The sequence below is a fragment of the Cricetulus griseus genome, chromosome 7 (genome assembly GCF_003668045.3).
Source record: "Cricetulus griseus strain 17A/GY chromosome 7, alternate assembly CriGri-PICRH-1.0, whole genome shotgun sequence".
In the NCBI taxonomy this organism is placed as follows: domain Eukaryota; kingdom Metazoa; phylum Chordata; class Mammalia; order Rodentia; family Cricetidae; genus Cricetulus; species Cricetulus griseus.
This window is the reverse complement of record NC_048600.1, coordinates 151,498-254,215: the sequence shown is the minus strand read 5'-3', so window position 1 is coordinate 254,215 and position 102,718 is coordinate 151,498. Positions and strand designations below refer to the sequence as shown.

The 102,718-nt window shown below is 44.2% G+C and overlaps 1 protein-coding gene and 1 pseudogene across 1 annotated transcript; both read left to right on the top strand.

Moving 5' to 3' along the window:
• Positions 1-4,414: 4,414 nt before the first annotated feature.
• LOC100756600 (protein SAAL1) lies at positions 4,415-66,977 on the top strand. Its single transcript, XM_027425872.2, is given in 14 exon segments — positions 4,415-4,514; positions 7,871-8,006; positions 14,967-15,122; positions 17,217-17,311; positions 21,039-21,237; positions 23,049-23,105; positions 27,731-27,776; positions 27,778-27,839; positions 30,725-30,790; positions 39,026-39,184; positions 60,743-60,927; positions 61,932-62,045; positions 63,104-63,196; positions 64,221-66,977. Coding segments are annotated over 14 exon segments (1,545 nt in total). The 5' UTR covers positions 4,415-4,442; the 3' UTR covers positions 64,326-66,977.
• An 8,983-nt stretch (positions 66,978-75,960) lies between these two features.
• LOC113836714 lies at positions 75,961-92,287 on the top strand (annotated as a pseudogene).
• The last annotated feature ends 10,431 nt before the right edge of the window (positions 92,288-102,718 follow it).

Here is a 102,718-nt window from a genome sequence, read left to right as displayed (position 1 = left end):
AGTAGCACAGACACTGAGATTGACAACTAATAAATGGGACCTCCTGAAACTGAGAAGCTTCTGTAAGGCAAAGGACACAGTCAGCAAGACATAACGCAGCCTGCAGAATAGGGAAAGATCTTCACCAACCCCACATCTGACAGAGGGCTGATCTCCAAAATATATAAAGAACTCAAGGATCTAAACATCAAAATACTAAATAATCTAATTTTTAAATCTAAATAGAGAATTCTCAACAAAAGAATTTCAAATGGCAGAAATACACTTAAAGAATTGCTCAATACCCTCAGTCATCAGGGAAATGCAAATCAAAGTGACTTGATATAGCATCTTATACCAGTCAGAATGGCTAAGATCAAAAACACTGATGACAACTTATACTTCAGAGGATGTGGAGTAAGGGGAACACTTCTCCACTGATGGTGGGAGTGTAAGCTTGTATAAATACTTTGGAAATCAGCAATACCATTTTTAGGCATATACCCAAAGGATGCTTAATCATACCACAAGGACACTTGCTCAACTATGTTCATGACAGCATTATTTGTAATATCCAGAACCTGGAAACAACCTAGATGTCCCTCAATGAAAGAATGGATAAGGAAAATGTGGTACATTTACACAATGGAATACTACTCAGCTGTAAAAATGATGATCTATTGAAATTTGCAGGCAAATGAATGAAACTAGAAAAAACCATCCTGAGTGAGGTAACCCCAGATCCAGATAGACAAACATGGTGTGTACTCACTCATAGGTAGATATTAGGAATAAAGGATAGGATACCAACCTACAATCCACAGCCCCAGAAAGACTAGATAACAAGGAGGGCCCAAAGAGGGTACATGGATTTTCCTGGGAAGGGGAAGGAGAAAAGATCTCCTGGGTAAACTGGAGGCGGGGATTGGTGTGATGGAGGGATGGGAACTAGAAGGAGCGGGTTGGGTAGGCTGTGGGAGTTGGGTTGGAAGCAGAATAGAGGGGGAGAATAACAAATGAGACATTGATAGGGGGTCATTTCGGGGTTGGGGAGAAATCTAGTACTACAGACCCCCCCCCCAAGAACTCACAAGGATGACCCCAACTAAGACTCCTAGCAATGGCGGAGAGGAAGCAGAGACAGAGATCCATAGACAGGCACTGTGCTGAGCTCTTAGAGTCTTGAAGAAGAAAGGAAGGAGGGATTGTACCAGCCAGGGGGGTCATGATGGGGGAACCCACAGAGACAGCTGACCTGAGCTCGTGGGAACTCATGGATACTGGACCAACAGGGAGCCTGTATGGGACTGACTTGGGTGCTCTGATGTATATGACAGTCGTGTGGCCTGGTCTCTTAGTAAAGCTTCTAACAGTAAGAGCAGGATCTCTCCCTAAAGCTTAGCTTAGCTGACTTTTGGTAACCATGATGGATTACCTGGCTCCACCTCAGTGTAAGGTGAGGAGCTTGATCCTGCCTCGACTTGATGTGCCATGCTTTGTGCAAGCCATGGGAGGCCTGTCCCTTTCTGAATGGAGTTGGAGAAGTGGATGGGGGAAGAGGGTAGATGCGAAAGGGGAGGGGATGGGAGGAGAGCAGGAAGGGAAAACTGGTTGGTATATAAAATAAATGAAAATATGTTATTTAAATAAAAAATAAAATAAAATTGGACAGAAGTGAGGAAACATCCATTGAGATTGGCTAACTCTCGGGCTGTCATGGGCTGTCAACGGAGGGCCCACATGCTCTATGCCTGTCCCCCTGACCAAACTGGGGAGATGATCATGCAGTGTTCTGTATGGCTCACACAGTTGGGTGTAGTTGAAGTCCCCCTTTGTCCATCGCTGACTCAGCTCTGATACTGAACATTTGCTAACTTAGTCATTTGTCACTGTTACTGCTCTTCAATATTGTGGGCTCTCCGGTGCTATTAATTGTACTAAGAACTCGTTGTTGCCACATTTGCATGATCAGCTTTCAGCTTTACTATGGCAGAGTCACTCTATCCCAGCCACCATGAAGAAGCTACAGTCTCTTGTCTACTCTGTATTTATAGAGTAGTCTGAGGTGATCTGCTAGGTTGAACCTTCCTGTTAGAAGTCACCTCACAATTTAATCTATCACAGTTAGCTGCATTAGAAATAAGAATATGTGGATGACAATAGTGCCTGTCCCTTTCTGCATGGAGATGAAGGAAGAGTGGATGGGGAGGGGAGGAAATGGGAGGATAGGAGGGAGGGGAAACTGGCTGGTTTGTAAAATAAATGGAAAAAAAAAAGAAGCAGATTAATGGCTCTGAAGAGATGGTCCACCAGTTAAGAGCACTCACTTGTCTCACAGAGGACCCAAGTTTAGTTCACAGCACCCACATCTGCCAGCCCATGCTGCCTGTAACTCCAGCTCCAGAGGGTCTGATGCCCTCTTCTGGCCTCCAGGATCATATTTCCTATGTGTAAAGAATCATTATCGATAACCATTTTAAGCAGGATTCCCCCAAGATGATTCCATCTTCCTCCAGAGAGAATAACTGCTATATCTAGCAGACAGTGTATTTAATATGGCACAGGGTTCTGTGTGTAACCCTGGCTGTCCTGAAACTCACTCTGTAGTCCAGGCTGGACTCAAATCACACAGATCTACCTGCCTCTGCCTCCTGAGTACTGAGATTAAAGGTGGGCACCACCACCACCACCACCACTTGGTGATCTTTGGACTGTTTTGTTGTTGTTGTTGTTTTTCGAGACAGGGTTTCTCTGTGTAGTGTTGGAGCCTGTCTTGGAACTCCCTTGGTAGACCAGGCTGGTCTCGAACTCACAGAGATGCCCCTGCCTCTGCCTCCCAAGTGCTGGGATTAAAGGTGTGAGCTACCAACGCCCGGCTTATTTTAAAATTTTTTATACAATATACTTTGATCATAATTTCCTCTCCTCTAAGTCCTCCCAGATCCTCTTCGCCTCTCTCTTGTTCCCTCTTAGCACTCCCAACAAGAAAAACTAAAACCCAAAAGACAAAAGCACCAAGCCATAGCAACAACAACAACAAAAAGCAAACATGAAACATGGAGCCTGTTTTGTGTTTATCAACTATTCCTGAGCTTGGGACCTGCCCAGGAGTTCGGTTGATATGCCCAGTTCACTCTGATGGATAAAATGAGATTTTTCTTTTCCATGTATCAGTTGCAAATAGCCTCTTAGTTAGGGGTGGAACTTTTGTGACCACTTCTCCTCCTCAGTGCTGGGATTTTGTTTGGAAAGCACAGAGACTGCAACAACATGCACAAGACCTGCACAAATCCTCATTAGTTTATAATGTGTGAGTGAGTTATTGGCATTTATTGCTTTGGGAACTTCTGAAAAGGAGAGGGGACTCCCATTACATCCTACTATGACATCCTATTACAACATCCTTGAAGGGAGTGGTCAAAACCGCATCAGCAAACCAGAAAACACTGCTCTGGATCTCCCAGGGGTTCAGGAGTAGAGTAGCTCTGTCTGGCTTGTTTGTGTCTTTCTAAGCATCATCACCTACCTCAAGATGCCACAGTTGTGCGGAGGAAAGGCCAGGGACTGTCCTCACAAAGGTCCAGTAAACAGTAACAACCAAAGAGGGTGAGAAAACAGAACAGGTAAGACCCTCCCTCCCCCCTCAGACGCTTTCCAATGTGAGCGCCCAGGCAGACAGGATGAAGCCCCTGAGACCTGTCTGCAAAGGCCAGAGCTAGGAATGCAGATCATCGCCTTAAATGTGACACCATCTCCCCCTCCAGATTGCGAATTCCATTTTCCCAGTGTGCATTGGTACATTGTACTATTTAACTACCACCAGCATCATGACAGTGCCAATAAAAACCGTATTACATGAAAATCTATCTTGGACGAGAATTAGTTATACTGATGATCAGAATTAGGGCAGGCAGTTGCGGAGGGTAGGGACAACACAGGGGCACAACAGGCAATAGCCAGCACCAGGGGTATTTCTGGGGGCTTATTCCCGCCCTGGGTCTAGGCTTAGAAGGCGGCCACCACCACCCAATACTCTCAGGTTTCCAAACGCACAGCGAAGTGGGCCAAGGCAGCTCCGGGAAGGCTCAGGACTGGACCCTTCCCACTCTCAGGCTCAGCTCCCTTCCCCACCACACGGTGTCATCCCTGTCAGGTCAGCTGCTCTGGCCACATGAGTCACGTGGAGAACTTTCCAGATGACTGAGCGCAAGGCGGAATTACGAATGTGGGTGCAGAACACATTCCCAAGCGGGTGTGTGTCTGTCTGGAGGCCGTGACAGCTCTGGGGGAAGAACTGTCCCCAGCATCCTCCGCCTCCCCGCCCACTGGCCCCGCCTAGTCTCTAGATTCCTCCCTCTGGCCGCGCCCAGCTCCCGGCCTCGCCCGGCCTCTTGGCCTCGCCCCGCCCCCTGGCCTCCGTGGTCCCGCCTGGTGCCAGCCCCTCCCGGAAGCGCTGGCGGAGCATGTGCATGGCGCGCAAGTCCTATGTCTCGGAGGCTGACTCCGCCGCGGCTGCCGCGGCGCTCTTCGCTTGGGTACGTGGCTCCGCCCCCGCGCTCGGGGATCGACTGAGGGGGTTCGGAGACCCGGGAGCGCCCGGCGTCTGCGTGGGTGGTGGGGGAGCTGGGAAGCAGAGGCCCAAGCCGGGGTTGTGGGTTGGAGTACTCTGGGCTGCGGCAGGGAGGGACTCCCCGCGGTGCCTGCTGTTAGCTGTGGGGTGAGGACCGCAGCGATTGAGGCGCTTCGGGAGGACCCTACCTTCAGGGCAGAGCATCCATTCTGGGAAAGCCCTTGCTCACCAGAGCGCCCGGGAAGACAGCGTGGAGGCTGGACAGAGAAGATTGCTTGGTGCCAGAGATCGTGGGGCCACCTGTGTCATCCTTTTGCTTGGGGGGATGGAAGGCTCCTTTCCAGCGCCATCACCCGGGGGAGCATCCTTTGGATGTGAGGCCTGTGGAGTGTGGTCCCCCGAGGCGCAGATCCTGCTTGCATATTTGCTGTTACTATGGTGTGATCGGATCTTATCTTTTCTGGGGGTGTGAGTCTGGGCTGATTAGGTTTTGAGAGAACGCTGAGTTTTGAGAGAACCATGGTCATCCTTATGTGTGACTGGAGAGGAGGCTTTATGCTCGTGAATGTGGAGAGGACATGCGTGGCCTAGCTGGCTCCTTGAGGTAGCCCTTGTAGTGGGGGTGGGGTTAATAACTGATTGTGTTGCTGTCTGTCATTTTCCAGCTAGGAGACTGCTGGCTTTTTTGGCAGAGGAAAATATGGCAGAAAAAGCCTTTCATATGTGGCCTTGAATGGACAGAGAGGAAACAGGGGTGAACCTCACTTATACTAGTGTGCTTGGAGGCCTGCTCGGGTATTCTTCCTGCTGCTATGACAAAACACTACAGACTGGGTTCTTAAACAATAGAAGTTCATTATCTCACAGTGCTGGAAGCTGCAAGCCCAAGATTAAGGTGTGGGCACTTTTGGTTTCTTTGAGGCCTCAGGTGGTTGTATCTTTGTGCATGGGCATCCTTGGTTTCTTAGGAAGAGACTAGATGGACTGGACTAGATTCCCACCCTTATGGTCTCACCGTTTAACCTTAATTATCTCTTTAAAGGTTGTGTCTCTGAATACAGTTATATTGTGATATGTCAGAGGTTAGGGCTTTAAGTAGAAATTTTAGAGAAACAATTCGTCTCGCAGGTGTGTGTGTGTGTGTGCGCGTTTGTGCATGTGCGCGTGTGTGCTGTCTGGATCCTTTGTAAAGAAGGAAGGTATTCATGGTTGTCATAGGGTGTATTAAAATTTCCTTTACCCAGCTTTATCTTGGGTTTCAGGCCTCTTGCTGTACTACAGAGACTTGTACATAGCATGAACTTCAGATTGCTCTTGTCTGGCTTCTCCCTCAGGTGTTCCTCATCCTGCAAACCTGGCAATGGTCAGATTGTATAGAAACTCCAGCATATGCTCTTTGCTTCACTTCTGCAAGTGTTGATTTGACCTGTCCAGGGTGGAGACTTGTGCCTGACATCCACACTTGGCCAGTGCAGTTTCAGGTTTAGGAGAATAGCTGTGAGCAAGACCAAGTCCCTGCCTTCGTGGTTTCTAGGAGCGAAGGTAGACTAGTCAAGTAGGCAGGACACACTGTAGTGCCAAGGAATGATACAAAGAAGAGAAAGGGGATAAAGTGATGGAGGTGAGCAGTAGTCTAGAGTCATGTGGCTTAACCTCTTGGCTGGTTCTGAAAGCAAACTTCCTTATTTTGTTATTGACACAGTAAGAGCTAATGAAAGAAGCAAACTTACTCACCCAGTTGTATAACTATGGATCATTACTTAAGCCTCCCCAGACCTCAGTTTCCTCATCTGTAAAATGAATGTGAATGCTCCTTAGTTGTGAGGAGGATTAAAGAAGCACTTAGATGGAGCTCTGTTATTCCCAAGACCCTCATGACCTATGCCCTCTCATAGCTCTTGAAGCCCTGCTGCTCAAGGTGTCTGGAAAAACCCAACAGACAGGAGGGTTTGAAGCGTGTGTTTTGCATTCATGCCTTGGTAGTTGTTTTACGTCACATGTTCTCATTCAGGGGCCCTCAAAAATGGGTTTTAAATGGCTTTACCACTCACTTCCAAAAGAAGCAGCTTGGAAGTAGACACTTGAAGAGAGGAATTTCTGAAGTATTAAGAAGATTGTCCTTATGTGGTCACAGTTCCTCTTGTTTAACTGAATACGAAAAGCTCTGAATACTTGGAACATACTGGGCGGTGGACCCTTTACAGTGTCCACTGTTGTATGTCTATCTTTTGTTGTAGAGATGTTACTGTCTCACTTAATGGACATTGCTTTCATCTTTACAGCATCTTTGTGATATATGTTATATATACTGAATTCTGTTTAGGTAACCTAGCTGTAAAGATTTCATACTAGAGATGTTTTTTCTTCCAGTGCTGGGAGATTGAACCTAGGAACATGCTAGGCAGGCACTCTCTGCCGCAGCCCTAGACCTGTACTATGTGTGGACTTGATAGTGTAGATCTACAAGGGGGAATTGAATCTTGGAGTTGTCAAATGCTATACTTGAAAAGGCCCTTTAGAGATCACTGCCTAGGTCTTGTACTGGACACATGAAATGGCAATGCTCCCTGTTAGGGGTGCAGCACCCTTAGCTAACTGAGTAAATACAGGAAGTCATTGCCAGTGAGGATGTGGGGAGGGGAGCGCAAAACTAATTTCATAGTGTTTCCTGCTAACTTTCCCCTCATCTCCTCCCCAATTCCTTTCTTCTCCTGGATAATTAGCTTTTATCGGAGGGGATTCTTGGGCTGATGCCCAAATATAGTTTAGTCTTGATTGGTTTTTATTTCCCTTGTGACCCAACATAAGAAGAGAAATGTCAATTGAAGGCCTTGGTCAGATTGGCCTGTGAGCATGTCTGTGAGAGATCACTTTGGTTGATGATTGATGCGGAAGCTCCAGTCCACCATGGGTGGCACCATCCCTAGGTTGATGGGCCTGGGCTGTATAAGAAAGTTAAGTGGAGAGAACCAGAGATCAAATCACACACAGGCTTCTGTTTGGTTCCTGCCCTTTCCTTCCCTAAATCAATAGTCACCTCTCCAATCTGCAGCAAATTAGAACAAAGGTTAAATACCTGAAGGTAAAGGTGAGCCACATGGTTGGCTAAGTTGGGATGTCAAGGATGCCTCTGAAATAGAAATCACAGTGCTCACAGATGGACCTGGTTTCTCAATGTGAATTGCACAAGACAGCCTCCTAAGAATGGGTATGTGAAATGTCATAGGCTCTGAGAGGTGTGTTGGGGTGAGAGACAGGGAGATGGATGCTGACAGTCTGGCTCTCTTATTGCTTTCCTTTCATGTTGTGTTTCATCCCCAGGGTGCAAATAGCTACGGGCAGCTTGGCCTTGGCCACAAGGAAGATGTGCTTCTGCCCCAGTGACTGAGCAACTTCTGTGAACCTGGGTGTATCAAGAGTGTCACAGGAGGAGGGGGCCATTCTGCAGCTGTCACAGGTAGTTCTCTTCACAAATGGATAGCCACTTACTTATGTATTGAGGTATTTATTTTCCCCTTGGATGTTACCTTGCCATCTTTTAGTCTTTTGTATTTGTCAGCGAACAACATTTGTTTTTGTGAAAGAGCCAAATAACCATTAAGGGAATTCTGACTTGTCAGAGCTTGAAATTTTGAGTTCTTTAAGTTCCCTTTCCCTACACCCTTATACAAATAAGGCTCAGAGAGGAAGGCTTAAGGTCATAGGCAAATTGGTGGACATGCTACAACCTGTTTAAGTTTTACTTGGAAGCCTTTACAACTAGGTGAATGATCCCTTGAAAGACCCTTTCCTTGACCTAAGTTTCCATCCTAGTGCTCAGAGGGTACCAGGTGCCCCTCATGCCCCAGCTTAGCCAAGGCTGCCATATGTATGGTATTTGGTTAGGAATGGGAGCTGTGGCTCAAACTCCCCGGGTTCACACACACATACTCTGTAGTTCATCAGCTCTGCGGCTCTGGCGGAGTCTCCCTCTGTGGCAGTGTTCTACTTTACTTCTGGTGCAGTGATAAAATGCCTGAGCATCTGAGGGGATCTACTTGACTTGACATACTAGGAAATACTTCATTGTTGCGGGGAGTAAACTTAAAGCATCAGCTCCACAGTCAAGCATAGAGGGAAAGAAAGGCATCATCCTTGCCCGCTTGTTGCTTGGACTCAGCCAGCTTTCTTCACTCTAATGTAGTTTAGGGTCCAGCCCATGAAATGGTGTTCCCATATTCAGATTGGGTTTCCCAACTCAATAAATAGGACGGTCACCTGTCAACCACAGACACGGTCACCTGTCAACCTGGTCTAGATAATTTCTCATTAAGACTCCTTCCTGGGGATTGTAGGTTGTTAATTGATAGTAAAAGCTAACTAGCACACTCAATTTTCTCTTCTCCTGTCCCATGGAGATAATAACAGTAGATAAACTCAGGGTATTTTCAGGGATGTTTTAGGGCTTTTACAGGTCTTTGGTGTTCCTGTCATCACAGATTCCTCCCTCCGTTTGTAAAGAAATGCTAAAAATTATATTTTACAACTGTACTGATATAAAGTAACTATAACCAAGAATGGCATTTGAATTATATATGAATTATTGTTACATTAAAATCACCTTAAAACAATTTAAAATTAAGCTGTTCCTATGGGTCTTTCAAAGTATTATGGACATGTGTGGAAAGGCCTCCTATGTTCAGCTCTTAGGACAGCTCCTGGAACATTCTAAATATTGAGTTGGTGTTGGTTTTCCTATGATCATAGATGCTACATTTGGTGATTGATTGGCACTTGTTGCAGAACTGGGGGTTTCCATTTATACATTAGATTTGAGTCCCTGGGCCTGATGTCTTTGGTTCCAGAACACATTAGCATGCATCAATTAATAAAGTTAACATGGGCAAGAAGCTCATGTCTGTGGCTCCAGATAATGCATGGTAACTTTTTCTTACTTTGGGAGTTGTGACTGTTCTTGTGCACACTGACATTGGAATGTTGTTGTTTTAACTTTGGCACAGTGGCTGTGCCTTAATCTACTGCTATTTCAGCCAGCAGTTGGGTCTCTGTAGTCACTGGCCTGCTCAGCCTGGTGGTAATTCTGTTCCTGCAGGCACTGGCTCTGTCACTGCCGCTAAAGGTAGCTTTAACTAAATCTCTGTGGTTGTATTTATAAATAAGACTCAAGATTCAAAGGCTGGGGTGAAAACCTGTGTGCTCACAGAGGTGAAGTAGCAACTAGCTAACCCTCTCTCCATGTCTACATCTCTGAAAGAGAGCATCCGTTTGCTCAGCCAAAGCACTAAGACTGCATGTAAGGAGCCGTTACAAGCTGTGCGCATGCACACTAGGTAACTTTGTAACTTTCCAGCCCTTAGTCTCCACCCCTCCCGTGACGTCATATGGTCCGACGAGCTTCAGCCAGTCAGAGAGTAACAGTCTGAGGCGGCGGTTGCCAGCCTATATAAGGGAGGGGTTTTTGGGAGTTCGGAGTCTCCACTCTGTAAGCTTATGCTCTCCCTCTCAAGACGCATTAAAGCTTTACTGCAGAAGGATCCTGATTGTGTCCCCGCGTCGTTTTTGCTGGCGAGACGGTTAGCGCGGGACATCTGGTGCCAAAACCCGGGATGTCCCCAGCAAACCCGGGATATCCCCCTTTTTTATTAATTAATGATAACGCTTCATATTTTTACAAGCAAGTAGGTCACCCATACATTGAGGGATAGAGGCAGAGGTTGTACCTCCCAAATCATACAATAAGACTGTGTACGAGAGTCGCCCCTAGGCTGTTAGCTTGACCCGAAGCGCTCTCAACCTGTCCTCCGCCGTTTTTCTGGGAAAGGGAAACTGGGGCAGGCAACCCTTATGCAGGACAACATGCCTCCCAGAGAAGCCTGCATATTAGGCAACTCTCTGTGCGATGCTTTGCTCGACATCCCTCATGGGCTGCTCAAGCCAGACACTCTTCCCTGTGCAATGAGCCTAGGCTCCGGGTGTGCAAGAGCTGTCTGGCCGGCGGCCTATTGCTTAGACATTGTTAACCAAATGTCAGTGGAAGCCCCTTGTTCCAAGGCTACAAGCGCTTGGGCGATCTTAGTTTGAGCCCTGAGCCTACAGACCAGCCAGAGAAGCAACACCAATCTGCAGCAAATGGCTGTGCCAGACATTCCCACCCCCACCCATTCTTTGAAGTAGGAAACAGCTGAGGTGACCCATGACGACAGTCCCTCCGTCAGTGACAGATCGATAGCGGCTCTCAATTCACGCAGCATCTGCTCAAATTCAAAGGTCCAATTCTGCAACCATAAACTGGGAAAGGCTTTTAGACAAATTAGCTACTTTGGTAAAATTCTCATATTAGATGGAGGAACACATAGGCCAGGGAGCTTCTGCTCACAGTCTCTGCTCAAATTCAAAGGTCCAATTCTGCAACATAAACTGGGAAAGGCTTTTAGACAAATTAGCTGCTTTGGTGAAATTCTCATATTGGATGGAGGTAACACATAGGCCAGGGAGCTTCTGCTTACAGCCTAGTTGGGCCATCTGCCATAATATGTCCAATGGTTATTGACACATAGGCCTTGGTCAGCTACTGAGAAACAGAGACTTCCCTTAAGGGAAATAGCCGTATTTTCACAAAGCTCTGTTCATCCTCAGGCAGAAAAGCTAAGCCCAGCTCTTTATTGGTGGCAAAGAATCAGGGAAAAACCTGTGCATTATACATCACCAGCATCGGAAGTGGGAACGTTGATGTGATTCTCCAACGTGGTTCCCCCTGGACAGCTGGGGTCTTGATCATCATCAGTAACATCAGGAGGAGCAGCTTGCTCCCCCCTTTCATGTGTCTGGTCTGCTGCATCCTTCTGCTCTATGACTGTCCTGGTAAGTCTTTCAGGGACCCAGAAAGGATTTTCTTCATTCTGTGGGAAAACACAAACAGCTCCCCTGGATCTTATTAAAATAGGATCCGGGCCTTTCCATTCATTGGTTAACACATCTTTCCATTTCACCAATTCTTTAGGTCGATATGGGTCTAAGCAATGTCGCTCTGCTGCGGTCTGATCATGCTCATCTGAGTTTAAAAAATTTATGGTGAAGAGCGCCACTGCTATGGCAACTCGTGGCACGGGGGGCAAATCCTTTATTATACCCCCTCTTTTTTTAATTAAGTATGATTTGAGCGTGCGATGTGCGCGCTCAATGATGCCTTGCCCTTGAGGGTTATATGGTAAGCCCGTAATACATGTGACTTGCATTTGTGCACAAAATTGTTTAAATTTCTGAGAAATATAAGCAGGTCCATTGTCAGTTTTTAAGTATTTAGGCTTTCCCTAGGCACTCCATGCCTCAAGACAGTGTTGAATTACATGGGAGGTCTTTTCTCCAGTGAGTGGTGTGGCATGGAGAACACCGGAGCAGGTGTCTATTGATACATGCACGTACTGGAGTTTCCCAAAGAAAGAAACATGAGTGACATCCATCTGCCATACTTGTAATGGTAAAATCCCTCTTGGATTTACTCCAGTATGAGGGACAGGGAGAAACTGACAACAAATGTGACATTGAGTAACGATATCACGTGCCTCTTTCCTAGTAAGAGAGAAGCGCTTGCGTAGGGTCTCAGAAGTAACATGAAAGTTGTCATGGAAGGCCTTAGCGGTTGCAGCGGTGGGACAAAAACTGCCGCAGTCAGCCTTGTGGCTTTATCTGCCAAATCATTTCCTTGGCTCATTGGGCCAGGAAGTCCTGAATGAGCCCTAATATGTGTAATATACATGGGAGCCTGTCTGGTTAACAAACAATCTTGTAATTTTTGGAATAGAGATGCCACTCTGTTAGTGGATCTAATGACTCCGGCCGTCTCCAGTAAATTTACAGCATTGACCACATAGGAGGAGTCAGAAACAATGTTAAGAGGACCTGGGAATTTTTGAAGAACATCTAATACCACTAAGCATTCTACCACCTGAGGGGAAGTCTCAGCATATTGCCGTGAGAACACCTGGGTACCCACAACATAGGCTCCCAGGCCAGTCTTGGAGCCATCTGTGTATACTACCAACCCGTCTTTTAATGGAGTAGGAGAGGTGATTCGGGGAAACACAATAGGATGAGATGCAGCAAAGTGCAACAAAGGGTGTCTATGGTAATGATTATCAATTTTTCCCAAAAAGGTGGTGACTAATATGGCCCAATCATCAGAGGTGGTGGCCAAAGTCTGCACTAGAAGAGAGTTATAGGGAACAATTAAGGCCGAAGGATGTCTGCCAAAATGGCTGACAGCGGCCTTCAGGCCCTTAAGGGCAAGTTGAGCTATGGCAGCAGGGTACCAGTCAATGATCTTCTGAGGAGAGGCATGTGGGTGGATCCATAACAAGGGCCCATTTTGCCACAATACTGCAGTGGGCAATCTTTTTTGTTTTAAATACACAAAGGGAGGAAGGCTGAAATAAATCAATGCGGTATAGTTGTGCTTCTTTAATGGCTTCTTCCACTAAACGGAGGGCCGTCTCCGCAGCGGGAGTCAAAGACCTGGGGGAGGCAATATGGGTATTCCCTTTCAAAATATCAAACAGAGGTTTTAATTCCGCAGAGGGGATCTTTAAAAACGGCCGCAGTCAATTTATGTCTCCCAATAATTTTTGAAAATCATTCAAGGTATGTAAATCATCTCTATAAATCCTTAACTTCTGTGGGAGAATCTTATTTGGGAGCACCATGGAGCCCAGGAAGTGTCCAGTATCTGTAATTTGGACCTTCTCTGTAGCAATTTGGAGGCCCCAAAGTTGTAAATTTTTAAGCAGTAAAGGGTAAGCCTCTCGAAGAATCCTTAAATCCCTATGGCACATGAGCACATCATCCATATATTGGATCACAATTAAATTTGGATATTGTTCTCTTATTGGTCTGAGAGCCTCCTGTACATATAATTGACATATGGTAGGGCTATTTGCCATGCCTTGAGGTAACACCTTCCATTGGAATCGCTTATCAGGGTCCATATGATTAATGGAGGGGACAGTGAATTCGAAACGCAGCCTGTCCAGAGGAAACAAAGGAATAGGGAAAAAACAATCTTTGATGTCTAATATTATTAAATTCCAATTTTTGGGTAATGCAGAAAGCACGGGAAGACCTCGTTGCACTGCACCAAGGGAAGACATTTGCTCATTAATAGCTCTTAAATCATGGAGCAAACGCCATTTACCTGATTTCTTTTTGATGACAAAAATTGGAGTATTCCAAGGGGAGGTTGATGGTTCTATGTGCCCCAAAGCCAATTGTTCCACATCTAAAGTAAGTTTTTTTTTTTCTTCCTTCTGCCCTCAAAGATGGGAAAAGCAAGGCGCAGCTTTCTTTTTACCTTCTCATAGGGAGGGGGTGCTGAAGGAGCAACCTGTGAGAGGGCTGTTTGAAGCTGCCGTCTTCGAGGTTTTTTGCTACTTTGTATATGGTCATCCAGATAGTATCTTTCTTTCTCACCTAGCTGAGCTGTTTCCTCGTACCTAAGACTTCATCTCCTGAGCTTTCAGAGTCATCAGAGCTATCAAGATTTAAGACTTCAAGCTCATTTACAGGATCATCTAACAAATACACTCCCTTGTCATTAGACACCCCGGGAGGTCCTTTTTCCTTTTTCGTTGCCGTTTCTTTTCTTACATACACTCCCCTGTCATTAGACACCCCGGGAGGTCCTTTTTCCTTTTTTGTGACCGAGCGCGCCCCACCTCTCACTACGTTCGGTTTCTGACATGTAATTCTGGACTTCTTCAAGATTGCTACAACAGTGAAAAAGATCAACAATTCCAAGCCAAAGTCCAGAAAAGAAATACCTCTCCGAATCGTACCTCCCTGCAGTTCTGAATCCTCCTTGTTGCCAAGGGGTCTCCGATGGTGCTGATGATGATGAGGTCAATTTCCCGGGTTTCAGCACCAGATGTCCCGCGCTAACCGTCTCGCCAGCAAAAACGACGCGGGGACACAATCAGGATCCTTCTGCAGTAAAGCTTTAATGCGTCTTGAGAGGGAGAGCATAAGCTTACAGAGCGGAGACTCCGAACTCCCAAAAACCCCTCCCTTATATAGGCTGGCAACCGCCGCCTCAGACTGTTACTCTCTGACTGGCTGAAGCTCGTCGGACCATATGACGTCACGGGAGGGGCGGAGACTAAGGGCTGGAAAGTTACAAAGTTACCTAGTGTGCATGCGCACAGCTTGTAACGGCTCCTAACAACTGCACCACTCCAAATCCCTCCTGCCTACCTCCTGTACTTCTCTTTATTTCTTGTGGATGCCCTCTGTACTTTATGGTTACTTTCTGCCAACTAGGTGCTAACTCAGCCTCCTGACTCAAGGTTAATTTTATTAAATTAATGCAAATGCTAAACTCAGGGTTCACAGTGTGATGGAGTACCCAACAGAGCCTTCTGTTTTGCAGATGGAGGAAGTCTTTTTGTTTGTGGCCTGAATAAAGATGGGCAGTTGGGGCTTGGTCACACAGAAGATGTTCTATGTTTTACCATCTGCAAGCCTCTCCTTGGTTGTCCAATCCGACAGGTGGCCTGTGGCTGGGATTTTACTATTATGCTCACAGGTAAGTTCACTCTTGGGTAAATATCACCACCAACACTTTGGGTGATAGCAGTGTAGTGGGGGAGGGGGCCTGGTTAAATAAAAGCCTCATACTTTTGAAGAAAAGCAAGACAGTCAAACCCCCAAACCTGTAAGCATTCTTTATGGCTATGTAGGGAAATTGCAGGGTACCTTTGCAAGGAGAATTTTAACTGTAAAGGAGATCAGGCTGGAATATGCTTGTCAGAGACTAGGGGATGGACTAGGTCTCCTTCGATGGTCATTGCTAGTCCCAAAAGTTCATGAGAGCTATGTGCCTGGTCAAATGGCCAGGAGTGCCATTAAGGGTTATTATGGGTAATGTGCTAGGTGTCTTAGTTAGGGTTTCTATTGCTGTGAGGAAACACCATGACCAAAAGCATCTTGGGGAGGAAAGGGTTTATTTGGCTTCTGCTTCCACATCACTGTTCATCACTAAAGGAAGTCAGGACAGGAACTCAAGCAGGGCAGGAGCTTGGAGTCAGGAGCTGATGCAGAGGCCATGGAGGAGTGCTGCTTACTGGCTTGGTCCCCATGGCTTGCTTAGTCTCTTTCTTATAGAGCCCAGGGATGGCACCACCCACAATGGAGTAGGACCTCTCCCATCAATAACTGATGAAGAAAATGCCCTATAGCCAGATCTTATGGAGGCATTTTTTTTCAGTTGAGGCTCTCTCCTCTCCAATGACTCTAGCTTGTGTCAAGTTGAGGTAAAGCTGGTTAGCACTGCTTGTGTCAAGTTGAGGTAAAGCTGGCTAGCACTAGATAATTGCAAGGGAGTAGGGATTTCATAGCAATAGGAGTAGGTCTTTCTTATCAAGGGGCTTTCTTGGTGACATTGCTGAGGATTAATTACTCCAAGGGCTTCACATGTGCTAGGCATGGGTTCTACCACTGCGTTATTTCTCTGTCTCCCTTTAAAAACATCTGGTCTCCTTGAAGACAGGGAGCAGAATGAGATATGACTAAAGCATTTTTTAGAATAATTCTTTTGGAAGCAGGTAGTATTGTTACTCTGTTAATTGATTTCTCTGTTCAACTTTGTCCTTTCTAGCTGACCAGTCTGTGTCTAAGGGGCCACCTATAGTTTCTGCCTCTCAGTGCTTGTGTATTCCTAGATGTGTAGTCAAAGTCCCAAGATTTTTTTGCACATCACCTTCTACAGAGGCTCCTTTCCTGTGTCTGCTGCCTTCATCTTAATTGTCATACTCCCTGTACTTTCCTTTGTTGCAATGCCCAGTGGTTCCTGCTCCAGAATAGCCCTTGTTGTCTGACTCATGAACTGTTGTCCCTGTATCAGCCTTCCTCAGCTGTCACCATTTCTCTTCTGCAGAGGAGTTCCATATATATCCAGTTTGGCAGTGATTATCAGACTCCAGATGGGCTGGGTAAGGCAGCTTGCTGAGCTTGTGTGAGGCCCTGGTTAGATTAGCTCTGAAAAAAAAGTTCCTTACATATGAAGAATTTCAATGCTAGCTATCACTTTGCTATGGGTCATAAGAGGCAGAAGGAAGCATTGTTTCCAAACACATTACAGCCAGTTGTGAGAAAGGCACAAAGCTGTCAGAGTTGGAAATCAGATATCAGAATTTTATGGATATAGGTTAAGTTGGAGGACAGGGTTCATTATGAAGCAAAGTGGTTCTAACATTCCTCTGGTTCAGATTTGCTCTCCAAACTCTAGACTTGTTTCACAAGGGAAACTTTACTCTGCCAGGTCACACATGTCTTGTCCTTTTCCCTAGACTCTTCAGGTGAGTGTATGGGCATGGGCAGGGAGGATAAAGGCCACACTGCACGGAATTTGTCGAATGGAGACAGGGAAGTGAGGTAGAAACATGAAGTAGGAGTAAGTATTTTCACAGTCCAATACTAGGCCCTGAGCTAAGTGTTCTGCACAGGTCACCATTAAGGATGCAGAATGGCAGATAATCTTTAGTGTGAGGAATAAAAGAAGGGGAGTGGCCAGGAGGCTTTGAGGCATAGAACCCCTGTTGCCTCCTCTCATCCCTATTTCCCTGTTAGTCACAGGTGTCTCGCTTCTTAGATTTGTAATCTGAATACTTATATTTTGCAGAAATAGGTCAAGTTCTGTCATGTGGATCCAATGCCTTTGGCCAGTTAGGTGTGCCGCACGGCCCTCGCAGATGTGTGGTCCCCCAGGCTGTTGAGGTGAGGACATCCCAGGTTTAGCTTATTCTATCTTCCTGTTTCTAGACTGTTCCATTTATCCTCACCCATAATGAAAAACTAGGTAGGCCCTTGAAAACCCAGGGAGTGGTAGAACTTGAGTTGAAAATAAGTTCTTCTGCTAAAAATCAGTTTGAGGGGATTAATGCTGGCAGAAAATCTGTTTGTCTTCATGCATGTTATAAGATTTTATAAACTAGGACAGCTAGAAATGCATCTCATATGCACATTGCTAATAATGAGAACTGTGTTACAAACAGTTCCAAATAGATGTGATTTGCCTCAAGACACTAAGTTCGGGGTCTGGGAAGATGGCTTAGTGAGTGGAGCACTTGCTGTGCAATCATGAAGACTTGAGTGTGGGTCACGAGAATCCATTTACAGCTGGGTGCAGTAGCACAAGTCTGTAATCTTGGTGCTCCAGTGGGAAGATGGGGAGCTAAGACAGGAGACTGCCTAGGAGCTCCCAGGCCAGCTACCCTGGCCTATGAAGTGGCAAGCAGCAAAGTGGAAGGGTAGAGCAGCCCTGAAGATGCCCTCTGACCTCCTCTTGAATGTGATGGTGTATGCCTGCATTCACAGACATATGCACACACACACACACACACACACACACACACACACACACACACACACACGACAGTAGATGCAGCAAATGGTAGTCAGTGCTATCCTGCAGAAATATCATATGATTGAGAACTTTCTAAACGCCCCATTTAAAAACAAGCTGAAATTAATTTTTAATAACTTTATTGATATGGTTTAGATACTATTGAATTTACCCCTTTGAAATATATACTTCAGTGTTTTTCAATATCTTCTCAGGGGTAGCCGCCATTGTCATTATTCTTGAACATTTGCATCGTGGCAAAAGGAACTCTACACTCAATAGTAGTGGCTTCCTGTCTTCCCCTCCTCCAGCCTGGTAGCTGCTAGTGTACCTTCACTCTGGATTTATGTGTTCTAGCCATTTCATATGAATGTAATTGTACAACATTTATTGTTTTGTGTGTCTCTTCATGTACTACTTTCAAGTTTTATGTGTGCAACATGTAGTATGTATATATGTATATACACAAACATGTATTAATTATATACTACTATATATGTGATTTTAATGACATTTTAAAAAATTTATTATTTTTATTTTATTTATAAGTATATTTTGCATGTGTGTGTGTGTGTGTGTGTACTGTGAAGGCCAGAACAAGGTATTAGATACTGGAACTGGAGTTATAGACAGTTGTGCGCTGCCATGTGGGTTCTGGGAATTGAATCCAGGTCCTCTTGAAGAGCAGCCAGTGCTTTTAACCTCTGAGCCATCTCTCCAGCCCATTTACTTTTAAAGTATAGAGTCTCATGTAGCCCAGGCTTCCTCAAATATGTTATATAACTGGAGCTGAACTTGAACTTGTTGTTTGTATAAACATAGATGTAACGTTTGTGACCTTTCTTTTGTACTGAGGTTCTGAAGGCTGTGCATGTTTTACTTAGTCCTTGAAGCTAATCACATGCCGGTGTTCAGTGTCTACATGTGGCAGTGACTGTGGTAGAGAGTGGGTGGGAAGCAGCACCTGTGCCTTTTTTAGACTTTTTTAATTGACTCTGTGGATTTCACATCATGCATCCAGATCCCATTCATCTCCTTGTCCTTTTATATCCACCCTCTGCCCTTGCAACCTCCCCCACAAAATAACACAAAATTTAAAAGAAAATAAAAAAACCCAAAAAATAAAATCAAAACCAAAAAACATACAAACATATTCTTTAGTTTGGACATCTTTACTTGTAAGTGTTCATTGCAATGAGTCATTGGTCCGGTTCGAGGCCTCTGGCTTCTACTACATCACTGGTAATGGGCTCTCACTGGGGCTCCTCTTGGATATCCTGTTGTTGCCCCATATCATAGAGGTCCCTTCACATGCTCCAGCAGTTCCTAGATGAGGTGGATTGGGGTGGCATAACTCATAGTTCTGGTTCTGGGCGTAGATGGTATCTGGGTTGGTCAGCCCTACAGCTTTCCCCCATCAACACCACCAGGCTGAGCTCTCCAGCACTGCTCTGTTAGCTCACCCACTGCAGCATGCGGCCAGGAGCCGGGACAGGGCCAGTTCTGCTCTCATGTCCTTGGGGCCAGCTCACCAGCACCCACACCACCAGGGCCAGCTCTATTGTTTTGCCCAGGAGAGGTGCAGGGCCTAGACATTTGGATTTTGTTTAGAGCTCTTTTCGTGACATCCCACATTACAGAGTTGTGAAGTTTATGTGTGTTTTACTTTGCTTTCTATTGCTGTGATTAACATCATGATCAAAAACAACTTAAGGAGGAAAGGGCGTATTTCATTTTACAACTCTCGGGTCATACTCCATCACCTTTTATTGATAGAAGTTAAGGTAAAAACTTACAGCATGAACCTGGTGGCAGGAACTGAAGCCTTGAAAGCTGGAGGAACCCGCTCATGGGCTTGCATTCAGCTTCATGTTCAGTTGCCTTTCTTTTTCCTCCCAGGAGTAGCTCTACTCACAGTTGGCTGGGTCCTCCCACCATTGGTCGTCAGTCCAGAAACTGGTCCACAGATTTGCCTACAGGCCTGTCTTACGAAGGCACTCTGTCAACGGTGGTTCCCTTTTCCTATATGATCCTAGTTTGTTTCAAGAGGGAATAAAAAAATGAAAAGCATAATATTGCAAATGGCTCTGATGGGAATAGGAAAACATTCAGGAAATACACTGAAATCAAGAATGAGTTTCACTGCCTCAAGTTCCATCTGACTTCTCAACTTCCCACTGCCACCTAATCCCTAAACTCAGATTAGGAGTGGGAGATGCAGTTTCATTGCAGAGTGCAGGTCTGCTTCTGTCATCTTGGGGATTTTGGTTGCTACCCTGTTATTTGGGGATAATGGTTCCCAAGGCCTACACACAAGTCTAGTTCTACAGAGTTCTGGGCCCAACTCCCAGGAGCAGATAGGTGGCCTTGTAAGAACCTACATATGTTATAATTAATCTAGCTTAATTATAGTTGATATAATTAAAGAAGACAGGAAGGGACAATGGTTAAAATATGCTGGATGACAGTCAGTAACTAAGAACATTTTGATGGGCATGTGGCAATGGGAGGGATATACCAGAGTGAGAACTGATGGAGACTCGTCTGTGGATGGCACCTGCCAAGTATGGGCACTGGATTTAGGTAGTGAGGACATTGGTGGTTAAGACCTGTCTTAGCACCTGAGAGATTTATGATTTAGTGGCACATGATGAATACATGCAGTGTCATTGTCATGCTAGAGTCATGCTAGATGCTCATATAGTCCCAAGAAAGGAGGATTGGACTCTTACCTAGTGGGAAGTTTTCCTAAGTCTTAGAATTGAGTAGCACTTTCCCTGGCTTGGGATAACAGGATGTAAAACAGGTGCCGAAGAACATTCTAGGCCAGAGGAACAGTGTAGAAGTCTCTATGGAAGCATAGATAAGACAGGCACTTGGGATGCTGTCAGCAGGTAGTCAGGCTGGAATATGGGGAAAAGCAGGTGTAAAAGAATGGAGTGGGGACCCATGGGTAGTAGAATAGCACACAAGATAAGAATGTAGAGAGATGGACCTGGGCCACTGGTTATTTTTAGAAAAAGGAATGTAGGAAAGAAGATGTGTTTAAAGAACCATCTATTCAAACTGTATTCGCAGTCAGATTTTATTTTGTTTGAGGCTAAGGTGACTGGGGACACCAATGTCAGAAGATCATTTTCCGGAAGGGAGATCAGAGCCTTGCTCCTTAAGCCGGTCAGACTGATCTGGTATGATGCATTCTCTTATATGTATGCACAGGCTCTAGGTATAATGGTCCTATTCCTTGAAAAAAGAGTGACTGAGGGCCAGGTACATAGCTCAGCATGCAGGAAGCCCTAGGTTTAATCTCCAGCACTGCCTAAACTATACATGGCAGTGCATGCACTTGGGAGGCAGAGGCAGGAAGATCAGAAGTAAAAGGTTATCCTTGGCTACATAGCGAGTCTGACGCCAGCCTGGGATATATGAGGCCATCGAAGGGGGAGGAATCCAGAACATATCCAGAGGAGGGTAAGTCCGTGATAGCTGTTGCAGCTGGGTTGTTTCTAAATAGTTCATTAGTTACCTACTGTAGAGTGACATTAGCTAAAACAAGCATTATGCCATCATTTGTGAGGATCTGGACTGGGGCCTCTGAGCTGGTCTTTCACAGAGTAGCAGTGAAGACATAGCTAGGTCTGTACACACCTCCATGGGCTTATGATGTTCTGCTGGGAGTCATAGTTCCTTGCTATGTGACCCTTTCTGTACACTGTTCAGACCCGACAGCTGGCTTTCTTAAGAGACCTCAGTGTGTTTTATCATCCTGCCTCTGACTCACTCTGCTCCTTTATTCTTTCCATTAGAAGTGTGTCACTAAGTCCAAGCCACACAGGGGAGGGGAATCAAGCTCTGTGACTTGAAGGAGTAGTATCAAAGAATCTGAGGACCTATTTTTAAAACCGCCATAAGATGTACTAGAGAGGACATGACAACTGTCTTCAAATATTTGGGAAGCTTTGTCAGAAGCTAAAGGCAGCTGGGTTTGGCTCCCCGTAAAGAGATACATGGAGATGTATGTGCAGGGGTGGAGCAGGTGCCTAGGAAGTGCCGATTCCTGTGTTACTAGAGGCAGGTACTGGGCAGGGGTTCAATGACCATTTAAGGAAGAGCTTCTAACCTTGCCTAGGGATAGAATTGGGTCAGGAGGGAATACTAACGCCCTTGCTATTTAAGTCTTATTGGAGCACAGCCACGATTTCTCATATGTAACTGTTTGATGCCACAGAGCTGAGCTGTGCAGCAGTAACCATATGGTATTTGGCTGTTTTGGGGAAGTGTTTACTGGATGGCTTTGGAGGTCCCCACCCCCTTACCCTTGAGAGGTAGTGCAGTGTGGTACTATGATGTGATATTTTTAAATTTTACTTTTCAGGGCTGGGAAGATGACTTAATAATAAGAGTGCTTGTTAGACAAGCATGAAGGCTTGGGTTTGAATCTTCAGAACTCATGCAAAAAAAAATCACAGCAGGGTCTGGAGAGATGTCTCAGCTTTAGGATTAAGTTCACAGCCCCTGCATGGTCCTCACAACCATCTGTAACTCCAGTTCCATGGGACCTGATATCCTCTTCTGACTGTCACAGGCACTGGGCAGTGGTACACATACATACGGTCAGGAAGAGCAGTCACACAGAAAGAAAATGTGGAAAAAAGAAGCTAGGGATGGCTGTGCATGCCTGTGCATTCACTGAAGGAGCCCGATGGCCACCCAGCCTAGCTGAAACAGAGAGCTTCCAGGTCAGTGAGAGACCTGCTTCAGTGGTAAGGTGATAGTAGAGGATACCCAGTGTCTTCCTGTGGCCTCCTTATGTATCCACATGCTCATGTGCACGCAACACACACACACACACACACACACACACACTTGTGTGCAACACACGCATACACTCATGTATAGGCAACACATACATACTCATGTGTAGGCAACACACACTCATGTGTATGCAACACATAACACACATACTTTCATCTATCGATAAATATAGAAGCATTTCTTGGTGAGCATATTGGATGGGGGTGCTTCAGGCTGCAATGAGAATGAACATGAGTTACACGAGATTTTGTAGATGGATGATCTGAGATCAAATCTTGTTCTTTCTTTGGACAGCTCCTGAGAGAGAAGGTTGTGTCGCCGCTGGACTGAGGCATGCATTAGCCACTACAGGTGACCACACAGCCTTTATTTCCCAAGTGAGCCCATTCTGAGCAATAGAGCTCCAGGAGGAAAACTTTGTAAGGAGTGTCGGCGAGGGTCCTGATGTGCTGTGGCTCCAACTGAAGGGAGAGTCCATGAAGTAGAAGTCACTTGGGGAGCCTTTAGCCAGGGGGAGGAAGGAAGTGAACCAGCTGTCTGGCTCTCTTTGTTGTAGACATGCTGCTGGGTTTTTCATAATTTGATTCTCTCATTTAGTCCTCACAGCCAAGGAGTGGTGTGAGTTAAAATCTTCCCTGTCAAGAGTTTGTGGAAGCACTTGTGAGTGAGGCAGGCAGAGTAGAGACCATCAGTGTAGACTTTGCAGTGAGCTGTGTTGCCTTCCTGCTGGATTTTTAATGTTTGTTGAATGAAAAGCTTTAAGTGAGCTGCCTTCTGTACATGAGTGGGCAGCATGTATTGGGGGGGGGGCTGGTGGAGGGCAGGTGGCATTAAGGTAAATAGGACTCTAGCCCTGGTTTGAAGGTCCTAAATTTTAGAAAACAATTGATACATAGATAGGTCCTTTTAAAACAAGGGGTAAGGTGGGGAGATGGGTCAGTAGATACTATGATTGCCTTGAAATCATGAGGCTTTGAGTTCAAATCTCTGGAACCCCTGTAAAAAGCTGGGCATGATGATGTGCACCAGTAATGCCAGAAATGGTGAGGTGAGAAGCAGAGGCAGGCATTTCCCTGGACATCGCTGGCAAGCTAGCCTAGTCGACTTGATGAAGTTCCAGACCAATGAGAGACCTTATCTCAGTTAAGGTTGAAGGTGGGAACACCACCAAGGCTGAACCCTGTCCTTTACATGTACCTGCCCAACATGCACACATAAATATCTATGTGAAGGAACAGATGCTCGGGAGAGAGAAGCTAGGGTGCACTCAGGAGGGAAGTTAGGGAGTGGAGGAATTAGAAACTCAAGGATGCGTGGGGAAGCTTAGCCCTTCAGTGTCTTCCACTTTGGATTTCTGCACATGCTCCTCTTGGACTGCCTCAGTGCTCATCTCCTATGGCTGACAACTCTCCATGTTGTGAGTCCAGATGTGTGTGGGGTGAGGACAGAAAAGGAGAGGCAGGGAGGAGGTAGTGAAGCTCTGTGCTGGTCAGCTCCTGAGGCTTACTGCTGCTTAAACCGTATCTTAAAGTGAGACATTGACCCAGCAGTTAAGAGCACTAACTGCTCTTCCAGAAGATCCAGGTTCGGTTCCCAGAATCCACATGACAGCTCATAATAATCTGTAACTCCAGTACCAGGAGATCTGACCCTCTTTTCTGGCCTCCTCGGGCACCAGGCATGCATGTGGAGAACAGACAAAACATTCATACACATACAATTTTTTAAAAAGTGAAATCTTATGTTTTGAGAGAATTAAAGACCCACATGAAGTTGCTAAAAAACAAAATAGATCCCACAAATATTTTCCAACTTCCCTCAGTAGTGACACCTTGCAGAATTGACAGTGCGGTAGCTCACCCAGGATGTTGATGCTGGTACAGTGAAGATGCAGAGGAATTTCATCACTATGAGGTCACTCCTGCAGGTGTTGATGGCCACACTCACTTCCTGCTGTTCCCAGCACTTTCTTAGCCCTGGACAACTGTTCCTGTTTCCTGTGTCTGTAATGTCATCTCTGAAATGCTCTAAGATGCTCCCATTCAGTATGTGACCTTTAGGGGTCTCTCTTAACCATGTGTATCCATAACTGACTCCTTTTTGTGATGAATAGCATGGTATGGATGTGGCACTGTATTAGGCTACTAGAGCTGTTGTAACAAAGTACTACAGCCCAAATGGCTTAAATAACATAAATTCATTACCTCACTGTTCTAGAGGATAAAACCCAGGATGAGTGCCACTAGAATTTGTTTCTGGTGACACTGTTTTCTTGGCTTGTAGATGCCCCTCTCACTGTGTCCTCACAGGCTTTTCATCTGTACATCTGTGCAAAGAGAACTCTCATGACTCACCCATACAGATGCTGGTCCTATTCAACTAACCCTGTTTCCCATAGGTACCTCTCACCTTTCCTAACCTCTGTAATGCCCTGTTTCTAAACAAAGCCACACTGTAAATTAGGTATTCCACACCTGGATGTTGTGGTGTGGGTCACAGTACAGTCTGTAACAGCCAGTTTGTTTAGCTAGTTACCCACTGAGAAATGTCTGGCTTGTTTCTAGTTTTGGCCTATTTGTGATAACCTATAAATATCTATGAACAGGTTTTTATATGAATGTAGATATCATTTCTCTGGGTTAAGGAGTGTGACTGCTGAGCTGTGTGTCAGTGACTACTCATTTATAGACAGGCTGCCTTCTTAGAAATCAGTAGGACAGTGGGGCTAGAGAGAGGGCTCGGTGGGCCAAGAGCTTGCTGCACTAGTGTAAAGACCTAAGTTCAGATCCTCAGCATCCTTCTAAAGCAAGACATGGTTGTGTGTGTCTGTAGGGTGAGGTGGGCAGAATCCCCAGAAGCTCACAGGCCAGTGAGCCTTGTTTATGCAGCCAGCAAACAAAAGACTCTGTCTTAAATATGGTAGGAAGGGAGAGTTATAGTTTGAGGCTGCTCCCTACCACACCTCTTTAATTCTTCATGTAGAAAGTAGAATGGTTCAGTTGCTATGGAAAGCAGTATGGAAGTGCCATGTAACTAACTGTAGCTACTATTTTTTTTTAGATGAGTCTCACAATATAGCCCTTGCTAGCTTAAAACTTACAATGTAGACCAAGCTGGCCTTGAACTCACAGAGATCCTCTAAGTGTTCCTGTGCCGAGAATCCTATGCCTCCTGAGTGTTGGCATTAAAGATGTGTGCCACCACGCCCAGCTTGACAAATAAATTTATAAAAGGGAAAAAGGAGGGAGAGGCAAAGAGATCAACTGTCTATAGAATGAAAGACACCAGATATAATTGGCATTATTCACAACAGCTGAGACAAGCAGCTCCTCAGGTGTCCTCAGATGAATGAGCAAGCAAAATGTGGCACTCACATGTGCACACAAGTGTGACTCCTGCTCTCCCCACCCATGGAATAGTATGTACAGAACTGATAGGCTCCTCCACAGATGAGCATGATGCTGAGTGGCTTAAGCCAGTCATAGAAAGCACAGATGCTGACATTCCATTTGTATGAGAAGTCAAAACTAGAGATAGTGAATGACAGTCCCAGGGCAGGGGACCAAGGATGAGGAGTGACTGGGTATAGTCTGCTGCAGGATGAAGCAGTTTTGGAGCTAGGACAATAATGGCTGCACACCCTGGTGATTATATGGTGCCACTGGGTTAGACACTTAAAATGGTTAAGGTGGTACATTTTACACTGTACATATTTTACAATAAAATATTTCAAAGAGAAGCCGGGTGATGGTGGCACACGCCTTTGATCCCAACACTCAGGAGGCAGAGACAGGCGGATCTCTGTGAGTTCGAGAACAGCCTGGTCTACAAGAGCTACTTCCAGTCTAGTAAGCCACAGAGAAACCCTGTCTCGAAAAGCCCAAAAAGGAAAAAAATATTTCAAAGAGGAGCTGGAGGGACCACTCACTGGTTAAGAGCACTGACTGCTCTTGTGGAAGACCTTTCATGAACTCTTACAGTGGTTTGTAACTCCAGTTCCAGGGGAACTGGCATCCTCTTCTGGCCTCTGTAGGTCCAGGTACACATGTGTTACACAGTTATACATGAAGGCCAAACACTCATAAAATAAAAAGAAGTATCTGAGGAAATTTTCAAAGGGAATAACCCATTATTTGAGACATCATGGGCATATCAACCAGTTGTTGTACGCAGGGAAGCTTTTGCCCTTGGAGTTTATCTGCTGGTTGTCGTCCTGGTTTATTACAGGCCTCTCTTGTACAGTGTTGTTCTCAGTGGTCTTAGCTGCTGCTTCTTAAAGCAGGCTTGTCTTTTTATAATCTGAGAGTGCTAGTGTAGAATAGTCCAGAGGAGCAGAACTTGATGTTGGTATTAGCTGGTGGATCCATGCTGTGCACATCTGTCTGCCAAATGCATAGGATTTTATCTGTGCGTTTCCAAGGGGTTTGGGATGTAGACACATAGGTTCAAGCGGCTATTCTTCTGAAACGATGGCTGCCATACTGTCTTGTAGTCACAGATACGCATGTATTTGACAGTAGAGACTCCGAATTCACCTTGGTGGGGTAGAAAGGCACTACCTTGAGTGTCACCTGAACCCCAGTGTTTTCTCTACTACTGATTCCCCATGCAATCTTGGCCAAATCACACTCTCTCTTCTGGACCACAGTTTTCTCATCTAGTAAATGTAAAGTCTTTATGGTTCGTTTCAGGTTAGCCTCGAGCAAGGCAGCATTCTGGAATTAGCTGTGGGGCAGTTCCTGGGACTTTCTAGAGGAAGTTTTACTACATTGGAATTTTCTCTTATGGTCTTAGATTGTCCCAAAAATAATCTAAGTAATCCCTTTTGTGGGTTGCAGGCCCTTGAAACAGCCAAGCCCCTGTGTAGTGTTCACATTGGCTGAGGTTGTTTTGGGAATTTCCTACAGCAGTGAGGGTCGAATATTGACATATATTTGACATATATTTTCTCTTTTCCTTTTGGCTCTGCTGGGAAGTGAGTGGCAGCGTGTTCCAGTGGGGCACTGGCTTGGCATCTTCTGGCGACGCTTGTGTCGCAAACTCTTCCATTGTTTTTGACAGCCAAGGAACCAAGCAGAGTGATGGGTAAGCTCTTCATTTCTTCATAGTCTTTGGTTACTTTGTGAGGAAGTAAATAGACCTTCAGAAAATGGGTGAGTGGAGTCTCTCTCTCTCTCTCTCTCTCTCTCTCTCTCTCTCTCTCTCTCTCTATTTTTCTAAACACTTTGTTTTGTATGGGTGTTTTGCCTGCATGCATTTCTGTGCACCACTTGCATGCCAGGTGCCCAGGGAGGCCAGAAGAGGGTGTTGCATTTCCTAGAATTGGAGGTACTGAGAACCAAATCCAAATCCAAATCCAGCCAGTACTCTTAACTGCCAAGCCATCTTTCTAGTCTTAAGCCTTTGGTATTTCTTGATCTTTCTAACTCTGTCTATTGGTTGAGACTTTTTGTGACTTTTGTGGCCCCAGTAAAAGTCATCTTTGCTACCAGAGTCTGGGACCTATTGATTGATAGATGGATGCCCAGCAGGTAGGTGGAGATCAACAAGAAGTTCTAGAATGGATCTACTTGGAAGAGATTATTAGGAATTTGGAAACAGGATGTAGTAATATAATGAGTCTGCAAGTTACTCACCAGGCAACTGGATGACTATACAGAATCAGCCATGCTGAGTTTCCTGCATGGCCAAGGGGACAGGAATGACCTCTTAGTGCAGGCAGTCACACTCCAGAGAGAAGCCTGGGCTGCACCCTGTGCCATTTCCCTCTCCTATAAGGGGAGGGGGAATAAGTGAGGATGTAGAGAACCAGTGTGGGGTATCTCCACATGGAATCACAGTAGGTGATTTGCATTCTGCTTGTGGGTCTGCTGATGGGTCTTCTGTTGGTTAGTTGGCCAATAGGTGCCGCCCTCTTCCTTTCCTTTCCTTTCCTTTCCTTTCCTTTCCTTTCCTTTCCTTTCCTTTCCTTTCCTTTCCTTTCCTTTCCTTTCCTTTCCTTTCTTTGTCTTCTGCTCTTAGGTCCTCTTCAGCTCTGTTCTCCACTCTCTGTTGGCCTTTCTGTCTTTGTGTATCATGTGTACTATGTCTATCTCTTCTCTATAACTCTTACTTTTGGGCCCAGTTCACTGAGGGTTGGCTTTAGGAAAATCCTGTATAGGAGACCTCTAAATACTTACTCCTTCCGAACTCCAAATAAAAGTGACTGGAGAATGCTGGGAAGGCATGGGGACAGAATAGAGACTGCAGTGGAAGTGAGGCATAAACACACGCTGGGATCATTCTGGATTTGTGTGGGTATGTATGTATACATTTATGCATGTACATGTATGCATGTATTTGTGGAGGCCAGAGGACAGCCTTGGCTGTGTTTTCCTCTGGCACTGTCCACTTGGGTTTTAGAAGCAGGGTCTTTAACATTCTGGGAGCTCCCTGAGTGGCTCACCTGCTCTACCTCCTAATGTTGGGGTTCTAAGTGTGTACCATGTCTGCCTCAAAAAGGCTGTAAGATCACATTATCTTGATTTGTGTGCAAGTGTGCGTGTGTGTGTGTGTGTGTGTGTGTGTGTGTGTGTGTGTGTGTGTGTGTGTGTGTGTGTGTGTGTGTGTGTGTGTGTGTGTGTGTGTGTGTGTGTGTGTGTGTGTGTGTGTGTGTGTGTGTGTGTGTGTGTGTGTGTGTGTGTGTGTGTGTGTGTGTGTGTGTGTGTGTGTGTGTCTCATAGGACTCACTTCCCAGACCTTCTCCTTACCTCAGCAAGACGGTAACCCCTGCCTGACCTGCTAGTGCCCCTGTACCTTCAGATAGACTCTCAGCTCTGCTGGAAGTGCCTTTCTTTCCTGTTTGTCTGGGAAAGCCTTGGGGTTTCCTCAGAGTCTGACTCAGACATAGCTCTCAGGGAAGACAACCCATCGGGCCTCATGGCCTTCTCTTTGTGGATAGCACTGTTTTGCCTCAAGCGTGAATGGTTACCATTTTTCTCGTGTGCCAAGGGGAAAAGTGGAGTGTTGTTCTCTGTATTTTAGTACAGGGCCAGTAACTAAAAGGCCTAGCAAAATATTAACTTAACAGCCGGTTTGGGATCTGCCTGGAATGAAAGCGCCGAGTTATCTGGGGAGTTTTCTGATGGGTTTGGATGGCTCATCAGTTTTCTGTCCTCATAGCTTGCCATTTTGCATTCTGCCATCTTTACTTTACTACCTAGGTATCCCCTAAGGCCCATGTCTCCTTGCTGGTGGGTTTGGCTGGGAACTTCTGCTTTATCCTATTTGTTTCACAGAACACTTGAAGATATGAGATGCTTTTTAGTTAGATAGTAAAACAGAAATTTCCAGAAACAATTGCAGACTAGAGCTGTGTTTTTCTGTAGGTTAGACCATAAATTACCACAGGCTGTCCCAACTCCTGACAGGATGGTTGGGATTCTGCCATTTTGGTGAAGGCAGTGTAATCCAGGGAGGTAAAGTGCTGGACTTGGAGGTCAGAAGCAGGTTCAGAGAGTTCTGCTGTATGTTTTGAGGAGGCCTGGCTTGTGGTTAAATAGGAGCTAAAGGTTTGAGTTCTTTTACCTTCAGCTTTCCTCAACAGGCAGAGCTGGGAAACACCTGCACACATTTCACGTACATTTTCTCATGGCTATGCATGTTTCTATTGGAAATGTAAATTGACACTTATAAGTCCAGTTCCAGTTGATTGTCGCATGGTGGCTCCAGCTTTCCTGCTGTTTGTATCTGTACCTTTCCTCTGTGATAGTGAGGACTGTGGTACTTTATCCTCAATACATCGACTTGTTCAAACCCTGTTATATCACTGCTTTCATCATGCCAACCATCCTGCCAGTCCTGTTGCTCACTCTTGCCTGCACTGGGTGGGTTTCTCCCCATCCCCAGGCAATGCTGGGCCCTAGAGTCCACTCCACATTCAGTGTGTTCTGACATAAATATAGCTTAAAACAAACACATTTCTTTTCCAGGCCTAGAGGATTCTACAGCAGTATGTGTTGTTGCGGGATCTGACCACTCCGCCTCATTGACAGCTTGTAGGGGAAGCTGTAGCCACGCCTTCTTAGGGGCTGGCTACAGGAGTACCTGAGGGCTTGTGAGGACGTGGTCAGAGTGAGTAGGGGGACTGCGTTTCGGTTTCGGTTTCTCTTTGCTTCTTGCTGTACAGACTACCACCGGCTGGCTGGTTCGCTCTGTAAGTAAGGCTTTTCCCTATTAAATACCCTTATATTTCTACCTGACTCCGTATTGGTAATTTCCTACTATATCTGGTTGTCAGAAGCGGGATACTGGAAACCCACACCCCATTTGGGACAGGCTGTGGGTTCCATCCGGCCCGCCGCCTAGGCCCGGAAAGCACCCTCTCTCCACAGGCGTTCCCGGCTAGCAGCCGACCCACTGCAGTTGAGCTGCTCAGAACCATCTACCCAGTTTCTAGCTGCCTAGAGGTGAGTAAGTTTCGGCTTTCAGCAGAGGCTTCCCCTTGCTGCCCAACGGGAAAGCCAAAGCCGAAAAGCCGTATACTCTCTAAGATAAGCGCAGCCGCTTTTGTAAGGCGCGGCTGAAAAGCCATATACTCTCTAAGATAAGCGCAGGCGCTTTTGTGACCTCTCTCCACTGCTGACCGACTGCTGCCAAACGCCTCGGAATAACTGAAGGCCTGTGCTACCTGCTGGTCAAATATATTTACTGCATCTGGAGTAGAAATCAGGTAAAATCATGGCGGAATATTTATCATTTGCTAAAATTGGTAATGTTTTTGCTTATTACGTGAATTCACTGTTTGAGGAGGATGCTAATTTGCCAATTATTGGCCTATATGCTGTCATGGCAGTTAGCTTGCTGGTACAAATAGTATTACTAGCCAGAGGACTCAGGAATAGAGATAAGGATAACCTCACCACCTGCTTACAGGAAATAACAGCTTTACGATTAGGTCAGACCACAATTGTGCAGCAAATGGAACAGAAATTGGATGATAAGCTTGGCTCTGTGTCCAATACACTAAAGACAGAGCTGTCTGATGAGATACAGCGTATTTATGATAAGATAAACACAGAGAGATCCTCCATGTCTGAGGCCTTAGAGGCTAGGCTGTCAGAAGACCATGACCAGCTAAAGAATATCTGTAGCCAGCTAGAAACTCAGATAGGCAATGTTACTCATCAACTAGATGCAACGGTGCAAAATACCCAGCATAGGGTTGAAGAATTGGACAATGCCATTCAATCAGTTATTGAAGCATCCAAGGTAGCAGATCAGAAATTTGAGTCTAGATTTGAATGTTTGGAAGATAATTTACAGTACAGGGCTGACAGATTACATAGGTCCATACGGTCGATTGCTGAGGACTCAAAATCAGCAAATCATGACCTGGAATCTAGACTCCAATACCTAGAAGGCAGTTTCCATGCCATCCAGATGCTGCCTAAGGATGATCGTATGAAAGACCTAGAAAAACATGTAGATGAGCAGTTAGAGCAATTTACAGATTCACTAACGTGCTTGGAATCTTTTATGATTAAGGAGATTGAAACTTTTCAAAAGGATATCATTGCTAGGCTTAAAGATCAGTGGGATGCCTCAGAAGCAGAATCACTCCAATCCCAGGCACCTACTCCACCCAGGTATCGTGACTATTCTTCTAAGGTTGTTACTCATACACCATTAGTGTACCCAGCTACCATGGTAGAAAAGCCAGCTTCTAAGAAACACCCTCATGGACGAATGGTTTATGAATGGCAACCTATACAGCCGAAGGATCTTAAGAATATTAAAGAATCAGTTGTCTCATATGGTCTCCATAGCCCATACGTAAAACAGCTATTACATTCATGGGCAACCTTTAACAGGGTGACACCCACAGATTGGGAACTATTGGTAACAGCTGTACTTGAGAATTCATGCCAAATCCAGTGGAAGGCATTGGTAAGGGAAGAGGCAAAGCTCCTTGAACGTCAGGGCATAAAGGAAGGTTTTGAAGCCCCTCTAGATAAGCTTCTTGGTCAGGGTATTTATGCTGACCCACAGGTTCAGGCTGAATATGATGACGATATACTGTCTCTATGCAGGAAAGCAGCATTAAATGCCTGGGATAAGGTTCGTGAGCCAGGAGAACGTCTAGAAGCTTATACCAGAATAGAACAGGGACCTACAGAACAGTTCCAGGACTTCTTACAAAGGTTAACTAGGGCAGTAGAATTACAGGTAACAGATCCAGAAACAAGACAATCAATTATATATACAATAGCTTATGAAAATGCAAACCCTATATGCAAAAGAATACTTTTGCCTTTAAAGATCAGATCAGCTCCGTTAGAAGAATGGGTTTTGTATGCAGCCAACATTGACTATAATGTGCAAGATACTGGAGCTTGGGTAGGAGAAGCCATCTCCAAAGGTTTAAAACGGCAACAGGAAATTAAAAGTTCTAGAGGTGAGGATGTAAGGGCTTGGCAAGGAGAAGCACCTTACAGAGGTCAACATAGGTACCAAGAGGCTAGAGGTTACTACTACTATGAACCAGAACCTTGGGGAGGAAGAGCCTTCCCCTTGAGACCACGAAGGCGCCAGGAACCTAGATGTTTCAACTATGGTAAAATGGGACATACTAAGAGAAATTGTAGACAAATGAATTCTAATAATGCCTCATATGGAAGGCCACTGCCTTCTAGATTTGTAGAAGGTGTGGTAAGGGCAGACACTGGACCAATGAATGTAGATCGACCAGGGACATACAAGGAAACCCCTTAAGGTCGGGAAACCCCGAGGGGGGGCCTCAAGAAGGCCCCCACATCGAGAAAGGTCAGGTCATTCCCAATAGCAATGGAAGACAATCTCTCACAGGAACAATAGATAGTTCTTTGCATATTGTGAAAAAAGATATTGCTCTAGATGGTAGTTTGAATAGGGATGAAGAATCAAGTGTGAATGGACAAAATGAGAAGCGCATATTTTGGCAAGCTTCTATTAATGATAAAAGGCCTCAGTTAAAAGTGAAAATTAATAATAAAGTTATTTCTGGCTTAGTCGACACTGGGGCGGATGTAACTATTATTACTCAAAAGTCTTGGCCTCAGAAATGGCCTCTTAGAGAGGCAAATGTACAATTTTTAGGAATTGGAACTCTATCTAGAGTTCGACAGAGTGTTAACTCAATGGTCTGCATTGGACCGGAAGGACAGAAAGGGATACTGAAACCATACGTGACAGATATAGCTATAAATCTCTGGGGTCGTGATCTCTTACAGCAATGGAATACTCAGATTAATATTCCTTCAGTGTCAGATACAAATTATGTACAATCTTTAGATAGTAGAAAAGATCTGGTAAGACGCTATGGAAAACTGTACATGCTGTACATGCTGTACAAAAACTAGGTACAAATGATGGACCTTCAGAGGAGCCAAAGGCCCTGCCATTGAAGTGGCTTACAGATGAACCAGTTTGGGTAGGACAATGGCCTATGACCTCTGAGAAGCTAGAGGCTTTAGAAAAGTTAGTACAGGAACAGCTAGATGCTGGACATATAGAGGAATCTACCAGTCCTTGGAATTCTCCTGTATTTGTCATCAAAAAGAAGTCAGGTAAGTGGAGAATGCTGACAGACCTGAGAGCTATAAATAAGGTAATTCAACCAATGGGCTCTCTGCAACCTGGAATGCCATTACCTTCCTTAATACCTAAAGGATGGCCTATCATAGTCATTGATCTAAAAGACTGTTTTTTCACAATACCGTTACAGGAAAATGATAGAGAAAAATTTGCATTTACTGTACCAACTCTTAATAATTCACAGCCAGTTAGGAGATATCAATGGAGGGTTTTGCCACAAGGAATGCTAAATAGCCCTACTTTGTGTCAACACTTTGTACAGCAACCTTTGGGAATAATTCGTAAGAAATTTTCACAATCTCTTGTTTATCATTACATGGATGATATTCTTTTATCAGATTCTAATAAGGAAACTTTGGAATGTATGTTTAAAATGGTGAAGGAAGTTCTGCCTCGTTGGGGATTACAGATTGCACCAGAAAAGATACAAAGAGGAAATTCTATTAACTATTTAGGTTACAAGACAGACTTACAGAGAATCAGACCTCAAAAGGTACAAATTAGGAGAGATCGGTATCAAACTCTTAATTCTCTTCAGAAATTATTAGGGGAAATCTCTCAATTACAGACAATTATTGGTGTAGAAGGACATGACTTAAAACATTTAAAAATGGCCCTTAAAGGTGATAAGGACCTAAACAGTCCTAGAATATTATCTGATGAGGTTCCAGATCCTTAGAGCTGGGTGTGCCATTCAGATTTCTGCATTCCATGGTCTGGAGGGAAGCTGAGATAGAGTCAAGGAAGGTATAAATCTTGGAGTGACAGTTTTGGCACCATTCTTGCTATAATTTTAGGCAAATTACTTTATCTTTTGAGACCATCTCCATGTTTGCAAAATACTTTATGGGTAGCTATAAGAACTTAATTTTATAGTACATATAAAGCACTTACATTTTCTCAATTATACAGGGTGGAAATGATTATCTTTCTTTTGGGGGAATTGTGATGGGCAGATCATGAAATCAACAGTAAATTTATATATAGCTGTGTATCGCTCGGTGATAGGGGTGTGCCAATGCCTGAGCATCAAGGACATACAGTTTCCTGCACACCTATGCTGTGTGATGTGGGTACCATTGTATATGTGGCTCATTGTTGACCAAAATGTTTGGGAGCAAGTACTTGACCATATAGCATACTGCTCTTTTGTTTTGCTTTTGAGACAGAGTCTCACTCTGCAGCCTAGTCTGGGTTGGAATTCACTTTGTAACCCAAGATGGCTTCAAGTCTGCTGAAACTCTCCTGCCTAGGTTACAGGAAATACACACACACACACACACACACACACACACACACACACACACACACACACACACACACACACACACACACACACACACACACACACACACACACAGCTGGCCTTCGAATTCCTCATTCTTTACTTTCATCTCCCAAGTTCTTCTAGGATTACAGGCATGCTCCACCATGCTCAGCTTTTACATTGTAGTTTTCTGACTCTCCATCAGTGCCAACCTAATGCAATATAAGTAATCCAGTGGCATTCTTCAGGAAGCCATGCATCATTTTCTCATGCAGGAGGGTCTTCCCTTTCCTTTGACGGGATTCTCCTGCTAGGGCAAGGTAGACTACACCCTGTACCTCTGAGGGACTTCTCTTTGTTAACCCTTTCACACAGAGTTGAATGTCTTCCATTTTTAAGCAGTAAGTGGTGACTCTCACACTGGTACGTCTAGTGTTTTATGTGGAAATTCACATGTATACACATGTCTGTAAACGCACAGCCTCCAAACTCACATGGCCCAACTGAGCTGACAACTAACTGTTGGTGTTTACAGAATACCAGAGAAATTATGTGAAACTTTAAATACTTAACAAATTCTGAGCTGCCAATAAACTTGTGTTCATTGAGTCAACAACTAACCAGCTGACAAGAGACATGGATTCATAGCCTGCCTTTCACTTTGGTGGTTGGTGAAAGTGCTGGCACTGAGTGACTCCCAGCACCTGGTCCCCCTCTCCTCTAGAGACACAGGTTGCAGGTGCCACTGCCAGTGATGGGGACAGTGTCCTTGTTGGAGTAAGAATAGACAAAGAGACATTCATTTCATTTTCTTTGTAATTGATTTGAGATGACTGATGGTATACAAACTTAGAAGTTATTGAATTAGCTACTAATGTCAAGTTTTTAAAAAGAACAAAATATATGATTACTAAATTTATTATTTTCTACATGGCCACTTTTTCTTGTGGTGCTTTTTATACACAGACTGGATTTTTTTGTGGAACTATAATTTATATATGATATTCACCATTTTAAAGTGTCCATTTAATCATTTTTAGTATAGTCACAAAGTGAATTGGATTTTGATATTTCAAAAGTGAGTTAAAAATTGTCAAATTTAATAGCCCTCTTTTCTTATCTTGCTCCTGCTGTTAACACATTGGATTTTCTTCCAGTGTTCTTCAGCCCTCTTCTCTGTCCTTGTAGATTACGTAACCATTTGGCATTGCAGCAGAATTTAATTTTACCTGTTGATGCAACAGTGTAACTATCCCCATGTGGAAGACAGTCTGCCTTTCAAAAGGATGGTTTAGATATTCTGAGTCACATAGGCTCCACTCTGCGGCTCCTCTGTGGCTCTCCAGTGACTACCGAGTTGATGTTATGCGGGGTAAGGGATTCTTAGACCTCTGTACTCCAATGAAGGCCCGGTACACATCATAGATCTGTAGGATGTCAGTATTTCAGGGCCACATGTAATAGAAGCTTCATACATCCTCACCTTGGAGGTGAGGAAATGGTGGCATGGTGTGCTGTGTCCTGTGTCCCCTGTCAAGTGAATGTCAGATGGAACTTGGAGACTCCTGAGCTATGACTGTAATGATCCTGCTTGGCCTTTGATCAGTTTGGGGGAGACCATTGTTGGGCAAGCAGGGCTGTGAACTCTATAGGGAACTCACCAAATGAAACAGGCCCACCTCTTCATCCTCTCATGGGCTGAGAGTGCTTGTTAGCCAAGTGATTTTAAAGAGTCATTTAACAGCCTTGATTAAGTTATCTTTTGGGACAGTGCTGTGAACCATATTCAAAAAAAAAAGACATAGGTAAATTAATCTTATTAATACACTTCCCTTAGAATATCCAAAATACTACCTAATATAATAGGAACATTATTAAAGAAGTAAGCTTTTTTTGTGGCATCTCTGCAGTCTGTTGAGTATTTTCATCTGGGCCAGCCACACTTGTGTTCGCAGCTAGTGCTGTTGTTAAGTGCATGTGTAGATTGTCACACTGCCAGGACTGGGGAAGCTCACAGAGGACTCTAAGAGCTTCACAATTGTATCTCCCAGGCTGAATTACAGCCTTGGCTTCATTTTGTTTGGCTTTCATCTAAAAATTACCTTTGAACTTGAGCAACCTTTAGACAGATATGTGCTCTTTGGTTGCCACGGTCACCCACCAGTTGCTCTGGTCAGCAGTGATGCCAGTTGTATCTTCCACCCTTTTAGGCCAGCAGCCCTCCCTTTCATATTCAGCTGGTGAAAGCACAGCTTAGAGAGGAAGTGACTTGTCCAAGGTCAATAGCTAGTTAGCAGATCCAGGAATAGCAGCCAGAGTCACTTGACTCTACATTGGCTTCCTCCTCCTGTTACATCACCATGCCAGTCACTTCTGCCTCTATCACGGGATTACAGTGAGGCCCAGATGAGCTCAGGACCTACACAGATGGGCATTGGTAGCTCATTCTTTTCTGGTGGACAGCAAGTACAGTGCAATAGTTTCATTTTTACAAGGTTTAAGCTTAGAAAGCATAGGATTTTTTGGCAGTGTCTCCTATAGTCCAGGCTGGTCTTGAGCTAACTATGTAGCCAAGGATGACCTTAAACTCCTAACCCTTCTGCTTCTACTTCTGGACTTCTGGGATTATAAGTGTGCACAACCACACCCAGTTTATGCAGTGCTGGGGATTGTGTATACTAGGCAAACACTGCCAACTGAGCCACATCCCCAGCTGCCAAGTAGTGTATCTTCTAACCTGTTATCTTAAAAGCTTAAGTGTTTCCTTCTTAACAAAAGGTAATATAGGCTTATATAAAAAAAATGCAGAAAATGGGCTGGTTAGATGGCTTAGTGAGTAAGAGCATTTGCTGTGCAAGCTTGAGGAGCTCAATTTGAATCTCAGCATTCACATAAAAAAACTGTTATGTCTACACCTATAACCCTGTCATGTGTGGAGCGGAGACTTGGGGATTGCTGTGTCTTCCTGGCAAACAGCCAACTCCAGCTTCAGTGAGAGACCGCCTCAAAGGAATAAGGTAGAAAACAATAGAGCAGGACACCTGATGTTCTCTTTCAGGCTGTCTGCTCATGGGTATATGTAACTACCCCTTGCATATACAACCCCCCCCATGAATGAGTACACACACGTGCGCGCGCGCGCGCACACACACACACACACACACACACACACACACACACACACACATATGTACACACAAGGCCTTGCTTATGTACAGAATTTTGTAAATTTTATATTTGATTATGTTCTACACAAATTTCATATTGTGTATGGCTCCACTAAATCATGTGGTATAAGTAGGAAACAATTCCTTTTTTAGCCATTTCTTTTTCAGATCAGTCCCCACCCTTCTGGGTCATGTTCCTTACTTCCTATTCCCCTCTGTTTCAGATACAGGAGAGCTGTATGTCTGGGGCCGGAACAAGCATGGGCAACTGGCTTCCCTGGCTGCGTTCCTCCTTCTGCCCCAGAGAATAGATGCCAGTTGCTTTCAGGATGAAAAGGTCATTGCTGTGTGGAGTGGCTGGACACATCTGGTTGCTCAGACAGGTGAGGGTGCAGCAGAAAATTTGGGGTTGGTAAGAACAGTTGTCCAGACACTCTTTAGTACTTGGAGTTAAGGATGGTGATGGAAGGACTTTAAGTACTGAAAAGTGAAAGGCCTGGTACCTCCTGTCATCAGCCAGATGTGGCTCTTCTTGTCAGCATTACACATACAAGGCTGGACTGGTGAGGCCATTCTGCTGTTAAGAGTCCTTGAGGTTTTGAGAGTGCATCCATGACAGCCAACATGACCCAGAGGTTGGTCCAGGTACTGGTGAGTCCTTGCCTGTCATGGTTGAAGAGATGGCTTTATTTTTATTTCCACCTGATCTGAGTAAAACAGCATCAGAACATATTGGTAAATTTCAAATTGAGTTGTATAGCCAGTGTGACACTCTTGACTCTGAGGCACTGTGTGCACTGATTGAGCCCTAGTGTTCCTCAGAGTCACCACATGCCTGGCAATGCTGGTCATCTTCAACTTTCCTTGAGTCTTCATTGGTTTTCATCCTTCCCTTAGGTCAGGTCTTTTTTGGCCATCATATTCCTTTCTTCTTGGATTTTGGTTTTCCATGGCCTCTCACTCCTGCTGTCTAGGAGTCCCTGCTGATCTACAGTTTCTCAGACAGGTTGATATCGTGTCAAGACCTTCTGAACCTTAGGGGTTCTCAGAAGTTCTCTGGTCTTGCTAGCTCCATCTCAGGCTCCCAAATACCTGTTGACTGCTTTTCCAGAAGTTTCCAGCTCTCATAGGTTTTCTTGTAGCTTCAGCTCTCCTTGGTAAGTCACACATGCTGTGTGCATTTGTACTTACTCATGTCTGTGATGCTTTTAATTGACCTTTCCAGAGTATTGCTGCCATTTTGAAATGGTGGCCTGGCTAAGGATGACACAGAGTAACCTCCATGTTGCCAGGTCAAAGGATGCTCCCAGGAAGGTGTGTTGTCTGTTTGGAGGAGAGGAAAGTTGTTTCTTTCTTCAAAGAGCTTCAGGTTGCTTGAACATAGGGACAGAAAACTTCATCTGTTCATCCACCTGTCTGCCCATCATCCATCTATCCACCCATAAATGTCAGTTTATGTGCCCTTAAGGAGCCCATTAGGAGCGGCAGACCCATATCAGAATTCAGCATCATTCCAGCATGAGACATAGAAGCACAAAGCCAAGGACACAAGACAGTGAGCAGCGGCAAGCTGAGTGATTAGGTGTTAACAGGTAAGTGGCTCATGGGTAGTCTTCACACTGCAGTGCAGCAAAGCTGCTTGCCACCACACAGGAGTGAGTCTGTGGGTAATTCCTGTACCTGGTTAAGTGGCTGACTGAGAGACAGAAGTGGTGCTTCTTTGAATCACTGGAGTGGAGTGGACCTCATGTCAGGCCAGGGGCCCAGCCCTGGGGTTGGAGGTTGGCAGCTGCATTCTTGCCGGTGCTGAGTCACTCCAGCTGCTTGGGAACTCAGCTTTATGTTTCCACCTCCTCTTGAGAGCATTATTTTGTTGGTAATGCTTCAGCTGTTTAATTAAGTTGCTATTTCAGCTTGCTTATATATGTACCTCGTTCTGTTCCCCTTTCTCCCAGGTCAAGAATGGTTAAGAGCTGGGGTGTTTGGATATCTGGGTGTTATACTGAATTAGGGGTGAATGGAATGCTCCTGATTCACCACTCTGTTTTCCTTGTAGTAGCCATGACAGCCCTTGCCCCGGCCCAATGTCATTGAGAAGAAGCATCCAGAGCTTCCATTTGATCAGATTCAGCTGCTCACAGTAACAGGAACGAGTTTTCCTTGCGGGGTCAAAAGCTGCTCATCAGTGCAACATGGAGTTGTTTGACTCTGTTCCTGAAGCTCCAGTACAGCAGCACTCCGCTGCTTATGTGGAGGAATTTGTTGTGTGTTACTATTGTGTGCACAGTGACCATCCATCCCCAGAGACATGGAGGATAACAGGGCACTTTGCCTTTATTCTCCATAGTCTCAAGATTGAAGCTTCCCCAGAAAGTGCAGGCAGTGGACATTTGCAAAGGTTGGAGACATTACTGGCCGTGACAGCTGGCGTTGTCCCTGACATCCAGTGGGTGGAGGTCAGAGATGCAGCTAAATATTCTAACTTTCCAAGATGCCAAGGTGCCCCCCCCACTTGGTACAAGAAAGGTATGCAGTTCAGATGCCTGCATTGTCAAGGTGGAGACTCACTGCCTGGGACTGACATCCCCATTGGCATGTGTGTAGCCAGGGCAGTTTGGATGGCACCAGAATAACTTCCCAGATGGTCTGTGCAGGAGTGGGGATGCACTTTCTGCCCTCCTCTTTCAGGAATCTGTTGCCTGCCTGCAGGTTTGCAGTGGAAAAATACTTTTCTGTGTTAGTCAGAGGTACTTGGAAAGAGGCCAGGAGGACCTGTTCTAATCTGGGAGAGTTGGCAAGGCTACCTGTGTCTCAGACTGGAGAAGCTGCATTCTAGAACCCTTTCCTGAGCGGTTTAATGTCCCCATCATTGTTCTCAGGAACTTCATGGGACTCATGAGTGACTTTATCGAGGCTCGGTGTCTCACAGAGATGTCCAGTTTCCTGACTGGAGATGTGTTGCAAAGCTGGGTCACAGAGTTGGGTGTTTTCTTCATTTGGTGACCTTGTCTCCTCTATTTCACACGTCCTAGTTGCTCAGCTCTCAAGTGGGGTAGTAAACCTTCCTGTCTGCCATGTAATGTGATTGTGTGGTCCATACAAATGAATCTGTGAATGATCTCAGTTAACTGTAAAACGTCTACACTAGTGGCTGCTCACCTGAGGTTGGGATATGTAAGCTGATTCACTCTTTGGTCTTGTTTCTAGAAGAGCTTCTGTTTTATAAGGGTCTGTGTGGCAAGATAGAAACATGCTGTCTTCTGTACTAAGGGCTCCTTGGCTGGACAGGCCTGTGCTACTCCTGATAGGTTGTGCTCCCCAACGTCTTTCACCCACGTGCAGTAGGCTAGAGGCTTTAGTGGATTGTCAAGGCTGTGGAAGTCCTCCGTGGCCTCCTAGGTAACTTTACCTGTTGAACTTGACCCACTGCAGTTCTCTTCCCAGTCTGCGGTTGCATATATCTGTTTATCTTATTTGTTTAATGTCTATGCTGTAGATTCCATGAGAACTCATTTTACTCATGGCTATATCCTGGCATAGGACTGCCACACAGTAGATGTTCAGAAGCTAATTACCTAGTGAATGAGTAAATGGTAAGAGACATAAAAGCATGGCTTTGAAGTCTGATGGACTTAGGTTTATGCATGACTCGACCCTGTTCCCCGCTTCTCCCTTCCTATGGGTCACTACCATGGTTGCCTTGGTACTTTTGTCCTCATGGCACTGTGACCCTCACTTTGTTTTATCTGTTTATTTATGTGACAGGGTCACCTGACCTTGAACTTGTGATCCTCTTGCCTTCTCCTAAGTGCTGAGATTACATGCACACCATCGCTCCCAGCTTACAGGGTGCTGGGAATTGAATACACAGCTTCACGAATGCTAGGCAGGTCGTCTACTAAGTGAGCTATCAATTCTTTGACTAATTCCTTCTCCCATGAGACTAATAAGCTCCATGAGAGCAGGTGATGTTCTCTTCAATTGTCTCTTCAATTGTTAGCCTAGCACTTGTCATTTATTAGGTCATTAGCTGATACATGTACAAATGAACAAGCCACATTAGAAGAATAGGGAGGGGAAATTGCCAACCTGGCATGAGGATTAAATGAAGTGATGTGGTAAAGCACAGGACTGGACCCACATCCCCACCCACTACGTATCAGCTTTCTCTGCCCTTTTGGAAATCCCCAGAGCTCCCTGGACTAGCGTATTGTATTTCTTCTCCATGATCAAAGGTCTCTGTAAATGCCTCTGGGTAGTAACAGGTTGATTCTATATTGTCCTGAGATGTTCGGAGACATCAGTGCTTACAAATGACAAGTACTGGCTGTTGGCAGTTTGTTAGAATTTCAAGGGAATGGTCTTCATAGATTCCAAACGTTATTGTGGGGTTGGTCAGTTGTCTTGAGTCTTTTGCTTTCCGGAAGCTGGAAGCTTTCCCTGAACCATGCAGCATCACAAAGTAACCTAGTGGTCTCAAAGGGATATGGATTGAGAACATGAAGCCAAATGCAGAGAGTTCTTTGACATTTATCACTTTCCTATGTTACCCAAGAAAGACATGGAGTATTGGATGTATAGAGTCAGAGGTAGAGGACGCATCTTCCTCACACGGAAGGTGAGAAAACTAAAACCAAGCAGAGAAACGAGACTTGGTAGAGCCCTGGAACCCCAGATCAGTTCTGGTGCCTGGGAAATCTCATCTCTTTCCTTGCTGACCTTCCCAGTTGTAGTAATACTCTTTAGAAGTTTTCTTATAGATTTATTAATTTTCATGTGCATTGGTGTTTGCCTACACACACACACACACACACACACACACACACACACACACACACACACACACGTACCATGTGTGTACCTGGCCTCAAACTCACAGAGATTCTCCTGCCTCTGCCTCCCAAGTGCTGCGATTAAAGACGTGCACCATCGTTGTCTGACTGCAGCAAGTGTTCTTAACCACTGAACCATCTCTCTACCCATCTTCCCTTGGTAATATTCTTTTAATTGAGATATTTTCCTTATTTCTCTTAAGACAGGAAGCATGTGTGGGCAGGACCACCTCTTAGCTACTCTCTTTTCTTCAGGAATCACAGCTCAAGAAATTCTTGATTGCATTTGATGTCTGAGCATCAGTGAAATCCAAGCCCACATTGGTTCACACTGAACGGAGTTTATAAATATACCCAATGCTGATTTTTCTGTTTTGGGGCCAAGATCCCTTCCAGCATAAGGTGACAGTGTACATTACACCTTCTTGTGGCCATGTGTCGTGAAACCTCAGTGGACCTCAGGGAGGTTCTGACCTCATGGGTCTATTTAAAGCAGCTGTTTTGGAATTTGTGATGCTTGCTTGAACTGTAGAACTTTGAAAACCCCATAGCTGAGAGTGAAATGGAACCTGGAGGACAGAAGTGGGCCGTGTGTTTATTACTGACACCATTGGCATTTACCCTGGAACCCCTAGCATACCCACTAGGGATGGGAATGCAGAGATGATTTGGCTTAACCTCTTCAGTTTGGAAATGGGGAGGCCAAGGAACCAGGAAGGGGGAGCACAGGAAATGGGTGAAATAGTGGGACCAGTACTCAGCGCCTCATGACTCTCAGTTAAGTGCTCCTTTGGCCCTGTCATTCTCTTCCTTAGATAGTGAGATGTAGATGATGTAAATTCAGGAGCTTTGCCAGGCTGGGTTCCTTGCATACAGGAACCTGCACATCCAGAAAGCCCTGCTTCCCACTGACGAGTCTGCCCATCCCCTGATTGTGTATGTTGTGTGAAGCATACCTGGGACAAGGTGCAGGAGGCCATGCTGGGGTTCACAGAGGCACTGCTGTCCCCCTCTGATATTACAACTGCAATTCCATGGGCTGCTATCACTGTAAATCATGGTAACGTGTTCACAGACACATCCCAGGAAGTTGGCAAGGTGAGTGCTCTTATCCTAACTTCACAGATGAGTCCCCAGTTGATTGCATGGCTCTGGTTCATGTGGATGGACAGAGCTTAAGCTTGAACTCACACCCTTTGTCCTCATATGTCTCAGAATGCTCTAACTCTGTAACTGAGTTGCCTTTATTCTTCAAAGCAGAGCCATTGTCTGTCGTTGGCCAATGGTACTCCACCGTCCTAAGCACCGAGTAAGGACATTTAGTTATCTTTGCTCCTTTAGCATTTGTCTACAAGATACTGACTGTAGGGACATTGAGTGAAGGGGACACTGAAGTCCAGGGCTACCTTCAGGAAGCTTGTGGTTGGATGAGCAAATTAAATATTTAGTAAAAGAATAAAGAGTGTGGTGGGAGGTCAGAGGAGTGGCTGATACACCAGGTGCTCTAGGGTTTCAGGAGAGATGATGTCCAGAGGGAAGGACAAGCAGTTGTGGTGGGTCTTTGGGAAGGCCCCATTTTAATAGGTGGAGTGTCTACAAGTTTGTTCTCTTGATTTTTCCTTTCCTCTGGTAAGACTCTTAAGCCTTGTGGCTTCGCTTTTACCATGTGCCAGTGGGAAGTCTCAGACATTAGGACCTTTTTTTACTATACTTTATTGCGTGTGTTGTGGGACAGAGGCAGTGAACATGTCACAACATCAGTGGAAAGGCCAGAGGATAATTTGTGGGACTCAGTTTTCCCCTTCCACCTTGTGTGACCTGGAGATTGACCTCAGGTGGTCAGGTGTGGTTTGAGGTGTCTTTGCCTGCTGAGCTATCTTGCTGGTCCTTCCTATCACCTTTATAGCTATCTGAGCTCCAAAATTGTATTCTGTGAGAAATAAAACTGGATTAAGGAAATAATCAGCATGATTATCATGCCATGCACAGCAGCCTAATTCTAATGACAAAACAAATGGAATGAAGGGAGATTGGTTAAAAGACCTATGGCATAGCCGTATACTGGGATATCACTGTCATGTAGAGAAGTATTTTAGAAGGAGCTTTAATGTCAGAGCAATAGCCTCATACTGTAGATCTTAATTTTTAACCAATGTTTTAAAGAGACTAGGAAGAAATATACCAACGTATTATTTCTCCTGAGCTAGAATAAAATGCATTTGTTTTCTATGCTAGCAAGACTCTTAATCTCTCTGGCTCCCCTTCATGTGGCTGGTAAGAAGTTGCAGACATTGTGATTTTTTTTTTAAATTTAATTATACTTGATTTATTGTGTGTGTTGGGCAGGGGGAATGCACACGTGGGTGGACAGATCATACAATCTCTTTATATCCTCATAAACACTGTTTCTAAGTAAAATGAAAATGGCTCACACTCCTCAGTCCAGAGGGGCTATTCCCTTACAGTGCAGTATGGATGTCCTTGACAAGTCTCTCCCCTGGTCCTCAGTTGAGAGGTCACATGGAAAAGCGGCACAAGGCTGTAGCAGGAGGCGGGAAAAGTGGCCTCTATTTTTGGCTCAGTCATGAGTCAGTTTGATCAGCTTGGGCTCTTTTGGACATCCGTGAACCTTCGTTTCCTCATCTGCAGAGAGAAGTTGAAAGTCATAAAAGGTCTCAGTGCTCCAAAGTACATTTGTTCCTAAAGACAGAGTTTCTTCACTCCTGCCGATCCAGCAGAGGGCTTGAGCTGGTTCCTGGGCTTGGTCTTCCTTGGGGTTGGGTACCTTTGGCTGAAGGCCAGCACAGAGTGGGATACTGGGATCCTAACTAGCTTGCCAAGCTGTGAGGATGTAAAGACCACATATAGCCACTAGAGGGAAGCATTGCTTGATTACAGTCCCTCGAGGAGCCTTGGTGAAGGAAAAGGATTTGGGAAAGCACTCTACAATGTAAATACACTGTAGATGAGATATGATAGAGGTAAGTGTAGCCAAGTGCTCTATGTAAAGTCACACATTGCTTTTCTAAGCCTGCGTTATAAAGCACAGAAGATGGCTACAGACAGAGTGACAAGTGGGCCCTATAAAGAATGAGCAAGCATGTCCTGTCCTGTGAACCCAAGGGAGCCAGCAGCATACCATGCCACAGCTCTTACCAGGCACAGCAAGGCCTGGAGTCAGAGAAGAACAACAAATGTCAACCTGACCAGAGAAACTCCTGTCTGGAATATGTGGTGGAGTGCAGGAACTATACACACATACATCCCATCTGATGCCCACCTGGTCTAGGACCCAGCTTGTGGTGGGGCCCTGGGATTGTTCCAGGAAGTCCCTGCAGATATTCTTGCCATCTTCCTTCCAAGGTTCAAGGATGGCAGTCTTTTCCAGTGAGTTTCTTCAGGTAGTGCCCAAACTATCTGTGTTCTTATTATTTTTCTGGGTTTGCAAAGAGTCCTGACAGTTTGTTTCCCACCTTCCAAAGGCTTTGTTTTCTCAGCCCTGGGCTAACTTTAGTTTTGATTTGCAAATTCCCACTCACCCTAAACATTGTGGTGAAGTGGAGTCGGGTACTGTCCTGGGAGCCAGCAGCTAGGCAACCTTGGGCAGGCCATTTCCTCTCTCCTCAGAAAGATCAGCGTCCCAGCTGCAGCTGTATCATGTCTGCTAGCAGTGAAAACCTGGCTGGGTTTTGTTTTTGTGTTTGGCAAGGGATACCCATTGATCTGTGGCCTGGAACAGTGCAGGGTGTGTCCACCTGAAGCTGAACCAAGTAGGTACATTCATCCAAGGGCCGCAGGGCCTTGCAGGCCACCAGATGGCAGCAGTGGGCAGGCGGACTGCCGGACAGCCTTGGATGCAAGGAAGGTGGGGATAGTGTTCAGAGTCAGAATTTAGCAAGGTCAGAGCTGATGGGACCTCAAGTCCTGGCTAATCTTTGCTTATGAAAGGAACTGAGGTTGGAGTGGTCTCTTTAGCTGGCTGCTCTGTAGGAGATCTGGAGATTGGGGTCTGAGCCAGAGACGGGGTGGGGGCAGTATAGATTCAGATTTCTTAGGCTCTCTTGATTCCCATTCTCTTACCCACAGCAAGGGCAAGACTTATCTATTCTGACCAGCCCCTCCCTCATTAGTTCTCCTCCCAGCAGGCTATGTTGTGAACGAACTTTAGGGCTATCCTTCAGCCCCCAGTACCTAGAGACAGCTGGTTGCAAGGCCTTGCTGGAGACATGCTACAGAGGGTGAGACTGGCACAGGGGACCAGTGTTTGCCAGGCACCCTTCATACACCAGTACTCTGCCCGGTTCTGGTTTGCCACTTGCAGATTTCTCATAGTGTCCTGAGCGAGGATCCTTGCTCTGCACTCCAGATGCAGTCCAGGGCTTAGTGGGTTTGAGTGGCTTTTCTACAATACCGTTATTTACTTAAGAAACAAATGGGACCCAAGAGCCCTGCTGTTTGATCTCGTTTCATGTCCTGTTTATTTCCCCTCACTGTGACCTCACTGGGTGTGTAGCAAGTGATTGTCTCCGTTTAGGTGACTGGATGGCTTAGAAGTAACAACTTACTTCCCATAGTCCAGAGTCTCGAAAGTTTTATCAAAGTCCTGGCAGACTCCTCTTTGAGTCTGCTTCCCTGCCTGGTAGGCGGCCATTTCCCCTGACATGGCAGAGAAAAGAAGGCACCACCCTTATGGCCAAGTCCCCTTCCATAGGCCACTTTCCTTATATCATCACACCAGGGGGCAGGATTTCAGCCTGTTTTAGGATGATGCTGACATCAGCCTCGCAGTTTTCTGGATCTTAGGGTGGGGAGGAACGAAGCTGAAGCCGGTGGAAAAAGGAAAGTTGTGGCAAGGCTGTCAGTCTTGCTTACATTCCAGATGGCCCTGGGAAGGGCCCAGAGGTCACTGGCAGAGGGTTTGGGAGCCATTCAAGAAACTCTCCTCTTTCCTGGTGAGGATTGATTTGTTCCAGGAGTTCTCAAAGTGAGCATTAAGTGGCCAGGCTGTAATTTTGTTATCATTTTTAGGTTCTTGACACATGATACCATGCTTTGCCCTTTCTTGGAGACCTTGCCTGTCCCTCCGGAGCTCTCTGTAATCAGTGGCAGCCAGATCTTTAAAGTGTTCTCAGTGTGTGCCAAGAGGACAGTAGTCCATTTTGAGGAATCCACTCTTTTTCAGTCTGAGAATGATTTTATCTTGGGAAGCTCTGAGCAGCAAGCTCCAAGTTCCAGTTTGCAGTTGCTGGCACTCTGGGCAAGTCATTTCACCTCCCTGTGCCTGCCGGCATTTCCCTGCCTGTAAGATGAGAGCCATGATCACTAAGGTCTCTGCTTCACAGGGATGTGCTGCTGCTCACTTGTTCATAGTTTCTTCCTGCATCCTTCACACAAATATTTGTATTGAGGGGAGGGCATTCCAGACTGTCAACTGCTTGGTGTGTACCAGGCAAGGTGAGAAGTCACTGGACACATCTGGGTGTGTTGGAGTGTGTCCTCATGCTGTGTGGATACAATGTGGGTTTCTATGAGGGAATCACACAAGGGAGGGCCCTGACTCTCTGGCTCTTACAGAGAGGCCTGTCTAGGCCTCATACTAGTTCTCTGCTTCAGGTCTTAGGTGCACCGGACTTTAAGAGGAGCCCTTTCCTCCAAGGTAGGGTAGCTGTTAGTATCCACAGCACAGGCTGAGACTGGAGTCACCTTACTCCCTGGTCTGTTGTTCTGTCTTCTGGTTATTTAGCAAGCTATCACATTGCCTTTCCTTCCAAAAATTATGTTTTATTATTTTGTATGTGCTGTGTGTGTGTGTGTGTGTGTGTGTGTGTGTGTGCGCGCCACAGCACATATTCAACATGTGTAGAAGTCAGAGGACAACTTTCAGGAGTCAGTTCTTTTCTTCTACAGTATGATGCTGAGATCGAACTCAGGTTATCAGGCTTGGCAGCAGGTGCTTTTATCCACTGAGCCCTCTCACTGGAGCCTTTGAAGCATCTAGTAAGGACTTGAAAATGAGCGTCTCTGGGGCTTCTCTCAGCAGCTCCCCGAGAGGTGGAGGTGTGAGGAAAGGATCTCTCATTTATCAAGGTCAGTCATTTTGCTAGGATTTACATCCAGCATCTCTTTAATTCACATGGAAATGTTGTCAAGTAAGGCCTATTCCCGTTTGACATGTGAGGAACTGGAGAGGGGGTCAGAGAAAGGGGTCCACTGTTCTGGTTACTAGGCCTAATTTTCTCAGTGTCACCTATGAGGGTCACCATCATCTTTACAACTGTGAGGGTCAGGAAAGGTGCTGGATGTGAAGCACCCGTGTACCCAGTGCATGTGTACAGTCAGGGCCTATGTTCCTGTGCCCCAGCCATCTTCTTACCTTGAATCCACTTGGGCCTCCCTGCCAGCTTGACAGAAGGCACTGACCTTTTGTTTCTTCTCTGCACATCCTTCTTTCCTATTTGCCACTGGTAAAATGGGTAAGCTTGTTTAGTTTATTTATTTGCCATTTTGGTGAAATATTATAGAATTTAATGCTCTGAAGGAGCCCCTGCCCCCAACTTGAGAAAACAGAAGCCTAGGGAAAGTATGGCTTGTCCCCTTGTTCCCACAGCTAAGGGACAGCAGAGCCAGGATTAGAACCTGGTGGGCCCTTGTCTACACCTCTGTACTCCCCACATTGCCCCTTTATAGGGAAGCTTCAATGCTTTGTCTCCTCTCTGGAGGAAGAATCTAGTTTAATAAACTTCATATCCCAGCCCCTTATATAATGATGCTGTTTCCGGGTCCTGGCAGATGGCCCATAGTAACAGCACCTCAGTGATTTGGTTGGAGCTGAGCCTGTGACAGGAAAATTCTGCAATAGCAGGTGCTCTCTCAGTCCGTAGGCATGGCAAAGTCATCCTCTCTGAGGAAGCCACCGCAGCTCTGCTACTAATGGCTTCTGCTGGTGACTGCCAGGTGAGGCAGTCTGAAATGGTGCCCAGATTTTACACAAGTTGCAGCAGTGATTTGGAGGTTCATGGCAGGTGGGCTGCTGGTGAAGGACATTTATTCTGGGGACAAATGGAAACAACAGAGCAGATTGAAAAGGGAGGGCAGTCTGCCCCACTTTGGACCTTCAGACAAGCCCTATGCATGTAAGTGCTGTGCTGGTCACACTACCCATCAGCCTCCACAGTGGGCCTCTATCCAGCCTCTCCCAAGCCCCTTCTCTGAAAAGATTGTGGTTCCAAAGCTCCTAGTGGGTCCTTACACACAGTAGGTTCTCAGTGTCCTCCTGTGATGATGCTCATTGCTGCACTGCTGTGGAAAGTCCCCCAAGCCACTGCCAGTGCATCACCTGACTGCCTTGCTGCTGGTCTCTGTTAAGCCTGTATCACATCTTTTATACTCATCTCTCTTAGAGGACCCAGGACAGTTTTCCAGAGTTGGGAATAACAGCTTAGAATAGCTTGAAGAGGCACCATATGAAGTCATGTCCACAGAGGTTCTCACTGGTTGATCACAAATTGGCATCCCAAGATAGGTTCCTGCCCCTCTCTGTTCTTGACTTAGTGGATTTTTGCCCACTCAAGCAATGGACACAACCATTGTCTTCCCAATAGGAAGATCCTAATTAGGTCTCTCTAATTAGGGGAAGCTGAGGGTATAGATAATGTAGCTAGGGTAATCTCTTGAGTTTTCAGAAGTGAGAAGCTGGCTTCCTTATACAGTGGGTACGCTCTGCAGTGTTCACTGGCTCTAGCCTGTTTTCCCCTTGTACAAAATGAGGCTGGGCTGTGTGGAGAGCTGTGCTGCTGTTGCTGGAGGATCACCAGCTCTTTTCTGCATGCCCAGGCTGCAGTCTACCAGCTCTTGCCTTCAGCTGTGGCACCACGAGTCCCTGTCATTAGTGGAGACAATGGCGTCCTTGGCAGCTGGCACAGTTCTTGGCCATTTCTCTTTCCTTCTCTCTCACTTTTTTTCTTTTTTTTAACTTCAGAGATGAAAACTGCTGATGAGGTATTTCTAATGGACAAAAACTGAAGGTGATGCCCAGGGCTGGGAGCATGCCTAGGAATGGAGAGGAGAACTTGGAAAAGATTGAGGGGAGAGTGTGGGTCTTTCCATCGTTCAGTCCCTGGGCCTCGAAAGTAGCCATTCTTAGGACATGGTTGTGAGTGGGGACAACGGATCTCCCCTCCCTGCCAAGAAGCCCAGGAGAAGTTGGAGAGACTGACTGGTAGTTTTCTCTGAAGCTGTGGGCACCCTGTGTTAGGACTCAGGGCAGCCTGTGTTCCCTTAGATTTGCCCTGTTTGACCTTGAGAAAATGAATAGCCTTCCCTTCTGGGCTGAGGTTCCTTTTTGCATGGTCATGTGTGAGGCTGAACTAAGGGAGAACTTTGAGCACTGCACCCATGAGCCCTTGAGAATTCCATACCAATAGCTCTTTTTCAGATGAGAGGGCTCTGTTCTTGGGGTGGACTCCATCACATGGGCTCCACCCCTGTTCTCCAAAGCCCCCTTCCAGTCTGCTTTCCTAGGTAATGGGGAGTCCATTGGGCAGTAGTAGACCGGAGTCCTGGCCTGTCTGTGCCAGCACATCCTGTGTCCTTGGAAGCTCCTTCCCCTCCTTAGCTCAGCTTCATTTTCTCTAAAATCAAGGCTCTTGCCTTCATGGCACTGTAGGTCCCCCTCCCCCAACTTGAGCCTCCTACTAGCTTTGTTCAGGGTGTGATTCTTAGCTGCAGAAGCCCTGAGGGTATAGTTTTCTTTCATGCTGGGAGGGAGAGAAGCAAGATTATTTTTTTTTTAATTACACAGCTAAGATTAGGCAGCAATCTACATTTTAAAGTGTTATTAATAAGAATCTAAAAGTGTTGGAAGAAGCTGTGGTGTTTGAATATGGAACGAGTTGGGAAACATCTGCAGAGGCACTGGCCTCAATCCGCATTTTCTTCGGGTGCTAAGTGGCTTCTAGGTGTGACCAGCAGATTCATGTGCTATTGGACCCCCTGCCCTTGACCCACAAGGATCAGGAAGCCCAAGGACCAAGTAAAGATATCACAAAGCTGAGCTCATCAGAACAGGGACTCATGACTTTAGAGAATAATAGTCCCAACATTACTAAAACACTTATACTTGTATTTAGACATTGCTAAGTGCTTTTGTGTTTATTGGCTGCCTTTAATCATGGGTACCGAGAGGTAACATTTACTGTAATGTGTGTTGGCTGAGGCTTTCAACTTTAGGGTACTTCCAAGGTGGCATTTGAACACTACAGAATGTATATATATCTCAAACATGGTGTGCTACGCTACAAACATTCACAATTTTTATGTCAGCTAGACAATCAATTTTTAAAGAAGAGGAAGAAGAAGAGGAATGGATGGAGGAGGAAGGAAGGGGAAGGCAGAAAATGTGGTGTGCTATGGAGAAGCCCAAACATGTGGCCAGAAGTTGGTGCTGGTCCTGGGTGCCTGCTGCTGCCTATTCACTGTTCCCACTTTATTTCTTAGTAGTTCATATAGTAATTCCCCACTTATGTTTTGTGGGTTTAACTGTCTCTTCCATTGGCATGGCTCTGTGAGGGGAGGGAGTTTTGTCTGTCAGTGTAGCACTTGGTATGGAGTAGGTGTTTATTCTGTATCATCTGTTTATTCTGTATCCCAGGGGTTACAGTCCATCATGGTTGGGAATGGCCTGGTGGCTGAAGTGGCAGGGTCTCTACTATGGGACACTTTCAGCACAGTTACATTTCTGTGGACCAGGAAGCAGAGAGCTCGGGCTTTGCCACTCAAGGCCTACAGCTCAGTGACCCATTTCCTTCAGCTCAGTCAGATCTTCTAAAGCTCCACATCCTCCCAAGACAGCAAAGATCAAGTGTTCAACCACACAAGTCTTCAGGGACATTGCACTTCCAGCCTCAGAGAGCAAGCTACTAATACATTAGGACTGGGGCTTCCTCAGAGGCCTCCAGTCTGAAGCTTTGTCCTCTCCTGGTTCTGTTTGGGACTCTGCATGTTGCAGTTGGTCCTATAGCCCAGTATGGTCCATCCTGACTTCTGATTTGGTGGCTTTTGAAGCCAGTGGTGAAAACGGAGTAGGTTTCTGTAATACCCATGTGTTGTGGGCGCTGATCTTTGCCATGTGGGCTAAGAATGCAGGTCACTCCCTAGCCTGTCTTCCTTTGTGCCTCTAGCCCAAGTGTGTGTCTTTGGGACCCTGAACAACCTGAGAGAGGCAGTGTACCTAAATGAAAAGTGAACTTGGGTCATATAGGCCTGCATATCCTCTGTAGGAAAGTGACTGAAGATGTTGCCTTTGCTAGCAGGTGACTGGGTCCCATCCACTTGTTGCCATGACAGCTGCTGGTTCTGAATCTAAGATCAAACTCTTAGATTTATTTTATCATCTCAGATTTGAGGGCCAGCCTACTCATGGGGTGCTTCTGTGTGTTAATTGTGACAGTCTGTATAACGATGGCATGGAGTAAGTGTCTTCACAGTATTTGCTTTAATATTACTGATGCGTTCCCATTTTCTAGCTGTGTGATTTTAACCTGTGTGACCTGTTTGTAAAGTGGAGGTGACACCTATCACTGAAGTAGAATTCCAGAGTCAGCATCTCCTGTAGCCCAAGCTGGCCTCAAACCACTGTGGAACCTAGAATGACTGAGTTTCTGCGCCCTTTGCCTTCATCTCCTTGTGCTGGGATTAAGGCATGCCCCGTTTTTATGTGATACAGGGATCATACTCAGGGCTTCTTACATGCTGGGCAAGCACTCCACTGACAGCTACTCCCCAGCCCAAGAGTCCATTCTGGACAAGTAAATCCTCCCCATGCTCTCATCTCTTCATGTAGTCTCTTTGCAAGGTTGCCTTTCCTTTGTAGTTGAGAAGACTAAGAACGAGCATAGTATTCCTGTATTAGCCTTGCTTATGTGAGATTGTTCATAATGTGACTTTGGGAAATTCTATTAAAATTAGGATTTATCATTAAGTTGACCCGTCCCGAGGGTCAGTCATTCAGGGTTCCGGAGGGGGGCTGCCTGAAAGAGACATGGGCAAGAGAAGGAAGGAGACCAAGTGGCGCAAAAGAGGGGACCAGAGTCCATCTATGCAATTTTCAAGGTCTCCCTTTATTGGGGTTCAGAGTGGGCTTATATAGCCCTTCACCAAGGAAATTGGGTAAGTGGGGAGATAACAGGAAGGAACATCTGGTGTATGCTGGGGCCAGAGCATTCTTCTTATCAGCCGGAACATCTTGTGATCTTCCCAGGAACAGCCAACAGGAAAGCCCCAGGCCCTTTCTCGGAACAGAAGCAATTAGCAGTTCTGTATGGCCGAATCATCTAATTACAGGTTATATGAGGCTCACAGAGTCGGCCTTAAGCCGCAAACTTAAAGGTCATAAAAGGACTTACAAAGATGGGCTTTAAACTCCATAGTTTAGGGCCCATGGCCCTTAACATTAAGTCTCAATTTTTATTTGAATTATCAGCGGTATAGATGGCCTTTAAAAGCAGAGTGCATATCTCATTTTTATGACATTGATCAGACTGAAGATTCTCAAGGTGTCAGTAAAATTAAATAGCATATCACTCATGTGACCCTGAAGAATTTTAGCCATCATTATTAAAGCCTTGTATTTACATATGTGTGAGAAGTTGTCTATTTGAGCCCTCCTCATTTATGGGTGGAAAAGTTGGACTTTAGAGAACCTTTTTGAGACAGTGCAGTCCAGGATTAGGATTCTGGTCTCATGGGTCATTGGCCAAAGTTCCCACTTCCCCACCCTCCTGTCTCCTCTCCTTCCCTCTTCTCCCTTCCCCTTTATTCCCCTTTGCTCTGGCTCCTCCTTTCCCTTTCTTTCTTCTTCCCTCTTCCAGCTCACCTTGTTTCACATCTCTTGTTTTCCCAGCTTTAATTGATCTGTATCAGGGGCTTCTGGTGTGCTGCTCACTATATTGAATCAGGAAAGAAGGAAGGAAGGAAGGAAGGAAGGAAGGAAGGAAGGAAGGAAGGAATCCAAAATTCTATGATGGTGCTGTAAGGCCTTCCCCCAAAAGGGAAGATCCTCATTCAAGTCTCGGGATGACTCGACCCCCCAAGAACTCATGAGAGAGTGTCCTTGCTGCAATCACACGAGGTTTATTGACAGGAGCCAGCTCGCTGGGGCCGAGACTCATATCCCACGCAGGGGTAGAGGAGTTTCGACCCCGAATGGCTGGGAATAGGTTTAAAGAAAGAAACCACAACCCAAAATACCAAGAATACCAGTGAAGGGTCCCGAGGGAAAACACAAGGGGAAACTCCCTATTCCTTAAGATTGTAAGATTCTAATCTAACTTTTTATGGCTAGCCTTTTCCTGGAACAGAGTTGCTGAACCAGCTAGCCACCCTATATCCTAGGCTTTATTTTGTCTGCTGAGGGGGTCTTCTTTATCCTGGCCTTTCAGTGCCTTCAGTGTTGCTTCTTATGGTCATTAGTGGCTTTGACTGTAAGACAGTGCTCTGGGGTAAGGTTGGCTGAGAAGATTTGATGAATTCTTAACAACTGTGGATATGACCATGGGCATCCCTGAAAAGGCTGTGTTACTCAGTTTGGGAGGATAATAGTGTCATTGGCTCATATTGCCATATTACCACTGCCTTAGTCACTGTTCTGTTGCTGTGAAGAGACACTATGACCTCGGCAACTATTATAAGAGAAAGTGTTTAATTGGGGACTTACTTACAGTTTTAGAGGTTTAGTCCATTATCATCATGGCTAGAAGCATGACAACAAGCAGGCAGGTGCTGGAGCAGTAACTAGGAGCTACATCCCTGACTTGTAGGTGAGAAGAGGGGGAGGGGGAAAGGGAGAGAGAGAGAGAGAAACAGAGACAGAGACAGAGAGGGAGAGACAGACAGAGAGACAGAGACAGAGACAGACAGACAGACAGACAGAGAGAGAGAGAGAGAGACAGAGAGACAGAGAGACAGAGACAGAGAGACTGGGCTTGGTGTGGCCTTTTGAAGCCTCACAGCACCTCCCTCATACAGTGACACACTTCCTTCAACAAGGCCACACCTCTTAATCCTTCTAATCTTTTAAAAAGGTCCATTTCCTGGTTACTAAGCATTGAAATATATGAGCCTACAGGGGCCATTCTTATTCAAACCACCACAACCACCTGATTCATGCAAAAGTACCCTTGAAGTAGCCTTTTAAGGAGGATACTGTTATTATAATTCTGCAGATGAGACTTAGATATAAAATATAAGGTTGGTAAAGCTCAGTAGGAGTGAAGGAGAGATGAGTAGAGAGATTATTTAGATTCCCTTAGGACACAGGTATTTCTTGAGTACCAACTTTGTGCTGATCTCTATTATCATGGAGCTGCCTTCTAGAGGAGACAAACATTAGCCTAACAGTTCTTCTAATGCATATTTCTTTATTAAGACAAATGCTCTCAAAGTGCTGAGTGGGCTTCTCTAGGTTGTTGCCCAGATGCATCTGGTTTGGGTTAAGGGGTGAAGGTGAGTAGAAGTTGACCAGGTGAGTGGGGTTCAGATATAACTTGGGAGACAGGAGGAACATAGAGGATGGAGGCCTGTGGAAAACATCAGGGCATGTAGGATAGAAGCTTCTTAACTTGCCTGCTGGCCCCCGAACTCCTCTTCCCCTGTGCCTAACCCAGAGGTGATGCTGTATGACTCTTAGGTGCTGTCTTGGTTTCTTTCCCTACTGCTGTGATGAAATATTGTTGCAAAAGCAACTCAAGGGAGAAAGAGTTTATTTTAGCTCACAATTCAAATTACAGACCATCATGAAGAAGTCAAGGCAACAGGCTCTTGAAGCAGCTGGTCACATGGCATCCACAATCAGAAAACAGATAAATGTAGACTAAATCTCAGCTTGCTTTCCCATCAAAAAGCCATGCTCACAGTAAAGACAGAAGAGCAGAAAATGAGCCCTTGGAAGGGCTCAGAACATGCAAGTCACCAGAAAATGGCTTATTACAACCAGAACAAATTCACAGACTGACAGTGACTTTCTTGTGTGCACCTTCCAGAGTGTCTCATAGCTTCCTGGGGTAATTGGATGGGGGGGGGCTGAAGAGAGAGGTTAGATTTTCCTTTAACTATGTAAGGTTGTTATCTATCTCCATGATGGTCTGGTCCCTTTTTTGGACAGAGTCTATTAAGAAAATGTGGATGTTCTTCTCACCCATCTTTCTGTCACTTCAAGACCCCCCTTCCCTGGGAAGGAGTGCCTCTTTACCAAGGAGTTCGGTTGTGTTGCTATGCTCCTGACAGCTGCTATGCTTCATAGCACCAGCTGTGACCATAGGGCCGAAAATGCTGGGTGGGTGGGGTGGGGTGGGTGGGATGGGGTGGTGACAACAGAGCTTTAGCATCCCCTCCTGACTGCAGAGGGCTCCCCATCCCTGAGCTTTTTGGTTCGTTCAGTTGAGACAGGGTCTCAATGGGTATTTCTGGCAGGCCTAATACTCACTATGTAGACTGGACTGGGCTCAAACTCAGAGATCTGCCTGCCTCTGCCATCCAAGTACAGGAATTAAAAGGTGTGCACCGCCATGCCTAGCCACCGCCCTCTAGCTTTGTCCCTGGTTATCTTTCTCCCTCTTAGGAGCATGCGATGCTTGATGAAATGTTTGCAAAAGGTCTCAGGACAGTTAAATGACTTGATAATGAAATCATTTTTATGACTTTTATGAGTGAGACCCTTGTTCTTGCATCTCTGCACCTTCTCCTACTTTTAATGGCCTCACCACCTCCTACCAGTTCTGAAATGCTTTAATCTCCATGTGCTGTTTATCTCCTTTTCCCATCTAATGTGGGGAAAACCATGACAGTTTTTCTTTTCCTCCCCTTTTCCCTATGATTTCAACCCTGTTAGGCCCTGGTGCATCCTAGGTTCTGTTTCTAGGCCAGTTTCTTTTCACTTACACCTCTGAGGTTTTGGTGCCATGTCCCTATGAGTACACATCTCTCTCCCTCTGGGCCTGATTGGAGGACCAAACACTATGCACTCAGCATGTTGAGACGATGCACTTAGAACAGTGCCCAGCATGCTGTGGATGCTACAGAAGTGCTGGATGCCAACTGCCATCTCAGGACATGGACACACATTCTTTCAGGAGGCCACATACCTGGTTTAGGTCCACAGTCTGCCCAGGTCTAGTTGCAGTGGTTTCTACAGTAAGTGTGAGGGACCAGGGTGTGATGAGTCTTACCACTTTTTTCTAGTTTTTTCATGTTCTTTTTTGGATTTTTGGTTAATTTTGATTGCAGCACCTTTATTTATTGACTTTCCTGTAGTTTGTTTTTGCTGTGCTTGGGGTTGGACCCAGGGCCTTGCACATGTAGGTAGGAATTCTGTCACCAAACTATATCCACATTCCTGTCATATTGTTTTTAAATTTGTTTATTTATTTATTTGTTTATTTATTTATTTTAGTTGATGTGTATGGCTGTTTTGCCTAAATGCACACATGTACACCAGATGCTTGGTGCCTGTGGAGATCAGAAGAAGAAGCTGTTGGGTGCCCTGGAATGGGGATTATAAAGGGCTGTGAGCTAACATATGGATGGTGGGATTTGAACCCAGGTCCTCTGGAAGAGTAGCCAGTACTCCTAACCACTGAGCCATCTCCAGCTTTTGTGTTATTGTTCTTAGTAGTAGTTCCATGATAATCTTGAACTTTATCTGCTATTAAATCACATCTGCTTGTGTCATTTTTCTATCTGTGACTTCTTTTTCTTATCTAATTGGATTGCTTAGTGTCTGCTGTTTTAAATAACTGCTGGAGACTCCTTTGTCTTCTTCCTGACTGGGGAATGGTGCTAGAGTTTCACCATTTAGTATTACGAGGCATAAGGTGTTGTTTTTACCTCTCAATGATGTTTTGATCTCTACCCTTTTTTGAGTGTTTTGTTTTATAAATAAGCACTGTTTCTGAGTGTCAATTCTGTACTTATGGAGAGTTACCTCACTGACAAGGTAACACTGAGTACACTAAGCCTGAGGGACTTAGGGAAGGCTGCCATGTGAATACTTGGGAGGAAACACTGATGGAGACTAGCACACATAAAAGCACTGGGCACTGTAGGAGGAGCAGGGATGAGGCTCTGTATGGCGAGGGTGGCCTATGAGAGAAAGGAAGAAAAGCAGTGCAGCTGCCAGGACCTATGTGACGTGGACGGGTTGGACAGATATAGCTGGCTATGGAAGGCCATGGGCTAGTAAATGTAGAGAGCCGTGGGTAAGAGGAAGAAGAGGCTGTGTGGCGCTCAAGACAAGCAGTGCTCTGGCTTTGATCACGGGATTCTACCAGACTGTTCATTTTAGAGACTGGGAGAGTGGCTGGGTAAAAGGGAAGGATCTCTGGTGTACTTGTCCAAAGCAGCTGCCACTTAACTGAGATAAGGACAACTGGCTTTAAATGTGCTACCTAGGGGTGTCCAAGTGGAGGTGATGAGGGGCGGTTTAAGTCAGGAGCTGGAGCGAGGTAATGGTGTCAGCTGTTAAGCCATTCATCTCCTAAACCTCAGAGAATTCTTGGACTTGCTTTGATGTGAAAAAATGAGGGAGTCCTTATCTCTTACTGCAGATGTGTTTATCTTGTTCTTGGTTTTTATGCAGTTTGGCCAGTGAGTACTGCCATGCTGTTGTGTGTGTTATCTTTCTAGTAACCCATGGGGAGCTTGTCTGCATGGGGCCAGGAGCATCCTTTTGTTGCTGTTGCAGGACTAGTTCTTACTGCTGCCTGCTGTGCCTCCCAGACTTGGTGTAGTTTTTATGCTAGGGCAGAATATGGACATCTTTGTTAACTCCTCTCACAGTTAGCTCTCTCTCTCCTTGCCTGCTTCAAGCCTTTCAGAAGAGCTCTGTGGATTATTTCGGCTCTGTGTGTGGCTATGACACAACACTGACCAAAACCAACTTGGATATGGGGAAGCATTTGACCATACAGGTTACAGACCATCACTGGTGGAAGTCACAGTGGGAACTAGAAGCAGAAACCACTCTACCTATGGTCCCTAAAGCATAGTTCAGTGTGAGTAGATGGATAAATGAATGAATACTTACCTGGCTGGTTTCATTCTCTTGATTTGGTGCAGTGGATCTTCCGCTAATTGACAGCCTAATTCGGGTGTTACAAAATATGGAACATTGTCAGAAAAAACTAGCAAACTCCACAGAAGCGCCTACAAACTGTGTTTCAACTCAAGATGACTTCCATATGAAGATCCTGAAGGATATTTCATGTGAATTCCTTTCTAATATTTTTCAGGCATTAACAAAGGTACAAAACAAGTATTGGGGGTTTCTTTTTTTTTTTCTTTGGCTGTCTTAGAAATCACATTGTAGACCAGGCTGGTCTTGAACTCACAAACATCTGGCTGCCTCTGCCTCCCCAGTACTGGGTTCAGAGGCATGCACCACCGCCTGGCCATAAAACGTATGGATTATGGATTGCTTGACATAACTTCTAAGGAAGGGGCAGCTGTGCTTCGATACAACTGAGAGCCCAGTCCATGGTGGAGAGACAACCAGGATTCAGTGGCCAGGCAACGTGTACCACTTTTCTCTTCCCTTCTCCTCTCCTGTCTTGTATGATGATAGGCCAGTCCTATCCCTCTGAACTGCAGCATCAGCCCTGCTTTTGGTTTTTTGTTTTAAATGGAGACTGGTGCACATGTGTAGAAGTCAGAGGACAACTGGAAAGAGTTGATTCTTCCTTCTACCTGTTATTTTTTTATACATAAAAGTAATAGGACTACTTTACTCAATGTGGGAAAATTTTATGTTATTACTTGCAGTCTTAAAGTAACTGGTTTTGTATGTGTGCACGCACACATGCAATAGGCATATCAACAGACTAAATTACTAAAATTTATATTGATAATTTCTGATGTGTGAAAATGTTGGTTTTGTTTCTTATTAGTGGATATTATAATTTTATATTGAATTCAATGGGTGAAAATTTGTGCCCTATTTTGATTTACATTTTTTATTAGTGGGCTGGATTATCTTTCCATATATTTGTGTATTTTCCTGTTCCCTCTTTATAAAGATCTGATTTTTAAAATTTTGCAGTTTTGTGATACTTAAAGTCAAACCTAGGGCTTCTCACCTGCTAGGCAAGTGCTTCCCCATTGAGCTACATCCCTAGCCTCATGGATTCATTTTGACATGGATTTTTTGGGTGATACTTATGTCTTAGTCAGTATTTTGTTGCTGTGAAGAGGCGCCATGACCAAGGCCACTCTTACAAAAGAAAGCATTCAATTGGGGACTTGCTTACAGTTTCAGAGGCTAGTCCATTATCATGAAGGGGACATGGCAGCAGGCAGACATGGTGCTGGAGAAATAGCTGAAAGCTACATCCTGAGCTGCAGAAAGAGGGAGACACTGGGCCTGGTATGGTTTTTGTTTGTTTGTTTTGATTTGATTTGATTTGTTTTTTAGTTTTTGGGTTTTTTTGGGGGGGGGCTTATTTTTGTTTTTGTTTCTTTGGGGTTTGTTTTGTTTTGCTTGTTTTTTTTTTTTTTTATTTTTTGAGACAGGGTTTCTCTGTGTAGCTCTGTAGACCAGGCTGGCCTTGAACTCACAGAGATCTGCCTCCCTAGCGCTGGGATTAAAGGTGTGTGCCACCAATGCTCAGCACCTGGTATAGGTTTTTGAAACCTCAAAGCCCACAGTGACACATTTCTTTCAACAAGGCCACACCTACTTCTGCAATGCCACATCTCCTAATCCTAATCCTGTCAAATAGAGCCACTCCCTGGTGACTGAGCATTCACATCTATGAGCCTGTGAGGGCCAGCCCCATTCATTCTACCACGGCATCTTTTTTATTTCACCTTAAGATATTTTTTAGATTGTTTGTCATTGCTTTAGGTTTGGGAGGAAATGACAAATATGTTCCTTTGACTTTAAGTTAAAAGAAGATAGCAGGAAGGTGGGTTGATTAAAGACCCAAGGACATGTCATGAAACTTCTAGGAATTTGGGGTTAATCTCAAGGAAACTGGGGTGCAGCTAAAGCTTTCTTTTTTTAAACAAGTGATAGCATCAGTCTGAAAAGATTCTTCCAAAAACAACAGGCATAAAGGGATGGAGTTGAGGGCTAGAGGCCAGGGGCCAGTGAATTGGCTCAAGGATGGTGATCTACAGGAATAGTCTGGAAATGAGAGCCTAAAGGAGGGAGGGAGGCCTGACATGATAGGTGTGTGGGAGGAGTCAGCAGGAAAACAGGCCTAGTGGCCCTGTGTCTCGGCTTCCCACTCAGGCAGCTAGATGAGTAGTGTCCTTCACTGAGATTAGCTGTGTGAAGGTACACGAGGCTCTTCATGGCAGCTCAGTGCAGGGCGTTTGAAGTGCTGATGGGGCCAGTTGTGATTGTATATACTAATGTTGATCTTTTTGCTAGATGACATTTTCCTTTTCTGCTATTACATTTTCTTTTGTTTGTCGTAGGAAACCATGGCTAAGGGACTGAAGGAGGGCCAGTTAAGTAAAAAGAAATATTCCTGTGCATTTCAGAGCCTCCTGCCTCTCTACAGCCCTGTGGTGAGTAGGGTGAATGTACAGCTCAATCGATTGTCAAAAATGATGGTATACCTTATAGGATTTAATGTCCTGTGAGAAAGTTGGCTGGTGTATGTGTAATTCTAATTATGGGCCTATGCATAATTTAATTCTAATCTCAAGAGGAAGGAATCGACATGGTTTATAGTGGCCCTTCCTGCTATGAAGTACACAGCCCATATAGTAAGTGAAAGCCTAAATGTTTTTAATTAAATTTTTTTTTGTGATTTTATTTTTTTCTGTGTGTGTATATGAGTGTTTTCCCTGGATATATATCTGTGCACCATGTGTGTGCAATTGCCTACAAAGGCCAGAAGAGGGTATTGGATCCCCTGCAACTGGAGTTACAGATGTTTGGGAGCTGCCATGTTGGTGCTGGGAATTAAACCCAGGTCCTCTACAAGTTCTTTTAACTGATGAGCTTAAATTTTTCTTCTGTTTCTCTCTCTTGTGGGATAGGGCCTTACTGTTTATCCCTGACTGGGCTGTAACTGGCTCTGTAGTTCAGGCTAGCCTTGAACTCACAGAGATCTGCCTGCCTCTGCCTCCTGAGTGCTGGGATTAAAAGTATGCACCACCATGCCTGGCCCACAAGCCTAATTTTTATGAATACATTTTATGTTTCTTCACATAACAATATTTATTACCATTGGAGATAATTTCAAAATAATAGTTTTTAGGAAAATGAGCTATAGAGTGGAAGCATAAGGGGAACTGCCAGCAAAGAGGATTATAATAAAATGTTAGTATGCTGCCCTAAAAGGAGAGCAGCAGGATCTGACAGCTCAGGAGTGAAAGGAACTGGTCAGGGTCTGTCACTTGTAGAGTCACTACTAGAGTATTTTCAGGTGGCTCTGCAGCAAGTACCTTGGCTGACGCCTGTGAATCTGCTACATGTCTGTTGCCTTTGAAAACCTCAGGAGGAACATTTTCATAGGTAACAATCAATGTCTTTAAACTGCCTTTTCCTCCACTACAGTGATTTGTTTCTTTGTGTGGTTCACAGGTGGAAGACTTCATTAAAGTCCTACATGAGGTTGATAAGGCTGTGGCTGAGGACCTGGAAGAAAGCTTCCCGAGTGTGAAGGCTCAGCTTAAAACCCAAGTTTGAGTTTCTGCTGTCCAGGGAATAAACTCTGTTTTCTATGTTTTGAAGTTGGCATTTAGGAGGTAATTTAGATGAACTTTGTATTTCATAGACCATGATTTCTTCAGGCTTCCCTGATATTTCTCCCCACCCCCACCCCACCCCACCCCACTCCCATTTATCCCACTTTCATTTGCACTGGTCACTAGAGTTTCACCATTGTCACCTCCCTCCCCTTTGCACTGATTGTACGGTGCTAAAGTTTAGTTGAGAAAGAGGAAATTCAAGCTTGTCAAAACCGAGGTTCTTTTTTGAGTATTAGAGTAGGTAAGGATTGTCTTCATAACTGTTCTTTTGGCTTCTATTTGAGAACTTTGTGTTCTTTGGAAGTATATTTAGCTGCAGCAACAGAAACCCCTAATACGGTAGCTTCTCCAGTATCTTTGTGTATCTTATGCATAAGTGCAGACTGTCCCCTTTCCTGTCCCAGTGGCCCGCTCCGAAGGTCTTTGCACATACTTATTTATATCTCACTTATAGTGAGAGCCGTGCTGTGTCTTCAGTCCAGGGGTGAAAAGGAAGAGGCAAAAAGGCATTCTAGAAAGTTCTGCTAGCTTTTCCTGACCTCTGTTCTGCACTCTGTAAGAGGTAAAACATGTGACTAGCTTGAAGAGCCAACCTGCTGATTAGCTGTAGTGGTTTTGTGAGAATCTAACAAGCTGTGTAGACTTCTCTAGATTGTTAGTGACAATGTGGAAACATTAGTTACTGTCTTAATTCAGATTTCTATTGATGTGAAGAAACACCATGACCACACAACTCTTATAAAGAAAAACATTTCATTATGGCAGCTCACTTACAGTTCAGAGATTCAGTCCATTTTCATGGTGGGACATGATAGTGTGCAGGCCAACAGGGTGCTGAAGAAGTAACTAGAGTCCTACATCTTGCAGGCAACAGGAAGTTTTGACTGAAACACTGGAATAGCTTGATCATAGGAGACCTCAAAGCCCAACACTGCAGTGACACACTTCCTTCAACAAGGCCACACTTCCCAATAGTGACACTTCCTTTGGAGACCATTTTCTTTCAAATTACCACAGTTACTTTACCTTTGTTCCACTTGAGAGTTAGTCTAGTTCACAGATGGAGGTAGAAATGCTGGCGTTGAGTATAACTGCATGTGCTTGTGCCTCAGAACAGATTTGCTTGAGTGGATTTTAAATAAAATCACCTCTGCAGTCTGACTCCCTGGTGCTTCATCTCTCTAACCATTGCTTCCTGATGAGGATATTCGCACAGTCAACCAGGCACTTAGCATTCAGTCTGTATCACCTCAGATGCTAACTGGAGTTCTTGATTGTTTTTAAAGACAATCTCAGCTATGTACAATGAGGCCAGCTCTATAAACCCATCCCAGTTTTAATCAGAGTCTTTGAATTTAAGGGGCTGCTCTTACTTTGTACCTACTTCTACTTGAAGGATCTGTGTTGATAAAGCACAGAGGATACTGTATGTGGGTAAGAGAACACAGTTTCTAGTCTAGAGATGTGTTTGGTGGTGAGTGTCACTGCTGAAAAGGATTGTCCTCACAGTTCAGCTGACTGACTTCACATCTGCCTGTCTTCAGGGTTAACTGTTATGGTAGACTGTAAGGTCATGTGCTTATTCAGTAGCAACCAGCTCTCACATAGTCCAGGCTGGACTTGGATTCCTAATCCTCTGTCTCCTTCTGTAACTGTTTAACCTCAGGCTTCAGCAGCACATCGAAGTCAGTCGCTAATGGTAAAGACTGGGCGTTGTTTCTCAGATGTAGGAAGAGGTGACAGATGCTGCACATGGAACACTTGGACCTATTGCTTTTGTTCACCATTGTGCTTGCACATTTCATGCTTTTGTAAAGGATATCTCGTACTCCACAACTGAAGTACAATTCTACTCTGATGGGATCTTTATTTTTGTTTTTTTTTGTTTGTTTGTTTGTTTTGTTGTTGTTTTGTTCCTTTGTCTTCTCTAGCTCCTTAGATTGAAAAGGGGTTTTCTCTCTATCTTGGTATTTCCTATTGCTTTAACTTTGAGTTTCAATGCTGGCATAAATGGGGAAAAGTTTAAAAGTTACCCCTCAATATATATATATATATATATATATATATATATATATATATATATGATGAAGTACATGCAGAAACCAGCCATAGACATTGAGAATAACCTGATTCTGGGGCTCAGCACATCTTAAGTGAACATGTTTTCTGCTCTTTAGAGTTGAGCTGCGTGTATGCTGGCACAGAAGGAACCAAAGTGAAGGAAGAGGAAACTAAGGGCACGAGGCCTGCTTTAACCAGGGTTCTCAAAGCTTGTTAGCCTAGTTCTTCAAAGAGCAGACATTTCAGCAAAAGGAAAATGGGTAGACATTTCTCTGAACTAGCCTTTTCCTATATTTTTCTTGTTGCTAGTCTGCAATTGAAAGGGAAAACTGTCATGAACAACTGTGAGTCTGCAGTGAGTGCTCTGACATCTTTGATGTGTTCAGAGAAAGGAAGTGGCTAAAGGCAGTGATGGATGGGTTGCTGTCAGTTGAGATCATATAGAAGTCTGATCACAGTCCCTGTTCTTGTGTGTTTATGATTTCCTACTGAAATTTTTAAAAAGCAAATAAATCACATAGAACTGTAAGCTTGAACTTAAATTATTACTTTTTCTATGTCAACAAAACTCAGGGTATCATAATTGCTACCAATTTGTACTCAAGACACTGAAACAACACAGATACTTCATACCACGATTTTTATAACTATAAAACAAATATGTAAAAATTAGTTTCATTATCCCAGCTAAACTCAGCGTGGAGGCTCTTGCCATGAGGAATGTTGGTGGCTTCTCACTATGGGAACTGAGCATGTGGTTAGCACCAGATAGGTATTCTTATTAACACAGTCATACTGGTGGTCTTTAATGGCTTTGTGGTACAGTACTTAGGGACAGAAATAATCAGAATCTCAAACATGAAAGGTTTTTAAGATAAAACCTACAAACTGGTCAGACATCATCCTCATGACGAGACCTGACTTAGAATAGTGGGAACCACATGAAGCCAGTGGACCCCTTTGTGGAGATGCTGCTAGCCTTTGTTCTGTGGTTCATTTGTTAGCCTGCCTGCACTGATAAAATTCTTCTTAGAATCCAAGGCCTGCACTGATAAAATCATGTAGTATACCTTAGTTTCATTTTTATGGAGTCAGATTTGCTTAGATCTCATCTTGGACATCCCAGGGAGCATTTGTGATGCCAAGGCATCTAGATTTCTAGTACATTTCACAGCCAAAGGTGTGGGCAGACCTCTGTGACGGAGCACCACAGAGCAACCAGGTTCACTCTGAGTTTTTATACCTTAGAGTTCTGGCAAGGGGCACAGTCTGAGAAAGGCTATGTGACTCTAGTCCCAGACCTGGAGGGATCTGTACTGGCTTACCTACAAGCCATGGCTACTCTGAACAAGTGTCTCAAGTACAGTCCACTAAACAGAACTTAATTGAACCTGTTACAGAATTGTATAAGGATGAAGAAGTGTGGCTGACACAGGTCTTAAGATTCATGATAGACATGGTCCCCATTGGTTCAGGCTGTACCGTGCACCACCATTCTACAATCATTTTTGTTATTCTACAATGATTCTAGAAGGTAACACTTGCCATCTTATAGATGGGAAAATGATGATGTAGAGTGTCTAGACACTTGCCTAGCGTCACAGTTAGCAAATAGCTACCTACTCTAGACCTGCCTGGCCCTGAAGCCAGCCCTCTTCATCACTGTACAATAAGGCAGCCTCTAGATAGGCATGATTAGATCATGAAGGGTTTTTAAAGGTATCTGCCTATCCGTGTCCCCTTCTCTGTCACCAAGCTGCCTACGTTCTTCCTTATTGCCACACCTGACTGAGAAAAGGAATGATGTCTGAGCAAAGCTTGGCAAATGAGGCTGGCTCAGGAGTGCTAGACTCAACATCATGAAACTTGTAAGGCTTGAGGTAAGGTCCAGGGCAGCCAGGCAGCCATTTATTGTCCACTGTGTGTGTATTTTGGTACTAGGAAGACAGATGAACAAAACACAGAGGCAGCATTCTGAAAATGCCATAGCAGACAAAAGTCTTGCCCCAGTGAGGCTTGTACTCTTAGAGACGTGTAAAGACGCAGGAAGATGCTTCAGACTGCACAAGGGGACAGAAGAGGGTAGGCAGCTGGTGGCAGGTCCTTTCACTCATCTTGCCTCTGTATCTGTGTCCTTGCTGTGCCTCCTTAGTGAATGGAGCATGCGTTCCTATCACTAGGCAACATAATGTTAGGATAGGATGCTTCAGGGCATTCAGCCTCTTGCGTTCCTGTCATTCACTGTGAGGAGAGCATGTCCTGGGTGACTGTTAGTCACTGCAGGGTGAGAAATAAATGGAGTAAATATGAACTTCGGTGTGTGGCCAGGAGTCCAGTGGTCCAGTGGTCCTCCATCTTCCTAACACTGTGATGCTTTAATACAGTTCCTCTTGTTGTGGTGACCCCCAACATAACATTATTTTGTTGCTGCTTTATAACTGCGGTTTTGCTGCTGCTGTGAATTGTAATGTGAACATCCGATATGCAGGGTATCTGATACTCAAGCCCCGCAGGGGTCATGACCCACAGGTTGAGAGCCACGGCTGTGGTCCACCCTGACCCACATGCAGATGAACGAGAACTAAAACTCTTATTTTGAGGCAGTGAGTTTTGCAGTGGCTTCTTACTCAGTATTGATGAAGTGGCTTTCTGACACAGCCGGAGGGAGAAGCTGCCTTGGTGTTCTGCTGCTCTCTGGCTTCATATCCCAGCTTAGGTCATCAAAGAAGTTCCTGATTATGTGAGTATGAGGGGTCCCTGGTGTAGACTTCACTTGGGATGCGTTCTGTTCTAGACAGTTGTTTGCTTCCTTTTTTTTCTTTTTCTCTTTAGCCCAGTGCTTTGGCACAAAGCTATATAGTCCCAGCCCTCAGGAGGCTAAGGCAGGAGGGTCATGAGTTCAAGTTGAGCCTGGGTTATAAAGCAATAAGACCCCATCGCAAACAAAGTATACACACACATAATCGTATGTATTTATGAGGTACAGCATGGTTGTGATACATTTACATAAACTGTGCAACATAAGAGTAATTGTTGTGTCTCAAATTATCATTGCTTCCTCTTGAGAATATTAAGGGAAAAAATCCTTTTGATTAGCTAATTTGAAATAGGTAACTAAGTAGTTACCTTGCTGTGTCCCAGAACATTAGACATCTGTTCTACCTAATTGCACCCATCCATGAACCCTCTCTACTCCTTGCACCCAGCTTCCATCACCTCTGAGCACCAGTATTCCCTCTTTATTCATGTGTCCTTTGAGAGCTTGTGGTGTTTGCTTTTCTGTGTCTTGTTTATCCTAATGGCCTACACGCCATTCTTGATAGATATAGGAAATATCAGTAACAAAAAACTACCTTGGGAATGAGAAGGCAGTAGGGAGAGACCCCCAGTTCTGGATAAGATGCTACCGGACTATGATTCAGGTTCTAAAGAGCCACCACAGGCCTCAGGAGTCCCTTGTCCTCAGTGACACATCACTTCAGTGGGTTTGACTGAAGCCTGACATCTCCATCACACCCTGGAAACTTTAGAGACAGATGCGAACCAACAGGATTTGGTCACTGACTTTGAGGCAAGGCAGACTGAACAGCAATTCCAGATTTGTGTTTGGGTGACTAAGGGGGAGTTGGTTTCATGAACTGTGATGGGGCAGTGACTCCAGAAGGGCAGATATGGGAGTCAGCAGGAGAGGTTCCGTTTCGGACATGTTGGGCTTCAAGTATCTGTTGGATATCAGGTGGACAATCCAGTTTCCACTTGGGCCTGGAACTCTGGTGGGAGAATGAGCAGGGCTCCTGAAGGTCTAGGTCTTGAAACAAAGCCCAGAGAACACAGCCAGTTAAGGATTAACAATTTTAACAAAAGATATAAGTTGGAAACAGTGGACTAAATCAAGAGAGACATGTAGCTTGCCAGTGACTAAGGAGGCCTCAATAAAATGGTATTTGATGTTCATTAAAATAAGATCTGAAAAATCTCAAAAACCTGACTATTCTCTTGCTGTGTTTATTTTACACCAGAGAGGAACTAAGAGAAAGTATATTATAGTCCATATTTCATTGCGGAACACCTAGAGCTCCTTGACTGTGGTCTCAATGTATTTCTCTATGGCCCTACACGCTTTGCTTTGTGAGATGGCTTGAAGGAACCTTTAACACCAGCTTCGTGTTCCACTGCTCAAGAGGCAGTATATGTCATGAAAACGCCCCTGCTTGAGAGGGAGAAGTGATGAGTAAAGGGGTCAAGACCAGACTGGAGAAACCCACAGAAACAGCAGACCTGAACAAGGGGGAGCTCATGGACCCCAGACTGATAGCTGGGAAACTAGCAAGGGACTGATCCAGACTCCCTGAATGTGGGTGTCAGTTAGGAGGTCTGGGCCATCTATGGGGCCTCTGGTAGTGGATCAGTGTTTGTTCCTGGTGTACGAATGTACTTTGGGAGCCCATTCCACATAGAGGGATACTCTCTCAGCCTAGACACACAGGGGAGGGCCTAGGCCCTGCTCCAAATGATATGACAGACTTTGAAGGTCCCCCATGGAAGGCTTTACCCTCCCCAGGAAGCAGAGAGGGGATGTGATTGGGGGGGTTGGTGGGAGACAAGGGAGGGAGGGACATGTGGGACAAGCTTGTTTCTGATTTAAAATTTAAAAAAAAAGTCTGCTTACAAAAAAAGAGGAAAGAGAGAGAGGGAGGGAGGAAGGGAGAAAGAGAGAGAGAAAGAAAGAAAGAAAGAAAGAAAGAAAGAAAGAAAGAAAGAAAGAAAAGAAAGAAAGGAAAACTCCCCTGCTTGCTAGGCACCCATTGATTACTTACCAGCCTTGTACCAATATTGAGCCTGTTGACCTGCAGGCTCTTTGGAAGTGGAAGACCATCTGCCCAACACTGTCTCTGGGAAAGCTTTCCCTCCAACCTTAATGAAATCACTAAAATCATTTCCTGCTCTCAGCCCTTATTCTAAGCCTCTATCTACTGTCAATAAGAGGATATTAAAATGCTCAGTAAAGTCCACATGTCCTATTCATCCTGTCCCACAAAGCTTTGTGTTCTAGTGATGGAAACAATAAATAACAGGTGACGTCAAGCCTATTGTAATAAAAGACGGTTGCTTATTAAACTGTCTCTTCAAACTGTTTTTCCTTTGACATGGGATCTGTTTATAATGACTTTTATGGTTTCCCCTTAGCATTCAACACTCATATGATTACAGGTGAAATCGAGGTTTGGAAACAGTCTCTTCAAGAGAAATAGCACCTTCCTGCTCAGGCCCAGTTGAATAGACTTTATGGGTAGAATACGGGAAGAAAGGATAGAGAAGCTGTGTGCTTTGGAGGAGTTTGGCTTCCTCAGAATAGGCTTTCTGCCTGGAAGGAAAGTGCATTGAAAACTCAGTGCATCATGGGGATAGGCCTGGCCCAGGATGCTGTGGTAGACTTTGGGGAGCCCCTTTTGAGGGCCTTACCCTGCCTGGGGAATGGAGGGGGGATGGCTAGGGGCAGGTAGGATGTTGGGGGGGATGGTAGGGAGAGGGGGAAGGGATTGACATGTGAAGCAAGTTTGTTCCTAATTTGAACTAAGAAAAGGAAAGAAAAGAAAAAAACTCAGTGCATATGCAGCCACAGTGGATGAAACCATTAACCATGACCTTATAATGCCAATCACCATCTCCATCAGAACCAGTAAGCACTAGGTCATGAAGCTGCTGCATATGGACACTTCACATTTGAAGAACTCAGATCTCTGGGGAGTCCCTCTTCCCTGAGTCTGTATATGGGAAGGGAGTGGGGGGGGGCGTCACTCTTATTTTGGGTCTGTACTTGGAGGTGATGGGGAATTTGCAAATCTAGGAGCATGCTTTCTTTAGAGTGCAGCTCTGTCCAATTTCTGTCTGCTTGTAACTACTCAGTTCACAATCAGCCAGCACAGCCAGCACTTCTCTGAAGGAAAGAAATCCTCTAGCTTCCCCCACAGAAAAGGGAAGAAAAACCCACTGACGTTTGGATCCTGAAACCGATTCTCTAGATGAAACTGTCATTTCTTTTCATGTCTGTTTTAGGTGTGAAGAAAATAGATGGCTTGATGTTTTTAAATGACCTCAATTACTTCCATTTTTGTAATTAGAGTATTCAGTTTGCAAAGAAATATAGATGGCTTACTCCAAATACTTTCTATGACACAGCAACCAACTTGAACAATGGAAATTTCACAGTGTCATTTGAGTTCTGAGTGGTATAAGACCATAGGTTTCCTGTTTGACTTGTTTTCATATGGGCTGGCTGTTTCTTTAGAGCAGCTGAAGGGAAGCACACAGAGCAAATACCAAGTCCTGAAGATACTTTTATCTTTTAGGACATTGCTGATGTCATGGAGGGGTATTCTTGAGCACTGTGGCCCCCAGCAGCCCTTTGGAGGAATGTGCCAGCTGCTCTGTAACCAGGAACTGCCTCTGCCTTTATGGGGATATTAATACATCCCATAATTATATCATCCTGCTTACTCTGGACCAGTTCACTCAGGCTTGAAAGAAATGGAAATTAATTGAAAGAAAAAACTCCCTTATTTCCTCTCTGAACTCATCCAGAAAAATGATTGAGAAAGAGACTCGGGGGTTTGTTACTGAGCCGAGAGATTTGCTTACTTTTTACAGTTCTGGATATCTTGTTTTTTTTTTTTTTAGTATTTATTTATTTTATGTATACAAGTGATCTGTCTTCAGGCACACCAGAAGAGGGAATCAGATCCCATTACAGATGGCTGTGAGCCACCATGGGAATTGAACTCAGGACCTCTGGAAGAGTAGCCAGTGCTCTTAACCACTGAGCTATCTCTCTAACCCAAGTTCTGGATATTTTTTAAAACTAGAAGAAAGCCATTAGATGGTGGCTAAAAGATAGGCGTGGGAAGAGCTGAGCTCACTTCATCCTCCCAGAACAGAAACCCTGAGGAGTGCTGTCCCATGGAGGGCAGACTTTTGGCGCTAGAGTTACATGTGGAGGGAGCTGGAAGCAGGTTACAGCTGATGAACTGGTTACACCAGAAGAACTGGGCTGGTCTAGAGATGTCCTCTGTCTGACTCTCCCACACAGAAATGTCTATGAGTTTATTTGCCATATGCTGAAGTTTGGGGGAAACTTAACTTTGGTGTTTGTTTTTAATCTTACTCTAAAATTTAAGTTCAAGTTGTTGTTGTTTAAAGGTCCTGTCACCAGCTTTATTTTGGTGGAGGGCAAGTGAGACAAAGCCTTGCTACATAGCCCAGGCTGACTTGAACCCCAAATCCTGCCTCCATCCACTGAGTGGTGGGATTCTAGGTGTGCACTGCCATCCCGGCTTTGTCACTCTGGTCTAGTTCTCTCCAGCTACACACTAGCACTGGTTTTCATGGAGCTTTATGAGTTTCTGTGGGCAAAGGGTTGGTCCACTGTGGGAGAACTGGTTTATTATCAGAACATGGATCCTGTGAAGAGTGTCACCTCTTCAGAGACTCTCTCAGTGTGTTGTCCCTAAGTGCATTGTTAAGATGGAAACTGAACTCTAAGGTGTAGGGAGCCGTCCCTGCATTCTCCATTACAATGATGGCGCCTGCAGGCACTGAATGTAAACAAGATTATTGCGCAGGCGCTGGGTAATTTTCCATTCCTTGATCTCTGCCTATTCCGTGGCGTCATATGGCCTTATGAGCTGCAGCCAATCATAGGGTGACACGTCCCAGGCGGCGGCTGCCAGCCTTTATTAGGGGACGGGATTCTTGGCTCGGGGTCTCCGCTCTGGTAAGCTTATGCTCTCCTCTGAAGATGCATTAAAGCTTTACTGCAGAAGGATCCGAATGTCCTGTGTGGTTCTTGCTGGTGAGGCGATAGCGCGGGACACTAAGGGACACTTATTCATTCATTCTGCAGTCTGTAGTGATCTGGATTGACCATGTGTGAAGTATTATGTTCAGTTTGTGGGACTAAAGAGGTGGGAATTCAAGATAGGAGATAAACAAGGGTACTAGTTAGCACTTCCTCCATCAGTCTTTGAAAGCCAAGGTCCATACCACTGTCCCTGAAGCAGTGCACACTCATCCTCCAGGTTACATATCAGTTGAATATCTAGGGTTCTAAGAGTTCCACATGTCCTTTTGTAAGTGCTATCTCCCTGCAGCCTGTGTGCAGCCCACCACCATCCCCTACCACCTCCAAATTCATGACAAGACCCAACACTATCCTCTACTGTCTCCATCTTCATGACAAGACCCAACACCATCCCCTACCACCCTCCATCATCATGACAAGATCAACAGCTAAATATATACCCCTACTCAACCAGCATAGAGACCAGCTCTCTGCTGCTTGCCAGGGCTCATCTGTAAAGGGAAGCTTCCTCATTTAGCTTTCTAGAAGTTCTCATGCTGTATTAGTACTGAACTGAGATGTAGTGGTAGTGCTAACAAGCCTGCCACAGCAGGGCCTGGTGATGTCACAGCAGAAGTGGAAGGAGAAAAGTCAATCCAGGTTGTGTGCAGGGGACTCAAGGGACCTTAGTGGAAAAATAAATCAAAATCTGGAATTTATCTTTGAAAGGGGCAAACTAAACTAAAAGGCTTTACTTCTAGGAATGAAGGGACCAGTCCCTCACTAAGCCCCTGCTTTTGCAGCCATGACTACAGAAAAGACACATAGGCCTCTGACAAAAGGAAACTCCAGATCCTCCCGGAGCTTAGAGCCAAAACAGAACACAAAGAAACTCCAGACCTCCCCCCACCCCCCAGCCTCCTAGGTACTTGGTTCCTGGGAACTGTTTGGCACAAAAGAAACTCTAGGGGAGACCAAAACCTCCCCTATAGTCTCCAGGATACAGTTCTGAAAACTATTGGTATCTATTATGTATTACAGGCCACTTGCAAGTAACAAGACAAAGTCATAGAAACCACCAAATGTTCCCTCTCAGCACTGACCAATGAGAATACCTGGTACACAGGTATTTCATGCCAAAATATGATTTTGAAAAATTCTCCCGATTGTTTCCAAATGTCAACCAATCAAAAACCAACCCATACCTACTGACGTAATCCTGTAACTTTTGTCTTTAAAACCTAGCAGTAGACAGGGAACTTCACCCCCTCTGGAGGCTGCTTCATCAGCTTGCTAGACGGGGTCCCTCCGGAGGTGTAGGATAAACAATTTAATAAACCTTATGCATTTGCATCGGTGGTCTGTCTCCCTGGTCTCTTTGGGGATCTTTGTGACTCTGGCACAACAATCTTAACTGTTGAACACAACCTTAAGTGACCACAACCCTCAGAGTCATGAAAGGGTGAAGGAGGTCACAGTGGGTCTCATGAGGTGGGTCTCTTAGCTGCCCTTCTCCTGCACTTGACCCCATCGTAGGAAGAAGCCATTTGAAATATGAAATCCTTTTCAAATTAAACACAAGACTCTTCTTAAAGTGTATGTTTAAATTCTTGGATCTGAGCAAATTAAAATGGATGGAGTCTCTGTTTTGTTGGTTTTGCTATTACTCACAGGGCCGGGAGGAGCTCAAAAGAAATATCTGATGTGTTGTGGACCAAATGCAGCTGTTACCTTCCATCCCCACATCTGAGAATAGTGTGTGGAATGTTGAGGCCCTGCAACATGAGTAAGAGTAGAAGATGGAGTTGCCAACACTGGAGTGGAGAGGTGAGAATCCTCCAGGCAAGGTATACTTACCGTCCCTCACTCCAGGCAAGGTGTACTTAACATCCCCCCACTCACAGAGATTCATTCCCAAGAAAATGATTGATCAATGACAGACTGACATATCAAGAGGCTTGTTGGTTTCTCCCTTCTCCTTTGCCCTTCTCCTTACTCTTTTCTAGTTCCCAGGACCTGTGACAGACTAGCTTCCTGTATACCTCTAACAAGCCTTTACTGATTGTTGGCTGTGTGTACTTAATGCTGGGAGTACAGTGGTTGGTATATGGTGTACCTCCTTGTGTTAGCTAAATCAAAGAATGAACACTGTACCTCCCGCCCTCAAAGGTAATGAAGCAGATTCCCAAACTCCTGTGGGCCTGGAACAAACCCCTCCCCCCAGGGGATTTCTAAGACCTGATGTCGACTCTACCCTAGACCTACTAATACTAATTTAGTTGGCATGGGACACAAACTGGACCTTGATAGTTTTCTTTTTTTTTTCTTAAAGATTTTTATTTATTGATTGATTATATGTACAGTGCCTGCACAGAAGAGGGCATCAGATCTCATTTCAGATGGTTGTGAGCCACCATGTGGTTGCTAGGAATTGAACTCAGGACCTACTGGAAGAGCAGCCAGTGCTCTTAACCTCTGAGCCATCTCACCAACCTGATAGTTTTCTTTAGGACAGTTTTTAAACTTGCTGTGTAGCTGAGGTTGGCCTTGAGCTACCACACCCCCTGCCTCTACCCCTGACCATCGTGATCATAAGTATGGGTCACCCTCCCTAGCTATGCACTAGGTTTGGTTTGATTTTTGTTTGTTTGTTTGTTTTTAACAAAGCTGCCTGAGTGCTTAGCAAAGTTTGGGGATCACTTATTTAAGGACCTCTTACTTCTAGGAGCCCCCAAGGCCCTGGGAAGTGCCTTGTCATTTTGAACTTGTAAGTTTACATTATTTTTTACATTATTTTTCTTAAACTGAATTAGTTTTCTACATCTAATAAGCTTCAGTTGGCAATAAGGACAGTCTGACCTTCCCTGTCCTTGAGTGTTCAGTCCAGAGGCTGGTGACTTAGCCAGATGAGCTTTTCAGGAGTGTGACTTGGCTGTAAGACACAGATTTACATCCTCTTATGGTGCTACTGTTATTCTTTTGTTTAAAAAGAAGAAAAGAGAAATATTGAGACGGACATATTGACTATAAGTTTATTATAAGGCCCGGTAGAATGGGGAGACTAAGAAGAGGAACAGGGTAATGGCTGACCGCCATGGCCGGTCACCATAGAGAGACAGAGCGGGGAACAGAGAGACGGGGGAGCACACAGAGAGAGAGAGAGAGACAGGGGGAGAGAGAGAGAGACAGACAGAGAGAGTAAAGGGGCAGAGAGAGCGTAAAGGTGCAGGGGCCTATCTTTTAAAGGGGTCCTCTGCACCTGCGTGCAGACTTCTTTCCCATGGAACCTTGGGCTGACCAGGGTATTGCCTGAGTGGATTCCACCAGGTAACAGGGGCAGGCCAGCATAATGCCTGAACCTTTCAGCTACTATGAGAAACTAAGCCTTTACAAGCCACAGCTGACCCTTCTTGCATCCTTGACTTTATCTTTGGTTAATGACCTTGACAGTGGTTTTTGCAGTACTTTCAGAAGGAACTGAACTTCGTTCAAACACTTGGTTGACTGCAAGTGTCAGGGTTTTACAGTTTCACTGCATGTTATGTTTTATGAATTGGACTGTGTAGTTAAATAACAATTTGTCTCTCAAAGCATTTCCAGGACACAATCTTTGGTAGTAACATGATGGTCTCTTCCTGTGTCCCTGCAGCTCTTCTGCACCTCACTTGGCCCCCACATTTTCTGGAGGAGTTGCATGATGACACTTATGAGACTGATTTAAAACACTACAAAAATGGATTTCAGTGACTTTATTCCACAGGCAAGCAGCCACTTCTGCTGCCCTTGGGGCGGGTTACAGACAGGCTGGCAGTTGAGGAGCTTCCTCTTCTGCCAGGTGTCTCTGGGTGAATTACCTGGCACTAAATGGAGTGAGCATGACACAGCCTAAAGAGGGAAAGTTGGAGCTTAAGGTCTAGAGACCACAGGAGGCTCTCAGTGGCTCTAGCTCATGGGTTTACTCATGCCATCTACAAAGCACTAGGGCTGGTCTGGGATACCTTTTCTTGGCCACTCTTGGCTGTGCGTTCCCTTGGCCCCTTCTGAATGTCAAACAGTTACTTGGCAAGTCATGTCCAGGTTGTGTGTGCATCTGATTTTTAGTGGCTGTTGTCCAGTATGCCCCTTGAAGAGACTTGTACTAGAAATGCTACACTAGAAATGCTACAAAGGAAAATGTCATGGCCTGGCTTGTCTCAGCTTTAACCCACGACAGCCATGAGGTTCTACCTGAGTGGGGGTGTGTGAACTTAGAAGCTTCTAGGAACGCAATGACGATAAAGACCAAACACAGGCATCTTGTCATTTTTAGAGAGCTCTTAGTTCCATGTTTTGGAACTAGAGCCATTAGTTTATTAACCATCTTTTCTGGTGTCCCTTTGTTAGACCCCCGAAAACTGAAGTATCCGGGGTCTCAGGCCAGGTTCGCGGTCACCCCAATCACCAGGCGGATTCGAGAGCTTGCTGCAAACTGCACGAGGCTTTATTGTAATTTAACGAACTAACCCCATGTTAGCTCGGGTCTTTCACCCACCCGCCATGGCAGATGGCTAGAAAAGACGGCTCCTAAGGTCTCCCCAAAGATCTTATAGGGCAGCGTAAGGGGAGTGTCTAGGGGTACGCACAGGCTCACGATTGGTGTGCCTCCAGGCTTGGAGGGCTTGCCCTGTGTTGATTGGTCAACTGGTTGTTATGGCTCATAGGCCCTCCCAGGGTGGTTGCTATGCTCTCTACGTCATTGCTGTGCGCTTGTCCGTAAAGCACACCCAGAGCCATAAAGCATAGCACCACCAGCTAACTTTTGATTGGTTCCTTGTCACAAGACAGGCATCTGACTTTCTGGTTTCTAGGACAAGGTCATAGAAGCACATGTTCGACCATTATGGCTGCCAAAAGGGAAGCCGGTTCCTTCATTCCCCCATTTTCTTTTTTGTAAATTCCAATCATGGAATTGCTGTCTCTCTAGCATCCCCATCAGGGAGTGATAGATACTGGCATCCCCATGCAAGGGAGTTCCCTTTGACTTAGCATTTTAACCAGGGAAAATGGACGGCGAAATTCTTTTCCAAACTGCTTCCTGCTGACTTTGGGACGAAGTTAGGGACCCCAGAAGGTTGAAATGCTAGTCAAAAGCAAAAAGGAATTTAGGCAATGGGGAATCCATCAGGGGCTTCTGGTTAGCAGACACTGTTGCAGAGACAGGGGGTGTCCACATCAGCTGAACTGGTTCACATTCACAGCAAGTCTAGGGCTCGCAGTCTTAGAACAGTCTGTAGTCAGCAACTGATATTCAGATGTCTGCCAGAAGCAGAAACCTGTTTAAGACATGTTTAAACTAGGAACAGAGGTTAAAACTTATTTACTGAAGCCCACAGTGTAGAAAAAGCAGATATCTGGATATCTGTTTAAACAGCAGGAACATATTTAGCAAAAACTACAGATTTGGGCTATAAGCATGTACATTTTTCTTCTGTCCAGAGAGCCAGGTATGGATTGGACAGAGGTGCCTTTGGCCTGATGAAAAGCCCTTTAAGTTTGTACTTAGATGACAACCAAAATAAACTTAAAAACTTTGAACTTGTGCCTGAACAGTAGATAGTCACTATTTTATTAGCTAACATACTGACTAGTCTATAGTGGATCTGACTGCCTGATGCTGTCAAGCTGACAACCAGTAATATTTCAGAGATCTGAGAAGGGTATATTTTGTCCGAATCTACTAAAAAGTGACAGAAGCCAGTTAGAAGCCAGTCCATACAGTTAGCCATACCCAAGTTTCTCCATTACCATTGGAGGCAGCTGTCTCAAAGAACAGCAATCTTCGCCAGGCCTATACTGTGAGAGTTTTTTTCCTCTCTGTGGAAGAGGGACATGGAAAAGACTGACCTTGTTTTGTCTAGGCAAAGGGGTGCAATCAATTTTCCAGTGTCCAGCAGCTTTGTCCACAGTCTCGGCCAGGTTCTGGCAGGCGGCAGGTATCACATCTGAGCATCTCGCTCACTGGTCCAGGTGCAGGAACTGAGGTGCCTCGTAATCTTCTTTGGAGACTTTGGGTCACTGTCAGGATCTGGCAGTCTGTCTGACATTATAAACTTTAAAGATAACAATTTAAATGCCATATTCTGAAGATCTCTGAAGCATTAGAGGTCTGTTTTAGTTACTTGCCTTAAGCATACAAGAAGCACACAGGTGGCTAGTTAAAGTCTTTCTGTAATACAGCTGAACTTAAAACTATATAGAGCTACCTTACATTTTTTAAACAGTAGCTTAACTTCTTTCTGAGGCAGGGTTTTTCTGTGACTTTGGAGCCTGTCCTGGAATTCGATCTGCCGGACCAGGCAGGCCTTGAACTCATAAAGATCCATCTGCCTCTTCCTCCCGAATGGTGGGATTAAAGGCGTGTGCCATCTACACCCTGAGCTTAAAGGTGTGTGCTATCAACATCCTAAACTTAACTTCTGAAAACACAAACTGTAACAGATTAGCATCTTTTATAAAACAAGAACTTTACATTGTCAGGCTTTGCTTAGAAATAATTCTAAATTGAAGCTCTTTAAGTACAAACATTAATAAAAACAAACATTTGAAAACTGGTTTTAAAAAGAAATTTAAATTCCCTTAAGGTCTTTCTGTAATATATAGAAGCATTAACATTTTAAATCTTAATTGAAAAACTTGTTTTTAAGATGGTACCTCTAATTTCCATGCGGTCATCTTTAGTCAAGATGGCGGTTTAAGTATTCTTTTTTAACTTTAGCAAAATGGCGACTAGTCAAGTCATGTGACCAGTTGGCCATGTGCTGGCTAAACCAGGAAACAGAACATTTTAAAACAAATATATATAAATTACTTGAGAAATAAACAGGACTTTTTTTAAAAACAAAATCAGCTTAATATGATTAAAATTTTAACTTATATTATTATTTTTAAAATTTACTGTTTGTAGACATGAGAAACCATAGCACAGTTTACATTTTTTTTTTAACTTGTAACAACCTTTTCTCTGACCTTTGACAACTTTTCTCTGACCTTTTATAACTTACTTTAACCCTCTATAACTTTCTGTAACAATCTTCTTTTTTGACCTCCAACAACTTGCTTTAACCCTCTATAACTTTTATCATTTGCTTTAACTCTCTTTAACCTTTTATTTTATTTCTCTGACTTTCTTAGACATTCTTAGACAATTTTTTTCTTTATTACTTAAGTCTTTTACATTTTTTTTATTTTTTAGTTAACATAAAAATTTTGTCAAAGTCCCTTTTATAGTTCTTAATAACTTTAAGGCCCCCTTTTTTTTTTTTTTTGAATATCCGGATCAGGACAGATGGTTCATCTGCCTGAGCTAGCTCCATGTGCTCAAGGCAGAGAGACCTGGGGTGGGGGTGCTGCTGGTAACCCCAGACCCTTGGCCAATCCAGGGGTGGGAAAAAGACTCCTGCGGCCCCCCTGCATACCATGTGTGTGGAGCACAGAAAGACGGGTAGCAGATCTCAGCCTTGTAGCCATGTTCCCCCAGAGCAGGGAAACAGCCATAACGGCAGCTGGGGCAGAAACAGTCCTACTGGGCATGCCTCAGACCCGCAGGTGGGGATAGAAAGGGGGTGGCGTGGTGGATCCTGAATTGAAAACCAATGATGATAACACAGAATAGACAGGAAAGAACAGACGCCAACCCAATCCGCCCACGCTGCTCATAAGGCAATGGCGCCGGGAAGACGGCGGCAGAACTCGGCGGCTAACTGAGGCGGGTCCAAGTGTCCTTGGCCCGAGTCCATACCTCCTGGGTCCTGGGTGTCCTCAGAGTGGCAGTCTGTCCTCCGGCGCATCTGCCGATAACAGTTGAGGTGGCGCCATGTGCTCAGAGAAGAAAAGACCCCTGACCCCCTGACCCATGCATGCCACGTGCATGGGCAATGTGGGACAGAAAGAGATGCTTAAGAAACACATAACACAAATGACAGCACATTAGACAGCACAAACATTAGACAGGACAAACCGCGGCAAAGAAATGGTGCCCCAAACCAAAATTACAACCAAACCTTGGACTTTCATCCAGGGTGGAACCAAGGTTCTCGCAAGTCTGCTTACCCTATGGTTCAATTACAAATTCTGCGCAGATCAAATACAAATTACAAATTCTGCGCAGATCAAATCAAGCAACCCTCGGACTTTCATCCAGGGCAGGACTTCAGGGTCATCCCCAGAAGTCCGAATTACAAATACAAATTCTGCGCAGATCAAATACAAATCATGGCACCAAACAAAACAGCAAGAGACAAAACAAGAAACATAGAACATTGAACATATACAAGTTTCGAGCTCGAATCATCTTACCTCCAAGATCGAATCCACTCAGGTGAAGGGTGATCCCGGACGAGCCCCCAAAATGTTAGACCCCCGAAAACTGAAGTATCCGGGGTCTCAGGCCAGGTTCGCGGTCACCCCAATCACCAGGCGGATTCGAGAGCTTGCTGCAAACTGCACGAGGCTTTATTGTAATTTAACGAACTAACCCCATGTTAGCTCGGGTCTTTCACCCACCCGCCATGGCAGATGGCTAGAAAAGACGGCTCCTAAGGTCTCCCCAAAGATCTTATAGGGCAGCGTAAGGGGAGTGTCTAGGGGTACGCACAGGCTCACGATTGGTGTGCCTCCAGGCTTGGAGGGCTTGCCCTGTGTTGATTGGTCAACTGGTTGTTATGGCTCATAGGCCCTCCCAGGGTGGTTGCTATGCTCTCTACGTCATTGCTGTGCGCTTGTCCGTAAAGCACACCCAGAGCCATAAAGCATAGCACCACCAGCTAACTTTTGATTGGTTCCTTGTCACAAGACAGGCATCTGACTTTCTGGTTTCTAGGACAAGGTCATAGAAGCACATGTTCGACCATTATGGCTGCCAAAAGGGAAGCCGGTTCCTTCACCTTAACATCCTGCTAACACTACGAGGCAGCCATTTTCTCTTGTTCTCTCTCTTGCCTGCTTTGCTCCTAGCCTTCTGTCCTAACTCACATACCACCAGCCCCTTCTCCCAGGTGAGGGCCTATTCAGATGCTAGGCACATACAGATGCAAAATAAGAGGCATATTACCCTCAGGCCAGGTAACAGTAACAGCCTGGTGTTAATTAACAATACAATAGTGGGCCGGAGTTTCCTGGCACCGCTGCTGACAGTCAGAACCTGGGGCCCAATATTCAGTCCCCCACAGGAAAACAAAAGAAACCCCAACTGTGTTGAATGTGAAGTCCAGTCAATATGCAAAACTCTATGAACTAGAACCCTGCTGTGTATATCAGGCAATTCTAGGCCACTGGCTTCCCTTCTAAAAGCATTACAAGTGCTTCATCATATATAGCTAGAGTTTCCTCCTCTAGGGAAGAATAAAGGTCAACTAAGGGCTTAGCTACTACCCTCTGTGGGGAATGGCTTGGGCTGTATCGATTTACCATGTTTGTCTTTTTGTGATTGGGTTACCTCACTCAGGATGGTTTCTTCTAGTTCCATCCATTTGCCTGCGAATTTCAAGATTCCATTGCTTTTTTCTGCTGAGTAGTACTCCATTGTATAAATGTACCACATTTTCTCATCCATTCTTCAGTTGAGGGGCATCTAGGTTGCTTCCAGGTTCTGGCTATTACAAACAATGCTGCTATGAACATGGTTGAACATATGTCCTTGTTGTATGGACATGCAGTATTTGGGTATATACCCAAGAGAGGAATGGCTGGATCTTGAGGTAGATTGATTCCCATTTTTCTGAGCAACTGCCATACTGATTTCCAAAGTGGTCTTACAAGTTCACACTCCCACCAGCAATGGAGGAGTGTTCCTTCTTCTCTGCAACCTCTCCAGCATAGGTTGTCATTGGTATTTTTGATTTTAGCCATTCTGACAGGTGTGAGGTGGTATCTCAGAGTTGTTTTCAGTTGCATTTCTCTGATTGCCAAGGATTTTGAGCACTTTCTTAAGTGTCTTTCAGCCATTTCAGATTCCTCTGTTGAAAATTCTCTGTTTAGTCTGCACCCCACTTTTTAATTTCATTGTTTGGTGCAATATGTGAAATTTTTTCAAAGAAAATTTTTTTAGTTTTTTTATGCTTTTTATTTTTTTATTTGTTTTTTGGAAGTAACAATGACATCTCCTTCTGAAAAATAATTTTATTAAGAGAATTTAGCTAAGATTCTTTTAGGCAAGCAATTTGGTATCTGAGATTTTTAAAAAATTACTAAAAAAAGAACTAGCAAGGTGGCTCTTTGGGCACTGGTGGTGCACATCTGAATCCCAGCACTTGGGAGGCAGAGGCAGGCAGATCTCTGTGAGTTCAAGGCCAGCCTGATCTACAAATCGAGTTCCAGCACAGGCTCCAAAGCTACAAAAAGAAACCCTGTCTCAAAAAAAAATATTATTCTTAAATTTTTATTTTTAAATCTCTCTCTCTCTCTCTCTCTCTCTCTCTCTCTCTCTGTCTGTCTCTGTCTCTCTCGTGTGTGTGTGTGTGTGTGTGTGTGTGTGTGTGTGTGTGTGTGTGTGTAGGTTGGTGTGCAGGAGTCAGTCCTCTCCTTCCACCTTGTGGGCCCAGGCTTTGAATGAAGTTCCTCAGTCTTGGTGGCAAACATATTGACTCACTGAGCCATTTTGTCAGCCCATGTTTTAGTTCTTTTTGAGAAAGGGACTATGGGAGCCAGGAATTTAGCTTAGTGATAGAGTGTAGAATGTACAAGGTCCTGGGTTCAGTACTTAACCTCTGATTGAAGACAGGGAGAAAGAGAGAGACATTGTAGCCAGGGTGACCTCAAAAATCTCTATGTAGCTGAGGAAGACCTTGAACTCAGGATTCTTCTACTTCTCCAGTGTTAGGACTATAGGCATACACCATCATGCCCAGCTCAGCACTTGGTGCTTAGATCCAAATTCTAACTAACCCTGGCCGTCGGGAGGACCTGTTGTGGTTGTCACTCTACTGTTTTGTGAAGGGTTTGATGAGTTTTCACTTTCATTTAATCTTTCATATTGCAGGAGGGAATTATTTTGTCATTAGCAGCACCAAAAACACCTTCTTCCCACTTTTGAGCTAATTCTGATAAGTGTTAAATTGTTTCTAGTGCTAATGAAAGTATTCTTCTCAAAGATCATTAGCATCCTAGGCGGGTCCATTCAATCCTTGCCCTCTGCTTCACTCAGGAGAACCACGTGAACTTGTTACATATCGAGTCCCAGAAATCAAATCGAAGAAATTCAGAGTTTGAGATTCTTGTTGTGTTCATAATTAGCATCCAATGTTGTTTCTCAGTTTTTCTAAGCTAACATTATGAACAAACAAATCATAACTATAAAGCATCTGGCAGTCTGTTGATGCTTTAGAGCCATCCATCTCTGTGTATGACCAGTGTGTACAGACCCTCTTTTTTGGCAGAAATGATGATGACATGGGCCAAACTAAGATTCTGAAATACAATATTCCTGACCTGAAGTGTCATCATGGAGATGGAACAATTCCTGAAGAAGTTTCTTCCATCACAGTTTGCACAGATGTGTCTGTTGGAATTGTGCATAATTGCTTTAGTCTGTAGGGTTTTATAGTAGTCTATGGTGGATGTTGAGGCTGGGGTGTGAGTGCACATGGGTCTGTGGAACAAAGACTCTGATACAATTTAATAATGTCTTAGCCTTTCACAGCAGCAGGCTTCTCCAGGCTCAGTGGACTGAATCACTTTTCCTCTGCCCAGGGCATTTCAGTTTTCTCTGTATTTACACTTTAGCAAGGTGATTACCATATGCTAAGAACAACTTGAATGAGGCTTCCACAAATATGATGTCAACTGCAAATCTTAATTCATCAGGTATCACAGTTTTCCTTGTTTCCTGAACCAAATAAAGGCATGAACTGGTACACACTGTTTGCCCATCTTTCTTGTAGATATTAATTGTTTATGCAATTTCTCTGATGTGTACTGAGTACTATTGATCTGTTTACTGTCTATGTCTGTTAAACAGCATTTCTTTAACATGGTGATATCCCACTCAAAATGTGAAGAAATGACCGAGGTGACCCTCTTTTTTGGTTTTCTTTTTAAGTGACTTGGTGATTACATTAGCTATGTCATGGAATTAATGATGGAATCATGATAATTACATTACTATATTCAAAGATGTTTACATTTATAGTGTTGTCAGTGTAACTTTCTTTTTGTACATTTATTGTATGTTTTAGGATGCAGTAGTCTATGATTATTTGCCTGTTGACTTCATTCAGGAAGAGTGGGCTTCACTGGATCATTCCCATAATAATCCCCATAAAGATATGATGCTAGAGACTACAGGAAACTAACTGCTGGAGGTAAGACTGAATTTTCCTTCCCATTTTAAATAAGGGGGCAACTGTTTCTTGCTTATTGATGCTCTTCTGTAATTACAATTGTATCAGACATGTTTCTAAGGTTCACTGAAGATAATAACATGAAAGTAGCACAGTTTCCAACAATAAAACAGATATTTTCTGGTCCTATGTTTTAGGCTACAAAGAAGGTAACTTTAGGTGCAAGCTAAAACAAATATGCCTCAGAAGAAATTTTATGGTCTCTGGAAGTTTTAAAGAAAGCAACAGTGTAATTAAGCACAGGTTAAAAACATGTCTGGTGTGTGTGTGTGTGTGTGTGTGTGTGTGTGTGTGTGTGTGTGTGTGTGTGTGTGTGTGCATGCCTGTGTTGTGATTATGGGGTAAAATGGGTAACAGATATGTTGGCTCTGAAGGAAAACTTTGTGAGTGTTTGCCAACCTTGTACACCATAAATGTTTTTCCTTCTGAGGCAGCTCACTAGTGATCAAGTAAGATTAGAAACATCACATCAGTACAATACTCTCTTCTATTAAAATTATACCTATATTGTCGTTTAAGAAAAGAGCAACACAGTATATAATTATGCTGCCATCTTTCTGCATATTTCTTACTTTATCCTTGGGGACTAAATACTTGTGGTAGCAGGACCGATGTCCCCAGGAGCCAGGGAGATCTTTAAGGACCAATCTCTCACTCTGAAGTCTTTTGTGACAGGAGCTTGGTGGCAGGTTTGCACCATTCTCCACTGGAATGCTGATGGAGTGGCAGAGAGGGTCTTTACTGAAGACAGTGCCTCAGCAGCTAGTGAGGAGATGGACTGGTGTCCTCCACTTCTTTTGTGATGTGGAAAAGGCCCTGGCTATGCTTATTTGCCCAGAGGCTGACCAGCCAGCATCCCTGTGGTCAGAAAAGACAGGAGTCAGTTTTTTATCCCTTGCACTTCCTGGGATGGTGAGTACTCTGGCTGAACCAAGGCCATGCTTATTTTACCACAGGTGCACCCAAGGAGTAAAGGGGGCTGAGAGGTCCTCTATGCACCACCAGGCTGCTCTTGTTCCTAAGGGATTCAGCAGCACCTGTTTTTTGTAAGTTGTAGCATAAAGCTAATTTGAAAGATGAAACTGGCTGTGCCAGGTAACTCTTAATTGGCTGGCTGACTGGCATTTGATGTTGGTATGTTGGACTGAAAAGTACTGATGCCTTTTTGTGGATAATTTGCCATATCCTATTCTCAATTTCCGGCCCTTCCCTCACCTCTAAGTGGCACTAACTCTTCACTCCTCCTCCTGTCTCTTCACCCCCTGCCACTTCCCCTACTCCCCTCTCCTGTCTCTCTGCTTTCCTCCAAGACATCCCTGGCTGCTCTCCTCCCTCTGTTCCCTTGCCCTCTGTCTGCCTCCTCCCCTGCCTCATGCCCCTTCCTTCCCAGTCCTCTGCTCAGGTGCATTTGATCAGGTAACACAGAGAACTTTACCTGTGTTGTCTCCCCCAAAAATGTGCATGCCAGTGCACCAGCAGCCAGTGTATGACTTGTCCCACCTGAAACCCCAAATAAAGTCAGGCTCCGGACTTCAAAAGTGGTCTTGAGCTGTTGCCTGTGCATTTCAATTTTGTTCACTTTTGTAATTTGAATTTGTTTTTCTTCATAGAAACCTTGCCAAGGCAGAGAAGGAGGGAAATATCTTACTTTTGAGTGTAACTAGAAGACCAAATGAGGAAAAATGGATGGAAGACAAAGGCAGTGCCCGGAACCCTTTCTCTGCAGTGACCTTGTCAAAGACCTCAGCCATGAAGAGAAGTGAAGCTAAAAGGTAAGGTTATACAAATGGGATGTTGACTTTGAGAAACTATGGTTAGGGTTAGTTCAGGGTTATTGTTATACTTATGGTTAGGGTTTATACTCATGGTTGGGGTTAGGGTTAGGATTAGGTTCAGGGATCAGGGTTCAGGTTTAGGGTAAGGATTAGGGTTATGTTTAGGTTTCACTGTTACACTTGAGGTTAGCTCTAGGATGAGAGGTAGGGTTAGGGTTTGTATTAGTGTTAGGGTTCAGGGTTAGAGTTACATTTAGGGTTAGTGGTAGGGTTCAGGGTACAGGGTTATGGTTATGTTTGTTTAGGATTAAGATTAGGGTTTACTGTTAGGGTTCATGGTTAGGACTAGAGTTAGAGATCAGGGTTCAGGCTTAGGGTTAGAGTTAGTGTCAGGTTTAGGGATAGAGTAAGTGTCAGTGTTCAGGGTAGGGTTCAGTGAAGGGTTAATGTTAGGGTTAGGGTTAGCTTAGAGTTAGGGTTACAGTTCAGTGTTAAGTTTAGGGTTAGTGCTATGATTAGGGTTAGTGTTATGATTAGTGTTAGTGTTAGGGTTCAGGTTTAGGGTTATGGTTAGGTTTAGAGTTAGAGTTAGAAGTTAGTATTAGGGTTAGGGTTCAGGGTTAGGGTAAAGGTTAGGGTTAGGTTTAGGGGATAGGTTTAGGGTTAGTGTTAGGGTTAATGTCAGGGTTCAGAATTATTGTTAGGTTTAGCGTTCAGGGTTAGGGTTAGTGTTATGGTTATGGTTATGGTTAGGGTTACCATTAGTGTTAGGTTTAGGGTTAAGGTTTGGTTTGGCTTTAGGGTTCATGTTAGGATTAGTGTTAGTGTTAGGATTCATGGTTATGGTTTTTGGTTATGGTCAGGGTCTAGGATTGAGGTTATGGTTAGGGTTACTGATAGGGTTAGGGTTAGGTTTAGGGTTAGGGTTTGGGGTAGGGTTAGGTTTCAGGGTTTAGGGTTAGGGTTACTGTTAGGGTTTAGGGTTGTGGCTATGGTTAAGTTTACTGATAGAGTTAGGGTTAGGGGTTGGGATAGGGTTAGGTTCAGGGCTAGGATTCAGGGTACAGGGCTAGGGTTATGGTTTGTTTATGTTTAGAGGTAGAGTTAAGGTTAGGGGTTAGGGTTAGGGTTCATGGTTAGGGTTATGGTTAGAATTAGGGTTCAGGGTTAGGGTTAGAGTTAGTGTTGGGTTTAGGGATAGACTAAAATTTAGTGTTAGAGATAGGGTTCATGGAAGGTTTAATGTTAGGTTTAGGGTTCAGAATTACGGTTAGAGATAGCATTAAGGATTCTAGGTTAGGTTTAGGGTAAGTGTTATTAGGGTTCGGGTTAAGGTTAGTGTTAGGTTTAGGGTTAGGGTATTGGGACCCAGCCCCCATGGAGTGTCTAAGAGTTGTTTTCCAGCATAACCACAGATACCTCCTGTTTATCTGACCTCACCCCACTAGCATCAATATCCTGTTGTGAAACCTTTCACCTGGGGTTTTTGTAAGTTTGTATATAAGGCTGCTTCACAATAAAGGTAAGAGACATTCTGTCAGAAAATCAACCAGCATCTTGTTGTTCATCCAAATCTCTAGGCTTTTACCCAGTACTCGGACTTAGTTGTGGTGCAGGCAGCCACAAGTGGAGGTTCCACTGATATTGGGAAAGAAAGGAGACCGTGAGAGATCACCCTCAGAAGTCTGGCCAGCAAGGAAGGAGTTGTGTTGGTGGATTGCAAAAGATACTAAAAAATAGGTACCTCAACACCTAAGAGAGTTGGATTATGAAGGCACTGGAAAAGGGTTGCCTCACCTCCTAAGAGTTGTATTGAAAAAGGAGTACCTCAACTCCTGAGAGATTTGGATTAATAGGCACTGGAAAAGTGATGCCTCCCCTCCTGTGAGAGTTGGATTTGAAAGGTTCCATAAGGGTGCCTCAACTCCTAAGAGACCTGGATTGAAACAGAGAAAATTCACAGAGAAATTTTAAACAGACAAGGTTCTGGTAATATCTCATTTTATATTTGGATTATGCAATAATGTTAAGAAAATTATTAAAGAAATATGGGAAATCATCTACTGGGGAATCCTTCCCCTGTGAGCTGTGCACAAACAGCCAGCTCACCCAGCAGCCCATGCCTTTGCCCACTCCAGCCTGCTGCAGCCTGCAGTCATCTGTCAACAATGTGGTTTGCACTGGCTGGCTGGGGAAGTTGACTCCGGAGAAAAAGTTGGGGCAGTATGCTTGGAAGAAACACTGGTTTATCCTGTGGAGCGGTCAGATGAGTGGTGACCCAGATATTCTAGAATATTATAAGAATGAACACTGCAAGAAACCCCTGCAGATCATCAACCTAAACTTCTGTATGCAGTTGGATGTAGGCCTGACCTTTAACAAAAAAGAACCCCAAAAAGGAGATTTGTGTTTGATATCATTACCAATGAGCGCACCTACCTGATGACAGAGACAGAGGCTGACATGAATAGGTGGGTCCAGAGCATCTGCCAGATCTGCGGCTTCAGTCAGACTAAAGAGAGCACTGACACCCTGAGAAACCTTTCTTCAGTCAATCATAGTCTCCTCTCTTCTCCAGCTGAGTTTAGCAGTTCCAGTCAGCACCTGCTCCAAACAAGGAGGTCCTCAGCCCTTTCACACTCTAGCCAGCCCACTGTGTCAAGCCACATCCAGCCTGCCTTGTCCACTAGTATACCTCAGGAGTATCAACACTCACACCAATGCATAAGCCAAAGGACAGAAAATGCCAGAAGTGCCACCTTCTTTCAGAGCACCAGACAGGAGAGTGACACAGCCACACAAAACCTTGCCCAGGGCAATAGACACTGTATCTGCGGAGTCAGTGGTCAAGTCCATGGCTTCTATAGCCTTCCCAAGTCAAGCAGACAATTCAAAGACCATGCTTTTGGCCTCCCCCGTAGCCACGCCAAGGGGAGCCTCACAGTGTCTGAGGCAGAAAATGAGGATGTGTACACCTTCAAGGTACCCAGCAATACCCTTTGTTGGGAATTTGGAGACCTCCTAGTGGACTCAGCCATAGCTCCCCCACCACAGCACCCCAGGACACCTCAGTGGGGCAGCCCTCAACAAAGACCTCCAGTCAATGATTACAAATACCCAGCACAAGGCGCAGAAACCATCTACTTGGCTACTAAATCCCCAAAAAAGACAATCATGGGTCAATCAGACAGTGGCAGCTCTGTTGACAACTGTGTGCCCATGAACCCAGATTCTTCTACTCTGCTGGAAATGGAACAAACAGGGGACAATTCCCACAGTGCCTACATCCCCATGAACACAGTGCCCCATCACTTTGTCACACTAGGCTACCCATCCACAGCCCTTCCTATTCATAATGTCTCTGGCCAAGAAAGGGAGATCCAGCCACCCCCAGTCAATTGCAACCTCAAGCCTGGCCGAAAAGCAAAGCCACCAACCCTTGACCTAAGAAACAGCACTGTCATCAATGAGCTCCCTTTCAAGTCACCTGTCACCAAGTCTTGGTCCTCCCAAGACTGCCATTCCATCTCCACAAATAATATCACCAACACAGACTCCAGAGACAGCAAGGAGTACTATGTTCTTATGCAAAACCCAATGTCTTCATCCCCTGTACCCAGTGGCACTAACAACCCTAAAAGAGTACTGGCAATGAGAATTACATAGCCCTGGACTTCTAGCCAGTCTCTCTGAGCCCTCATTGCAAGCCATCCACATCATCTGTCACAACAGATGAAAAAGTAAAATATGTCCAAATAGATAAAAAAAGACCCAAGCCCTACAAAAGACCATACAAAAATGGACAAAGATCAGGCAGTCCTCAAGACCCTCCATAGATGCCAAGCTATGGTAAGGATTGCCATCCCATGACACTGCCTCTCCTTTGTGAGTTTGGTTCAAAAGATGTATGTATGTTCTTTATGTATGGTGTGTCCACACACATGTGTAAGAAGTGAGATTTTAATTGTGTGTCTGTTGACACAAGAATGCTATTGTGTTCTCTTTGAGTGGTTTAATTGCTGGGGAAGGAGCAACAGTTGTTAAAGTAGAGTTACTTGGGAGGGCAATTTCTGCTTTTGTTTCCACGGAAGATAAAGAGTTGTGAATGCCATCCTGACTGGCGTGGTTTCATGGGGCAAGAACTCCTAAAGTAGTGGCTCAGGTGACCCAAATATTTGTTTTCTTTTAAATTTGGTTGATTAGAAATGGTAATAGTCAGAGTCAATCACTTTTTAAAGGAAAAAATTGGAATAGGATATAGAAATGATACTTTGTATTGGAATGGATCTTCATTTTTTGATATTAGTTAGGTTTTCTAGATATATAGATAGATATTCTTCAAACCCTTCAAAGACCTACGGAATATATGACATTTAAATGGTTTAGGGTTTTTCTTGACAGTGAGACACAACTGCTCCCGACACACCAATTACATCTAAGAGGATGATGGGTATCGAAGAAACTCCTGCGAGAGTTTGCCTTTAACGTGGCAAGACTAGCTATTTTGGCAAGAAGCTGTTCTTGCCTGAACTGTTTGACTGTTTTTTTACAAATTAGACATGCAGGACCCACAGGAAAATAAAGATGGACAGTCCTAAAGGGTTTCTGCTTCATGGAAGAATCTGCCAAACTTTTTGCTGGAAACAGAAAAAGTGTTTCTGACAAAATGCCAATGCATGTAGACAGTTTAAAATTTCTTGCTTTGCTGAGAAGTCTGCCAGACACATTGTGGCCTGCAGGCTAAAGATGGATGCCAAGAAACTTTGGGTGACTATCTATGAAGCAAGATGTCTCTTTCAGTTCTAGAGTTTGTATATTATCCTTCTATGGTCTTTGATGGCGTTGAAGACAGATAGTTATAGTAATGCACTAAGATAGAATGGTTAAAATCTTATAGTTCTTACTTGATAACTGTTTTGTTATATATAAAGTAGTGGGAGATGTTAGGACTCAGCCCCAACAGGGTCTCTAAGAGTTGTTTTCTGGCATAACACAGGTACCTCCTGTTTATCTGACCTCACCTACTAGCATCAATACTCTGTTGTGAACCCTTTCACCTAGGTTTTTTGTTAAGTTTGTATATAAGGCTGCTCCACAATAAAGGTGAGAGACATTCTCTCAGAAAATCAAACAGGCGTCTTGTAGTTCATCCAAATCTCCAGGCTTTCACCCAGTACTCGGACTTAGTTGTGTTGCAGGCAGCCAAATTAGGGTTTGGGTTAGCTATAAGGTATTATGGTTAGGGTAGGATTGGGGTTAGGATTCAGGGTTCAGGGGTTAGGATAAGGGTTAGGGTGAGGTTTAGGGTTCAGTGTTAGGGTTAAAGATAGGTTTAAGGTTCAAGGTTAGGGTTAGGGTTGGGGTTAGAATTAGGGTTAGGGTTAGGTTTGGGCATAGGGTAAGGGTTAAGGTTAGGGGTGGTGTTAAGGGTAAGGGTTAATGTTAGGGTTCAGAGTTCAGTGTTAAGATTAGGATTAGGTATAGGATTAAATTTAGGGTTGGGTTAGGGTTAGGATTAGCGATTAACCTTTAAATTAGGATTAGGGTTAAGGATAGTGTTATGTTTATACATATGGTTATGTTTATGTTTAGGGTAGGGATAGCTTTAGGGTTCAGTGTTGAGAGTTAGGGTTAGGGTTAGTGTTACAATTCAGGATTAGGGTCAGATTTATGGTTCAGGGTTAGGGTTAGGGTTAAGTTTAGGGGATAGGGTTAGGTTTAGGATTAGGGTTAGGGTTGGTGGTTAGAGTTAGGGTTAGGTTTCGGGTTCAGGGTTTAGGGTTCAAGGTTAGAGTGAAGGTTCAGGATTAGGGTCAGGTTTGGGATTAGGATTCAGGATTAGGCTTCTGTCTAGGACCAGGTTTCAGGGTTAGGGCTAGCTTTAGGGGTTAGGTTAGGGTTAGGGTTAGGGTTAGCCTTTGGGTTGGGGTTAGAGTAAAAGGATAGGGCTATGGTTAGGGTTCAGGGTAAGGGTTTGGGTTAGGGAGAAGGTAAGGTTTATGGTTAGGGGTAGAGTTCAGGGTAAGGGTTAGGGGTAGGTTCCATCCAGGGTTAGGTTTAGTGTCTTGTGTTAGGGTTACTGTTAGGGTAATGGTTAGTTTTAGGGTTAAAGTTCAGTGTTCAGGGTTAATTTTAGGGTTTTTTTATAGGGTTAAAGTTATGGTTACAGTTAGAGTTATGGTTAGGGTAAAGGGTTCATAGTTAGGGTTAGGGTTCCTTGTTCAGGGTTCTGGGTTCAGGATTCAAGTTCAAGGTTATGGTTAGAGTTAGTGTTACAGTTCAGGATTACTGTCAGGTTTAGGGTTAGGGTTCAAGTTTAGGGTTATGTGTTAGGATTAGGGTTAGTGTTAGTGTCAGGGTTAGAGTTTCAAGGTTAGGGTTGCAGTTAGGTTTAGGATTATGGTTAGTTTTAGGGTTCAGGGTAAGGGTTCATTTTTATAGTTAGGGGTGGAGTTCAGGGTTGATTGTTAGTGTTCATAGTTATGGTTTGGGATAGGGTTTCAAGGTTAAGGTTAGAGATAGGGTTAAGTTTAGGTTTCAGTGTTAGGGTTCAGAATTATGTTTAGGGTTAGGTTTATGGTTCAGGGTTGGTGTTATGGTTAATTTTGTGTATTAGGCTTAAGTTTAAGTTTAGGGTTCAGGGGTTAGTGCTAGGGTTAGGTTTAGGGGATAAGTTTAGGTTTAGGGTCAGAGTGCAGGGTTAGGGTTAGGGATAGGGTAAGGGTTATGATTATGGGTAAGGCTCAGGGTAATTGTTAGGGTTAGGGTTCAGATTTTGGGTTAGAACTAAGGATTAGGGTTAGGAAAAGGGTTAGGTATAGGGTAAGGGTTATGGTTATGGATAGGGTTCAGTGTAAGTGTTAGGGTTAGCGTTCTTATTTAGGGTTAGGATGAAGGATTAAGGTTAATGTTAGGAATAGGTTTATGGGTAGGGTTCAGGGGTAGAGTTATAATTCAAAAATGACAGAATCGCTAATGCTTTGTTGGAAAGTGCTGTCTGGGCTTTGGTCAGATGACTACAGCTCAAAGTTGTTCATTTACCTTAAGTAACCACAGAAGTTTAAATAGTAAGAAATGGTGACTGTGAGAGTCATTTCATAGGAAATGACAAGCAGGTGGAAAAAGAACACACTAGTAACTGCAAAAGTAGTATATGACAAATGTTTTTTTCTTTTCCAAAAGAAGACAGGGTCTAAACACATTCCAGACTGGCTACAAACATCCCCCAAGAAACATTTTAGGGACTTGATGAGACAGCCTTCACAAAAAGTCTGTTATGTTAAATAAATCAGCTTCCAAACTTTACTCAATGCATAGAATATACATTTGAAATCAGAGTCACAGTTAATCCTGTCCATGTCTGGTCCAGGTGAGGTCTCCTGTGTTGAGTCAAATTAAGCTGCAGACTCCACTCCTAGTGGTGCCCTTCCATCAATTCCTTTAAATTTCAGCTTTGCAACCATTCTCCCCCCAAACACAAACACTTTAGGTTTCAGGAAGCTGCCCCTATAACACCACCACTGCATCTCCAGTCGGCATTGATTGTGGTCAGAGCTAGGATTGTATCTGATCATCTTCAAACCTGCGACTTTCTTTCTTGATTAATGAAAACATTCTTGGCAAATGCTTTCCCTCTGGTCTGTTTTGCACTAGTCCAAGAATTTCACCTTTAGTGGCACAATACGTATATCCCAAGCACCCTTCTTAATTATGATCTCAGTTCTGAAAACCAACAAAATAGAACCACTCCATCTGTCAAAAAGTCCGCATTGATGTTTACAGTTCAAAGCAGAAACTGCACACAGTTTGTATTTCCATTTATCTCTTTTTCCATCATCCCTTGGTGCCAGATAAATCACGATTTCTTTCCATGTACCTCAGGATGGCTTTCTAATACATAGGCAAATGTTGTGGGGCATCATCCTGATTCTTTATTCTCTGTACTTAACACAGAGAAACAAGAATTTTGATGCTCCACAGGAAAGTGGTTTCAATTACAAGGCAAGTTTTCAAGGAGTATTTCTATATTCTGCACATTGGTCATGCCTATGAGTCTTGGCCTCTTTAAACATTTGATCCAGTACTAAGCAAATTTTGTTACTAAAAGGCATCTTTATATCTGGAAAAGAGAGGACAACTTCCAGAGATCAACAGACCAATTGTCATTACGATGTGAGTTCTGGAACTGAACTCAGGTTAACAAATTTGGTGACAAGTGTCTTTACTCACCAAGGCATCACACAGACCTCATTTTCTTTTTCTTTATTGATTATTTTTCAATATGCTTTATTCTCTATTTTACAATATGAATTACAGAACCATATTTTAGTTTTGGCATGGTGGGTTGTGTCTTTTTGGACCTGTAAGGCTGCTGAAAAGGATTGCAGTCTGAAGTCAATTTAGGGCATATTCAGGTTTCCAGGTCAGGCTGGAATACACAAAAAAAGGTCTCAAATAACAAAAAAGAAAAAAAAGAACACATTTGACTTCCATGCCTTTCTTCTCCTCTTGCTGTTTTTAATACTTTAATTTTCTGAATTATATGGAATGTTCTAGATTGAGTTCCAAATGAGAAATAAACATTATGGCCTGGCAGGATGGATCAGTTGGGTAATGGTGCTTACTCCCAAATCTGAAGATTTGCTGTGTGTCAGGACCCACATGGTAGAAAGATAAATTGACTCCTGCAAATTGTCCTCAAACACACACACACACACACACACACACACACACACACACACACACCATCAGCAGCAACAAATATGTAAAATTTTTAAAAATCAAGGTGAATAGATGGACTTGGTTCTACTTTTCATAAGTGAGGTAAATTTTTTTAAAGATTTTATTTATTATGTAGACAACATTCTGCTTCCATGAATATCTGCACACCAGAAGAGGGCACGAGATCTCATAATGGATGGTTGTGAGCCACCATGTGGTTGCTGGGAATTGAACTCAGCACCTCTGGAAGACCAGTCAGTGTTCTTAACCTCTAAGACATCTCTCCAGCCCATGCAGTGAGGTAATTTTTACTATCTCACCTTTGGAGTCCAGTAACTTGAATGTAATGATGTCACAATTTATTTATTGATTTTTCTTTATTGTTCACTGAATGGAAGGATTTGAGTTATATTTGGTTTGGGATTGATCTATAAAAATTTACTTAGCACATTTGCAATCATGTTCCTTTAAGAAATTGAAGACCACAGCCCTTTGATTGTCAGTGTTTTGTTGTCTAGGCACATTCCCTGGAAGGACTCATTTCACTGGTATTTTGTCTTCTTTCTCTAACTGACTGGAGTGACCAGTTAGGAATCTGTTGATCACTGTTCTTACATTTCAGTCCAATCGAAGAATTTCAGGATTCCTGGCTGGATTTTCTGAGAGGAACATGTTCATTTGTCAAGAACATCTATCTGTTTTTCCCTGAAAAACACCTCCAGTCTGTCTTTCACCTGGCTGCCTCTTGCATAATTTTTGTACAGCACTACAGGGAAATTCCTTCACTCCCTTCCAGAAATGTCCTTTCTTAGTCAGTCCACTCATCTACTAGACTCTTATGCACTATACTCTCTAGATATTTAGTAGAAAGTTCTTGGGCCAAGGTTGTGAGTTCTGAAATCTAAAGTCAAATTGTAGACTATTTTTCCCATTTTAAGTTCTGTGGCAAATTTGTTGATAATTCTGCATGGTGTGTTGATTAAATGCATACCTGTTAATTACGGTCTATACATACAAATCAGGATAAGAGTAATTTTTGATGGGTCAGAATACAAAAATTATTTATGTTCTGTGACCACTAGGTGGTGCCACCAATCAAGGAAAACAATGTGGTTTTCTTGCTGGCCAATCAAGGATCACCCAAAGCCTTGAGTTGCACATAAATGAACATGTGCACCTAAACATAAATGTGTGCATATATAAGTAAGCATCTAATTAGTCCTCCAAGTTAAACAATAGTGTGAAAGTGTCTTTCTGCATAGAAAGCCATGCATTGAGTTGAGGCATCTGGCAAGAATGGTATTGAAGTGATAAAGCAAGAACTTCCAAAGGCAGGTGCTTCTGCTGCAAGTCTCAATGGCCAGGCCAAAAAGCTGTGTGCTTATTACTGTAGGAGAAAGACTGAACTCCAGGGGGAAATACAATAACAGTTATACAACACAGTTTTTCTTAGGCTGTGACACTATCAGAATCTCCAGTCCCTCCAGAATCATCAGGTTAGCAAAGCTAGTGTCCAGTCAGGCCAGTCAAAATTATTAGTGAAGCAGTCACAGAATTAAAAGAAGGAAAACACATTCTCACAGTTAACATGAGAAGTGACTTCTGAAACCCTGGGGACTGCAGCCTGCTACCACTAAGTCACCAAAGCAGCTTATAAGATGACCATTTTGTATGTACCTCTTAGCACACACACACACACACACACACACACACACACACACACACACACACACTCACACACAAACACATATGTATGTGCACACATGTGTATTGACATCTACAAACATATGTCCATACAAATCCCTGCTAATATTCCTTGTATTGCTTTCTAAATGTTTCTTTTTGGAACAAGAACATTCCAAGCTAACTAACTGCATTAATGTGAAAATAATGTCACAGTTAAGTGAGTCTCCAGTTTTTGTGTATAATGTTAATCAAATCCCCTTTCATATATGTTTTGCATTCTATCTGAATCTCTCCATGCCATCTGCCCAAGGTTCCCCATTGATATTTACAGTTCAGGTAAGTTACTGCACACAGTTTTTATTTCCATTTTGTCTCTCTTTCCATCATCCCTTGTGGCCAGAAATAGATCATGGTTTCCTTCCAAGTACCTCAGGATGGCTTTCTAATACATGGGCTAATGTGGGGCCTCGGCTTGTTACTTTATTCTATATGCTTAATACATACCAACAAGAATTTTGATGTCCCACAGGAAAGTGGCTTAAATTACAAGCAGTGTTTAAAGGAGTATTTCTATATTCTGCACATTGGTCATGTCCATGTGTCTTTGCCTCTTTAAACATTTGGCCCTGTAGTCAACATATTTTGTTACTAAAATTTCTATACTTTATTATATTTCTTTAAGTGTTTTATTACACTCTATTTTTTATATAGTATGTACATTAATACTCTTCTTAAGCCTGTTGCACATATATCCAGAAAAGAAAGGACATCTTCCAGAATCCAGAGAAAAATTGTCACTTACCATGTGAGTTCTGGGAATTGTACTCAGGTCCACAAATTTGGTGGCCAGTGTCTTTACTCACCAAGGCATCACACAGACCCCATTTTATTTATTTTTCTATATGCTCTGCTCTCTATTTGCAGTATTAATTACAAATCTTTATTTGAGCTTTGGGCATAGTGGGTTGGGTCTTCTAGGACTTGTAAGGCTGGTGCAGAAAGAGTGCAGTCTCAAGTCACTTCAGGGCATGTTTTGGTTTCTAGGCCAGGCTGGAATACAGAGAAAAAGGATGTCTCAAATAACCAAACAGAAAAAGAAGAACACATTTGATTTCCATGACTTTCTTCTCCTCTTGATGTCTTAATGCCTTCATTTTCTGAACTATATGGAATTTTATTATTGAGTTCCAAACTAGAAACTAACATCATGGGCTGGCAGGATGGATCAGTTGTATAATGATGCTTACTCCCAATCCTCAAGAATTGAATTGTGTCAGAAAACACATGGTGGAAAGATAAATTGACTGCTGCAAATTGTCCTCAAACACACACACACACACACACACACACACACACACACACACACACACACACAATCAGACAAACACTCAAATGAAACATGTAAAAATGTAATATGTAAATATTACATATTACAACATATATGTAAAACATGTTACAAATCAAGTTGAATAGATGGACTTTGTTCTACTTTTCATAAGTGAGGTAATTTTTACTATCTCCCCTTTGGAGTCCAGTGACTTGAGTGTAATGATATCATGACTTATCTATTGATTATTTTACTTGTTCACTGAATGGAGGGATTTCAATCATGTTTGGCTTGCAATTAGGTTCTATAAACAGTTACTTAGCACATTTGCAATCATGTTACTTTGAAAAATTGAAGACCCCAGCGCTTTGATTGTCAGTGTTTTGTTGTCTAGGCAGGTGTACTGGCAGGAATCAGTTCACTGGAATTTTGTCTTCTGTCTTCAACTGACTTGAGTGTCCAGTTAGGAATCTGCTGACCACTGTTCCTACATTTCAGTCCAATCAAGAATGGGGGGATTCCTGGCTGGATTCTATGAGAGAAACATGCTCAGTTGTCAGGAACATATATCAATTTTTTCCTGAAGACCACCTCAAGTCTGTCTTCCACCTGGCTGCCTCTTGCATAGTTTTTGTACAGCACTACAGGGAAATTCCTTCACTCCCTTTCAGAAATGTCCTTTCTTAGTCAGTGCACTCATCTACTAGACTCTTATGCACTATACCATCTAGAAATGTAGTAGAAAGTTCTTGGGCCAGGATGTGAGTTCTGACATCTACAGTCAATTGTATAGTACTTTTCCCATTTTGAGTTCAGTGGCAAATTTGTTGATAATTATTGATGGTGTGTTGATTAAATGCATACCTGTTAATTATGGTCTACACATACAGGTCAGGATAAGAATAATTTTTGATGGGTCAGAATACGGAAATTATTAATTAACTTTGACCACTAGGTGGTGCCACCAATCAAGGAAAACAATGTGGTAACTCTTTCTAGCCAATCAAGGATCACCCAAAGACTTGAGTTGCACATAAATGAACATGTGCACTTATACATGAATGTGTGCATATATAAGTAAGGATCTAATGACTCTTTGTAATTAACAATAGTGTTAATGTGTTTTTGTGCATAGAAAGCCATGCATTGCCAGGCGTTGGTGGTGCAAGCATTTAATCCCAGCACTCAGGAGGCAGAGGCAGGCAGATCTCTGTGAGTTTGAGACCAGCCTGGTCTACAAGAGCTAGTTCCAGGACAGCCTCCAGGGCAACAGAGAAACTCTGTCTCGAAAAACCAAATAAATATAAATAAATAAATAAATAAATAATTAAATAAAATTTAAAAAGATACCAATAATTGATCTTTTATAATCCTGAAAATATGTAGAAGAACATTCAACTATAATGAACTTGAAATACAAAAGGCACTTCCCTGATCCAGAGAATGCCAGTACTAAGACACTGTATGACTTTGTCCTATGTAATATATTACCCAATCAGTACAGTTTTGCAAGCCTCTGAACTGACTTAACTATGTCAACCTGGATTGTACACATCTGCACAGGAGAGTTCTCTCTAATTAGAAATTAGTATTTGTGTACTGCCGGGTGGTATTGAATACTGCTTAGCAATGGAGAGGCAGAGGTATGATGATCTCTGTGAGTTTGAGACCATCCTGGTCTACAAGAGCTAGTTTCAGGACAGGCTCCAAAGCCACAGAGAAACCTGTTTTGAATACCCAGAAAAAAAAAAGAAATTGAATACTTAGTAGTTCAATAAATCCTCCATAAAATGTACAGCCATCAATTCTGTCTTTTTCATTTCCATGGAAACAATTAATGCATGCAGGAAAACTGTGATACAGAAAGTCATTCATCATAGCTCATCCATAGTTCTTCATGATGCAGACACCTGCGTCTAACTTCCTCCAACTTGAGACTGTGATTCCTACCATCTCATTTGTTTGCCCCTGAAGTGTACACTGTGCACTGTTTCCTGCTCTTCTGTTCTGAAGGGAAAAACCATGCTTCAAACATAAGTCCTTTCCCTGGTCTGCAATGGACAATGCACTATGTGACTCAAACTAGTACTTTTAAGACTCTGTGGTGCTGCAGACTTTTCATCCAATATTTAGGGTTGTTTGCCAGGATAATAAGAGCAATGAAAATACCCTGTGGGGCTACAGACATGGTTCAAATCCACTCAATCAATATAGGAGACCTTGTTATAAAACTGCTTTGCAAAAGACTGGAGATGGGTCTATACCCTGCCCTCTGTCCATCTGTGGGTGCCCTAGCCTCAGAACCCTTATCCAGTGGTTGATGGAAGCAGAGGCAGACATCCACAGACACACACTGAACTGAACTCTGCAACTTAGTTGCAGAGAGGGAGGAATGAAGATCAAAGGGGTCAGTACCAGGTTGGAGAAACCCACAGAAACAGCTGGCCTGAACAAGGAACACATCAACCCCAGATGCAGTCTGGGAGGCCAGTACAGGACTGATGCAGACCCCTGAACATGTCAATGAGGAGGCCTCTGCACTCTCAGAGG